This window comes from Melanotaenia boesemani, chromosome 20 (assembly GCF_017639745.1).
Source record: "Melanotaenia boesemani isolate fMelBoe1 chromosome 20, fMelBoe1.pri, whole genome shotgun sequence".
Lineage (NCBI taxonomy): Eukaryota > Metazoa > Chordata > Actinopteri > Atheriniformes > Melanotaeniidae > Melanotaenia > Melanotaenia boesemani.
The window spans coordinates 6,829,171-6,956,700 of record NC_055701.1 but is presented as its reverse complement, the minus strand read 5'-3'; the positions used below and the strand labels follow the sequence as shown (position 1 = coordinate 6,956,700).

General features: G+C 39.5%; 9 protein-coding genes and 2 pseudogenes across 13 annotated transcripts; 10 read left to right on the top strand and 1 right to left on the bottom strand.

The window, feature by feature from the left end:
* Nucleotides 1-2,965: 2,965 nt before the first annotated feature.
* Nucleotides 2,966-10,932, top strand: LOC121631075 (alcohol dehydrogenase 1-like). Of its 2 annotated transcripts, XM_041971727.1 has the most exons (10): nucleotides 2,966-3,077; nucleotides 3,861-3,962; nucleotides 9,030-9,171; nucleotides 9,282-9,369; nucleotides 9,486-9,705; nucleotides 9,796-10,056; nucleotides 10,131-10,263; nucleotides 10,480-10,618; nucleotides 10,726-10,764; nucleotides 10,882-10,932. In XM_041971727.1, the coding sequence occupies exons 1-9, from the start codon at nucleotides 3,060-3,062 to the stop codon at nucleotides 10,757-10,759; spliced, it is 1,137 nt and encodes a 378-aa protein (XP_041827661.1). In that variant the 5' UTR covers nucleotides 2,966-3,059; the 3' UTR covers nucleotides 10,760-10,764; nucleotides 10,882-10,932. The 2 variants fall into 2 exon arrangements, with proteins under 2 accessions (XP_041827661.1, XP_041827660.1); XM_041971726.1 differs by lacking the exon at nucleotides 10,882-10,932 and having other exon boundaries at nucleotides 10,726-10,874.
* A 975-nt stretch (nucleotides 10,933-11,907) lies between these two features.
* On the top strand, nucleotides 11,908-15,766 carry LOC121631575 (alcohol dehydrogenase 1-like). The gene is made up of 9 exons (XM_041972583.1): nucleotides 11,908-12,009; nucleotides 12,794-12,895; nucleotides 13,912-14,053; nucleotides 14,186-14,270; nucleotides 14,420-14,639; nucleotides 14,803-15,063; nucleotides 15,138-15,270; nucleotides 15,487-15,625; nucleotides 15,733-15,766. Exons 1-9 carry the CDS (start codon nucleotides 11,992-11,994, stop codon nucleotides 15,764-15,766), a joined length of 1,134 nt encoding a protein of 377 aa, XP_041828517.1. The 5' UTR covers nucleotides 11,908-11,991.
* Nucleotides 15,767-16,654: 888 nt separating this feature from the next.
* Nucleotides 16,655-21,856, top strand: LOC121631078 (alcohol dehydrogenase 1-like). Its single transcript, XM_041971730.1, has 8 exons — nucleotides 16,655-16,748; nucleotides 18,551-18,652; nucleotides 19,827-19,968; nucleotides 20,101-20,185; nucleotides 20,336-20,555; nucleotides 20,717-20,977; nucleotides 21,052-21,184; nucleotides 21,401-21,856. The coding sequence occupies exons 1-8, from the start codon at nucleotides 16,731-16,733 to the stop codon at nucleotides 21,559-21,561; spliced, it is 1,122 nt and encodes a 373-aa protein (XP_041827664.1). The 5' UTR covers nucleotides 16,655-16,730; the 3' UTR covers nucleotides 21,562-21,856.
* Nucleotides 21,857-23,029: 1,173 nt separating this feature from the next.
* LOC121631077 (alcohol dehydrogenase 1-like) lies at nucleotides 23,030-27,754 on the top strand. Its single transcript, XM_041971729.1, has 10 exons — nucleotides 23,030-23,062; nucleotides 24,057-24,158; nucleotides 25,100-25,241; nucleotides 25,409-25,493; nucleotides 25,643-25,862; nucleotides 26,023-26,283; nucleotides 26,358-26,490; nucleotides 26,708-26,846; nucleotides 26,954-26,992; nucleotides 27,110-27,754. The coding sequence occupies exons 1-9, from the start codon at nucleotides 23,045-23,047 to the stop codon at nucleotides 26,985-26,987; spliced, it is 1,134 nt and encodes a 377-aa protein (XP_041827663.1). The 5' UTR covers nucleotides 23,030-23,044; the 3' UTR covers nucleotides 26,988-26,992; nucleotides 27,110-27,754.
* Nucleotides 27,755-27,813: 59 nt separating this feature from the next.
* On the top strand, nucleotides 27,814-31,892 carry LOC121631574 (annotated as a pseudogene).
* An 8,886-nt stretch (nucleotides 31,893-40,778) lies between these two features.
* Nucleotides 40,779-44,611, top strand: LOC121631076 (alcohol dehydrogenase 1-like). The gene is made up of 9 exons (XM_041971728.1): nucleotides 40,779-40,887; nucleotides 41,683-41,784; nucleotides 42,448-42,589; nucleotides 42,699-42,783; nucleotides 42,934-43,153; nucleotides 43,325-43,585; nucleotides 43,656-43,788; nucleotides 44,205-44,343; nucleotides 44,434-44,611. Exons 1-9 carry the CDS (start codon nucleotides 40,870-40,872, stop codon nucleotides 44,465-44,467), a joined length of 1,134 nt encoding a protein of 377 aa, XP_041827662.1. The 5' UTR covers nucleotides 40,779-40,869; the 3' UTR covers nucleotides 44,468-44,611.
* An 8,829-nt stretch (nucleotides 44,612-53,440) lies between these two features.
* Nucleotides 53,441-57,462, top strand: LOC121631079 (alcohol dehydrogenase 1-like). The gene is made up of 9 exons (XM_041971732.1): nucleotides 53,441-53,545; nucleotides 54,341-54,442; nucleotides 55,089-55,230; nucleotides 55,400-55,484; nucleotides 55,635-55,854; nucleotides 56,017-56,277; nucleotides 56,348-56,480; nucleotides 56,899-57,037; nucleotides 57,128-57,462. The coding sequence occupies exons 1-9, from the start codon at nucleotides 53,528-53,530 to the stop codon at nucleotides 57,159-57,161; spliced, it is 1,134 nt and encodes a 377-aa protein (XP_041827666.1). The 5' UTR covers nucleotides 53,441-53,527; the 3' UTR covers nucleotides 57,162-57,462.
* A 2,664-nt stretch (nucleotides 57,463-60,126) lies between these two features.
* LOC121631367 (alcohol dehydrogenase 1-like) lies at nucleotides 60,127-76,490 on the top strand. Its single transcript, XM_041972230.1, has 10 exons — nucleotides 60,127-60,262; nucleotides 61,537-61,638; nucleotides 61,763-61,904; nucleotides 62,709-62,796; nucleotides 62,922-63,141; nucleotides 64,233-64,493; nucleotides 64,764-64,896; nucleotides 64,991-65,129; nucleotides 65,222-65,310; nucleotides 76,471-76,490. Exons 1-9 carry the CDS (start codon nucleotides 60,131-60,133, stop codon nucleotides 65,253-65,255), a joined length of 1,251 nt encoding a protein of 416 aa, XP_041828164.1. The 5' UTR covers nucleotides 60,127-60,130; the 3' UTR covers nucleotides 65,256-65,310; nucleotides 76,471-76,490.
* On the top strand, nucleotides 71,534-75,616 carry LOC121631573 (annotated as a pseudogene).
* A 1,407-nt stretch (nucleotides 76,491-77,897) lies between the features above and the next one.
* metap1 (methionyl aminopeptidase 1) lies at nucleotides 77,898-89,132 on the bottom strand. Its single transcript, XM_041971535.1, has 12 exons — nucleotides 88,980-89,132; nucleotides 87,762-87,813; nucleotides 87,447-87,556; nucleotides 87,181-87,241; nucleotides 82,961-83,052; nucleotides 82,789-82,872; nucleotides 81,695-81,833; nucleotides 80,995-81,126; nucleotides 79,815-79,958; nucleotides 79,642-79,707; nucleotides 79,282-79,444; nucleotides 77,898-78,398 (listed from the first exon to the last, which is right to left on the bottom strand). The coding sequence occupies exons 1-12, from the start codon at nucleotides 89,094-89,096 to the stop codon at nucleotides 78,344-78,346; spliced, it is 1,215 nt and encodes a 404-aa protein (XP_041827469.1). The 5' UTR covers nucleotides 89,097-89,132; the 3' UTR covers nucleotides 77,898-78,343.
* Nucleotides 89,133-89,176: 44 nt separating this feature from the next.
* eif4eb (eukaryotic translation initiation factor 4eb) lies at nucleotides 89,177-100,824 on the top strand. Of its 4 annotated transcripts, none has more exons than XM_041971537.1 (8): nucleotides 89,177-89,251; nucleotides 90,374-90,477; nucleotides 93,413-93,451; nucleotides 94,785-94,880; nucleotides 95,020-95,083; nucleotides 96,057-96,170; nucleotides 100,312-100,451; nucleotides 100,533-100,824. In XM_041971537.1, exons 1-8 carry the CDS (start codon nucleotides 89,234-89,236, stop codon nucleotides 100,645-100,647), a joined length of 690 nt encoding a protein of 229 aa, XP_041827471.1. In that variant the 5' UTR covers nucleotides 89,177-89,233; the 3' UTR covers nucleotides 100,648-100,824. The 4 variants fall into 4 exon arrangements, with proteins under 4 accessions (XP_041827471.1, XP_041827474.1, XP_041827470.1 ...); XM_041971536.1 differs by lacking the exon at nucleotides 89,177-89,251 and adding an exon at nucleotides 89,505-89,568; XM_041971540.1 differs by lacking the exon at nucleotides 93,413-93,451.
* The last annotated feature ends 26,706 nt before the right edge of the window (nucleotides 100,825-127,530 follow it).

Here is a 127,530-nt window from a genome sequence, read left to right as displayed (position 1 = left end):
CAACCACTGTAGCCGATACTGATGCATGCACACAGAGAGAATTTGTTCCTAAAGCTGCTCTGCACAGATACCTTTTGTTGTGCTGGCTTTTTGAATTTTAATGTAAATAAGAGATTATAATATTGAAATCAGATGATTGTCCATGTCTAAGCTCAAAGCATAGTTATGTTTGCGCACAACAAAAAGGTCAAATTGTTGTGAAAGCAGCATTTACAACATATTTTATAGGATAGATGTAACTGTTAAGTTATTAAATCTCATGGCCTAATGTCTGAATGGTGCAGTTTAACCGAAAGAAAAACCCTTAAGATTTACTGATACTTGATAAACACATGCACAGTTTTGTCTGTTGAAAAGTATCTGCCATTAAATCTTCTCTGTTCCTGAGAAAATAAAGTAACATAAAGCAGAATAAGCCTTTTGCCTTTGTTGGAGTAACACAATATGAAATTCTGCCATTGAAGGTAGTTTAAATTATTATTATTATTTTTTTTTATTATTATTTTATTCTTGGGATATGTGAGTGATTGTAAATGACAACTATTTTCTGACATACAGTAGTGCCTTTTAAAGCAAATGGATGATGATGATAGTGTCGAACTTGGTTTGTTTATTTTTATTTGACCTCTTTAACAGTACTAGTTAGCACTTGGTGGGTTGTCTGACTAATCATCATGCATTCGATCATGGGAAGATGCACTATTTGCAGCACATCAGCAAAATATCAGTGTGTAAAGTGTCACCATGTTGGTTTAAAATCAATAAATCATCAAAATATATATATATTTGGACTTGTGTATTGCTTCATTTTCCTTCCAGTAACATGTTAATGAGGCCTTGTTTAGCTCCACTGTGTGTTTGAAAGTCCAAACCAAATGGGAATTATTTTAAGGTTACATTTTTTGCTTATGAGTTACATATCAGCAACATCTCATTGATTGAATTGTTTTTTACAAAAAGATTTTTCTTCTGGTTTATTTGGCTGAAAAATGCCACTTCAGTTTCTTTTGAAGATATGTTGCTCGGGTGTAACAGGTGCAGTCATTTTTTTGGATACTAGGGGGCAAAATAATGGCTCTGAATCTGTGGTCACCTTCTCTTCTGCCATTACAATCGATAGATTCAGAACCTGTAGTCTTATATTTAAAAAAAGAAAAAAAAAAAAAAAACTCCCAGAGCAGGCTGGACCTCTCAAGAGGAGGGACCTAAATAGATAATTACAACAGAACATTTTTGGTTTTTGTACCCATCATTTTCTTCATTTAAATGTATCTCCTCATTCAGCTGCACTTTGTTCAGGCGAGAGCTGGTAAATGATGCCATGCACACTTTTTCATGCACTTTTTCATCCAGATTCCACTTCATGCACAAGTTAGCAAGCAGCATCATGGAAACAGTGATTAGCTTCATTCACCATAGTAATGTGAGGTCTGGCTTTTTTCAAAGATGTGGCTGCATTGGGAGGGACAGCTCTTATGGCTCCCAAATGGCTCTTCATTTAGCATCATTTTGAGCTTTGTTGTTACAAAGAAATGACAGTTGCTCTTGTTCATCATTTTAATCAAACCTTTAAATGAGCAACTCAACACAGAGCCACAGCTAATAAATAAAAAAGGCCAAAGTCTGAACATTTTCACACTTTAAATAAAGTCATGGATGATTTTATTTTGCTTTACAGTCTGCAATATCATTCAAATTAAGCTTGATGCCTTTTTTCTTTATTTATTCCCCCTGACCTGTTTGCTTGTTAAATCAGCTCAACCTCCTGTCTGTTCCTGGTCTTTACCACTAACACAAGCCATCTTCAGAGCATCTGTTAATGCTAAATCAGTATTCATACAACAGATATTTTCTGACATAAATGTTTTGGTATCTAACTGCTTCAATATAATTTGAACCATTAAAACCATTAAGAAGGCACCAGTAGTGTGGAGTTGATTTGGCCTCTCCAAACAGCCGTGTGAAAAGAGCTTTAGATTTATAACTAAAAGAGAGCTGTCATTTTATTATTTTGAAACAAGCAAGTCACAGATATTTTGTTGAGAAATTGTGTCAACTTATGCAAAATGAAAACTATGGGAAGTAGTTTTGGATTAGTACCGCTAGCATGTCGAGTAGATTAGCTAGATGCTCAGCTGGTCAATTCAGCTCCACCCTAAAGTTAGCTTCACCCACTCAATCAACAAAAAGATTGAAAAGAAAATAAAAACTGGTGTAACTTAGTTAAATTCAATAATAATTTAAACTGGTAATGTAAGACTGTCCTTGAGAGCTGCAGTCCTGCAAGTTTTAGATGTCTCCCTGCTCCATTACACCTGATTCAAGTTAATGAGTCACTGTGCAGGACTTGATGGGCTGTTGGATCCATTTGATTTGAATCAGGTGGGTTGGAGCAGGGAAACATCTAAAACGTCTCGGAGGGTCATAATCCTGCAGGTTTTAGACTTTCCAAGTCTTGTTTAAGTTTTAACTTCAAAATGAAAAAAGAAAAAAAAAAAACAAGATTTATAGTTTTCATCTTTGCTGGTTTTTATTATTTCCATCTGTCTCTCAGTAATGGACATGAAGATCAAATTGCATCACTAAACACAAATATACTAACAGCAAAGGGCCTCATATTGAGGAAAGGACAGTTACAAGGTGACAGAAAGCAGCCTGAGGCCAAATACAAAAACAACTTCACTGAAACTGAGAGCCAAAACCCCAGAGGGCCAGGCACAGAGATAAGAAGTGGAAAGCTGGAGGTGGCAGTACTGTGAGGTTAATTAACTGAGTGGAAACAGGTGATAAGTGAAGTGTTAAACAAGTAACTGTAACATTTTCTGTCTTTTTTTTTTTTTTTTTTTTGGAAATTTGCCCTGGCTGATAACCAGTATCAAACTATAATAAAAACCTTTCAAAGACCCTGCCCTTATGTGTCGTTGCGCAACTGCTTTTCCAGCAGCAGTATTTAAACTTCAAGTCCAGATTTCCTCCTCCTCCTCCTCGTTCAGCCATCCTGCAGCTTTCCCACCAGTCAGCTCCTCGCTTGTTTAATTTGGCCCTTTTTAACACCAGATATGTCCACAGCTGGTAAGGTAAGTACACAATTCAAAACGAAAAGCCCTTCAATGTACAGCTGTCATCATTTAAATGTTAAAAAAGTCATTTTTCATGTGTAAATTGTTTTAAAACTTCAGTGATTACTTCTTGGCACAGTATTAGCCTTTTCTTTTTTATTACAGTATGTTAAAATGAAGTGGTTTAGGTTTGCAGAAGCAAGTTTATTCTACTTAGCTTGGAGTTATTTCTGCTGGCATAAAAATGAAAACTTGCCTATTTGTGTGTGTTGTGCTTTGACTTGGCAGACTATTTGAAACTTGATAAGTTTTGCGCAACTGTGTATGTTGGCAAGCACAAAGCGGTGTAAGGCCAAAAAAGAAAAATATTCTGGAAGCTCAATACGTCTGTAGGAAACAAAAAAAGACTGAAATCCTTTATTCACTAGACAACTAATTTGCTCTACCCCCCCTCCCCACCCTTTTGTTTTAAATATATAAATATATAATGCTAAATTTATTGTCTCTACATTAAATAATTCTGTCTGAATAAAATATTTACTGAACACATGGACTTCAGACCTTTGTTTTTCATATAATGTTTGCTTTCTTTTCCAGAAGCAGCTCTGAAACAGACAATGTTTTATACCATCAGCTTGCAGGATGTTTAATTTTGACTTGATTATAGCTTCAGGATAGTAACAGCTCAACAGAACTGTTTGGCATGTCTTGTAAATGCACTTGAATCTGCTCAGTTCACTTGAGTGGGCATTTGGAGTGTGTCATTAAATTGTTCTAATGCTAGTTTCACTGCTGCTTTAGGTCATCAAATGCAAAGCAGCAGTTGCCTGGGAGCCCAACAAGCCTCTGGTGATTGAGGAGATTGAGGTGGCCCCACCTCAGGCCAATGAGATACGCATCAAGGTGAGACTATCAAGATATAAAAAGAGTGCATTTGTGAGTAAGGGGTTATAGAATCAATGCAATCTGTTGAAATAACAATATACTGTTGTAGAGATACTGTACTTTCTGGTGTATTTTCTGGGACAGATTTTTTTTTTTTTTTTTTTTTTTAGAATTTACCTTAACAAGTGTATGCTGTTAGTCTTTAGTTTTCTCTTATTTAATAAAATGTACAAACTAATAAAATCTGGATTACACCACCACACCACTAAGTCACAACTTCTGGTTTCAGAAAACAAGATGGGGGGGGGAAAGGTGGGAGTGTTATCAGGAGTGTTGGTAGCATCCAACGTATCAATAACATATCCCCCATCTAACCTGGGGAAAAAAAATTCTTTAGCTTAGAAAGTAGCATTGGCACATTTTAACTGGATGTTAAAATGGCGCTGACGGAAGTCGGCGGCCTCGCCAGTAGCTCCGTCTTCTTTCTCCTTATTTAAGTGTTTTTTGCACTTTTCTACCCTTTCCTTTTCTTTCTACACGCGTCTGCTGTGTATTTATATTATATCCTAAGGATATGGAGTATTTGGAGAGGCAAAGTTGTAGTAGAATCCTTGTTTATTCTAAGGAGAAGCTACTCGAACTATGGACAATAGGGCGAGCCGGCATTGTTCACCCCATACCTGCAGAGCTGCGCCGCCCGTATCGCGGCTGCCGAGCTGGAGCGAAGCTAAAGGCCAAGCTACAGGCAAAGCGGTGGAAATACAAGCCCGCAGTTCCTTCGATAGTTATGGGGAACGTAAACTCTGTGTCAAACAAGATCGACGAGCTGGCCGCCCTCGTTAAGACCCAGAGGACCTACAGAGAGTGCAGTGTAGTGTGTTTCTCTGAAACATGGCTGAGCAGCAGCACGCCCGATACCACCGTGGAACTACCTGGATTTTACCTGGTGAGAGCGGACCGGGACTGTAAGCTCAGTGGCAAGAGGAAAGGAGGGGGACTCGCACTGTATGTGAACAACAGATGGTGCCACCCTGGGCATGTTACGGTGAAGGAGACTGTCTGCAACCAGGACACGGAGCTTTTAGCGGTGAGTCTCCGACCATACTACATGCCACGGGAGTTCTCCCACACCATCGCCATTGTTGTTTACGTTCCTCCACGGGCACACGCTGACACCGCGTGTGACGTCATTCAATCCGTCGTTGCCAGGGTGCAAACACAACATCCAGACGCGTTCGTCCTAATATCTGGGGACTTTAACCATGTCACACTGGACAATACATTGCAGGACTTTTATCAGTTTGTAAACTGCCCCACCAGGCAGAACCGGACAATAGACCTCCTGTATGCAAACACTAAGGATGCATACACCGCCATACCCCTCCCCCCACTGGGAAAGTCCGACCACAACTTGGTCTATCTCCAGTCTCAGTACAAGCCAAAAGTACAGAGGCAGCCTACAACCACCCGCTCCTTCAGGAAGTGGACCCCTGAGGCAGAGGAGGCTCTGAGGGACTGTTTCAACTCCACAGATTGGAATGTACTCATTGAGCCACACAGTGAGGACATTGAGGGGGTTACTCACTGTTTCACAGACTATGTGAACTTCTGCAGGGATACTGTTCTCCCTATTAAGACTGTGCGCTGTTTCCCCAACAACAAGCCCTGGATTACCAGCGACATCAAGGAGGTCCTCAACAGAAAGAAGAGGGCGTTCAAAGATGGAAACAGGGAGGAGATGAAGCAGGTACAGAGGGAGCTCAAGATTCGCCTGCGGGAGGCCAAGGAGTCCTACAGCAGGAAGGTGGAGCAGAAGCTGCAGCAGAACAACATGAGGGAGGTCTGGGAAGGGATGAAGACTATCACAGGCTGCAAGAAGAACCGCAGCACAGCAGAAGGGGACACAGAGAGAGCAAATCAGTTCAACCAGTTCTTCAACAACGCCCCCTCTCTCCCAACCCGCCCACCACCTATCATCATCAGCCAGCAGGAGGACACAGGCAGCGCCACAGCACCCATCACCATCACGGGTCAGCAAGTCAGCAGAGAGATGAAGCGGCTTCGCCCTGGTAAGGCAGCAGGTCCGGACAAGGTGTGCCCGAGATTACTCAAGGCCTGTGCTGCTGAGCTGGGGGATCCCCTCCAGCGGGTCTTCAACATGAGCATCAGTCTGGGGAAAGTTCCAACCCTGTGGAAGACATCCTGTCTCGTCCTAGTCCCCAAGAAGCCACACGCGAGTCAACCAGAAGACTTCAGGCCGGTGGCTCTAACATCACATGTGATGAAGACCCTGGAACGGCTGATGCTCCACCACCTCAGACCCCAGGTTCAACACGCCCAGGACCCCCTGCAGTTTGCCTACCAGGCAAAGGTGGGGGTGGATGACGCCATCCTGTACCTCCTTCACCGGGCACTAGGCCTGTCACGATAACAAATTTAGCTGTACGATAAATTTTCTCAGAAATTATCGCGATAAACGATAATATTGCGCAAAGCGCTAATGTGTCATTTTGAGACCATTCTCAACTAATATAATAATAATAATGCAAGTACACATTTTCAAAGATCAATAAACTAAATAAATAAAAGCGCCTTTTTCACATAAGCCGGGACGCCGGCCCAAAAGTAATGCAGCCCACTGGGAATCCTCCCAAACCTCTCGATTAGCCGGCATTGCTCTTAATGTGTATTTTGTCAAATACGCTAGTGTTAACCATTCCCGCTTCTTATCCGCCGATAGTAGTCGGAGGACACGGGGGAGATCCGTCCTCTCCAGGGCCGAAGTGGAGTTGGCTTCGGGGTTAACTCCCAATTACTCTCTTCTCTCGCCGCTCACGGCGTGGAGCACCATAAAAAAAAGGAAACAGCGGTTGTGCTGAGAAACGGCTTTATTATAACGCACCGTTATTGTTTTTCCTGACTGTTCTGCCTAACCGCTCCGTCTCTTCTCTTCACACCTTTTCTTCTTCTGCTACTCTCGTTCCTCATAAGCTCTTCTTCTCCTCCCTCTGCGCTCACGCTCACTCTCACGCGCACTGAGCTGCTGGATCGCACACACAAAGTTAGACACATCGCACAACACTAGTATATAGGCTGACTCTATTTGCGTAATGTGCCTGCGGATTACAGGGGTTATTACGGTAGACCAGGAAGTGGGGGCTTTGTACTGACGTCGTAAGCTAGATGTGTGTGTTCTGCTTACATGTGGGGAGCAGCGAAATGATAAAAGAGGAGGTGCTTGCATCTATTATTTCTCCATTCGACTTATTTACATATTTCAGCATGAGAATCGGAGGTTTAGCGCGAGAGCGTGAGAAGCCACTTAAATGCGCAAGTCTCACGGCCATTGCGTGTTGGCAGCCCTGCAAAACAAATGCGGCTTACCGGCTCGTGCTGCAACATGCTGCAGTCAAGTATGACACCAGAGAGATCACTCCGCAAGAAACCAGAGCGTTGAGTCGAAATACGCCATAGTGAAACCTATTGTCATACACAGTTTATGGTAAAGGGGGGACTAATAAAAATTATCGCGGCCGGCAAACTTATCGTGCTCTTATTTTCTTATCGTTCAATTAATTGACTTATTGCTTATCGCGACAGGCCTACCGGGCACACACTCACTTGGACAGTGGCAGCGGCGCTGTGAGGGTCATGTTCTTCGACTTCTCCAGCGCCTTCAACACCATCCAGCCCACTCTTCTGAGAGACAAGCTGCATAACATGGGAGCGGACTCACATCTGGTCTCCTGGATTGTGGACTACCTCTCAGAGAGACCACAGTACGTTAGGCTGGGTGGCTGCACATCTGACACTGTGGTCAGCAGCACCGGAGCACCACAGGGCACTGTGCTCTCCCCTGTCCTGTTCACAATCTACACATCAGACTTCCAGTATGAGTCTGAGCTCTGCCACATGCAGAAGTACTCAGACGACACTGCCATAGTTGGATGTATTAAGGATGGACAGGAGGAGGAGTACAGGAGTTTGGTGGAAGACTTTGTTGGCTGGTGCAGGGCGAACCACCTGAAGCTGAACACTTCCAAAACCAAGGAGCTGGTGGTGGACTTCAGGAGGAACAGATCAGACCTGAGGCCCGTCTCCATAGAGGGTGTGGAGGTGGAGTCGGTCAGTTCATATAAGTACCTGGGACTGCAGCTTGATGACAGACTGGACTGGTCAGAGACCATCAACGCCATCCACAAGAAAGGACAGAGCCGTCTGTACTTTCTAAGGAGGCTGAGGTCCTTCAACATCTGCAAGAAACTGCTGCTGATGTTCTACCAGACTGTGGTGGCCAGTGTCCTTTTCTATGCTGTGGTGTGTTGGGGAGGCAGCATAAAGAAAAGGGACGCAGCACGGCTGGATAGAGTGATCCGAAGGGCAGGATCTGTGGTGGGCACAGAGCTGGACTCTTTGGTCTCAGTGGCAGAAAAAAGGACCTTGGACAAGATCCTGACCATCCTGGACTCCTCCTCTCACCCTCTGCATAGAACTCTGAGCAGGCAGAGGAGTGTGTTCAGCCCCAGACTACTGTCCCTGACCTGCTCCACCAACAGACTCAAAAACTCTTTCGTACCCCGGGCCATCCGGCTGTACAACATCTCGCTGAGGGCGCAGGGGTCACAACCACAACCATAGTCTGAATAGTTTTTATGGACATGTGCCTTTTTCTCATTTGGAAGCACATTTGCTCTTATCCCATTCTGTTAACACTGTCTCAGCAGTTTTTGCACATCCTGCACTTTTTCACTCATGCACCTTGTTTGGCTACCACCGTCAACATATGTACATACTTGATCACCTGTACAGTATATATGTACATAGACCATAATAATGGTCTTCTTTATCTACCGTTGCCTCTATTTAATTTTAAATTAGTCTAGTTATGCTTAAGTACTAACCCCTAATGTCAAGTACTAACCTTTAATGTATGTATATGCTACTGGATGCTTGAATTTCCCTCGGGATCAATAAAGTATATCTATCTATCTATCTACTGTTAGCATTAGTTAAGCATCAAATGGTAATCCAGCTATCGAGAAACCACTTAAGTATTTGAAAGAAAAGCATGCGTGTTCTGTGCAGATTGAGGCCACAGGGGTGTGCCACACAGACCTGTACCACCTGTTTGAGGGTATGAACAAAGATGGCTTCCCAGCGGTTCTCGGCCATGAGGGAGCTGGCATAGTGGAAAGTGTCGGCCCTGGTGTCACTGAATTTCAGCCAGGTCAGCATTTGTCTTTGTGTGGACAGAAATGTTCCCATTTGACCAAATTAAGATATTTATTTACATTCAGCTTGCCTTTTTTTTTTCTTTCTTTCTTATTTGTAATTCAGGAGACAAAGTTATCCCCTTGTTCATCTCCCAGTGTGGAGAATGTCGCTTCTGTAAGAGTACTAAGACCAACCAGTGTGAGAAGGGATGGTGAGCTCCTCAATTTTATGCATCCCCTTCAATATTTTTGACATTTGTATACCCATTTCATAGCACATTAATCACATATTAACTTAAAAACTCAGTGCAGTGTATTCTCTTCCTAGGGCTGCTGAACGTCATGAGGTGATGTCATTAGCGGACTCCAGGATTACTTGTAAGGGAAAGAAGGTGCTGCAGTTTATGGGAACCAGTACCTTTTCTCAGTACACAGTGATAAACCAAATTGCTGTGGCTAAAATCGACCCTGCTGCTCCGCTGGACAAAGTCTGTCTCCTTGGTTGTGGGATCTGCACAGGGTTTGGAGCAGCGGTTAATACCGCCAAGGTGTGTATATGAAAAGTATAATGTTAAAATTAAAGACCTGACATCTACACTGAGACAGTGTCAGGACTGCTGTACCATTCTTCCACTTAGGTTGAACCAGGTTCCACATGCGCCGTGTTTGGTCTGGGAGCTGTGGGTTTGGCTGCAGTCATGGGCTGCAAGTTTGCAGGAGCAAAGAGGATTATAGCTGTGGACATCAATCCAGAGAAGTCTGAAAAGGCCAAAGTGTTTGGTGCAACTGACTTTGTGAACCCCAAGGATCACAAAAAACCCATCAGCCAAGTCCTGGCAGAGATGACTAACGGAGGAGTGGACTACTCCCTGGAATGTGTTGGGAATGTGGCCGTCATGGTGAGATTTGATGGCTTGTGGTTAATATTTAAGAACTGAATAAGTCCCTCACGTTTTGCTTCTTCTCCATCCAGCGCAGTGCCTTGGAGTCTTGTGTGAAAGGTTGGGGTGTCAGTGTGATTGTTGGCTGGACAGATTTGCATGACTTTGCTGCCAGACCCATTCAGCTCATCGCTGGACGCACATGGAAGGGCTCTCTGTTTGGAGGTTAGACTAATATGAGCACAACCTCAGACTGATACGATTCTCACAAGTTTCTTTTTTTTCTGTATTCAGTTTATTGACTGAAATAAATGAAGAGATTAATCAGTTTCCACATTCAGCCCTGACTCCTCTCATCTAGTGCAGTCCGAGTCATGCAAATCATCAAGAAGATTCAGTCTCATGTTTTTCTTAATGTTTTTCTCTTTTTTTTGGACTTAGGGTTTAAAAGTAAGGATGGTGTTCCTGAGATGGTTAGATTCTATCTCAACAAGAAGGTGAAGCTGGATGAGTTCATCACTCACCACATGACTTTGGACCAAGTCAATGATGCCATTGAGCTGATGAAGCATGGCCAATGGTACATTCCTCATCTCGCTTAACTTCTCATAAGTTAGCTAAAAGTAAACATGACCATTTTTAAAAAGTGCAAATCTTCTAATTTCTGTTTATGTTTCTGTTCCACAGCATCCGCACAGTTCTGTCTGTTTCTCCACAATAAGTCCTCAGCTTGAAGTGACTTTTAAAATCTTCCAGGGGTTGAAATTGTCCCCAAAATGTTTTGTACAACCATCACTTTTCTGGCAATCATGTACACAAAGTCATGGAGGATAAGATATTGTGCAAGATAAAGCTGAGGTGTTTATGAAACTAAATAAATGATTATAAAAAGATTACATCACTTTTGGTTTTTTTTGTTTTTTATAAATGATAATGCCATAACTCAACTTTTAATGCATTGCATTTTTGGAAAACTGTTAAACACTTGGAGGTCATATACTGCGTGTTCTTGCAGTAATTCTGCAGGTTTATTTTGCACAACTGTTTGTATATACAACTACTTTTTAAAAAGACTTCATGAAGACAAGATTCTACAAACATCACATCAGACACTTAAGCCATACAACATTTTGATGAAAAATCAGGCTTTCTCACTCAGCTGTGTGAGTCATAGTATCCCTCACATTCTTTTTTTCTTTATCTAAAAATAAAGTTTACCTTCAGTGGCAGTTGAGGCATATAAGGTACATATACTGGACAACTGCTGCCAGAAAAGTGTGTTCCAGGGCTAAGTCGATGTAGTGTGTTGGATTTAAATTAAGTGTCTCAATAAATATGAAGATGTCTTAACATTTTTAAAGGTTCTCTGTCTTTGTAGCTTGAGATCCTTTTTTACATTTTATGGGTTTTTTTCAATACAGTGAATAATAGAATATAAACATAAATAACTTTGAGATGTAAATTTTTTTTTAAATTGACAAAAATTTTGACTGTTATGACTGGACATTTATACAAATAATGAATATTTAATTATATTTATTTGCACATGCAAACATTATGTGCTGCAGTACAAAAAAAAAAGTTGAATTTACTGTCCATAATCCTCATTAGATTCATATTTGTTGGAAATATCAAACCATCTGGTCAACCTTTCCAGTTTATGAAGTGACTTTATTTATATCTCAAATAATGCCCTTCAGTCTTCATCACAGGACAAAATGGAGAGTGACATAATAAAAATGTATAAAATGGCTATGTTATCTGTTTTTAAAGTGGTGTACTGCTGGCTTCACTGTGTCGTTCGTTCCCTAACCTAACATCTTCACAAGGTTAAAGTCCTATTTGTTTTATCATAAAGTGCTTGGGTCCTGTGTTTCCTTCTCCATTCTCCTGTCTTGCAGCTGCAGTCATCCTTTAACTTCTCTCTGGATTGTCAATCTATTTGCATGAAAAATGTCAACAGCTGGAAAGGTAAGAAAAATGACACAGGTGCAAATTTATTCGGGACAAAAGTAGAACAAATATTAGTTTCACACATGCAGGTGCAAGATGTGTTTGATTAAGTTTAATTTCTTCATTTTATAAAAAAAAAAAGCTAAATTATTATAAGATAGCAAAAATTCAAGACACTAGGGTGCTATCTTTTTCTAAAATTGAACACATATCTTGGTAGACATATCTTTGTATCTTTCCAGCCTAAATTTTTGTCTAAATTGTTGCTACTGGCAGAGATGGCGGAGAAGGACAACTTAAAACTCAATTAGACCTCAAACAGTTAAATTTTAATAAATAATACAGCAGCATAACTCAATGTTGTCTCATAATCTGTGTGGACTTTAAACTGTTATCAGGTCAGGAAAGATTACACCAGAGGCTAATAGCCACTTGTTGTTATGCAATTTGTACAAATATAAAGAGGTTATGAAACCCAGTGCTTAATACATGCATTTAAATTCAAATTTGTCCCACGTGTGGTACTATAAGTGCCTTGAATTAGAACAAAAACAACTGTAATATTTCTTGCAAACGCAGCCTTTTATTTTGTTTTATCTTACTTATTTGAGATTATGGAATTTATGTAATCTTGCTGGACCTGACTGGAATTTTATGGCATAGCTCATTAAACATAGAAATAAAAAAATGATGGCTTGATAAAAAAAAATTAATCACATGCAGCACTACTGAAAAGCCACTGGGGATACAGAATAACAACAGAGTCCACATGATAGTTTTACTCCATGTCGCTGCCTTTTAGGTCATCAAGTGCAAGGCAGCAGTAGCCTGGGAATACAACCAGCCTCTGGTCATCGAAGAGGTTGAGGTGGCCCCTCCTCAGGCCAATGAGATCCGCATGAAGGTAAGAGATGTTCACTGTTAAGACAGTTTTAATATAATTTCTTGTAATGAGACATCCATCCATCCATCCATCCATCCATCCATCCATCCATTGTCTGCTGCTTATCAGGAGTCGGGTTGAGGGAGCAGCTGCCTAAGCAGGGAAACCCAGACTTCCCCCTCCCCAGCCACATTTAACCACTCATCCAGGGGGGATCCCGAGGCGTTCCTAGGCCAACCGAAAGCTGTAGTCCGTCCAGTGTGTACTGGGTATTTCCTGGGGTCTCATTCAGGTAGGACGTGCCCAGAACACCTCACCAGGGAGGCATCCTGACCAGATGCCCAAGCCACCTCATCTGGTTCCTCTTGATGTGGAGGAACAGCGACTCTACTGTGAGCCCCTCCCGGATCACCAAGCTTCTCACCCTATCTCTAAGGGAGAGCCCAGGCACCCTGCGGAGAAAACTCATTTCGGCCGCTTGTATTCACGATCTTGTTCTTTTGGTCACTACCCACAGCTCGTCACCATAGGTGAGTGTAGGAACGTAGATTGACCGGAAAACGAGAGCTTTGCCTTTTGACTCAGCTCCTTCTTCAACACGACAGACCAATGCCGGAGATGTGAGTTGAAACTCTTTCATGAAAGGGGACTCCGCCACATGTTCCCAGCAGACCCTCACAACATGCGTGGGTCTACCAAGCCTGACTCGCATCCTCCCCCACCATCTGAGCCAACTCACCAACAGGTGGTGATCAGTTAACAGCAAAAAACAATGTAAACATCTGGCAATTTCCAGCGATCAAGAACATGTTCAACATGCACACTCTGCTCCACAATAAGCCAAGATGACCACTACTTTATGTTACGGATAGCTTACCAGCTGGATGTGATGTGATATAAAGACCAGTAATCTGATACAGCCCAAAACTATAAACTTGTATTTTTTCCCCCCCAAACATTTAATTTGTATCTTCCAGTTAAGTATAGAATTTAGCTAACCCCAAACCAAAGTGCTAGAACAAGTGTGTCCTTTGCAGATTGTGTCTACAGGGATATGCCAAACAGACGTGTACCACCTGTGTAAGGGTATGAACAAAGATGCCTTCCCAGTGGTCCTCGGCCATGAGGGAGCTGGCATAGTGGAAAGTGTCGGCCCTGGTGTCACTGAATTTCAGCCAGGTCAGTCAAACTTAATGAACCAACAGTGTAGTTCTACACCAAGACTAACACCTGTTTCATGTTCTTTGTTTTGTAAGTAAATAAATCAGTGCAGAGGTGAAATACAGTTGACATATTGTGTTTGAAACTTAGGGGACAAGGTTATGCCTTTGTACCTTCCCCAGTGTCGGGAATGTCGCTTCTGCAAGAGTCCTAAAACCAACCTGTGTGAAAAAGGGTATTTATTTAAATCTTCTTTCTCTCATCTTCTGATTTCCTTCATTCTAGAGAAACTCATAAGTTTATAAACACTTTTGATGATACATTAACAATATAAACACTTGTTCATGATAAGATTTAAAGCCAGGATTATAATGTTCTGTTCAGGACTCCTGGTGAACAAGGCAAGATGGCATTTGAAACCTTCAGGATTACCTGTAAGGGAAAGAAGGTCCTGCAGTTTATGGGAACCAGTACCTTCTGTGAGTACACAGTGGTGAACGAATATGCTGTTGCTAAGATTGACCCTGCTGCGCCGCTGGACAAAATCTGTCTCTTTGGTTGTGGGATCTGCACAGGGTTTGGAGCAGCAGTTAATACCGCCAAGGTGTGTGTGTGTGTGTAATAACAAAAAAAAAGTTGTTTCTATATTTGACGTTAATCAAAGTAACTGTCTGCGTCTGGCTGCACAAGTTAGGGAAGATTGATGTTAATTACAACAGGAAAAATCAAAGTTCAACCTAAAATGCCATAAATCCTCTTCTGCTTAGGTTGAACCAGGTTCCACATGCGCCGTGTTTGGTCTGGGAGCAGTGGGTTTGGCTGCAGTCATGGGCTGCAAGTTTGCAGGAGCAAAGAGGATTATAGCTGTGGACATCAATCCAGAGAAGTCTGAAAAAGCCAAAGTGTTTGGTGCAACTGACTTTGTGAACCCCAAGGATCACAAAAAACCCATCAGCCAAGTTCTGGCAGAGATGACTAACGGAGGAGTGGACTACTCCCTGGAATGTGTTGGGAGTGTGGCAGTCATGGTGAGATTTGATGGCTTGTGGTTAATATTTAAGAACTGAATAAGTCCCTCACGTTTTGCTTCTTCTCCATCCAGCGCAGTGCCTTGGAGTCTTGTGTGAAAGGTTGGGGTGTCAGTGTGATTGTTGGCTGGACGGATTTGCACGACTTTGCTGCCAGACCCATTCAGCTCATCGCTGGACGCACATGGAAGGGCTCTCTGTTTGGAGGTTAGACTAATATGAGCACAACCTCAGACTGATACGATTCTCACAAGTTTCTTTGTTTTCTGAAGTCAGTTTATTGACTGAAATAAATGAAGAGATTAATCAGTTTCCACATTCAGCCCTGACTCCTCTCATCTAGTGCAGTCCGAGTCATGCAAATCATCAAGAAGATTCAGTCTCATGTTTTTCTTAATGTTTTTCTCTTTTTTTTGGACTTAGGGTTTAAAAGTAAGGATGGTGTTCCTGAGATGGTTAGATTCTATCTCAACAAGAAGGTGAAGCTGGATGAGTTCATCACTCACCACATGACTTTGGACCAAGTCAATGATGCCATTGAGCTGATGAAGCATGGCCGATGGTACATTCCTCATCTCGCTTAACTTCTCATAAATTAGCTAAAAGTAAACATGACCATTTTTAAAAAGTGCAAATCTTCTAATTTCTGTTTTTGTTTCTGTTCCACAGCATCCGCACAGTTCTGTCTGTTTCTCCACAATAAGTCCTCAGCTTGAAGTGACTTTTAAAATCTTGCAGGGGTTGAAATTGTCCACAAAATGTTTTGTACAACCATCACTTTTCTGGCAATCATGTACACAAAGTCATGGAGGATAAGATATTGTGCAAGATAAAGCTGAGGTGTTTATGAAACTAAATAAATGATTATAAAAAGATTACATCACTTTTGTTTTTTTTATAAATGATAATGCCAAAACTCAACTTTTAATGCATTGCATTTCTGTAAAACTGTTAAACACTTGGAGGTCATTTACTGCTTGTTCTTGCAGTAATTCTGCAGGTTTATTTTGCACAACTGCTTGTATATACAACTACTTTTTAAAAAGACTTCATGAAGACAAGATTCTACAAACATCACATCAGACACTTAAGCCATACAACATTTTGATGAAAAATCAAGCTTTCTCACTCAGCTGTGTGAGTCATAGTATCCCTCACATTCTTTTTTCCTTTATCTAAAAATAAAGTTGACCTTCAGTGGCAGATGAGGCAAATAAGGTACATATTTATATATATTTATTTCCACATGCAAACATTATGTGCCGCTGTACAAAAGAAAAAAAAGAAAAGTTGAATTTACTGTCCATAATCCTAATCCTTATTACCAGTATTCCATACTGGTTGGAAATATCAAACCATCTGGTCAACCTTTCCAGTTTATGAAGTGGCTTTGTTTATAACTCAAATAATGCCCTTCAGTCTTCATCAGAGGACAAAATGGAGAATGACGTAATAAAAATGTAAAAAATGGCTATGTTATCTGTTTTTAAAGTGGTGTACTGCTGGCTTCACTGTGTCGTTCGTTCCCTAACATCCTCACGAGTTTAAAGTCCTATTTGTTTTATCATAAAGTGCTTGGGTCCTGTGTTTCCCTCTCCATTCTCCTGTCTTGCAGCTGCAGTCATCCTTTAACTTCTCTTTGGATTGTCAATCTATTTGCATGAAAAATGTCAACAGCTGGAAAGGTAAGAAAAATGACACAGGTGCAAATTTATTCGGAACAAAAGTAGAACAAATATTAGTTTCACACGTGCAGGTGCAAGATGTGTTTGATTAAGTTTAATTTCTTCATTTTATAAAAAATGGTAAATTATTATAAGATAGCAAAAATTCAAAATACTAAGGTGCTGTCTTTTTCTAAAATTGAACACATATCTTGGTAGACATATCTTTGTATCTTTCCAGCCTAAATTTTTGTCTAAATTGTTGCTACTGGCAGAGATGGCGGAGAACGACAACTTAAAACTCAATTAGACCTCAAACAGTTAAATTTTAATAAATAATACAGCAGCATAACTCAATGTTGTCTCATAATCTGTGTGGACTTTAAACTGTTATCAGTACAGGAAAGATTACACCAGAGGCTAATAGCCACTTGTTGTTATGCAATTTGTACAAATATAAAGAGGTTATGAAACCCAATGCTTAATAAATGCATTTAAATTCAAATTTGTCCCACGTGTGGTACTATAAGTGCCTTGAATTAGAACAAAAATAACTATAATATTTCTTGCAAACGCAGCCTTTTATTTTGTGTCTGCAATTGTTGATAAGAGACATAGCCTCAGCATGCAGAGTACGAGGAATGAGGAGTGAGCACAGATGAGTGTGATTGTGCAAATATGACTACGCCTCTACGGAGACTAGAGGCAGACTTGGGCAGCCCAGAGACCCGGGCAAGATCCCGGAGCACAAACCCAAGCCACCTCAGCACAAAGACTATCCCGGACCCACCCTGAGGGCGGCAGAGGAAGGTCGCAGCCAGAGCCCCCCTGTGGCCACAGGTGCAGCCAAGGAGGCCACTTGGATGGCTCCCATCCGCTCCACCCAGCACGACATGCATGCCTTTCAAGACCCTACGTGTGTGAGAAAGAACAGGGAAGACATACACACCTATGTCCCACTCATCCTGACACATATACACACACAGACATACATGCATGCACTCACCAACCTCTCAGTCACACTCTTAACCTTATCCCAGTGTGTCCCGCTATGATCCCCCAAGCCCCACTCAGCCTCCCTTCATACCCTTACACCCCTCCTGCTCCTGTGCCATACCCTACGGCAACCAGACACCAGGGCAGGCCCAGAACCCCCGGCACAAACTGACTCCTCCCCTCAAAGAGAACGGGCCATCCCCGGGCACCAGAACCCCCACCTACCCCACCCCAGAATAGTCTGGCACCTGGCCAAGGGCCAAAGTCCACCAACGCAGGCCTCACCAGTGGCCAGGCCCCACCGCCACGAGGCGACCCCATCTGTAAACACAGCTTGTAATTTTATTGTTGACATTTATGTCTGACATTGTCCCATTTCATTCTTTTTATTAATAAAATACCACCTGTGTTTTTCCACAAGTAGCAGCAGCTGTTATACTTAATACATTTTGTCACCTGTTTCTTTGGGAAATGCAAAGAGGCACCCAGCTGAGACCCTGTCAGTCAATCATTGGAAACAAGTTAACTGTCACTATCCTAAAAGGACAAAAAAGAATAAAGTCTTTATGTTAAAAAAAACAAAACAAAGAACAAAAGAAAACAAACAAAAAAAATAAAAATAAAGATAAAATAAAACATGTAAAAAGGATGCCAGAAAAGTCCTTGTTTATTTTATGGCATAGCTCATTAAACATAAAAGTAGAAAAATGATGGTTTGATAAAAAATAAATCACAAAATGACATGCAGCACTACTGAAAAGCCACTGGGGATACAGAATAACAGCAAAGTTTACATGATAGTTTTACTCCATGTCGCTGCCTTTTAGGTCATAAAGTGCAAGGCAGCAGTAGCCTGGGAATACAACCAGCCTCTGGTCATCGAAGAGGTTGAGGTGGCCCCTCCTCAGGCCAATGAGCTCCGCATGAAGGTAAGAGATGTTCACTGTTAAGACAGTTTTAATATAATTTGTTGTAATGAGACATCCATCCATCCATCCATCCATCCATCCATCCATCCATTGTCTGCTGCTTATCGGGAGTCGGGTTGAGGGAGCAGCTGCCAAAGCAGGGAAACCCAGACTTCTCTCTCCCCGGCCACATTTATCCACTCATCCAGGTGGGATCCCGAGGCATTCCCAGGCCAGCCGAAAGCTGTAGTCCGTCCAGTGTGTACTGGGTATTTCCTGGGGCCTCATTCCGGTAGGACGTGCCCAGAACACCTCACCAGGGAGGCATCCTGACCAGATGCCCAAGCCACCTCATCTGGTTCCTCTTGATGTGGAGGAACAGCGACTCTACTGTGAGCCCCTTCCTGATCACCAAGCTTCTCACCCTATCTCTAAGGGAGAGCCCAGGCACCCTGTGGAGAAAACTCATTTCGGCCGCCTGTATTCACGATCTTGTTCTTTTGGTCACTACCCACAGCTCGTCACCATAGGTGAGTGTAGGAACGTAGATTGACCGGAAAACGAGAGCTTTGCCTTTTGACTCAGCTCCTTCTTCAACACGACAGACCAATGCCGGAGATGTGAGTTGAAGGCTGCAGCTCGTGTGGAAGCTCAGACTGAAAAGGCTGCAGCCGAGGCCGGTCTGGAGGGGAGAAGCCAGAAAGGCTCAGGCCGCTTTTCCCCTCACATTGTGCACCGGGTGTGTGCGGGTGTCTCGACAACCTCGTTTGTCACTGTGGGTGCTTCAGGGGTTTAGTTCTGTGTGGTTAGTTTACTTCTGTGTGATTGTTTTCAGTGCTGGGCAAGGTTAGTGTTTTATTGTGTTGTGACGACGGTCACTTTAGTTTATGGGCCTGCTGCTTTGTGTTTGGTTATAGTTTCCTCACCCAGTTGCAGTTATGTCTTTGTTTGCACTCGGTGAGTGTTAGGTATATGTATTGGTTTGTTTCTTTCTGCAGGTCCGCTAACCCCAGCACACTTTTCCTTTTTGTTACAGGTTTGCACTCGCTGTTCACGGGTTTTAATAAAATGTGCTTATTTTTAATTAACCATCTGTCCTCAACGTCCTTTTTTGTTCCCCCCCAAACATACCCCTTATATTGGGTCGTAACACTAATCCAAAACCAAAGTGCTAGAACAAGTGTGTCCTTTGCAGATTGTGTCTACAGGGATATGCCAATCAGACGTGTACCACCTGTGTAAGGGTATGAACAAAGATGCCTTCCCAGTGGTCCTCGGCCATGAGGGAGCTGGCATAGTGGAAAGTGTCGGCCCTGGTGTCACTGAATTTCAGCCAGGTCAGTCAAACTTAATGAACCAACAGTGTAGTTCTACACCAAGACTAACACCTGTTTCACTTTCTTTGTTTTGTAAGTAAATAAATCAGTGCAGAGGTGAAATACATTTGACATATTGTGTTTGAAACTTAGGGGACAAGGTTATCCCTTTGTACCTTGCCCAGTGTCGGGAATGTCGCTTCTGCAAGAGTCCTAAAACCAACCTGTGTGAAAAAGGGTATTTATTTAAATCTTCTTTCTCTCATCTTCTGATTTCCTTCATTCTAGAGAAACTCATAAGCTTATAAACACTTTTGATGGTACATTAACATTGTAAACACTTGTTCATTATAAGATTTAAAGCCAGGATTATACATGTTCTGTTCAGGACTCCTGGTGAACAAGACAAGATGGCATTTGAAACCTCCAGGATTACCTGTAAGGGAAAGAAGGTCCTGCAGTTTATGGGAACCAGTACCTTTTGTGAGTACACAGTGATGAAGGAGATTGCTGTTGCTAAGATTGACCCTGCTGCGCCGCTGGACAAAATCTGTCTCTTTGGTTGTGGGATCTGCGCAGGGTTTGGAGCAGCAGTTAATACCGCCAAGGTGTGTGTATGTAATAACAAAAAAAATGTTGTTTCTATATTTGACGTTGATCAAAGTAACTGTCTGCGTCTGGCTGCACAAAAGTCAGGGAAGATTGATGTTAATTATACCAGGAAAAATCAAAGTTCAACCTAAAATGCCATAAATCCTCTTCTGCTTAGGTTGAACCAGGTTCCACATGCGCCGTGTTTGGTCTGGGAGCTGTGGGTTTGGCTGCAGTCATGGGCTGCAAGTTTGCAGGAGCAAAGAGGATTATAGCTGTGGACATCAATCCAGAGAAGTCTAAAAAGGCCAAAGTGTTTGGTGCAACTGACTTTGTGAACCCCAAGGATCACAAAAAACCCATCAGCCAAGTTCTGGCAGAGATGACTAACGGAGGAGTGGACTACTCCCTGGAATGTGTTGGGAGTGTGGCAGTCATGGTGAGATTTGATGGCTTGTGGTTAATATTTAAGAACTGAATAAGTCCCTCACCTTTTGCTTCTTCTCCATCCAGCGCAGTGCCTTGGAGTCTTGTGTGAAAGGTTGGGGTGTCAGTGTGATTGTTGGCTGGACGGATTTGCACGACTTTGCTGCCAGACCCATTCAGCTCATCGCTGGACGCACATGGAAGGGCTCCATGTTTGGAGGTTAGACTAATATAAGCACAACCCCAGACTGATACGATTCTCACAAGTTTCTTTTTTTTCTGAAGTCAGTTTATTGACTGAAATAAATGAAGAGATTAATCAGTTTCCACATTCAGCCCTGACTCCTCTCATCTAGTGGAGTCCGAGTCATGCAAATCATCAAGAAGATTCAGTCTCATGTTTTTCTTAATGTTTTTCTCTTTTTTTTGGACTTAGGGTTTAAAAGTAAGGATGGTGTTCCTGAGATGGTTAGATTCTATCTCAACAAGAAGGTGAAGCTGGATGAGTTCATCACTCACCACATGACTTTGGACCAAGTCAATGATGCCATTGAGCTGATGAAGCATGGCCGATGGTACATTCCTCATCTCGCTTAACTTCTCATAAGTTAGCTAAAAGTAAACATGACCATTTTTAAAAAAGTGCAAATCTTCTAATTTCTGTTTTTGTTTCTGTTCCACAGCATCCGCACAGTTCTGTCTGTTTCTCCACAATAAGTCCTCAGCTTGAAGTGACTTTTAAAATCTTGCAGGGGTTGAAATTGTCCCTAAAATGTTTTGTACAACCATCACTTTTCTGGCAATCATGTACACAAAGTCATGGAGTATAGGATATTGTGCAAGATAAAGCTGAGGTGTTTATGAAACTAAATAAATGATTATAAAAAGATTACATCACTTTTTTTTTTTTTTTCTTTTCATGAAGACAAGATTCTACAAACATCACATCAGACACTTAAGCCATACAATGTTTTGATGAACAATCACGCTTTCTCACTCAGCTGTGTGAGTCATAGTATCCCTCACATTCTTTTTTCCTTTATCTAAAAATAAAGTTTACCTTCAGTGGCAGTTGAGGCATATAAGGTACATATACTGGACAACTGCTGCCAGAAAAGTGTGTTTCAGGGCTAAGTCAATGTAGTGTGGTGGATTTAAATTAAGTGTCTTACCAAATATGAAGATGTCTTAACATTTTTATAGGTTCTCTGTCTTTGTAGCTTGAGACACTTTTTTAAAGTACAGTGAATAATTGAATATAAACATTTTATAAGAAATAATTTTGAGATGTTAATTTTCAGGCTATTGGAAAGAAAACTGACAAATATTTTGACTGTTTTTGTCATGAATGGACATTTATGCAAATAATAAACATTTATATTTATTTGCACATGCAAACATTATCTACTGCTGTACAAAAAAAATAAAAAGTTGAATTTACTGTCCATAATCCTTATTAAACCCATCAAACCATCCGGTCAACCTTACCAGTTCATGTAGTGGTTTTGTTTATATCTCAAATAATGCCCTTCAGACTTCATCAGAGGACAAAATGGACAAAATGTTCATGTAGATGTTGTTGATCAACTTTCTTATAACTTCGTCATCAGCTAAGAAATGTTCATGTTCCTGTTTGCTTAAAAGTTTAACCCAGTTCAGATAAGATGTCTCAAGTTAGCAAAGTTAATAATAAATTTGAGGCAGTGATTAAAGCTTTTAAAAGCAAATTTAAATAGTTAAAAGATAAAATAATACTTCACTGTCCGTTTGCACAGTAAATTGCACGGCAGGACGGAATCAACAATCATTACAGACAAAACAGAACAGTCTATAAATATCCATAAAAGGGTGTGCAAAAATATAAAATCCATTTAAAAAAGAGTGTTATCAACACTGTTTTTATAGGGGTGTACCACTGGCTTCACTGTGTCGTTCGTTCCCTAACATCCTCACGAGGTTGAAGTCCTATTTGTTTTATGACGAAGTGCTTGGGTCCTGTGTTTCCTTCTCCATTCTCCTGTCTTGCAGCTGCAGTCATCCTTGAGCTTCTCTCTGGATTGTCAATCTATTTGCATGAAAAATGTCAACGGCTGGAAAGGTAAGAAAAATGACACCTGCAAATTTAATCATGACAAAAGAAGAACAAATATTACAGTTTCACACATGCAGGTGCAAGATGTGTTTAAGTTTAATTTCTTCATTTTATAATAACAAAATGCAAAATTATTATATGATAGCAAAAATTTAAGACACTAGGGTGCTGTCTTTTTCTAAAATTGAACACGTATCATGGTACATATATCTTTGTGTCTTTCCAGTTTTGTCTAAATTGTTGCCACTGGCAGAGATGACAGAGGAGGAAAACCTAAAACTCAATTAGACCTCAAACAGTTAAATTTCAATAAATAATACAGAAGCATAACTCAATGTTTTCTCATAATCTGTTTGGACTGTATACTGTTATCAGTACAGGAAAGATTACACCAGAGGTTGCCATGCGGTTTGTACAAATGTAAGAAGGTAATCCCAATCATACTACATGCTTAATTTAAATTTGTCCCATACGAGTGGTACTGTAAGTGCCTAGATAAATACTCACCTTGAATCAGAACAAAAATAACTGTAATATATGGGGTTCTTGCAAAGCAGCTTTTTATTTTTTGTCTGCAATTGTTGATAAGAGACATTTCCCCTCTTTATTCTTTTTATTAGTTTTATCCACAAGTAGCAGCAGCTGTTATACTGATTACATTTTGTGACCTGTTTCATTGGACAATGCAAAGAGGCACCCAGCTGAGACCCTATGAGTCAATCATTGGAAACTAGTTAACCTTCACTATCCTAAAAGGAAAAAAAGGAATAAAGTCTTCATGTTAAAAAATAACAAGAAAAAAATAAAACATGTAAAAAGGATGCCAATAACGTCTTCGTTTATTTTATGGCATAGCTCATTAAACATAAAAGTAGAATAATGATGGTCTGAACAAAATAAACCACGAAAAGACTTGCAGCACTACAAAAAAAAAAAACTGGAGATGCAGAATAACAACAGGGTCTACATGATAGTTTTACTCCATGTTGCTGCCTTTTAGGTCATCAAGTGCAAGGCAGCAGTAGCCTGGGAACACAACCAGCCTCTGGTCATCGAAGAGGTTGAGGTGGCCCCTCCTCAGGCCAATGAGGTTCGCATGAAGGTAAGAGATGTTCACTGTTAAGACAGTTTTAATCTAATTTGTTGTAATGAGACATCCATCCATCCATCCATCCATCCTCCCGAGACTAGAGTAGCCATTGGCTGCTAACACTGCTTTGACTCGGCTCCTATCTACCTATCTCTCTCTCTCTCTCTCTCTATCTATCTATCTATCTATCTATCTATCTATCTATCTATCTCGCTCTCTCTCTCTCTCTCTATCTATCTATCTATCTATCTATCTATCTATCTATCTATCTATCTATCTCGCTCTCTCTCTCTCTCTCTATCTATCTATCTATCTATCTATCTATCTATCTATCTATCTATCTATCTATCTATCTATCTATCTATCTATCTATCTATCTATCTATCTATCTATCTATCTATCTCGCTCTCTCTCTCTCTATCTATCTATCTATCTATCTATCTATCTATCTATCTATCTATCTATCTATCTATCTATCTATCTATCTCTCTCTCTCTCTCTCTCTCTCTCTATCTATCTATCTATCTATCTATCTATCTCGCTCTCTCTCTCTCTCTCTCTCTCTCTATCTATCTATCTATCTATCTATCTATCTATCTATCTATCTATCTATCTATCTCTCTCTCTCTCTCTCTCTCTCTCTCTATCTATCTATCTATCTATCTATCTATCTATCTCGCTCTCTCTCTCTCTCTCTCTCTCTCTATCTATCTATCTATCTATCTATCTATCTATCTATCTATCTATCTATCTATCTATCTATCTATCTCTCTCTCTCTCTCTCTATCTATCTATCTATCTATCTATCTATCTATCTATCTATCTATCTATCTATCTATCTATCTATCTATCTATCTATCTCGCTCTCTCTCTCTCCCTCTCTCTCCCAGTTATGAACAGAAACTAGAATAAAGTGCCAAAATAAAGTGCTGAATAAAGTGTGTGCTTTGCAGATTGTGGCTACAGGACTGTGCCACTCTGACTTGTACTACCTGTGTGAGAGTATGAACAAAGATGGCTTCCCAGTGATCTTCGGCCATGAGGGAGCTGGCATAGTGGAAAGTGTCGGCTCTGGTGTTACTGAATTTCAGCCAGGTCAGTCAAACTTAATGAAGCAATAGTTTCAAATGTGTAAATGCTGTGTTTGTCTCTGGGCGTTACATCTCTACACCAAGACTAAAACCTATTTCATGTTCTTTTTTTTAAGTAATTTAATCAGTGCAGAGGTGAAATACAGTTGACATATTGTGTTTGAAACTTAGGGGACAAGGTTATCCCTTTGTGCCTTGCCCAGTGTCAGGAATGTCGCTTCTGCAAGAGTCCTAAAACCAACCTGTGTGAAAAATGGTATTTATTTAAATCTTCTTTCTCTCATCTTCTGATTTCCTTCATTCTAGAGAAACTCATAAGCTTATGAACACTTTTGATGGTACATTAACATTGTAAACATTTGAGCATTATAAGATATAAAGCCAGGATTATAATGTTCTGTTCAGGGCTGCTGGTGAACAAGACAAGATGGCATTCAAAACCTTCAGCATTACCTGTAAGGGAAAGACGGTCCTGCAGTTTATGGGAACCAGTACCTTTTGTGAGTACACAGTGATGAAGGAGATTGCTGTTGCTAAGATCGACTCTGCTGCGCCGCTGGACAAAGTCTGTCTCTTTGGTTGTGGGATCAGCACAGGGTTTGGTGCAGCAGTTAATACTGCCAAGGTGTGTGTGTGTGTGTGTAATAAAAAAAAAAAATTATATTTGTCGTTAATCAAAGCAAATGTTCACGTCTGGCTGCACAAAAGTCAGGGAAGATTGATGTTAATTACAACAGGAAAAATCAAAGTTCAACCTAAAATGCCATAAATCCTTTTCTGCTTAGGTTGAACCAGGTTCCACATGCGCCGTGTTTGGTCTGGGAGCTGTGGGTTTGGCTGCAGTCATGGGCTGCAAGTTTGCAGGAGCAAAGAGGATTATAGCTGTGGACATCAATCCAGAGAAGTCTAAAAAGGCCAAAGTGTTTGGTGCAACTGACTTTGTGAACCCCAAGGATCACAAAAAACCCATCAGCCAAGTTCTGGCAGAGATGACTAACGGAGGAGTGGACTACTCCCTGGAATGTGTTGGGAATGTGGCAGTCATGGTGAGATTTGATGGCTTGTGGTTAATATTTAAGAACTGAATAAGTCCCTCACGTTTTGCTTCTTCTCCATCCAGCGCAGTGCCTTGGAGTCTTGTGTGAAAGGTTGGGGTGTCAGTGTGATTGTTGGCTGGACGGATTTGCATGACTTTGCTGCCAGACCCATTCAGCTCATCGCTGGACGCACATGGAAGGGCTCTCTGTTTGGAGGTTAGACTAATATGAGCACAACCTCAGACTGATACGATTCTCACAAGTTTCTTTTTTTTTCTGAAGTCAGTTTATTGACTGAAATAAATGAAGACATTAATCAGTTTCCACATTCAGCCCTGACTCCTCTCATCTAGTGCAGTCCGAGTCATTGAAATCATCAAGAAGATTCAGTCTCATGTTTTTCTTAATGTTTTTCTCTCTTTTTTGGACTTAGGGTTTAAAAGTAAGGATGGCGTTCCTGAGATGGTTAGATTCTATCTCAACAAGAAGGTGAAGCTGGATGAGTTCATCACTCACCACATGACTTTGGACCAAGTCAATGATGCCATTGAGCTGATGAAGCATGGCCAATGGTACATTCCTCATCTCGCTTAACTTCTCATAAGTTAGCTAAAAGTAAACATGACCATTTTAAAAAATTGCAAATCTTCTAATTTCTGTTTTTGTTTCTGTTCCACAGCATCCGCACAGTTCTGTCTGTTTCTCCACAATAAGTCCTCAGCTTGAAGTGACTTTTAAAATCTTGCAGGGGTTGAAATTGTCCCCAAAATGTTTTGTACAACCATCACTTTTCTGGCAATCATGTACACAAAGTCATGGAGGATAAGATATTGTGCAAGATAAAGCTGAGGTGTTTATGAAACTAAATAAATGATTATAAAAAGATTACATCACTTTTGTTTTTTTTATAAATGATAATGCCAAAACTCAACTTTTAATGCATTGCATTTCTGTAAAACTGTTAAACACTTGGAGGTCATATACTGCTTGTTCTTGCAGTAATTCTGCAGGTTTATTTTGCACAACTGCTTGTATATACAACTACTTTTTAAAAAGACTTCATGAAGACAAGATTCTACAAACATCACATCAGACACTTAAGCCATACAACATTTTGATGAAAAATCAAGCTTTCTCACTCAGCTGTGTGAGTCACAGTATCCCTCACATTCTTTTTTCCTTTATCTAAAAATAAAGTTGACATTCAGTGGCAGACGAGGCAAATAAGGTACATATTTATATATATTTATTTCCACATGCAAACATTATGTGCCGCTGTACAAAAGAAAAAAAAGAAAAGTTGAATTTACTGTCCATAATCCTAATCCTTATTACCAGTATTCCATACTGGTTGGAAATATCAAACCATCTGGTCAACCTTTCCAGTTTATGAAGTGGCTTTGTTTATAACTCAAATAATGCCCTTCAGTCTTCATCAGAGGACAAAATGGAGAATGACGTAATAAAAATGTAAAAAATGGCTATGTTATCTGTTTTTAAAGTGGTGTACTGCTGGCTTCACTGTGTTGTTCGTTCCCTAACATCCTCACGAGTTTAAAGTCCTATTTGTTTTATGACAAAGTGCTTGGGTCCTGTGTTTCCTTCTCCATCCTCCTGTCTTGCAGCTGCAGTCATCCTTTAACTTTTCTTTGGATTGTCAATCTATTTGCATGAAAAATGTCAACAGCTGGAAAGGTAAGAAAAATGACACAGGTGCAAATTTATTCGGAACAAAAGTAGAACAAATATTAGTTTCACACGTGCAGGTGCAAGATGTGTTTGATTAAGTTTAATTTCTTCATTTTATAAAAAATGGTAAATTATTATAAGATAGCAAAAATTCAAAATACTAAGGTGCTGTCTTTTTCTAAAATTGAACACATATCTTGGTTGACATATCTTTGTATCTTTCCAGCCTAAATTTTTGTCTAAATTGTTGCTACTGGCAGAGATGGCGGAGAAGGACAACTTAAAACTCAATTAGACCTCAAACAGTTAAATTTTAATAAATAATACAGCAGCATAACTCAATGTTGTCTCATAATCTGTGTGGACTTTAAACTGTTATCAGTACAGGAAAGATTACACCAGAGGCTAATAGCCACTTGTTGTTATGCAATTTGTACAAATATAAAGAGGTTATGAAACCCAATGCTTAATAAATGCATTTAAATTCAAATTTGTCCCACGTGTGGTACTATAAGTGCCTTGAATTAGAACAAAAATAACTATAATATTTCTTGCAAACGCAGCCTTTTATTTTGTGTCTGCAATTGTTGATAAGAGACATAGCCTCAGCATGCAGAGTATGAGGAATGAGGAGTGAGCACAGATGAGTGTGATTGTGCAAATATGACTACGCCTCTACGGAGACTAGAGGCAGACTTGGGCAGCCCAGAGACCCGGGCAAGATCCCGGAGCACAAACCCAAGCCACCTCAGCACAAAGACTATCCCGGACCCACCCTGAGGGCGGCAGAGGAAGGTTGCAGCCAGAGCCCCCCTGTGGCCACAGGTGCAGCCAAGGAGGCCACTTGGATGGCTCCCATCCGCTCCACCCAGCACGACATGCATGCCTTTCAAGACCCTACGTGTGTGAGAAAGAACAGGGAAGACATACACACCTATGTCCCACTCATCCTGACACATATACACACACAGACATACATGCATGCACTCACCAACCTCTCAGTCACACTCTTAACCTTATCCCAGTGTGTCCCGCTATGATCCCCCAAGCCCCACTCAGCCTCCCTTCATACCCTTACACCCCTCCTGCTCCTGTGCCATACCCTACGGCAACCAGACACCAGGGCAGGCCCAGAACCCCCGGCACAAACTGACTCCTCCCCTCAAAGAGAACGGGCCATCCCCGGGCACCAGAACCCCCAACTACCCCTCCCCAGAACAGTCTGGCACCTGGCCAAGGGCCAAAGTCCACCAACGCAGGCCTCACCAGTGGCCAGGCCCCACCGCCACGAGGCGACCCCATCTGTAAACACAGCTTGTAATTTTATTGTTGACATTTATGTCTGACATTGTCCCATTTCATTCTTTTTATTAATAAAATACCACCTGTGTTTTTCCACAAGTAGCAGCAGCTGTTATACTTAATACATTTTGTCACCTGTTTCTTTGGGAAATGGAAAGAGGCACCCAGCTGAGACCCTGTCAGTCAGTCATTGGAAACAAGTTAACTGTCACTATCCTAAAAGGACAAAAAAGAATAAAGTCTTTATGTTAAAAAAACAAAACAAAGAACAAAAGAAAACAAACAAAAAAAAAAAAAAAATAAAGAAAAAATAAAACATGTAAAAAGGATGCCAGAAAAGTCCTTGTTTATTTTATGGCATAGCTCATTAAACATAAAAGTAGAAAAATGATGGTTTGATAAAAAATAAATCACAAAATGACATGCAGCACTACTGAAAAGCCACTGGGGATACAGAATAACAGCAAAGTTTACATGATAGTTTTACTCCATGTCGCTGCCTTTTAGGTCATAAAGTGCAAGGCAGCAGTAGCCTGGGAATACAACCAGCCTCTGGTCATCGAAGAGGTTGAGGTGGCCCCTCCTCAGGCCAATGAGCTCCGCATGAAGGTAAGAGATGTTCACTGTTAAGACAGTTTTAATATAATTTGTTGTAATGAGAAATCCATCCATCCATCCATCCATCCATCCATCCATCATCCATCCATCATCCATCCATCCATCCATCCATTGTCTGCTGCTTATCGGGAGTCGGGTTGAGGGAGCAGCTACCTAAGCAGGGAAACCCAGACTTCTCTCTCCCCGGCCACATTTATCCACTCATCCAGGTGGGATCCCGAGGCGTTCCCAGGCCAGCCGAAAGCTGTAGTCCGTCCAGTGTGTACTGGGTATTTTCTGGGGCCTCATTCAGGTAGGACGTGCCCAGAACACCTCACCAGGGAGGCATCCTGATCAGATGCCCAAGCCACCTCATCTGGTTCCTCTTGATGTGGAGGAACAGCGACTCTACTGTGAGCCCCTTCCTGATCACCAAGCTTCTCACCCTATCTCTAAAGGAGAGCCCAGGCACCTTGTGGAGAAAACTCATTTCGGCCGCCTGTATTCACGATCTTGTTCTTTTGGTCACTACCCACAGCTCGTCACCATAGGTGAGTGTAGGAACGTAGATTGACCGGAAAACGAGAGCTTTGCCTTTTGACTCAGCTCCTTCTTCAACACGACAGACCAATGCCGGAGATGTGAGTTGAAGGCTGCAGCTCGTGTGGAAGCTCAGACTGAAAGGCTGCAGCCGAGGCCGGTCTGGAGGGGAGAAGCCAGAAAGGCTCAGGCCGCTTTTCCCCTCACATTGTGCACCGAGTGTGTGCGGGTGTCGCGACAACCTCGTTTGTCACTGTGGGTGCTTCAGGGGTTTAGTTCTGTGTGGTTAGTTTACTTCTGTGTGATTGTTTTCAGTGCTGGGCTAGGTTAGTGTTTTATTGTGTTGTGACGACGGTCACTTTAGTTTATGGGCCTGCTGCTTTGTGTTTGGTTATAGTTTCCTCACCCAGTTGCAGTTATGTCTTTGTTTGCACTCGGTGAGTGTTAGGTATATGTATTGGTTTGTTTCTTTCTGCAGGTCCGCTAACCCCAGCACACTTTTCCTTTTTGTTACAGGTTTGCACTCGCTGTTCACGGGTTTTAATAAAATGTGCTTATTTTTAATTAACCATCTGTCCTCAACGTCCTTTTTTGTTCCCCCCCAAACATACTCCTTATATTGGGTCGTAACACTAATCCAAAACCAAAGTGCTAGAACAAGTGTGTCCTTTGCAGATTGTGTCTACAGGGATATGCCAATCAGACGTGTACCACCTGTGTAAGGGTATGAACAAAGATGCCTTCCCAGTGGTCCTCGGCCATGAGGGAGCTGGCATAGTGGAAAGTGTCGGCCCTGGTGTCATTGAATTTCAGCCAGGTCAGTCAAACTTAATGAAGCAATAGTTTCAAATGTGTAAATGCTGTGTTTGTCTCTGGGCGTTACATCTCTACACCAAGACTAAAACCTATTTCATGTTCTTTTTTTAAAGTAATTTAATCAGTGCAGAGGTGAAATACATTTGACATATTGTGTTTGAAACTTAGGGGACAAGGTTATCCCTTTGTACCTTGCCCAGTGTCGGGAATGTCGCTTCTGCAAGAGTCCTAAAACCAACCTGTGTGAAAAAGGGTATTTATTTAAATCTTCTTTCTCTCATCTTCTGATTTCCTTCATTCTAGAGAAACTCATAAGCTTATAAACACTTTTGATGGTACATTAACATTGTAAACACTTGTTCATTATAAGATTTAAAGCCAGGATTATACATGTTCTGTTCAGGACTCCTGGTGAACAAGACAAGATGGCATTTGAAACCTCCAGGATAACCTGTAAGGGAAAGAAGGTCCTGCATGGGAACCAGTACCTTTTGTGAGTACACAGTGATGAAGGAGATTGCTGTTGCTAAGATCGACCCTGCTGCGCCGCTGGACAAAATCTGTCTCTTTGGTTGTGGGATCTGCTCAACATTTTATGGTTTCCTAACTAACAGCAGATTTATTAATTAGTGTCTGATTTGTGTTTTTGTTCCACAGCATTCATGTGGTTCTGAGTGTTGCTCCACAGTAAAATCAGTGTTGCATTCAGTGATGTCTAAACCCTCCATCGACAAGACCCTTCAGATTCTGAACAAAATGGTTTGTAACTTTTCTAGAAGAATCATCTGAACGTGTGGTTATGAAATCAGTGTGTAAGAGCATGTGCAGAAAAGTTCTGAAGATTTTAGACCAAACCAAATAAAATTGTCAGAATATTTTTGTTTTATAAGAAATTTTTTTGCAAGACTGCGTTTAAATTCTCTGCAGCAGTGTTTTGTGTGACACACGTAATACATTCTGTAAGATTGAGATTAAAATTAATCACATTACTCAAGTTTCATCTTTGATGTGTCAAATTTCCGTCTAAATCTTACTATTTTTTATTTTAGCAAAGTGGCTGCTGTTTGATCCTGTATGATCTTTTATTAAATGCGACTCCAGCCTGAGTTCTAGTAAAGCAGAAATAAATGTTGGGTTAACAAAGTGAAAATAGCCAAAATAGTTGCAATGCCTCATAAAGTATACAATTCACTGGAAAATCACTAATAATAAATATTTCATTGTTCCATATCTGACTTACTGTGTTGAAATATGGGGAATTACATGTAAACCATCAACACTTTAATCCAGTTTTCATTTAACAAAGAGCTAAAAGAATCTTCAGTAGAAACAGATATGCAGACCCATCAAGTTCACTATTTGCGAAGTTAGTTATTAAAATCTGGCCATCTAGTCGATTACAGCGTTTTCCATGTAATGTATAAAGCTTCAATTAATATCCAAAAAATCTAAAAGGATGTGAAATATTTTAAAAACTGAGACTGAGAACAAAAGTGAACTTGTTTCTGTGTATAAACTCTGTCTATGGAAAAATCAGAATAAATAAACCAAAAAAGCTGAATCAAAATTGTGTTAAAAAAATTATTAAAGCCACTGTGTTGTTTTTAACAGGACTTTAAGCAAAGTTTATACCATAAATTGAAGCAAAATGTCTCAGAAACTGTATGTGACAAATATGTCATGTCGGGATCTTATGGGTTAAGTTAAATTTGATTATTTGTTTGGTTAACTAATGATTTGTGTATGGGGGGATTTATTTTTCTTCTTTGTGCTCCTTTTTATTAAAGTGTTTGATATTTATGTTTCTTGTTTGTTTTTGTCTTTTTCTTTTACAAAAAGAATAAAACATGTATAAATAAGTGAGATTTATTTCCTCTTTTTAATCACTAGTGAGATTTTAATGGCACAGAGTACAAGTATAAGAACTGCTAATGTGATGTAACAGGTAATGTAGTGCAGTGCTGGGCTCATAGGACAGGTCACCCGCTGAGCCCCGAACACTGGATGTGATCACATTTTATCTTCTTAGGCAGGGAGACTGCCTTGCACAATGGGATCGCTGGAAACGCAACAGATTGTAATTGGCCAGTTATCATAGACGTGAGCAGGCCACCCACTGCTCACACAATAGATTGGGATGTGCTGTTCAATGTGTGTGAATGTTGAATTGAGGCATGTATGTAATGCAACAGGTCTGACTGATAACTGATGATTTTTAATTACATCTGGTTCTTACTTGCTGAAGGACACACTGAGCCAGATGATTCTATTAAAACACAAGTTTTAAACATTCATAGCAGAGCTGAAACAGTTCAGAATGTAACCAAGTATTATAACCTCGTTAGAAGAGCATATCAACCAACTTTTGCAAACACACATGCTTGGAGAGAGCAGTAGTCCATACGCTTTACCACTGCTGGTGAAGAAATCATTGGTAATTAACACACATGCACTTTGCATATGTGTGTTGAAAGATACCTTATTGAGGAGTCTCTGGATGCACCCACAGGGGCACGTTGGTTTTCAACTATGGATTTGGCCAGTGGGTATGATCAGCTCCCCGTTATAGAGGGAGATTGGCCTAAGACCGCCTTTTGCACTCTCTTCGGCCTGTTTGAATGGAATAGAATGCCTTTTGGGCTCTGCAATGCCCGAGCACTTTCCAGAGGTTGCTGCAACGCATTTTTGGTGATCAGCAAGGTCAAACTCTTCCCCTTTAACTAGATGACATTGTGGTCTTTTCTTCCATCATAGAGCAACACCTGAGGAGGTTGGATGTTATGCTATGTGGCTCCAACAAGAAGGCCTCAAAGCCAAACTCTATAAATGCTCTTGGTTGTTTCTACTGACCCAAGTAAGATCAAGCTTTCACTGCCTCACCTCTTCAACAGGTTGCAGGGACACAACCAGTTTTTTCCTCTCACCAACAAACCGTCTCTTCTCCTGGTGTTCTGGTTTCCACTGTGCCAAATCTGTCTCCAGCCTCTACATTTGTGAGCTCTCCTAATTCCACAAATGGTCCCATAATTGATCATATGGGTACCACTATGAGGGCCATGCGTACAACTACTATGCACACTGCTGGTCAGCATCGTAATATCCACCATCTTCCAAGGTCACTGGAAAGGTCAACACAGCAGGGTACTACTCCCTCTGATCCAATATCCAGCTCAGTAGTAATTTTCTTTAGGCCCTGGTATTAATTTTCTTGCTTGGAAACTAAAGGTGATCCTTTAAAAAGATCTCCTCCTGCCCTGGTATCTAGGAAAGTTGGCTCAACCGGTAACTACAGTCAGTGGGTTGTGGCCAAGAGTCTTCCTCCTAGGTGGACCAGTCAGAGAGGATCGACACAACGGACCTAAGCAGACACCTGCTCCAACCCGCTCCAATAGTGGCAACAATTCACCTGGGCCCCATTTCAGAAAGCGGGATTAGTGAAAACTGAGTTAGTTGACTCCGAGTTAAGGGAAACTCTGGGCTTTTGGTTTCACAAACCGAGTTCAGTGTAACTTTGAGTCAGTTACTGCGGCAACAGACTCTGTGAAGCTAACCTGCTCGCTGGCAGGTTTTCTTCAACTAACCCTGAGTTTCTTCTCCTCTTTAGCTGCAGCCTGCAGACTGAAGGAAGTGTCAGACATGCCGTGTCCTTTTCTTGAGGAGCCAGACATCGAAGCACAATTACGCCACAGATATCTACGTCGGGAAGGATCAGATCCTGCTTGGGTGTTTTATCATTCCCTCAAGATCATTTGTTTGAGCACTACCTTTTTTTGCACAATTGATCATGTATCTGAACAATATTCTCAGCCCTCATATTGTTCATATGATACATCGTGGACATGCTCTCAGTTCTGAGCAAGTTCTTTGTGTTGCACTTTGTTTTCTTTATAACATCGGTGACACAGCATTTTTCAAAAGCAACAGTCTGTTGGGCTGTGAGAACTGTCACTCTGCACTTGCACTGAAACGTTTGCTCTACACTTCCCAAGTCACAGACCCACAAGATATATCAAAGAAGAATTCCACAGAATTGAAGGTATTTGTCCAAGCAATAATGAACTTATTTTTAAGTGTGGAACACATCAGTTGATTTGATATATTTTAGGGTTTCCAGGTGTGGTTAGCTGTATAGATGGGACTCAGATTCCTATCATAGCTCCCTCAGCAGATGAAGGAAATTATGTGACTAGGAAGTCTTTCGACAGCATTAATGTGCAGGTAAATAAAGTAGCCTTTAGAATCCCAGATACTTCACATTACAGCTACTGCATCTAATTACTGTTCTGTACTTTAAAGATCATATGTGATGCAGCCCACATCATCAATAATGTGGAAGCAAAGTGGCCTGGGTCTGTGCACGACTCTCGAGTCTTTCGTGAGTGTACACCGAGCGCTAGATTTTCCCGTGGTGAGTTATGTACATTACAATTAATGAACCCTAACCCTAACCCCTAACCCCTAACCCTAACCCTTTTATTTGACCTATCACAACTAACAAAATGCAATATTGTATCCGGTATTATAGGAGAGTTTGATGGTTACCTGCTGGGTGACAGTAGGTACCCCTGCCAGCCTTATTTGCTGACCCCTTACCCTGATCCTGACCCAGCCTGCAGAATCATTATAACTTGGCCCATTGCAGGACTCCAACCAGGGTAAAGATGACTATTGGGATGCTTAAGGCCCACATCCAGTGCCTTCATAGGCTCAGAGTCGCCCCAGAAAGGGCATGCAACATTATTGGGTATGTATCATCCTGACCACCCCGCTGATGCACAAGATGGAAGAACAGTCAGAGACACAATACACCACCATCATTTTGAGTGACCCATCATCTCCCTAGTGTCAAATAAAGTTAAAAATAAATGTGCTTTTTTGTTTTATGAAGTCTTCTTTATTTCCTGCAGGTGCAAATGCAGTACAGTAGTTAAAAGGTGATTCTTGTATTGGTAAAACACGTTAAATGATCCAGCTGTGGGTACTTCACCCACCTTTAACTGATGTTCCAGCAGTTCTAGATTTGTTTCTTCATCCGCAACCTCCTGTGGTCCATTTCTAAATTTGTTTTTTCTATTTGTTTTTTGAGGTACACCTTCTATTGCTGTTTCAAGGAAGCTATAAGAACAAAAAATGACATTGAATTTTCCAGTGTCAGGTCTTGTTTCATTGCAAGCCACAGGCCGAACAACAGCTTACTGAAGTAAGCTGTGGAGGTGGATGGATCCTCTTCCTCGGTGTCACTTCCAACACTGATCTGTTAAAGAAAAAAAAAAGGTGCGAGTTGTATTATGGTATCACACAATGATTAACTGATAGATGTTTTCAAGTTGTAAAACCTCTATAGTCTATAATCTTTTAAGCTGGAATCTTTAAACCTGATCATGTTTTAATACTGTCTTTCCCCACACTGGAACTTTAGTTCTTGCATTTTATCTATTTTATTTTAGCTTTTTCTTTCAGTTTTTAATTAATTAATTTAATTTAATTTAGTCTTTTTTGTTTGTTTGTTTAAATGCACTATTGTTGTCTACACTGTACTGTAATGTTTTATGTAAAGCACTTCGAATTGTCTTGTACATGAAATGTGCTATACAAATAAATTTGCCTTGCCTGTAGGCCTCTCCGAACCCTCCCTCTCTGTGGCAGCTGACAAGGTGTCTTCATCCTCCTGTAATGCAAATTAAATGAGCGCATTTCTACTCTGACCCATTATTGAAAATCTGTGGAGTATGAAAAGTACTTACAACTGCTTGGAGGTCTGTTATGGCAGAGGGCTCCACCAGACAGATTACAACATCTGCAACTGGTAGAGAATGAAAATTAAACCAGTTACAATTATAGTTTCATCTAGGAAAGTCCCCAGCCTAGTTAGATTCTATAATTTTAACAACACATCAGAATTCATCAAATATACAACTCTGAGTAAAATAGATTACATCTGAAGGACAACTTAGAATAAAAAAGAAACTACCATCAGTCACAAAGAACTTCACTGCTACAAGAAGATCAGCCACATTGTGTCTAAGACAGATGGGTGTGCATCACTGAGTTAACACTGAAAAAAAGGATGAATGTACATATATCACTAATCTGAAGAACTAACCTCTCATATAAGCCCTTGTGTCCTGGGGGCTGGTTGGGTAGGATGAGCTTTCTCTACATATTCCCTCTGCAGTAGGACGCCCACTGTGCTGACTGGGGGCCATCTCCTCAGCCTCTGTGAATGATAGTGGCAGCAGACCCCTGTTTCTCATCCCTCAGCCTTTTTTTCTATTGGCTATAATGAAGCTAACCTTTTAAACAGACCCAGTAAGCTATGTATGAAGACTTGTGGGTTTATTTTAAAGTGGACAACATTAAATACTGGTTAACAGCACTGAGATAGCTGAACAAAACCCCTAAAAAAACTTTTTCTAATTAGGAAATTTAATTAACTAGATCACATGTTGATTGTAGCAACCGAATGCTGTTAATTGGGTAGAAGCTCTGGTCCGCCTAGGGTGTCCCCCACGGGGCATGGTGGGTGGGTTATGTGTGACTGTGTGATAGTGAGTGCTTGTGGGTACGGCACAGGGGAGGGTATGAGTGTGGGGTTATATGGGATGCAGATTGGAGTAGGTGGAGGGGGGGGGGGGGTGGGGTCGATGGCGCCATGGTTCCCGGGGTGTGCGGCTGGAACATTGGGGTGTGTGCTGGCCTATGCCGGGTGGTTGTCTGGGGGGGCCTGGTTCTCCTAGGCATGGTGTGGGCCCTCTGCCTTTGGGGTGTGAGGCGGCCGCCTCTGGGCTCCTGGGGCCCTGGGCCCTTCGCTTGGGCTGCCCTGGGTGGCCGGTCCCTGGCGGGGCCGGCGGCTGCCGATCTTGGCCCACTGGGACCTGTGCCCCAAGACCGTGGGGGGCTCTTGCTGGGGCTTTACTCTGCCACCCTTCGAGTGGGGCTGGAATCGTCTTCGTGGTGGGGTGGCTTGGGCTGATGCTGAGGGCCCGGATCTCTGGCCCTGGTCTGCCTCTAGCCTCTGTGGAGGTGTGGTCGCATTTGCACGATCTCACTCACCACTCATCACTGATCACTCCTTATTCCTTATGCTCTGCATGCTGACACAGTCACTGATTTGTCCAGTGGGTTTTTATACTAAGAGATATTTCTTTTTTTAAATTTTTTCTGTGAGTTAGTATCTGGTCGCTGTTATGTCTTTTTGATTTGGTTCTTATTTAAAAACTCTTAATGACTAGCAGCTCTGTTTTTTGCTTTTTGTTTGTTTTTGTTTTTGTTTTTTGTAAAAGTTGTAGGAGATTTTCTGGTGTGTTCATGTACAGGTGTAAAAGATTGTTGTCTGGTGATGGTGTGGATTGAAGGGTCGTTTCCTTCTGTCTGTAATGTTTTTGTCTCCTTTCTTCTTTCCCTTTTGCTCTTTTTCCATCCATCTTTTTCTGTCCTCTCCGGACAGGTCCAGCAAGATTACGTAGATTCCGTGATTCAAAGTAAATAAATAAATAAATGAATCAGATTATCAAGAGGAGCCTTACCCATAGGCCTCCCCTTGGCAGAGCAAATTTGTTCAGCACGATACAGCAACCAGATTATCATTTTGGTTGCTATGATGCTGGACAGGACAAGTTAAAAAAAAAAAAAAAGAATAGGCAAAACGAAAATGACATCATACCTCACCTGTTCGACCAACATTTTTATATTTCATCTTCATTTGCTGCCAAGTACATTTGGTGCCTGTTGTGTTGAACCTGCATATTAAAAATGTACACACATGGGTGACGCATCACATAAACGTGAATAAATGAGTGACATGCAAATATTTAATAAGTGGAACACTCGAGAAAATAAATTATACTTTTTCGCATTGACTCGGTCAGCTATTTTCTGCCGGCTCACGTTCTTTTGCTGACACTACTGTATTGCTTTTTTTTTCTAAACTTATATTCTGCATATGCATTCATTAATATTTCTAACTCCACTGGTGCAAAATGGGAGGAGCAACTCTCTTTTTTTTCACTTTCCTGTTATCATGGTGAATCATGTTATCTGTGTTCCATTGATGAGGTCTTTTTATCTGCCCATGCACGTGCTGTTCTCAGGGGTAAGTTAACTCAGAGTGGATTGAACTAATAGTTATCACCTGTTCTGAAACTGAAAACTTTGAGTTTGGCAGCTCAGACTTTGTAAACCCAGAGTTGCGCATTAAACTCAGAGTTTGTTGAACCTGAAACGGGGCCCTTGCCTCAGGCTCCCGCAAGGCGACTGCTACCTTATGTTTGCATCCCTCTGCCTACATGTTTGATGATCTTGCAGGCTGACCGTTCGTCTGCTTTGCCCTGGAGTTCATCTGGCAGGGGACTCCACTGAAAATATAACAGGAGTTTTGGACTTGTCAGACTTGGCTTCTAAAACCTGTTGCATTTGGGTTGTTTTTTGTTGTTTTCTTTCTTTTTTTTATCTTTTGTTATTTTTACTGGAAACTGTTCATGTTATTATTTTTTTTTTTTTTTTGCTGCAGAAAATTATTTTTCAAAACTTTTTCCATTGTTTCAGCCAAACACCCGCTCGCAACATAAACATAAAATAGACCGATAGTGGCAGATGGGGTAAATAAAGTACATATTGTACAACTGGTGCCAGGAAAGTGTTTCAGGACTAAGTCTAATAATGTGAGTATTGAAAAAATTATGCACCGCTGTACAAAAAAAAAAAAAAAAAAAGTTTAATTAAAAAATCTGTATTGTATCCATGTTTGTTGGAAATATCAAACCATCCAGTACACCTTTCCACTTCATGCAGTGGCTTTGTTTATATCTCAAGTAATGCTCCAGTCTTCCTCAGAAGACAAAATGGACAAAATGTTCATGTAGGTGTTGTTGACCAACTTTCTTATAACTTAGCCATCAGCTAAGATATTTTAATGTTCCTGAAATCTTAAAAGTTTAACATAGTTCACATATGACGTCTCAAGTTAGGAAAGGAAATAAATACAAAGCAGTTATTAAAGCTTTTAAAAGCTACTTTAAATAGTTAAGGGATAAAATAAGATATTACACTGTTACGAAGGACCTCCAGAGATGGATCAGGGTTAACAGGATTTATTCACAGCAGACGAACAGGAACACTTTTCTTACTAGAAAGACATTTTAAGGAGTCGTCGAATCAGCCAGGGGAGTCGGAGCCGGGAAGGTAAAAAGGGTTAACCCAACAATGTTGAAACGTGGTCCGACAAATCGAGGATGTGGGGCTGAAGTATATAAAGCCGGTTGATGGGATTGATTATGTGAGTGATTAGTACTCCTGAGATTGACTGCGGCGATGTGTGGCAAAAGTGAAACTGCAGTACCAAATAAGCAATTGTTACAGACAAGACTGCTGTCATACAAAACAAAACAGTCTATAAATATCCATAAAAGTATCTGCAAAGACATAAACACCTTAAAAAAATTAAAAAAGACTGCATTATATCATCTCTGTTTTTCAAGTGGTGTACCGCTGGTTTCACCACTAGGTTAATTTCCCAACAGCCTCACGAGGTTAAAGTCCTATTTGTTTAATGACAAACTGCTTGGGTCCTGTGTTTCCTTCTCCATTCTCCTGTCTTGCAGCTGCAGTCATCCTTAAATTTCTCTCTGGACTGTCAATCCATTTGCATGAAAAATGTCAACAGCTGGAAAGGTAAGAAAAATGACACAGGTGCAAATTTAATCATGACAAAAGAAGAACAAATATTACAGTTTCACACGTGCAGGTGTGTTTGATTAAATTTCTTCATTTTATGGTAACAAAATGCATAATTATCACAGCAAAATTTCAAGACACTAGGGTGCTGTCTTTTTCTAAAATTGAACAAGTATCATGGTACATATATTTTTGTGTCTTTCCAGTTTTGTCTAAATTGTTGCTATTGGCAGAAACGGCAGAAAAGGAAAACCTAAAACTCAATTAGACCTCAAACAGTTTAATTTCAATAAATAATACAGAAGCATAACTCAATGTTGTCTCGTAATCCGGTTGGACTTTAAACTTATCAGTACAGGAAAGATTACACCGGAGGCTAATAACTACTGGTTGTCATGCAGTTTGTATAAATGTAAGGCGGTAAACTACAATCATACTGCATGCCTAATTTAAATTTGTTCGCATAAGAGTGGTACTGACACCCAGCTGAGACCCTCTGAGTCAATCATCAGAAACTAGTTAACCTTCACTACCTAAAAGGGGGGGAAAAAAGAATCAAACATTCATGTTAAAAAAAAAAAAATAACTAAAATAAATAAATAAATTTAAAAAAAAAAACATGTTTAAAGGTTGCCAGAAAAGTCCCCGTTCTTTTTATGACATAGCTCATTAAACATAAAAGTAGATTAAAATAAACCACAAAAGACTTGCAGCACTACTGAAAAGCTACTGGAAATGCAGAATAACAACAGGGTCTACATGACAGTTTTACTCCATGTTGCTGCCTTTTAGGTCATCAAGTGCAAGGCAGCAGTAGCCTGGGAACACAACCAGCCTCTGGTCATCGAAGAGGTTGAGGTGGACCCTCCTCAGGCCAATGAGGTTCGCATAAAGGTAAGAGATGTTCACTGTTAAGACAGTTTTAATATAATTTGTTGTAATGAGAAATTCCAAAAGATTTTTAACACTTTACAAACAGATACGAAACTAAACCAGGAGAGCTAAAAATCCTCACCTGTAGATACGCAATTGTTATTTCTAAAAATTTGACAGGAAAGGACATTTAGTTGAGCTGTAAATTCCAATTAATATGAGGAAATATTCAAATTGCTAGCATAAAAGTGAAGATTAAACATTAGCTCAATCCTAGTGTTGCTGTCAGTGTTTTGCTTAGCAACTGCATGAGTAAAACAAGAAAGCATCTACTTCATGAGCTTTAATTTACCCACAACATAGCACAAGTTAACAAAGTAAAAAAATCTGACCAACTGAAATAAAATCACTGCTAACACTGCTTTGACTCGGCTTCTTTTCATCTTTGAAGGTTTGTCAAGCCACTTTTCTCAACATCTTTTCATTAAATCCTTTGCCCGCTTTCCTTATAAAAACCAGTAAACTGATACAACCCGAAACTACAAAGTTTTTTCCTTGTTTTTTTTTTTGTTTGTTTTGTTTGTTTTTTTTTGTTTGTTTTTTTTTTTTTTTCTCAAACATGTCACTTGTATCTCCCAGTTAGCTAACCCAAATCCAAAGTGCTGAAAAGTGTGTGCCTTGCAGATTGTGGCTACAGGACTGTGCCACTCTGACTTGTACTACCTGTGTGAGAGTATGAACAAAGATGGCTTCCCAGTGATCTTTGGCCATGAGGGAGCTGGCATAGTGGAAAGTGTCGGCTCTGGTGTTACTGAATTTCAGCCAGGTCAGTCAAACTTAATGAAGCAATAGTTTCAAATGTGTAAATGTTTTTTTTAAGTAATTTAATCAGTGCAGAGGTGAAATACATTTGACATATTGTGTTTGAAACTTAGGGGACAAGGTTATCCCTTTGTGCATTGCCCAGTGTCGGGAATGTCGCTTCTGCAAGAGTCCTAAAAGCAACCTGTGTGAAAAATGGTATTTATTTTAAATCTTCTTTCTCTCATCTTCTGATTTCCTTCATTCTGGAGAAACTCATAAGCTTATAAACACTTTTGATGGTACATTAACATTGTAAACACTTGTTCATGATAAGATTTAAAGCCAGGATTATAATGTTCTGTTCAGGACTCCTGGTGAACAAATGGAGATGTCATTTGAAAACTCCAGGATTACCTGTAAGGGAAAGAAGGTGCTGCAGTTTGTAAGAACCAGTACCTTTTGTGAGTACACAGTGATGAACGAAAATGCTGTTGCTAAGATCGACCCTGCTGCGCCGCTGGACAAAGTCTGTCTCTTTGGTTGTGGGATCAGCACAGGGTTTGGTGCAGCAGTTAATACCGCCAAGGTGTGTGTGTGTGTGTGTGTGTGAGTAATAAAAAAAAAAAAAAATTATATTTGTCATTAATCAAAGTAACTGTCTGCGTCTGGCTGCACAAAAGTCAGGGAAGATTGATGTTAATTATACCAGGAAAAATCAAAGTTCAACCTAAAATGCCATAAATCCTCTTCTGCTTAGGTTGAACCAGGTTCCACATGCGCCGTGTTTGGTCTGGGAGCAGTGGGTTTGGCTGCAGTCATGGGCTGCAAGTTTGCAGGAGCAAAGAGGATTATAGCTGTGGACATCAATCCAGAGAAGTCTGAAAAAGCCAAAGTGTTTGGTGCAACTGACTTTGTGAACCCCAAGGATCACAAAAAACCCATCAGCCAAGTCCTGGCAGAGATGACTAACGGAGGAGTGGACTACTCCCTGGAATGTGTTGGGAATGTGGCAGTCATGGTGAGATTTGATGGCTTGTTGTTAATATTTAAGAATAAGTCCCCTCACTTTTTCCTTTTTCTCCATCCAGCGCAGTGCCTTGGAGTCTTGTGTGAAAGGTTGGGGTGTCAGTGTGATTGTTGGCTGGACAGATTTGCATGACTTTGCTGCCAGACCCATTCAGCTCATCGCTGGACGTACATGGAAGGGCTCCATGTTTGGTGGTGAGACAAACTATAAACTACCCAATGTGACTATCATATACCAATGTTTATCAGAGGCTAAATATTCCATCAAACACTCTCTGGGGAAAGCCTCCAGAAGACGAGCAGGTCTTTGTTTTACTGGCACGTGCAGTTAGCTTGTGTTATCTTTAGATTAATGTGTTTGTTGAGTTATTTAACTCTGGTAAAGGTGCTAAATTTGACTGGCTCTAATAAATAAGGTTTATCATCAGGTTTACCTTTGAACCGATCAATAGTTCAATCAACAGTAGTCGGGCTAGCTCAGTTGCTGATCAATTTGTCTCAGCCATGCTGTGGAGTGAACGATAGTGAGCTAAGGTAGTCCACTCCAGGTTATCCAGTTCACATTACAGAGCTTTGTCTTGTTTCCTCTAACACTGTTTTCTGAAACTCAGGGTTTAAGGGTAAGGATGGTGTTCCTGAGTTGGTTAAAGCTTATCTGGACAAGAAGGTGAAGCTGGATGAGTTCATCACTCACAACATGACCCTGGACCAAATCAATGATGCCATTGAGCTGATGAAGCATGGCCAATGGTACATTAATAAATCTGCTCAACATTTTATGGTTTCCTAACTAACAGCAGATTTATTAATTAGTGTCTGATTTGTGTTTTTATTCCACAGCATCCGTGTGGTTCTGAGCGTTGCTCCACAGTAGAATCAGTGTTGCATTCAGTGATGTCTAAACCCTCCATCGACAAGACCCTTCAGATTCTGAACAAAATGGTTTGTAACTTTTCTAGAAGAATCATCTGAACGTGTGGTTATGAAATCAGTGTGTAAGAGCATGTGCAGAAAAGTTCTGAAGATTTTAGACCAAACCAAATAAAATTGTCAGAATATTTTTGTTTTATAAGAAATTTTTTTGCAAGACTGCGTTTAAATTCTCTGCAGCAGTGTTTTGTGTGACACGCGTAATACATTCTGTAAGATTGAGATTAAAATTAATCACATTACTCAAGTTTCATCTTTGATGTGTGACATTTCCTTCTAAATCTTACTATTTTTATTTTAGCAAAGTGGCTGCTGTTTGATCCTGTATGATCTTTTATTAAATGCGACTCCAGCCTGAGTTCTAGTAAAGCAGAAATAAATGTTGGGTTAACAAAGTGAAAATAGCCAAAATAGTTGCAATGCCTCATAAAGTATACAATTCACTGGAAAATCACTAATAATAAATATTTCATTGTTCCCTATCTGACTTACTGTGTTGAAATATGGGGAGTTACATAACTTTAATCCAGTTTTCATTTAACAAAGAGCTAAAAGAATCTTCAGTAGAAACAGATATGCAGACCCATCAAGTTCACTATTTGCGAAGTTAGTTATTAAAATCTGGCCATCTAGTCGATTACAGCGTTTTCCATGTAATGTATAAAGCTTCAATTAATATCCCAAAAAATCTAAAAAGATGTGAAAGATTTTAAAAACTGAGATTGAGAACAAAAGTGAACTTGTTTCTGTGTATAAACTCAGTCTATGGAAAAATCAGAATAAAGAAACCGAAAAATTATTAAAGCCACTGTTGTGTGTTGTTTTTAACCCATAAATAAATGGTAAGAAAAGTCGAATTTATAAATAGGAGATCTTTATTTGGCCCTTTAACAAAATGTAACAAAAAAAATAACTTTTTTTGGGGGGGGGGTGATAGTTTAAAAGTTTTATAATGTGGTTTTCTGCTTCTGTTTATCTATCAGGGGACAGAAGACAAGTATCAGATTGTGTTCAACAGGACTTTAAGCAAAGTTTATACCATAAATTGAAGCAAAATGTCTCAGAAACTGTATGTGACAAATATGTCATATCGGGATCTTATGGGTTAAGTTAAATTTGATTTGATCCCGGGGTGTGACTACGTCAGGTGGCTGTTTGGGGGGGGCTGGTCCTCCTGGGCATGTTGCGGGCCCTCTGCCTTTGTTTTTTTTTTTTTTTTAACTTGTCCTGTCCAGCATCATAGCAACCAAAATGATAATCTGGTTGCTGTATCGTGCTGAACAAATTTGCTCTGCCAAGGGGAGGCCTATGGGTAAGGCTCCTCTTGATAATGTGATTAATTTATTTATTTATTTACTTTGAATCATGGAATCTATGTAATCTTGCTGGACCTGACCGGAGGGGACAGAAAAAGATGGAAAATAGCAAAAAAAGAGCAAAAGGGAAAGAAGAAAGGAGACAAAAAGATCACAGACAGAAGGAAAACGACCCTACAATCCACACCATCACCAGACAACAAACTGTTACACCTGTACATGAACACACCAGAAAATTTTGTGGCAGGTAAGTGACGCTAATGCTGTAGGTGACGTAGTTCCGGGGAGACGGCAGATTCAAACTAGGCGCGCCCAAACATTTATACTTTCATTCAATTGTATTTTGTGCCAGCCTAATCAAAATATTCTTTAAAGTAGGAAAATAGTGTCTTTAAAAGGTTAACTCTGGAGCACAGCGAGGAGGATTTGGCCAGCCTGACAGATTTTATAGATCGTTGTTACGACAGAATCGTCATGGGGAAACCAAACAACACGTCTACCCCCTCCACCTCATCCAAGTCCAAGAGAAAGCGAAATGAGGATTCACCTGGAGCTGTTTCACCACCGGGGAACGACTCAACAGATGTTCTGATCTCTATAGATAAAAAACTCAGTAGTTTTGATGCACGTTTGAGCCTGGTAGAAATTCTCCACAAAGAGTTCCAGGCGCTACGTGAATCATTAGAATTCAGCCAGAAGCAGGTGGAAAATCTGGCTGTAGAAAATGCCGTTCTCAGAGAGTCGGTAAAATCCCTCACCGAGGGCTTGACCCGTCTCTCAGAAGAAAATAAGAAGACGAAGGAAACGGTGATCGATCTGCAGGCGAGAAGCATGAGAGAGAACCTGGTGTTTGCAGGGATTCCAGAGCAGACGGAGGAGGACCCCGAGACCATGGTGAAAAACTTCATCAAAACCCACCTGAAGCTCCCGGAGGAAACGGTGAAAAACATCTCCTTTCACAGAGTCCATCGGCTCGGCGGGAGGAAACCCGGGTCCAGCAGACCAAGACCTATTGTAGCGAAGTTCGTCAGCTTCAAACAGAAGGAGCAGGTGAAGAACCAGGGCCGCGAACTGAAGGGAAGGAACTTCGGAGTAAACGACCAATATCCGAGAGAGATTCTGCACCGACGGAGAGTCCTGTTTCCCATCAGGAAAAAATCCATCATGGAAGGCGCTCGTTCTGTCATCGCGGTGGATAAATTATTTATTAATGGACAGCTGTACCGCGACCCGGACACCACTCCGTGGCTCTACTGACTTGGTATGTGCTTTAATTTTCCTGTTTTCTCACTAGATCATGTTATATCCATAAAACTGCCATAAAAGATAATTTAGTTAACGGTAAATCCACTGCCCGTCTCCACTACACTGTTCTCAGCACAGATGCGTTTTTTAAATTACTTTTTTTCTTTGGCATTGTCGCTCTTTTCACTCTTTACACTTCTTCTCTCCGACCCTTTAACGGTTAACGGTAACACTTGTCATTATATTATATACACATCAGCACTTTTCATGATTCACAGGAACACACACAGAACAGCACAAGTGCACATACATCCCTGTCACAACCAACAGGCACATACACGTGCACGCAGAGAAGCAGTGGGATGCACGCACACACGCTTCAGTAATATGCATATAGCCCTCATTTCTGTGGTTGCTTCATGAACGAACTCACATTTGTCACTTGGAATGTGCGTGGAGCTGGCACAAGGGAAAAGAGGTTAAAAATTTTTAATCGTTTGCAAGAAATGAAAGCAGATATAATATTACTCCAAGAGACTCATTTATCAAACTCAACAATAGATCTTCTCTCAACAACCCAGTTTCCACACGTGTATTCAGCTTGTTATAATTCTAGGCAGAGAGGAGTAGCAACTCTTATTAATAGAAGGTTAAATTTTGATATAGATAATACAATCATAGATCCAGAAGGCAGATTTATAATAATTACATTATCTATTACAAATGTTAAGTTATGTATCGCAAATATATATGGTCCAAATGTTGATGATCCGTCCTTCTTTCACTCCCTCTTCGCCTCACTCTATGGTCACTCAGATAACACACTAATTGTAGGAGGTGATTTTAACATTATATTGGAGAAAAAAAGTACCACAGGAGCTCATCGAGTCTGGAAATCCTCAGAAACTGTAAAACAGTACATGAAGGATTTTGGTCTCTGTGATGCTTGGCGCTCTCACCATCCCACACTAAGAGAATACACCTTCTTCTCTTCAGTTCACCATTCCTATTCTAGATTAGATTATTTCTTAACTAGCAGCTCGCTGATGAATGACATGTCAGAAATCAAAATCCATCCTATTAGCATTAGTGATCACACACCAGTATCATTCACTCTGAGAAGTAAGAGCAATAAACCAGCAACTAGAAACTGGAGATTTAATACGTCACTACTTAAAGATCCTGAGTTTATCAGCTACTTCAAAAGAGAATGGTCCTTATATCTAGAAAATAACAACTTGCCAGAAACTTCAGCGTGTGTTCTTTGGGAAGCAGGAAAAGCAGTAATGAGAGGGAAAATAATTTCCTTCTCTTCTCATAAGAAAAAGAAGGAAACTTTGAGAATTTCAGAGTTAGAACTCAGAATTAAATCCTTAGAGGACGCTTACCATGTCTCCCCAGAAGAACACACACTAAATGCTATAAGGAAAGCTAAACTTGAACTTAATGAAATAATAGATAAAAAGACACAATTCTTGGTGCAAAGACTTCGCTTGGAGAATTTTGAGCATGGCAACAAATCCGGAAGGTTCCTGGCTAATCAGTTAAAAACAAATAAGGAGAAAACAACCATCTCCTCTGTCAGAGATCCAGAAGGAAACATCAGCCACGACCCTGACAAGATAAATAACACTTTCAAAGAATTCTATAAAACATTATATACATCACAACTAACTACAACAGATGACAATATTGATAAATTTCTTAGTAACATTAATCTTCCACAATTAAAACATGAAGATAAAATGGTCTTGGATTCCCCCCTTTCAGTCGGCGAACTCCATGAAGCTCTCCAGCATATGCCCAACAATAAAGCCCCAGGTCCAGATGGTTACCCAGCAGAATTCTACAAAGAATTCTGGACAACGTTGGCACCCACTTTCTACAATATGATATTAGAAATACAGGAAAAACAAAAAATACCTTCAAATATGAACCTAGCCAATATTACTCTACTAATAAAACCAGGTAAAGACCCGACACTTCCATCCAGTTACCGTCCAATTTCATTAATAAATGTAGATCTCAAAATAATTAGCAAAGCTTTGGCCAGAAGAATAGAAAAAATAACCCCTCTAATAATACATCCTGACCAAACAGGCTTTATTAAAGGTAGACATTCCTCTACTAACATGCGTAGATTAATTAACATCATAGATTATTCTACTCTACATAATCTGTAATCCACAGTAATTTCTTTAGACGCAGAAAAAGCGTTTGACCGAGTAAACTGGAAATTTTTATTTGCAACGTTAAACAAATTTGGGTTTGGGTCATCTTACATAGATTGGATAAAGATATTATATAACAACCCAAATGCATGTGTGAAGACCAATGATCAAACCTCTCCAAGCTTCTGTTTGCAGAGAGGCACCAGACAGGGCTGCCCACTTTCTCCATCACTCTTTGCTATTTTTATTGAACCCCTAGCTGCTGCCATAAGACAAAATAAAGAGATTAAAGGAATCCATGCCAAAAATATAGAACACAAGATAAGTCTTTATGCTGATGACGTATTACTCTTTCTCCAGAACTCACCGACGTCTCTCCCCCAGACAATCACACTTATTAACACATTCTCATCAATATCTGAATACTCTATTAACTGGTCTAAGACTATTATTATGCCCATCAACTGTGACCTACAAAACATACCCAATACTACAATACAGTCTGGAAACATTAGATATCTAGGCATAAACATTTCCCCCAGGTTATCAGAACTAACAAAGCTAAATTATGTCCAGCTACTTAAAGCAATAGAGGATGATCTCTCACGGTGGAGGCGCTTACCCATATCACTCATGGGGAGGGTTGCCACAGTTAAAATGATGGTTCTATCTAAAGTAAACTACCTGTTTTCAATGATACCCACTAAACCATCCTCCAGTTGGTTTAAGTCACTGGACTCACATATATCTAAATTTTTATGGAAAAATAAGCCATCACGTATCAGTCTAAAAACTTTACAACAGACTAAAGATAGAGGCGGATTGGAGCTACCCGATTTTAATCATGTTTTCTTAGCTAACAAGCTGCAGTATATCTCCAAATGGCTTAAACCTAGCAGTCTGGATGAAACATGGTTAGATGTAGAGCAAGCATTGTGTGAGGATGTGTTTATCTCTGATCTGCCATTCATCAGCTCAACCATCAAAACACATAAGTGTTTTAAAAGCATCAATATCAGTTCCTCCTTAGTGGCTTGGTGGGATTTTCTAAAAATAACCAAATCCTCACTTTTTCCATGTAAGTTTACACCCCTCTGGAACAACCCTGACATCCTGCAAAACAAAAAGCTTATCAATTTTACTCAATGGAAAAATAAAGGAATAAAACAGTTAGAACATATAATAGAAAATGGAAACTTCTTATCATTTAATATTCTCACTTCACAATATGGAATCAGTAGCAAAACATTTTTAGAATATCACCAGCTTAAATCTATTATATGTAAAAAAATATACCATTAATCAATTAAACTTACAGCTACCTATTAGGGTGGCAGAATTCATGAATCCCAATGCCCCAAAGCTATTATCAAAAACATATAGACTATTATCTAAACTAGAAGACTCAATCTGTCTTCCAACTTCAAAATGGGAGGGTGACTTATCCAGTAACTTTAATAAAGATAAATGGTCACAAATATGTTTAAACACCTTTAAAATGACTAAAAATTCAAATATGCAACTAATACAATTCAAAATTCTGCATAGAACTCATTATACAGGACAAAGGATGTTCAGGATGGGTCTGTTACAATCAAACATCTGCACACACTGCAATGAAAACACACCAGATAACTACCTCCATGCCTTGTGGTCCTGCACACCTGTCCACAGGTTCTGGCTTCAGGTATGTGTGGACATGTCAACATGGTTTAAATGTAATATTCCTACAATCCCCGCACTATGTCTACTAGTTGACTTGGGTGACATTAATATGGCAATTAACTCTGCACACATGATACGCACAGCATTATGCATCGCAAAGAAAACTATCCTTGTGAACTGGAAAAACAAAAATAATCTGTGTATTCAGCAGTTTAGGAATCTCTTAGTTGACCACATCAGTAATGAGACAATGTCTGCCTCCTTAAAGAACTATTCGGCTGAATCTCATTCCTTCTGGTCCCCTGTGCTTAGTTCCATCACTTAGTGTAGGTGGAGGACTGTGACCTCGTTGCTATGGGGGTTTGAGAAAGGGCCAAGAGTGACTGGCGGTTGCGGGTTCTTTGTGGTTGCCCGTGATGCGGGACCGGGCTGCTCTGCGGTGGGGGTGGCTCTGAGTCTGGCCCCGTTGGGGGCTGTGGGGGCCAGCGGTTGGAGTCGCCTCGTGGCGGGGGGGTGAGGCCACTGGTGGTGCCTGGGTTGGTGGGCGTCGGTCCTGAGCCGGGTGGCCGGGCTATTCTGGAGCGGGCGGGGGATCCCGCTGTCCGCTGGTCCGCCTGGGGTGTCCCCCACGGGGCATGGTGGGAGGGTTGTGTGTGGCGTGATTGTGTGGTGGTGAGCGATTGTGGGTGCGGCACGGGGGAGGGTGTGAGTGTGGGGTTATATGGGGTGCAGGTTGAAGTAGATGGGGAGTGGGGGGAGGGGGCCGATAGCACCCTGGTTCCCGGGGTGTGCGGCTGGAACATCGGGGTGTGTGCTGGCCTACGCCGGGTGGCTGTCTGGGGGGGCCTGGTCCTCCTAGGCATGTTGCGGGCCCTCTGCCTTTGGGGGGTGGGGCGGCCGCCTCTGGGCTCCCGGGGTCCTGGGCCCTTCGCTTGGGCTGCCCTGGGTGGGCCGGTCCCTGGCGGGGCCGGCGGCTGCTGATCTTGGCCCACTGGGGCCTGTGCCCCAAGACCGTGGGGGGCTCTTGCTGGGGCTCTCCTCTGCTGCCCTTCGGGTGGGGCTGGAGTTGTCTTTGTGGTGGGGTGGCATGGGTTGGTGCTCCGGGTCTGCTGCTGAGGGCCCGGCCCAGGCCCTGGTCTGCCTCTGGCCTCCGTGGAGGCGAGGTCGCATTTGCATGATCTCACTCACCACTCTTCATCACTGATCACTCCTTGTTTCTCATGCTCTGCATGCTGACACAGTCACTGAGTTGTCTAGTGGGTTTTTAATATTAAGCGATAATTATTAAAAAAGGAAAAAGAGGAGAAAAAAAAAAAAAATTTGTATTTTTCCTGTGAGTTAGTATCTGGTTGCTGTTATGTCTTTTTGATTTGATTTGGTTATTATTTAAAAACTCTTAATGACTGGCAGCCCTGTTTTTCTTTTTTTTTTTTTTTTTTGTTGTTTTTTTTTTTTTTTTTTTTTTTTTTTTCTGTGTGTGTGTTTCTACTTTTGTAAGGGCCCTCTGCCTTTGGGGGGTGGGGTGGCCACCTCTGGGCTCCTGGGGCCCTGGGCCGTTCACTCGGGCTGCCCTGCGTGGCCAGTCCCTGGCGGGGCAGGCGGCTGCCTAACTTGTCCCACTGGGACCTGTGCCCCAAGACCGTGGGGGGCTCTTGCTGGGGCTCTCCTCTGCCGCACTTCAGGTGGGGCTGGAGTCGTCTTCGTGGTGGGATAGCTTGGGTTAGTGCTCCGGGTCTGCTGCTGAGGGCCCAGGTCTCTAAGCTGCCCTGTTCTGCCTCTGACCTCCATAGAGGCGTGGTCGCATTTGCACGATCTCACTCACCACTCATCACTGATCACGCCAAATGGACAAAGTGTCTTATAACTTAGCCATCAGCTAAGACATTTTCATGTTCTTGATATCTTAAAAGTTTAATATAGTTCACATATGATATCTCAAGATGTCTCAAGATGTCTCAAGTTAGGAAAGGAAATAATAAATATAAAGCAGTTATTAAAGCTTTTAAAAGCTACTTTAAATAGTTAAGGGATAAAATAAGATATTGCACTGTTATGAAGGACTTCCAGAGACGGATCAGGGTTTACAGGATTTATTCACAGCAGAGGAACAGGAGCATTTTTCTTACTAGAAAGACATTTTGAGGAGTCGCCGAATCAGCCAGGGGAGTCGGAGCCGGGAGGTAAAGAGGGTTAGCCCAACAATGTTAAAACGAGGTCCGACAAAGCGAGGATGTGGGGCTGAAGTGGGTGTGTCTGTGGCAGAGTCTGATACAGGCGCAACACACTGCAGTACCAAATAAGCAATTGTTACAGACAAGACTGCTGTCATACAAAACAAAACAGTCTATAAATATCCATAAAAGTATCTGCAAAGACATAAAAACCTTAAAAAAATGAAAAAAGACTGCATTATATCATCTCTGTTTTTCAAGTGGTGTACCGCTGGTTTCACCACTAGGTTAATTTCCCAACAGCCTCACGAGGTTAAAGTCCTATTTGTTTAATGACAAACTGCTTGGGTCCTGTGTTTCCTTCTCCATTCTCCTGTCTTGCAGCTGCAGTCATCCTTAAATTTCTCTCTGGACTGTCAATCCATTTGCATGAAAAATGTCAACAGCTGGAAAGGTAAGAAAAATGACACAGGTGCAAATTTAATCATGACAAAAGAAGAACAAATATTACAGTTTCACACATGCAGGTGTGTTTGATTAAATTTCTTCATTTTATGGTAACAAGGTGCATAATTATCATAGCAAAATTTCAAGACACTAGGGTGCTGTCTTTTTCTAAAATTGAACAAGTATCATGGTACATATATTTTTGTGTCTTTCCAGTTTTGTCTAAATTGTTGCTATTGGCAGAAACGGCAGAAAAGGAAAACCTAAAACTCAATTAGACCTCAAACAGTTTAATTTCAATAAATAATACAGAAGCATAACTCAATGTTGTCTCGTAATCCGGTTGGACTTTAAACTTATCAGTACAGGAAAGATTACACCGGAGGCTAATAACTACTGGTTGTCATGCAGTTTGTATAAATGTAAGGCGGTAAACTACAATCATACTGCATGCCTAATTTAAATTTGTTCGCATAAGAGTGGTACTGACACCCAGCTGAGACCCTCTGAGTCAATCATCAGAAACTAGTTAACCTTCACTACCTAAAAGGGGGGGAAAAAAGAATCAAACATTCATGTTAAAAAAAAAATAATAACTAAAATAAATAAATAAATTTAAAAAAAAAAACATGTTTAAAGGTTGCCAGAAAAGTCCCCATTCTTTTTATGACATAGCTCATTAAACATAAAAGTAGATTAAAATAAACCACAAAAGACTTGCAGCACTACTGAAAAGCTACTGGAAATGCAGAATAACAACAGGGTCTACATGATAGTTTTACTCCATGTCGCTGCCTTTTAGGTCATCAAGTGCAAGGCAGCAGTAGCCTGGGAATACAACCAGCCTCTGGTCATCGAAGAGGTTGAGGTGGACCCTCCTCAGGCCAATGAGGTTCGCATAAAGGTAAGAGATGTTCACTGTTAAGACAGTTTTAATATAATTTGTTGTAATGAGAAATTCCAAAAGATTTTTTAGCACTTTACAAACAGATACGAAACTAAACTCACCTGTAGATACGCAATTGTTATTTCTAAAAATTTGACAGGAAAGGACATTTAGTTGAGCTGTAAATTCCAATTAATATGAGGAAATATTCAAATTGCTAGCATAAAAGTGAAGATTAAACATTAGCTCAACCCTAGTGTTGCTGTCAGTGTTTTGCTTAGCAACTGCATGAGTAAAACAAGAAAGCATCTACTTCATGAGCTTTAATTTACCCACAACATAGCACAAGTTAACAAAGGAAAAAAATCTGACCAACTGAAATAAAATCACTGCTAACACTGCTTTGACTCGGCTTCTTTTCATCTTTGAAGGTTTGTCAAGCCACTTTTCTCAACATCTTTTCATTAAATCCTTTGCCCGCTTTCCTTATAAAAACCAGTAAACTGATACAACCCGAAACTACAAAGTTTCTTCCTTGTTTTTTTTTGTTTGTTTGTTTTGTTTGTTTTTTGTTTTTTTTTCTTTTTTCTTTTTCAAACATGTCACTTGTATCTCCCAGTTAGCTAACCCAAAACCAAAGTGCTGAAAAGTGTGTGCCTTGCAGATTGTGGCTACAGGACTGTGCCACTCCGACTTGTACTACCTGTGTGAGAGTATGAACAAAGATGGCTTCCCAGTGATCTTCGGCCATGAGGGAGCTGGCATAGTGGAAAGTGTCGGCTCTGGTGTTACTGAATTTCAGCCAGGTCAGTCAAACTTAATGAACCAATAGTTTCAAATGTGTAAATGCTGTGTTTGTCTCTGGGCGTTACATCTCTACACCAAGACTAAAACCTGTTTCATGTTCTTTTTTTTTGAAGTAATTTAATCAGTGCAGAGGTGAAATACAGTTGACATATTGTGTTTCAAACTTAGGGGACAAGGTTATCCCTTTGTGCCTTCCCCAGTGTCGGGAATGTCGCTTCTGCAAGAGTCCTAAAAGCAACCTGTGTGAACAATGGTATTTATTTTAAATCTTCTTTCTCTCATCTTCTGATTTCCTTCATTCTAGAGAAACTCATAAGCTTATAAACACTTTTGATGATACATTAACAATATAAACACTTGTTCATGATAAGATTTAAAGCCAGGATTATAATGTTCTGTTCAGGACTCCTGGTGAACAAATGGAGATGTCGTTTGAAAACTCCAGGATTACCTGTAAGGGAAAGAAGGTGCTGCAGTTTGTAAGAACCAGTACCTTCTGTCAGTACACAGTGGTGAACGAAAATGCTGTTGCTAAGATCGACCCTGCTGCGCCGCTGGACAAAGTCTGTCTCTTTGGTTGTGGGATCAGCACAGGGTTTGGTGCAGCAGTTAATACCGCCAAGGTGTGTGTGTGTGTGTGTGTGTGTATGTGTGTAATAAAAAAAAATTATATTTGTCTGTTTATGTTTATGTCTGGCTGCACAAAAGTCAGGGAAGATTGATGTTAATTACAACAGGAAAAATCAAAGTTCAACCTAAAATGCCATAAATCCTCTTCTGCTTAGGTTGAACCAGGTTCCACATGCGCCGTGTTTGGTCTGGGAGGGGTGGGTTTGGCTGCAGTCATGGGCTGCAAGTTTGCAGGAGCAAAGAGGATTATAGCTGTGGACATCAATCCAGAGAAGTCTGAAAAAGCCAAAGTGTTTGGTGCAACTGACTTTGTGAACCCCAAGGATCACAAAAAACCCATCAGCCAAGTTCTGGCAGAGATGACCAATGGAGGAGTGGACTACTCCCTGGAATGTGTTGGGAATGTGGCAGTCATGGTGAGATTTGATGGCTTGTTGTTAATATTTAAGAATAAGTCCCCTCACTTTTTCCTTTTTCTCCATCCAGCGCAGTGCCTTGGAGTCTTGTGTGAAAGGTTGGGGTGTCAGTGTGATTGTTGGCTGGACAGATTTGCATGACTTTGCTGCCAGACCCATTCAGCTCATTGCTGGACGTACATGGAAGGGTTCCATGCTTGGGGGTGAGACAAACTATAAACTACCCAATGTGACTATCATATACCAATGTTTATCAGAGGCTAATTATTCCATCAAACACTCTCTGGGGAAAGCCTCCAGAAGACGAGCAGGTTTTTGTTTTACTGGCACGTGCAGTTAGCTTGTGTTATCTTTAGATTAATGTGTTTGTTGAGTTATTTAACTCTGGTAAAGGTGCTAAATTTGACTCTGGCTCAAATAAATAAGGTTTATCATCAGGTTTACCTTTGAACCGATCAATAGTTCAATCAACAGTAGCCGGGCTAGTTCAGTTGCTGATCAATTTGTCTCAGCCATGCTGTGGAGTGAACGATAGTGAGCTAAGGTAGTCCACTCTAGGTTATCCAGTTCACATTACAGAGCTTTGTCTTGTTTCCTCTAACACTGTTTTCTGAAACTCAGGGTTTAAGAGTAAGGATGGTGTTCCTGAGTTGGTTAAAGCTTATCTGGACAAGAAGGTGAAGCTGGATGAGTTCATCACTCACAACATGACCCTGGACCAAATCAATGATGCCATTGAGCTGATGAAGCATGGCCAATGGTACATTAATAAATCTGCTCAACATTTTATGGTTTCCTAACTAACAGCAGATTTATTAATTAGTGTCTGATTTGTGTTTTTGTTCCACAGCATTCGTGTGGTTATGAGCGTTGCTCCACAGTAAAATCAGTGTTGCATTCAGTGATGTCTAAACTCTCCATCGATGATGCAACAAGACCCTTCAGATTCTGAACAAAATGGTTTTTAACTTTTCTGGAAGAATCACCTAAACAATGTGGTTATGAAATCAGTGTGTAAGTGCATGTGCAGAAAAAGTGAGAGGGTGAAGTATAAAATAGCACTTCCTGAGTGATTTGACTCTGCTTAGATCTCGTAGCAATTGTTTCTGTTTCTGCTTCTCTAAATATATTTGTGGGGAATTGCTGATGTAATCTTTTTGCTTTTAAATAAAATTATTGAAATTGGAACTGATCTCAAGTGGTTTCTCTCCATCAACGGACCCGAAGGAATCATGGGATTCCAACAGCAGTGACACGCATTAGAAAAATAAAACTGATCACCCAAATGTGAGAAACATGGTTCTACATACAGGGTCAAATGATGTGTCCAAGTAACAATCTGGGGTTCTGAAACAGGACTTTACTGGACTGTTAACCCCAGCGAGCTCTCTGAAAGTAGCTGTTTTCATCAGTGGACATGTGCCCCCCATCAGAAGAGGAGAGGAAAGATTCAGTAGCTAACTGGTACTGAATAATTGGCTTATATCGGCATGTGCTGACAACAAACGGCATTTTATTAACAATTTTTACATTTGTGGGGAGCGCAGGCATCTTTTTAAGGCAAGTGGATTAAATTTTAACAAGTCAGGGTGAAACTGTTCACCGCCAACCTGTTTTACTTCCTGTGCCATCCCTCTGCATTGGGTGCCAAGATGAAAATACAGGAGGAGTTATCTCACAGGATAGACCAAACAAACCCAGTGGAAACCCAGAGGAGAAGCTGCACCTGCCCCCACTCAGCCTTGAAAAACAGACATTTTGGCGGAGGCAAGAGAAAGGATCTTTATTTACCCCCAATCACACCAAAAACCAGGACGGTGGACCTTCACCCTACCAAACACACCCCACCCCACCCCCACCCTCATTTTAATTAATGATTTTATAACTGAGCACAACCTTGATTTTATGTTTTTAACTGAAACTTGGCTAGACAAACCTAACAGTGCAGCTGTTCTTATTTAATCAACCCCTCCCAACTTTAGTTTTATCAGTGAGGTCAGACTGAACAGGAGAGGGGGGGTTTCATTTCAGTGTAAGAAATTATCTTTTGGAAATTTTACTTCTTTTGAATATGTGGCTCCTCAGCTGAAAGCCAATTTCAGATTGATAATATTTTTAAATATCTATAGGCCACCCAGACACTGCACAACATTTTAAGATTAGTTTAGTGACCAGCTGCTACAATCTGTGTAGATTCTGACTGTGTAATTATTGTTGGTGATTTCAACATCCATGTAGACAACCCTCAGGACAAAGGGACTAAAGACCTGGGTAACAGTCTGGACAACTTTGGGCTGACTCAGCAAATAACAGAGCCCACACACATTAAAGGACACACACTAGACTTACTGATGTCGAAGGGTTTGGACTTTCCGAGGTTACTGTGTGTGATGTGGGCATGTCTGGTCATTACTGTGTTTTTTTGTTTGTTTGTTTGTTTGTTTGTTTGTTTTTTGAGAGTATGATTCCTGTTCACACAAATGTCTCAGTGAAGGTGATCACAAAATGGTGTATAACTGAAAACACTTATTTCTTTTAATGTTTTGGTTTTTTTGTTTGTTTTGTTTTGTTTTGTTTTGTTTTGTTTTTGCTGTTGTTTTTGTTTTTATTGCACTTGTTATTGTTCCCTGCTGTAATGCTTTTAATGTTTTATGTAAAGCACTTTGAATAGCCTTACACATGAAATGGGCTATACGAATAAATTCGACTTGCCTAAAAAACAGCATTATTTTTCTTCTTTTGCTCCTTTTTATTAAAATTACTGATATTTAGGTTTCTTGTTTGTTTCTGTTTTTTTTCTTTAACAAAAAGAATACAATACATTTATAAATAAGTAAATAAATGTTTTAGGTTTGTCAAATGTGTTATTAAACACTCAGCCAAACACAGTGACGTTATAAAAGTTTGTTCTTTAAAATCAGCAAGCCCGTGAACTAGCTAGTGGCTAGTCCTCTGTGAAAATGTGATTAAAAAAAGTAAAATTTTAAAATAATGTGATAAAGAATCATGACATGTAATTAAGGCTCAAATTTTAAGCTTTCTGAACTGAGGTTTAGTTCCTCTTTTAAATTACTAGTGAGGTTTTATTGCTGAAATCTTGAGGTAAAGATGAGTGGGTGATGACTTCAAATGCCAAGCACAGTTGTGAATAGACGTTGGCCGTCAGTGGCCAAAATTCTTCCCGACATAAACAAACTTTCATGTGTGAGTGGATGCTGTTATCTCACGCACAACTACTTCAAAATTTTGTACATGTGTACTGTCTTCTTCTATGTGCCTTTTAAGCCCTTACTTACTTGCCCTTACTTGACTAGCGCCTGTCAAACAAAGTCGCTTCACACACAGAGTTGTTTGTCCATTTAGGGACACCACAGTAAAAATGTTGATAAAAATATGGCATCTGCCATGTGTGTTGACCCACAGCAAGTAGGTATAAATGCCACATTCTAGGAGAATATAAACACATTTATTTTACCAATATTTTACCAATATTTTTGCAGTTCTTTAGATCCATTAAGTGATTCTAAAACAGTGGTCATGATCAATGATCTATACTCTCTATTCAAATCTGAAATCTGAGAAGTGCTTCTTCGGCTCAGCTACATTTTTTGTGGTTTTGTCAAACCCCATCATTCCCAAGTCAACCCAGAGGGAACCCTGTAGCATCAGTTTTCAACACATCAAGTAAGCATGGTGAAATACTGCCTTTTCATGGATAAACATTGAAGATATTTAAGTTTATCTGTGGTTACTCCACATTTATTCCACGCGGGGTCCTCACATGCTGTCAGTGTGGGTAAGTGGGAACTGGAGGAACTGATAACAGGAAAGGTTAAAGTCCTTGCCCAGATAAATGTGTCATAAAGGGCCTGGGTCTTGTTTTCTCCTCACCACTCTCCTGTCTTGCAGCTGTGGTTGTCTCCTAGAGTCCTTTTCTGATTGCAAACATTCTTTTGTTTCAGCAAAAATGGCTACAGCTGGGAAGGTAAGCAAAAATATACATCTATGTGTGTTATGTCACATGATATAACTCACATGAGTTGTGCAGCTGTTGATATTTGTACAGAGTTAACATAAGATCCAGATGAGCATAAAGACCATTTCCTGTGCTTAGGCTGTTTTTATTTCTCTATCTTCCTCCCCCTCTTCCCCTGTGCCTCTGTCAGATTTATCTTGTGTTTTAACTTGGCAAATATTTTCAAAGTATCCTGTCTGCTTTGTCTAAACTGCTGGTCGCACTGGCTGGAAAGTCTCAGTGGAAAATGTTCAAATTCAAGCCAAACCAGTTGATTTATCATGTTAGGGACGGCTGACTTCTTCGGTGTTTTACTTCCAAAAAATGGTTTACTTTAGCATGTGTGGAGTTTAAAATATTTCTTTGTGCTTCATGACATTCTGGCTTTTATCAGGAGCATTTTTATGATTTGTATCAGGACTAAAACAGTTAAGGATGGCATTAAACCAATTCATTCTTGTGGCATCTGAGTTGGTCTGACAATAAGAGGAGCCCTTTTAACTGCTGACTTGAATTATATTATTACAGCATTATGTTGTGGTTGGTGCTAGTGCAGTGTGTTGCTTTTTTATGTAGAAGTTCAAAAGTAGTTGATATTCATTCTTTTTCTTGTTTTTATATGCCTTAATAAAAGGCTTTTTGCAGTCCTTATTCCAGAGACATCTTTAGGATTTAAAGACAGGGGGGCTTAGCCCTCAAGAGATGGGTGGGAGATGAGGGAAGTTACCATGACCTCATGCTCCTGCTGAGTTCTTCTGGATACAATATAAATGCTAAATATTTGAATAGAACAGCCGCAAACCTAATTCCACTTCCTATTAGATTCCCTCTCAATCTGAGGGAATGAAAATGTGGAGCGGTGATAAACAGACTGGATTTGGCTGCCCGGCACATCAACTTTACTGTTTTTTTATTTGTTTGTTTTTTTTTTTTTGTTTGTTTTTTTTTTAGTAATTATTATTCCAGACATTACTGAACACAGTTCAAACAATCACAAAGAGCACAATCAATAAAGTCATAAATGAAATAAATAAAATTAGGATTTTATAGGGGCACTTAAGAACATTTTAGGGTGGCTCCAGATCCCCTAAAATCGGCCTAACGACACCCATGTGCTCTTTCACTGGCTAAGTAAAGCATTTTAAAAATGGGGTTGCATCACTTTTCATAGATACCCATTCCAGTGTAGTAGGAACACTCTGTAATACTTGTCATATTAAAAATGTTGTCACGTTGCCTTTTAGGTCATTAAATGTAAGGCAGCAGTGGCCTGGGAGCCCAACAAGCCTGTGGTGATTGAGGAAATTGAAGTAGCCCCGCCACAGGAAAACGAGGTCCGCATCAAGGTAAAAGACATCGACTTTGAACATTCAATAGTGGAACATGACTGTGTCATACAATACAGCTGCTCATCTACTTTTCTTCTCGATCATCAGTGTTTTCATTATTCGGTTTCTGTCTTTGGTGCAGATAGTGGCAACATCGGTGTGCCACTCAGACCTGTACCATCTGTTGGAGAGTATGCACAAAGATGGCTTCCCAACGGTCCTCGGCCATGAGGCTGCTGGCATCATAGAGAGTGTTGGGCCTGGAGTCAAAGAATTTCAGCCAGGTCAGTTTAAAATAGTTTAACATACAAAACACACTTATGTTTACAGAAGCTGAGAGAGGCCATGCATTTTTTTTAATTATCATCTCAAGATTTTTCCAGCAGTTATGCTGGAAAACCTGCACTGCTCCCAGTATACCACAACCAATAAAAGCCAATAACATTTTTTATTGTACATAAATGTGTATAAATTTTTTTTTTTAAATATTCGTATACACAGCAAGAAGGTTTCTGTGGGGGCCGGGGGGTTCTTCATGAATGTGTTGGTGTTCTTTCCCATTTTCCTCCCACAGTCCAGGGACGTACATGTTAGGATGATTTGGGTTTCTAAATTGTGTGAGTGTGAGTCTGACAGATGTTGGCCTGTGATGGACTATTAGCTGCTGGAAAATCCTCTGCTCCCTGCATTGGAATAATTGTAATTATTTGCACCATTTTAAATTTAAGACTGCAGGGAATATTGGTTTCTGCCTGAGGGTATTTGGTTGGGTTCATGTAATGTAAATTTTAAGACTTCACTAGTTCACAGTTTGAAATCTGACACACATATAGCGGTAGAAAACTGCTTTGATGATTTGGTAAAACTGTAGATCAATGTAGCTATTTCACAAGTTTTATTCTTGTCTGGTATTCTAAAAAGGAGACTTAAAACTATTTAAACTGAATGGGCTGTGCTCAAAACTATTTTGTAGTGAGTTTGAATGTAATGGGATCAAATCAGCAAAACAAAACAATCAGCTGGAGATTGGCAAAAGTCTTTGGGTACCACTCTGAAGTTATGTAAAATGCATTTTTGCTGTCTTACAGGAGACAAGGTGATTCCTCTTTTCCTGTGCCAGTGCAGAGAATGTTGCTTCTGTAAGAGTCCCAAGACCAACCAATGTGAATTAGCATGGTAAGAACTATTATTTCTCCTAAACATATAATTTTTTCCTTCTGTTTTAGGTATTTAATTAAATAAACCTTCAAATAAACCATAAACAATTGTTCACATCTTAAAAAAACAAATGTGTTGTTCAGGACTAGGATACGTCAGGAAATAATGGCAGCAGTGGAATCCAGGTTTACTTGCAAAGGAAAAAGGGTCCTACAGTTTATGGGAACCAGTACATTCTCTGAGTACACTGTGATTAACCAGATTGCTGTGGCTAAGATCGACCCTGCTGCTCCTCTGGACAAAGTCTGCCTCCTCGGATGTGGGATCTGCACTGGCTATGGGGCAGCAGTAAACACTGCGAAGGTTTGTAAGTAGAGACTCTAAGGGATAAAATAGAATCAAGGACGTTTTGTGTCAACCAACATAAAGATTTTAGATGTATGTATGGTTATTTATGCATTTCATGGTAAAAACCCAACCAGAAGGTTGAGAAAAGTGTTCACATAAATAGTACGAAACAAGAATATTTAACAGCATCTGCCATGATTATGAAAAGGAGGAAATTTGCACATACCAGCAAACTTTATGGACCTAACGATGGAGATAAGAGATCCTAATCAATGAACAACTAGAGGTGCAGCACTTCACTAATCAAGCCTTTTATATTACAGTTGCAAGACAGAAGTCTATCTTTACTGAAGGACACAACACAAAAGATTATCACTGGGGTGGTACCCTCAAAGGTACTGCTTTTGTACCTTTAACAGTCCAGTTTGCACCTTATAAAGACCAGTATTATATCTCCACGGATGTCTGGTCTAAAATATGGCACAAACTGCACTGTTGAGGATACAACAGCAGTCATCCTTACCCCATCACTGCATCAATTAGCACAATGTTCGATGCATTTTCTCCACCCCTTGACCTTACTGTCCTAACTGAACAGGGTCCATGCTCACATGGGCACCTGAGGTACTGTGAGCTCAAAACAGGAGTCAGTAGTAGAATAAACTGTTTGGCTTTGGCAGAGATGATTTGGCAAGTTTTTTTATGGGTAAAAAACATCATATTCAACTTTGCTGCACATCCCACAAATGTGACCATTTAAAAGTTAAATAAACAGGCTTTCAAAAGATTTATTGCCAAGAAGCATTGTTACAACAAAGAAACAATCAACCAAACAAAAATGTCCTGTTTGTGCTAAATTTATATGATAACTACAGCATATATAAAGTCAAAAGGGTAGCCAGCTGTTGATGCATTGTTTTATATTCAGTAGTGTTTTATATTAATGCACCAGACATTCACAGTTATGCATTAAAATCTGGCAAAATTCATACACATCAGGTCTGAGGTTATGGACTGACATGTTTTCTGGTTTTAGTTGACACCATGTTTTAATTAACATCTCATTCCTTTTGTCTGGAGTAACACAGAGATTTTTCTATCTCTAGGTTGAGCCAGGCTCCACATGTGCTGTGTTTGGTCTTGGAGCTGTGGGGTTGGCTGCTGTCATGGGCTGCAAAAATGCAGGAGCCAAAAGGATTATAGCTGTTGATATTAATCCAGAAAAAGCTGAGAAAGCCAAGGTGTTTGGCGCGACTGACTTTGTGAACCCCAAGGATCACAGTAAACTCATCCACCAGGTGCTGGCAGAAATGACTAACGGAGGAGTGGACTACGCCATAGAATGTGTCGGGAATGTGGAAGTCATGGTGAGGAGATTTATTCTAATATGGCTTAAAAGAGTAAAAAGAAGGTAACTTGACCAGGACATATGCTTACTTGTGTTTTTGTTGTTGTTGTTGTTGTTTTGTTATGTTTTGTTTTTTGTTTTTTTTTTTGTTTTTTTTTCTTTTGTTTGTTTGTTTGTTTTTTTTGTTTGTTTGTTTGTTTGTTTTTTTTTTGTTTGTTTGTTTTTTGGGGTTAGCCGTTGAAGAAGCCGTCTGTATACAATTCTGACTTTGTAATTTCTTTCAATTCAGCAAAGTGCCTTGAACTCCTGCATGGAGGCATGGGGTGTCAGTGTGATTGTCGGCTGGACAGACTTGGATAACATTTCTATCAAACCAGTTCAACTCATTTGTGGACGCACATGGAAAGGTTCCCTGTTTGGAGGTAAAACAAACAAAACCTTCATCACTGACTAGTTGTCAACTTATGGAGTTATGCTTTTTAAATAAGACTCTTCTGTTTGCATTTTGTTGCTCAGGGTTTAAGAGTAAGGACGGTGTTTCAGAGATGGTCAAAGCCTACCTGGATAAGAAGGTGAAGCTGGATGAGTTCATCACTCATACCATGACTTTGGACCAAGTCAATGATGCCATTGACCTCATGAAGCAATGCAAATGGTATCTTTCCATTTATTTGCCATTTTTGTTTCAGATACATTATTAATTATGTGCACTTATGCTCATTTCCTTTCACTCTTTTTGTTCCGCAGTGTCCGGGCAGTCATGACTGTTTCTCCACCATAACACAGTAGTGCTGCTTTCAGCAATATAATAAATCAATGTACAGCAGCAAAGCAGCCATATGACACGATAAGCATACTTTCTTTTTAAAGATTTTCTTCCGGAATTAAAAAAATAAATAAATAAATATTTATGTCAGATCCATGAATGTGTTCATAGACTGCTAAACTGTAAGTTTTGCCAAATTTGCATGTGGTAAACACCCAGAAATCACCATTAAAAGGTATGAAATTGAAGGGCCATGCACAGACAGAAACAGATAATAGGTCAGTCGTTTCAATAACCAGGGGGTCAGGCTATGTCCTCGATCTAGTAAAAACTAGGGCTGCCGAGTGATTACAATTTTTAATCAGATTAATCACAGCTTACAGAATAATTAATCATGATTAATCACCATTCACAACTATGACTGAAATCTGCCTGTTTTGTATTGTATCAGCAGAAAGAGCAAACTAATGCTTACTTGGGTTTTTCTTCGCTTTTTTACATTAGATGATCACTTTAGTTGTGAAAATTAGTTCAATATTACATAAAATCAAGACCTTAAAGTATATCTCATTTGTACCAATCTTTTCCTGGTCAGAGCTCCAGCCTGGCCCCCATTCAAACTTTTCTAGATCCGCCCCTGCATATCTAAAGTATAAATCCTTTCTACAACCTGTCAACTATTTTGTTAAAGAGGAGAGCTTCCTTGATTTGTATCTCAAAATCTGTTTATAATTTCTCTCAATGGCCCCTAAATGATCACACCTGTGTCTCCAACATCTGCACAGCATCAGTGATTTAGAAAAGACGTCCTCTTGTGTCTGTGAAAGTGACATGGATCTGATTGACATAAGACTGATAAATGTTACCTACTTTAGTGAGTCCAAGAACAATACTTCTGGGTATATATTTGCCAGTGTGAACTGTTGTAGAAAAATTACCAAGAGTCTGGAACAAGTAAAAGTATATAAGGTTTATTTACAGGAGAAGTATTGAATACAGAATTACTTGCAAGTAATGAGAGTGGTCATCTCGACTCGCGTGAAGTCAAGAGAGACTCTGGGGAGGCAAGAGGAAAAACAATAGTTATACATTTCTGTAGAAAGAATCCTCCACATAGTGTTCAAAACAACCTCACATAGTTGTGTCTCCACCAGAACCAGTCTGACTAAGGGTCTGAGGAAGAACCAGATAAAGGACACCTTACCCTCGTAGCGAACTTTTTAACAGAGCATGTACATGAAGAGAATAAACCTTAAAAGTGAATTAAAGCATGATGAATAAAAATGTACAATGTAAAAAGTGTAATATAGTAACAATCAGTGTAAATACAATTTATAAATTAATATAGTAAAGGAAGTAATTATAGTTGCGATTATAATATTATATATTGAACATAATAAGTAAAATTTCTTCCACAGAACCACGAACTGCTAGTTTCCCCCTTCTAAGCTGAATGATAAACAAACTCAACCAGAGAGATGGTACTAACAATAGAAAATCCGATCAGCTGATCCCCGACAGCCGTCATGATCAAGCGGCAACTTCCCCCGGTAAATTGTGAAGCCTATGCGGAAGTGCAAAGAAATTGCAGTTCACCCCTCATCCACTAGGGGCTGGCTCCAAAACAGAGTCAATCCCCATAGACTCCCATGTTAAAAAGACCAACTTCACAGCAGAAATAAACATGTTTAAAGCCTGGTACAAAAAACCATTTTAGGATTAAAAGGTCAAGTTTACCTTCATGACAACTGTAAGGGGGTGACTTTTTCTAACTCATCTGTCTGGATGTTATTTAATCTTGAAATTCATCAAAATTAGGGGCGTGTCCTTTTGATTGACAGGTATCCAATATCTGCGGCAAGAAGGGAGAGTGCAGCACAACTGTAGTTTTAAGCCGGCTAACAGCACGCCTTAGCTTTAGCCCGCCTACCTTCATTAGCTGGTTAGCTACTGTTAGCTCAGTTAGCTCTTAGCTACCAGCTCGGAGTTTGATGGGTGTCAGTCATCCACCCCCACCTTCACAGTCCCCCTCTTAGTTCCACCTCTTTCCCCATTTTTGGATTTTCCAGAAATGATGACACACTTGATGTTGCCAAGATGGTGACGGTGGGAACCACCCAATGAGCTTCAATTCAGTTCTTCCGAAACCTACCGGGGGCGTGACGGAGGCTCCGTCCATCTTTACAGTCTAATGTCATGATTCACAACAGGAGACGGAGGAGAGTAGGAGGCTGCCACGTTGTGCAGAGTGCAGATGACCAGAGCAGTGATGTTTGTACAAACTAGGTGAAAAGTGTATTTTAAAAAGTGCACGTGTTGAATGCTCTCACCAGAAAAGTGTGAGCGTTAAAGCATCCTCATCTCCCACGGATTTGATGCCCTCATATCCATGCATGCCAGTCAACTCACTTTTTCCATCTTGTCTGTAGACACCTCAATGTCGCGCTGTCATCAATGACGGATGCTGTGCATGCGCTAAAAATGTGAGTCATCTAACTTGATGACTCACGCATGAACCCTGTGTTTCACATGTGATAAGAACATGTGGTTCCCATGTAAATAACACAAATCACGTGTTTTACAAATGTGGTTCACATGTGAATTACATGTAGTTTACTAGTGTAATTCATATGTGAACATGTGGTTTACACGTGTGAACCAAATGTGAATAATATGTGGTTCACATGTGGAAAGTGTGGTCACATGTGGCCACATGTGAAATTCATGTGTTTTTTTCTGTAATGGTCCACCCTGCCAGCTCCCCTGAAATGTTCAAATAGCCAAAAAGTCCAAGGTGGAAAATACCAAAGGTAAGACAGGAAGCCTGATTGAAATATTTTGTGTACCCATTTACAGGTTTGATTGAAATATTATATAGTAACTGTAGTTTTTTTTTTTAAGGAAAATGCACAAAAGTTAAGTTTTTAATAAAACAATAAATGTAAGATTTCTTACCAACATACAAACCATTCATAGTTGCTAATTCTGCAGATATCAAAGCTCTGACTCACTAACTGAAGAGCTATTTCGGAACCAAAAGTGTCGGCTCTTCTAAAGGAGCTGAGCCAAAAGAGTGGAATTACCTGGATTTCTCATCACTACAGCTGTAAAAATTCAAATTTCTGAGCAGAACTGGGAAGAAAAGCCCTGTTTACTTAATAAAGAACATTTTATAAAGTCACAAAAAGGAATTTTAAAAATCTGACAAAAAATTGGTGTAATTTTAAAACTGTATTTGAATGAACTGCACAGCAGAAGACAGTCACAGATATTGTTCAAACACATCAGTAATGGCACAATCTTCATAAAAAGTGTGTAAGCTGAATTTAAGAACAAATTTGCTCTTAAGAGCTGTTGTAAAATGAGTCCATTCACCTCTGCTCAGTGAAATATGTACCAATGGTGATTCTAAGAGCTTGAAAAGTTTCTTGAGCAAAAAGTAAAGTCTTTACTAAACAAATTAACAGCCTAAACCAGTGTTTCTCAATCCTGGTCCTCAGGGACCACTGCCCTGCATGTTTTAGTTCTTTCCAACTCCAATACACCTGATTCTGATTAATTGAACCACTTGTCAAGTTCTTTGCAAGCCTGCTAATGAGCCACTCATTTGAGTCAGGCGTGTTAAAGATGGACACCTCTAAAACATGCAGGGCAGTGGTCCCCTAGGACCAGGATTGAGAAACACTGGTCTAAACAGGTGATTTAGCAGCTTCCTTGTTTATTTTATGGTTTTTGTGTGTCCTCTGTGCTGTCATTGATTATGTTATTAAATTAGATTTACACAGACTTGACTAATTATATCTGTGTTGCTTAACTTGGCAGATAGTGTTTTTAGTTTGTCTGCTAGGTCAGACTCCTACATCTCTTTGTCAGCAGACCTGCTGCTTTTATCCCACAAGGTCCAGTAATAAAAGAAAAGATATTACAGTGAACTCTAGACACTCAATGAAATGATATGAGACCATATAACTACATATTATATCTGCTTTATCCCAGGAGTGGTATTTTCTTTTCATTTAGCTTTTAACACACTAGATTGTGCAAGACCCAATCAGTGCTGGTCTGGAGGAAAAAAGCTTCTATTAGGGTTAGAGTTCAGGAGAGGACCCAAAGGCAGCCAGGGCTCTATTTTAAAGCTGATAAAAGTTGCAACAAAAGCAATAACTAAAGAATACACTAAAGTAAGAAATGGCAAAACATAAAGGCAAAAAACAAGAGGAAATTAAAGGAAGGCCAAGGTACAAACACAAGACCAAGATGCTCATACAGATACTTTTGAACCTGCTGCACATGCTGTTTAAACAGTCAAACAACACAAATAAAAGGTTGAAAAAACAGATATGGAAGGAGAAGGCTAATTACACTTTGCAACCTGGAGCAGGTGGAAATCACTGAGAGATCAAAGGCAGAAAAATGTGTATTCTGAAGACTTTAAATATGGCTGTGACCTAAAGTTTAATGATCCATCTTGGCCCAAATCCAGTTTCACTCTACCCACCTCCGATTCAACTGGTTTGTGTTAAAAGCAGAGTCCATGGAGGTGATGCCATAGGTTGATTGAGTCAGGGTTGGCTGAAAGGTACTCGAGCAGGCAAGGCTCAACTCCAGCTAACTTCAACTGATTTCATCAATATCATGTTTGTTAGAAAATGCTATAAATTTTGAAGACAAAAGCATCCCCTAAAACAAAGTTTTCTGCCATCATTCCATATTTTCCATATAACATTAAAGACAGTGGACGGTGGTGGAGCTGGATGGTGAAACTCCAGTTTTCTGCAAGTCGCAGTGAGAGGCTACTCGCTTCTTTGGCCCCACAATCGGTAACATTTTGGGGGATATAATTGTAAAAAGGCTCTTGTGTAAGAAGTGAAAAAACACAGTTTTCATGATCTTACAGCAAATGTGCAACTTGTTGCAATCAACACCCCCACTGCAGCTGCACTCACCTGTGATCCTTCACACCTGCTGCTCGTTCCCTTATTCATCTACATATACCAGCCTAAACCAGAGCCTCATGTTTTCAGACATTTTGCAAGTCAGATACAATTTCAACTAATAAATAACCTGATTTTAATCAAATTGGGTACAAATGGTAGGATGAGGACTTCTTGCTTTACAACAAAGTCTTGTGTTCTCCAGCATAAATGATAAATATAAGTTTTAAGATTCTCTAAATTAATTATCACTTGGCTTAACACAGAACTATCATAAGCTTAATGAGGCCAATATCTGGGGTGGTGTCATCATATTATAAATTAAACATTTTCTAAATATGTTATAATTGTACCTTATCTTCAACATTCTGGGGAATAATCACAAACTACAAGAAATACATAAAGACATGTAATGATTGTGTATAAACCCATCCAAATGCAGATCCACTCAGCAAAGGACGGTTTTGTGATATATATGCCTAAAGTATGATATTTTTTTTATCACTTAATTCTGCAAACTTATATGTTTTCTATGAAGAAATACTTGCTAATTTAATTTTTACATTTTATAAACAACACACTAAAAAATTGCTAAAAAAAAGTCATAGCAAAAGTCTTAATTAAACCAGAGAATTTGATGTAGTTTGCATAGAGTAACCACAAACTCTGGGACACCATGCTGAAAACTGTCATGGAAACAAGACAGAAATAAAGAAGAATCGAGGATCAGCACACAATTGTCAAACCGCAAAATTAAAAAAATAAATAAATAAATAAAAAAAAAAACGTAAAAATACAATAAATTAAAAAATAGTAATAATATTAACTAATGCATATGAGCAATAGCAGAAATGTCCATGAGACCAGACAGCAGTGCAAATTACATTTTAGACAATCAGAAAATATGCAGCTAGGGTGAGTCTGTATTTGTAGCATCACTTCCTTGAAGGAAGAGGCACAAACAGTTCCAGGTGGGTGGGATCAGCTACAGCTGGCCTTCGTCTGGACTCGGTTAACATAAACTGAGTCCAGATGTCGAAGAGGTCTTTGTACAATGCCCTGTGGTGTTCCCACCAGCCAAGCCAAGTGTCCCCTGTCCTCTGCTGTGCAGTTCCCCTACCACACAGTCATTCCTAGGCAGAGGAGAAGATGCTCTCTGTGGCTCGATAGAGGTTAGCAAGCACATGAGAGTCCAGCCGGCTTCAGCTTCCAGAGAAAGAAAGGCCTCTGTTGTGCTTTCTTTACCAGTTGTGATGTGTACAGAGACCAGAGGCCTGTACGACTGAAGCTGGATTTTTTTCTTATCCAGGTGATCAGTTCGCTTGGAAAATGGCCGCCCATTCTTAGAAGATCGCCTTGATGTTGGTACACAGATTGTGAGAGGAAGAGTTTTTAGGGGTAGATGCATCCTTTTGATGAAGAAAAAAAGTCTTGTCGTTGACTGCTTTGAAGTATGTTTTGTACTTGTTCTTGACTTGTTCCCCCGTCCGTTTATCACTGCTTAACAACACCCTTAAAGAAAACTATTAAAAAAGCTTAGTTTTATACTTAACCACATGATAACAGCAATTAAGTCCTACGTGACTTCTGTATTCTCCTGTGGAGAAAATGAGTGCTGCAGAAAGGGAAAAGTTCAGCCATGGAAGCTGCACTCCTCATTACAATTAGTGTAAACCTTGATCAGCCCTTCCTTCATACCTTCATAACATAACAATGAGTCGAAGTACAGTTTTTAAAAAGTATGCTGACTGCAGGGAAAGTAAGTATGCTATATTCTGTAAAGTTTTGTTAATGTTTAACAGATTTGTGCAGCCCAACATAGAAAAACACTGCCAGAATATTTTATCTGCTCAGTCAATTGTTTATGGAATAGAAAAACATGTTTACATGGAGAGAAAGGTAATAAACAGCGGGTTCAAAGTCCTTATGAGCTCTGAAACTTTCATTCAACAGATAAACAGGCTTTCTTTTATATGCTTCTTAATTTATCAGAAACAAATGTAAATTGACTTCTTTGAGTCTCAAAAGACTGGGAGGAATTGAAATCCTCTGGTGATGGAGGAAATGGAAGTGATACCTCCTAAAGCTGGGGAGGTTAGTCTCATGCCATTGAATCATGGTTAATCTATCAAAGTATTGCTTTTCAACTAATCACCCTAAACAAGAGAAGTCTTTAGACATTTTAATGGATTCAGCATCAGATCACAAACTTCATTTTGTTTCTGTCACACTGACTTCTACACACTGACTGGATCTGATCCTGAGGGAGCCTTCCCGGTGGTGCTGGGCCATGCAGGAGCTGGCATCTTAGAAAGTGTTGGTGAGGGAGTCACCAAGTTGCAGCCAGGTTCTCTTCCTTCATACTGGGCAGTGTCTCTCGTGGCTCTCAAATGTCATAATATCATGAATTCAGAAAGATTCTGGATACATTTCTTTGCATGACTGCTTCACATGATTTATGCAGCACTGCACTCAAACTGTCTCCTGTTCCAAAACATCCCAATATGATTTTGTAGTCAACGTAGAGTTTCAGAAACGCATGGACCACAATGGTCTTAAAACACTGAAGCAGAAGCTACTGACCTGCATCTGCAGGATTTTATAAGTTGTGGTCCTGCCATAAAGACTTGTTTATTGGTTAAGAGCTTGAAATAGAAGTATGGATGCTTGTATTTTACTGGATACAGTCATCCTCTTGTATATTCCATAATGTGGAGAGTTCAAGTTCTGCAAGAACCCCAAAACTAACTTGTGTCACATGATCAGGTTGATGTCCAGTGGTTAAGCTCTGTCATGTAGCTGCTAACATTTAAATGCATTTTACCCAGTACACGACATCTGAACAAGGTGTGTCTGCTGGGCTGTGGCATTACCACTGATTATAAAGCTGCTCTAAACACTGCAAAGGTTAGTTTTTCTTTTACATTCTGTTTTCACAGGGAAAAAACAAATTACCTTTGCTATTATTATAATTACCAAATCAGGTGATAGTTTGATGAAAAAATTCAAGGGGAAACTACACAGAAGCATATTTCTAAGTAATAAAATGGTGAATTAATTTGACCGATGCCAGTTAGTTGCTCAAAAGTGTTTGACTGGCAATTGAATGGGCTGCCTTGAAATTGATGGTGCCCATTACTGTCTTAATATTTTTCACTGATACTGGGTTCCTGCCTTATCCAAGCCTGCAGGTAGAAGCAGGGTCAACTGGGACTTGCAGCAATCATGGGCTGTAAAGCAGGGGTTGTGGCAAGCAGGATCATTGGAATTGATCTCAACCCTAACAAGTTTATAACTGCCCGAGAATTTGGAGCCACAGACTCGCTGAACCCAAAGGACCACAGCAAGTTAATTCAAGAGGTCCTGATTAAAATGACAAAAGGAGGCATGAACCACTTCTACTAATGTGTGGGCAATGTGGCAACATGGTGAGTCATATTTTAAGTAAATTACCTAAACATGCAGATTAACCAAACAAACATTGGCTCATAAATGTGGTTTAACATCAACTGACTTCTGTATTCTTTGGAAATAAAGAGCATTTTGATGCAGATACTTTACACAGTTTATCACAACTGAGCAATGCTGTAGTCAGATTCTGTTAAGATCAGACTGCTAAGTCATGGTGTTCTCATTTCCTCTCATGGTGGCAGCGGCCAGCCCTGGAGGCCTGCTATAAAGGAGGCGTCATTATCAGGGTGGCATCAGCTGGACAAGAGATGTCCACCTGGCCCTTCCAGCTGGTGACAGGATGCATGTGGAAAGGCATGCCCTTCAGAGGTAACCTGAGCCAACTGTCCAGGATTATTTGTGTTGATTCAAGAAGGTTCCTGATTTGGTTGGATTTGATAGGGCAAAAGCTTTGTATACCAGCTTTGTCCAAAGCAGATGCATTCACTGCTCCCTTCAAGTTTTCCTCTACAACAGTACATTAACGCTTTAGTTTTCACCCTGTGCCAGCAGCAGGTCAAATTTCTAATCTGTTTAATAATAATGCTTTGTTTATGTTCAAAAACTGATAAATGACTGGAGAAAAAAACTCTGAAATGTCCACCCTTCCTCAGTCCAATATTTATTGATATTTAATTATTTATTCACACTTTACTAGCTAGAATACTAGCAGGCTACACAAAGGTGGAAAACATGCTAAAACTAGCAGATTTAAGGCTAACATGATTTTTGACAGGTATAGCCTGTCCCCGATGTCCACGCGATGCTGCAGAGACGTGTCAAACACAGAATTAAAAGCTTGAAAACGTATGCTTTATTAGCTGAAGAGGAATTTCCATAAAATTAAAAAAAAAAACTTTTGCTAATTTTAGCCAAAATCTTCCATCTTAACATCATCAGTCCACCAGAAGTTTCTAAAAGCACCACCTTTATTTAGATGTTCATTCTAAAAAATGCTGACACATTATAAACTGTGCACCATAGTCTGAACAATCTCACTGAAAACTGTCTAAGGGTAAAACACAAATTTGAATTTACTTTTCTAAGGATTGTAATAGTGCTTCAGACCTCAGTTTGACCTGTTAAATACATTTGTATTTATGAATTACACTACACGCAAAGGTAAACAGCTACCTGAAAATGAAACTTTCAGTATCAGAGTGCAGCTGAACGTTTGAGCATTTTTTAATGAGTCAGTATTAAAAAGCCTTGAAGTGGAATAATCAAGTCTTTTGAACAAAAATTGAATAAGCTGTATCCCTAACAAGCCAATTAAGACCGGAAATCTTGGTAACTTGTTTAACTGCCGAGTTTCTTGGGGGGAGTATGCCCTCCTGTAACTGTGCTAAACAAAAACAAAGCAATGCCATGGAGGAGTTTGACTCTAACAAATATAATTCAGCTCACATTCAAATATGCACATTTCTTATGAAATTTAAAAAAAAACAATGTTTGAAAAAACTCACAACTTTGCTTTTATGACATTGATACTCATACTACTACTCTTAACTCAGGATACAAGAGTCTTGACAGCATTCCCAAACTGGTGGAGGACTACATGAAGAAGCTGCTGGGTGGATGAATTTGTGACTCACACTCCACACCCTTCGAGAAGCTTGCTGATGGTTTGATCTCATGCATGCTGGGAAGCGGTAAGCTTTGCAGATCGATTCTGGGGTTGTTTGTAATGTTAAACTCTGTAAGGCTCGAGTTCTCCTTTGAGTTTTAACTGCTAAAGAAACGCATGCGTAGCTGCTGCCCTCTATTGAGGACAAAGCTGAAATGAGATGAATGGTGGAGACAGAACGGAGGCTCCTTCTCAAGATTTTGGCATTTATGGCACCAATAATGCCTTTCAGCTTCTTGTCATGTCCTTTCTCACCCCATTTTTTTTTTCTTTCTTCCAGCATTCAAGTTGTCCTTCAGGTCTAGACTTCAGAGCACAGACCACCCTGTTTACCCGTCTCTCTTTTTAATAAATCTTTAATTTCATGTTCATGTGTGTGTTTGTTTGAACAATGCAGTGAGTTTGCTGTTTGATAAACACCTCCTCTCCACCGTTACACAAAAAGAGAATGTGGAAGGGAGAGACAAAAGAATGAAAGCTGCATTATTCTGAAATACTCTTTGATCTAGTTTGAATGAATAATGAGGTAATACAACCGCAAATGCTGAGTGATTCTTTTTTGGGAGAAGCACGAGTATGTAAGCCTGGAGTTCAATAAAAGTGTGAAGACAATGCAGTAGTTTTTTATTTTTTTAATGTGTGTATATATATATATACTTGCATAACATCTTCTACCTCCTCCCCCTGCAGGCTTTGAACACACATATTGTTAGAATATTTTGTGTAGGAAAACAGCCACACTGTTTTGAAGTTAGATTTCATGCAACACTTCCACTGCAGTGGAAACACGAGAGTAAAAATGAATCTTTTTTTCGTATATTTGTTGTGATGAAAGTGGATCCAACATGTGTTTGTGTGGCAAACAAAAGTTTCTGGTGCAAGAAGGAGGACACTGAAAAAAGATGATAGTTTAAATTTGGAGTTAACTGTTAATATTTACAGTACAGTATTTATATACTGGAACATGCAGACATAAGTGGAAACAGAGTATGAGTATGAGCTTGAAAGTCAATATTCTTCAACACAGCCTCTTAGACAAGCCTTCTTGTAATTTCTTTAGGACTAGTTCTCTGTCTCTATCAGGGGTGCCCAAGTTCGGTCCTCGAGATCTACCATCCTGCAACTTTTAGATGCAACCCTTCTCCAACACGCTTGAATCAGAAGTCATCTGCATGTCATTCAGCTCTGCAGAGGCCTGGTAACGAGCCAGACATTTGATTCAGGTGTGTTGGAGAAGGGTTGCATCTAAAAGTTTCAGGATGGTAGATCTCGAGGACCGGACTTGGGCAGCCCTGGTCTAGATGATCCTATACTGTGTCAATAATATTGAGGTCCAGGTTCTAAAGAGGATTTATCACATAAGACCTTTTGCCCCTGATTCTTTAGTCCAGTCTTGTCATTTAGACGGGCGGCTGTAGCTCAGGAGGAAGAGCGGTTGTCTTTCGACCGGAAGGTAGGTAGGCGGATCGACTCCAGGCTTCCACTGACTACATGCCGAAGCGTCCGTGGGCAAGACACTTAACCCCATGTTGCCTCCTGATGTGCCTATCGGGGTGTGAACGGGTGTGTAAATGGGTGAATGTTTAAGTAGTGTAAAGCGCTTTGAGTGGTCAAACTGGCTGGAAAAGCGCTATATAAGTACAAGTCCATTTAGCATACATCAGCCTTTTATCCCCTTCCTTAAAAAGCCACCCTTCCATGGATGAACCTTCAGCCAATAGAAGATGATCAACTAAAGGGTCCGATGCTTCTCCTAGAATTTTATTGTCATCTTAAGGATGTCTTTGTAGTTGTTTTCAGGCCCACCATTTCTTCTGTTATCCTCCTCTTGTGTAGTTTCCTCAAACTTTTCAAAGGACATTGCATACGGTGCTGAGTTATGTTTTTGGAAAAAAGACCAGCTTTTGTTGATGCAAAAGATTTGTCAGTTTTATGTCTGGAAAACTGTAATATTTGCTCCTTTTTGTAAGCAGGTGACGTACCTTTTGTGATGACAGGGCGCTAGTAACAAAGATATTAAAAATTGGTATTTTCCATGAACCATTCATGGGTCAGTGATAAATAGCCTGACAAATACATATTTCTTTGATATGGTATAAGGTATATGGTATAAATGGTACAAGGATTGCACTGAAAATTAAGAAAGCAGGATAAAAAAAAAATAAAATAAAATAAAAATAAATAAAAAAAAAGAACTATTGCCTCAAACCATTTTTAAATATTACAATAAAGTCTGGCTGCTTGGAAGCAAAACATAAAGAATTGAGGGATTGCTCAAGGCTTAATTTGCAAATCTTTTGACCACAACATGTTTCACTTTTGGTCTTAAACATGACAGCATAATAAAACATGTCAGACTAGGTAATTCATCACACAGTGTATTTATTCTCAGCATCACAGCAATGCATTTTCCATCACTAAAATAAAAACAAACTGCCTGTGAAGCTACACTCGTGGATTTAAAGTTGAAACCTTGATTTAAAATTTTTGAGCTGAAGGTAATCTCACAGGGGAAAGCTGGTAAAATTGAGGTTTAAATAAAATCTCTATTGATGTCTTGACCAGCACGGTCCTCCACGGAGTTTAAAAGACTGGTAAATGAAGCAACTTTCTGTCTATTTAAGGACAAAGTCAGCCACACAGAGGTACAGAAGAGTCATTTATTACTCCATCAGAAGTACAAAGATGGCAGAGAAACTGATCACATTACTCCTCTGAAAGTGAGGAAATATCTAATGCTGTGTGCATCAGAATCCCCACATCAAGGTCAATGGTGATCACAGAGTAAGGTGAAGGAAAGGGAGGAAGGGGAGGGTGGGGTGTAGATACCCAGAAAGTTTTAGTTCCTAGATTTACATGTTAAGGCTCAATTTGCTACACCAGGGCTTCTGAACACATGAGCCACCTTAAAGCAGCAGCAGCACTTTATGGTTATTCATGCAGACGCTGCAACGCTATCCATTCTCTTAGCAACCGTTGCCGCTCTCTGCCACCAGCTGTGCACTAATAATAACCAGAGTCGAGATGTGACAAGTGTTACAGTGTCTGTACTGAACACCTCAACAGGTGAATTAGACGGAGACATGTTATGATCAACTCAGCTGGGGGAACAACCTTATCACTGATGGTTTTCCTTTTCTCCAACATCTGTATAATAAACACGAAAATACAGCCTGAAAATGTAGAAAAACAGCTGGCCAACCTCTAATACTTGGTAATAAACATTTCAGATAAAGTTTGTGTTTGATCACATTTGTTTTTGTCCAAATTAAACAAATGAGTAATGTGTTAATTAGCTTTAACATGTAAACCTACTGTAAATTCATTAATCTCTGCTTCTGTTTCATCAGCCCTGAAGATACCCAATATGGCTGCCTGAGATGCAAACCTGAATCAAGTTGTTTTAAAGCCTAAATTTAGAACAAATAGTTAATAAATCTTGGAGGCCCCATTTCCTGGAACCCTCCTGTGTCTTTAGTATTGCTGATTCTTAATCCCTCCGTCTCTGGTAAATTTATATGGCATATGACTATATTTACTGTCATAATTATTATTATAGTTTCCCTTTGGGGATTAATACAGTATTTGACAATTTCATTATGTTAGCAGAGGCTGGCAGAAAAAAAGTGAAGCGTGCTGTGCTAGTTGAATTTGTCCACACGGCACAAACAACAACTAGCCAGCCAACAAATGCTCTGGATGAGGAGATCCAGAGATCAAAACAGGCCTGATGTCAAGCCTGACCACTTAGCAAAAACCAAATCTCATAAATACTCTTCTATTTCCTCCAGAGGATACAGATCTCACTAATAAAGCAACCGACATTTGATATAAGACACATTCAAGTACTTCCATTAAGTTTGAGGAACCAGTAACGAATTTAAAGAACCATGAGAGCTGCAGTCACGCTGAGCTCCAGGAGTGGTGCCTCATGTTTGAAAGGTGTGTGTGTTTTGTTTGTTTGTGTGGGACCCAGAGGTGCTGGGTGTCTGGAAAAGTCCAGTCCTTGATACGTTCCGGTTCAGCCTACATTTGGCTCAGGAAGTGAGCACGTCCGTTGTCCTCCGGACGGCAGGTGAGGATCTCGCAGCCGGTCTCCGTCACCAGCAGGGTGTGTTCGAACTGAGCTGAACGCTTCCCGTCTCTGGTCACCGCCGTCCAGCCGTCAGGCCACGTCTCATCTTGCCAGCCACCTGAGGCGTCACACACAAACACACACAATCTCTGACTTGGGTGAGCCTGCAATCAATTAAACAGAGCTGTGAAAACAACACCTCCAAGTCTGGCATTGACTCGCAGGTTACCTGTAAGGTATTAAGTGCTTCTGTTAGACTTTATTGACATCCAAAGCTGAAGATCTCCATAATTATTATTCAGAGCATGCGCTCACCTTCACATATCATGGGTTCGATGGTGAACACATGGCCAGGCTTCATGACTCCAACTGCTTTGTTTTCTGCAAAATGAACAGGTCAGAAATCACGCAGTTGTGAGGAAACATGAACTGATTCAACAGTAGTTTTCAGATCAGAGGCTGCGATTAAGGCAGGTCGTGCTACTCACTGGCATAGTGTGGCACATTAGGAGCAGTGTGGAAAAGTCTGTGGATGCCGTGGCCACAATAGCTTCGCACCACAGAGAAGCCGTTGGCCTGAGCATGCTTCTGGATGATGTTACCCAACTCTCTGTAGCGAACGCCAGGCTTCACTGAGGAGAAGCAGACAGAGGGGATGATTTAGTTCCTCATGTTATTTTTACATACATGTTTCCCCACATCATTTTAATGCAAAGCGCCAAACATTTACTGATTCAGTCCTCACATATCTGCAGTTGTAATGCATTCCTTCATCTGAACTGTTTGAGACAGGGCTGTGGGAGGGAGTAACCTACTGTTTATATAATACAAATAAGTTATATAAACAAAAAAAACAATATGTTTTGTTGACCAATCATCTGATGCAGCCCTGCTTTCAAACACATCCTGCAAAGCTGCATGCAGCTTCTCAGGTTGTCAATGTGTCATTTGCTGGGCAGTTTATTTGTGTTATGACATTACATATCCTTAAAGTTAGACCAGAAATATTGAGGTACTTTAAAATGTAGGGGTTATGTAATAAAAACAGGTGTTGATTGCAGACTTTGCTTTAACCCTTTAAAGCCAAGAACAACGTATGAGTTATTTAGGTCACTGTCCATCTGTACTAAGCAGTGTGTTGTATCTGAGGAGAGAGGAAGTCTCTGTATGTGTTACAAGCTCAGCGTGTTGAAAGTTATGTTACAGATCAATGCAGAGAAGACTTTTTTCTTTTGTCCATGGATATTTAATTTGAAATCAAGTGATTCTTTAAATATTTTAGCATCCATTAAGGCTGTGAAAAATACTAGTTGTATTATTTTCTTCTATTGTGTATATGTCGACAAAGATGCAAACCTCTGGAGTTATAAGGATGCAGCAGTCCAAAATTTGAGATGTTGATCTGTAACTCAAAGCCAAAATGTTCTAAATAAGTCAGAGTCCGAGCACAAACTTTATCCCTGCTCACTTCAAAATTCATGTGGCTGCTTCAGTCTTCAGTAGCTTTAATCAATCACCTGTCTAAAGACTGACCACATCTTTTTCACCTTTGTTGCTTTTGTTAGTGTAACATTGACAACAGCTCAATAGGAAACCCACATCACACACTGTGACCAGACAAAAGTGTGTAAAGTCAGAGAAATCAAGGAAAATGTGTTGAGTGCTTACCAGAGTCGATGGCTTGCATAAGGCATTCATACGTAGTCTGAACCAGCTTCTTTGCTCCATCATCCACCTCGCCGACAAAGAAGGTTTCGTTGAGGTCACCATGGAAACCATTGTGGTAGACGGTGATATCCACTGTGTATGCAAAGGAAAAAAAAAATCAATGTCAGGCTCTTTGTGTTGAATTAAAAACTAGATTCTATTACATCTAGTACAGCATTAACAATAGCGGGTGGCAGGGTGTCCAGCTGCAAACAAAATGTCCTTCCTGAAATTGAAAGTGCATGTGTGCAAACTGGGACTTGTACCACTTAAGAAGAAATATAGAGCAGAGATCTGACTGGCAAAGCCCCACCGGAGAAGGTTAATGAAACAATTTGTCTTGTCGGACCACTCAGCGAGAGATGAGTTTCTGGAAAGTGCTCTATCAGACGCTCTGAGGGGAGTGGCGGATGGAAGACGTGGGCTTACCAGACGCATTCATAAAGAGGCTAAAATTGGCCAAACTCCTGCTGACACCACATCAAGATGCTGCTATAACCATTCGTCACAAGGCAGAAATCTTTTTCTCCCGCTCTCATCCATAAAATATCTCTCCACATCCAAACTTAGCTCAACTGTTCCCTGGACTTGATGTGACATTGAGAATAAAACGTTTACTGTTGTCACAGATGGGAGAAGTGGCGTAGTGATATGAGCGCACCGTTGAGGATGTCTCCTTCTTGCAGCGGTCTTCTGTCCGGGATGCCGTGGCAGATGACTTCGTTGACAGACGTGCAGCAGGATTTGGGGAAATTGTAGTAGTTGAGAGGGGAGGGGTAGCAGTTCCTCGCTGTGCAGGCCTTAAAAGACAGACAGAACCAAGGTAACAAAGTGAAACAAAGGTGGGTGACAGCTCTATAATAAAGATGTGTGATCCCTTCTGTCCTCGTGCAGCTGCCTGATGGACACCTGAGCCACCGTGTAGGGTTCGATCACACTTCTGTCTGCAGCCCTACAGCTGGACATGTGCGTTTAATAAACTTCAGAGACTGACTGACTACCTGCACTGAAGTTAGGACATCACAAAGCTCTCAATTTTACATTATTTATCAGAAAAACTCAGTTCTATGCCTTGAAAAAAAAGCTGATGTGGGCATAAAAAATATGCTGACACTAACAGGTGTTCTACACAAATAAGTCATTGTCATTTGTGTGCTCAAATATAGAAATTAGACCCATATGCAAAGTATAACTGAGCCTGATGGAAGTTTTCATCACAAGTTATTGTAGTTTAACCTGGTGGGGGTGTAAATATTTGCATCTAATTTCAGGCATTCCATCAAATAGTTGAGATATTTTACCAAAACATTTTATATTTTATTGTCAGTTTGTCAAAATTAAGAGGATAAATGAAACAATATGGGGTTATTTAAGGTGTAATGGGGATTTTTAACAGTCATTCCTCTATTGCATTAGAATGGAAATTAAAATGGCTGATTCTTTCTTTTTTTTTTTTAATACTTTGAGACTCTAAACCTAAACCTAAAGTGTGTGCTTGGTTTGGAGCAATATTTATACACAAAGTGATCAATACTATTCGCCTCACCTGGCACTTTGTTGAGGTTGTGGCTGCTTGGTGTTTGTACTTTAAATTATTACCAGTTCAAGATTCCCATTGCTCCCATAAAACATTTGTGATGTTTTTTCATCCAACTTGGGAACAATTCTACAAACTGCCTGCATCCATTAGCTTCTAGAAAGGACACAAGTTGTCAGGCTTTTATCCTGTTTGTGTGTCTGTGTGTGAATGTATACCAGATGCACAGCATGGTCGATTTCTTCTGTTGTAACACCCGGTTTAACCATAACAGCTGCAATGTCCAGAACTTCTCGTGCCAGCTGCAAATAGCATACGTGTCAAAACCAAACTCCAATAAGAACTTAAAAACACACATACCGCAGAGACTGAGAAAGTCAATTTTGTCACCTTGCACACCACTCTCATGCCTTCAATGTCTTCAGGAGAGAGGATCTTGATCTGTGATGTCCCCTTCAAGAACTGCTCGGACTCAGACATCCCTATGGGAGGGAAAAAAGGACAAACAACTGGCATCACTCACACGTCAATACTCTGAAGATGGCGAGCTATTTCAAACAAGAGCTAGCAAAGTCAGCTGCTATCAGTCTGTCACTTGTCAGACGGTCTCACGCAGCTGGATTTATATTCTCCTGACTGTGTTTTCAATCACATGTGATGCCTGAATCAATGTGTTATTTAGAAGACACAAAGCGCTGCTATTCTTACTATCGTTTAGCAGTTAAGCATGATAGATTTATGCATCTATAGCAAGACCAGCATGAGTGATCATGTCTTTCCTGACTGCTCCACAACTTTTACCTTCTGTGAGGTCTGACTCCTGGAAGCTTTAACAGACCAAATAGTACATGATTAATTCAACTCCCCCAAAAAAAGAAAGATTTTGCAAAAGAAAAAAAAAAACTTTTTGAAAAAACAATGCACATAAGAATAAAAATAAAAAAAATATATATTTTCTACAGCAGAAGCCAAATCTACTCCCAGAAAGCTGCTTCTAAAATCTAAACTTGATGTGAACTCACAATAAATTTTTAACCTTTCCATACATATTCTCTTTATTTGGGTGACAAAAACATCATTTTTGATGTTTCACAGGGACAGTGAGAGGCTGGTCATGTTGAGGGGCTGCATCAGAAATGCTACCCCGCTTGGTTCGGATAGCATCATCCAGCTTCGCTTTTAATTGATGACAATGGCTCTCCGTCCCCACCCGAGTAGTCGGGTCACAGATGAGAATCCTCTTTAGAGCTGCAAGGTTTTTTGCATTTCAAAAACAAGTTTGAAACATAAAACACTCAGTTTATTTTTATGCTTAAAATGACAGCAGAGTTGGACGTCGTTTTAGCTGCGAGGACTCAATGCCCCTCAAAATCTCTTAAAGATAGTCTTTGGGCATAGACTTGACCAGTAAACTCTAATCTTGGTTTATTTATAATTATTATTACCCTTTATTTTAACTGATTCTCATTTACACTGACAACCTGGACCAGAGGTAACAATAAAACATATACTGGGTTTTACAAAATGCAGCCATTAATATAGCAAAATATGACAAAAGTGAGGAATTTTTTACTTAAATGTTTATTAGTTAACCTTTATATTTACAAAAGAGACCTGTTTACCTAACCTAACAGACGTCTTTGGATGTCTTATAACAAATCTGCTTCATTAGATAACCTACATCTACCACATAAACTGGTCAAGACCCTGCGATGAACCTTTTATGTGTGTCTGTCACAGAAATTCACGCAGACACTTTAAGCGTTTATAATCTTTTTCACTCTGAACCTTGCACATGCATATAGAAACATTTTCCCTTATTTATCCCTTTTGTCTTTTTTTCTGATATTTTTTATACTTTTTGCTTATTTTTGCATTTTAAATTATTTTCTTTTTTAACATTAATGGAAATTAAACTGACTGGTTCTTCTCCACATTTTGTTGCATTAACTGCACGTTAACTACCATATGAATTTAGAAATATCTAAATTAGAACTGTTAGCAGGGATACTTATGTGACTGATATCATTCAGTTGGCAAGAACGGAAAGCAAGTTGGTTAAAATGAGAATAGTCTGTGCTTCTTATGTCTGTGTGTGTGTGCTTTTAGTCTACAGTGTTGGGAGTTATATCGTTTTGGTTTAGCACCACAGACAGACCGGTAAAAGGCCTCTTTTACGGAGTTACTTTGAAATTTAATACCCCAACACTCCCACTACGACCTCAATAACTAAAAGCAGATTTGTCCCATTTCTAACAATGTCAAATGCCTAAAAACAGAAAATAAATAAAGAGTAAAACTCACACCACAGCTGCTGCATTACATGACACAGGTGCTCCAGGTAAAGGACTCATGGAGTCTGTACTTTTTCTGTATTGACACTTTCCAGCTCAAATAAAAAAACATAGCATGAAAGCATCTTGTAGTACTATACATGGTGCTATGAATAACTAGCCACTCCTGCAGACTACACTACGGCTTCAGCGGCTGAGCAGACAGACTCTAATGACACTCACACTGTTGACTGGTCAGAACAGAGCATGTCGGTTACTGTTATATAGAGAACAAGAGAAGCACAGGTCACAGAGCAGTCAGACACATTTCAAAATGAAGCAGGCAGCTTGTTATTCCACTAGATACTGCGAAAAGTTATTTATAAATTTCAGTTTAGTAATAAGTACTGGTCAAAGGTCTGGCATCATCACAGTTCACTGATTTATAATTTATTAACTCAACATGAAGATTGCTAGATGAACGTAACAGTTGCCTAGCAACACGGACGTGACACAAATTTGTGTACAAGTCAAATATAGCTTCTTTCTGACCCAAAGAGCCCACAGTATGAGAGCAACAATCAATTCAATTTACTTACGCCTTGATACACCTGCTCAGAAAAGGGAGATTGTCATCATCATGTTGTCTTAATGATCAGGTCTGATTCCTTCATTTGTAGTAATAATTAATATTTTATATGATACGTGTATATGTAAACAAAAAAAATAAAATGTTTGAGCTTAAAAGCACTGATATGTTAGGAAACATTAGCCCTCAACATCTGTGCTTCACTCCCTGCATAGGAATCACAAGAGAATGAGGAGACTGTAACCATGACTACCTGAATATGGATCTTTGTGGTCAGATGACAAGGATGCAGGCGTTGCCATGGTTGCACAATGAATTAGTTGCCCAGAGAAATAGGTGACAGCTTAGAATTATCACAATGTGTGATAATTTATATAAAAGAAGTATAAAAAACCCCATGTGACAGCAGACCTGTCAGCAGGTTTTCTTTTCCCTATAATAAATCTGAAACAGTCGGTGGGGAGTGATCACAGTGGGATGTAACTGGGCTGTTGAACAGAGCAAAATCAATTCCAGGTTAAGGTATGAAATATCAGCTTTGAAAGAAATGACATCTGAAGAAATACACTTAGCTCCATTTAAAAGTTGGCCAATTTATGTTGGGGTCTGCAAGAGCTGTGCAACTTTGCAGAATTTGCACATGCAAACAGAACTATATCAATATACTTATATAAAGGTTAAAAACAAAAAGCAAATTGTGATTTTAAATAATACGTCTGTAGTAATTCTAAATCAAACCACTCAAACTAGTAACTTTTACACATCTTTCCAACGCTTGCTCAGTGCATACAATAATGGCTCAAATACACAAATACCAAATGCAATTGGTTGAGTGTGTATGCTGCAGCTCCACCCCATCACTGATTTGTTCACTAAGGTGAACTTAAATATGAAGTTACAGAGTACAGCTACAGCACAGCATTCTGGTTGTGATCTTAGATCAGCTTTGCAGCAGCGTTGCCTACACGGCTGTACAGACCGTCCCGGTTTGTGAATAGTTCTTAAGTCAACAGGAGAACACATCAGCTCATCAGTGTATTCACGCAAAACTGATAGAAAACACATGCATGATTGAATGCATTGTCCTCGGTAACGCACCAAGACAGGCGATGAACAGGTTAAAGCTCTCCATGCCATTGCTTACTGGTATGTTAAAGTGGTTTGGGATCTGTTTTCTGCTTGTCAACAAACTTTGGCAAATTCACTTGTTCAACAACTCTGTTGTTAACACAGTTTATATCACTTCAAATGTGCAGTTCAGCAGTGACTTTCTAGCTTTCCATCACTGTCACACATCAGACCTCTTATATATATAAATAAAAAGCCCAACCACAGCCTTACTTTATTATATCCCATAATACTGATGTACATGGACTACAATGGATTCCAACTCTTACAGGAAGTAAACAGAAATTTTGCTGTAAAAATAAAAAAGGATTTCATTAAGACTCCTCTTTTAGTTGTGGTCATTGAGATTTTAGGGATCCGTCGTACAAAGCAGCACCAGATGAATAAATCAACTGATGTCTTGCTAATATAATCAGTGAGTTCAGAGGGACTAAGTACCTCTTATAATGATTTTATAGCTTTTAAACAACTGTGCAAACTAATAACACGTTAGCACTGACATTTCCGCATGGAGAAAAAAAAGGAAAATTTGAGTACATTTGGCTCCACCACAAAATTATGCTAAAAGGAAGCAATGCCTTTTAAATGTATGATGAAAAATGAGAAGTAGATTTGGTTACCTCTGGGATGATCTGCATAGTCAGGTCTTTGGATGTCTCCTGGTACAGGCCTCAGTGGGGTCTAAATAGTGGATCAAGCAGGGAAGTTACAACACAGAGTTAAACAAGTCAAAATCTTCAATATTTCCCATTAAAATTAGTTTTGTTAGGTATCTGACAAGTTTACACAAATAACAGGTGTGGATACATGACTTGGTTTTGCTGTAAACTATACTGTGATATGTAGCTATAATTTCCATGTTTAATTTAAAAAAAAAAAAACTTACCAGTGGATAGTGGGGGCGGAGCTTTCCTGTATAGCGATAGCCTGGCCATGGGTCTGTGTTGATGTTCTTCTCCACACAGTTCTTAGCTTCGTTCTGGTGCTGGTCTTCCTCTTAAAATATATTTTAAATAAAATATTAAAAAAAAAATAAAAACACATGAACTTTGAAGGATCTAACACAGCTGTGTCACTTCACAGAGGATACACTTTCATTGTGACTTCTAAATCTGTGCTTTTAACTTACAACTATATTTTGACTGTATAAAATGAAAGCGCATGACACAGAACATACCTCTCAGTGATCGGTTATACTTACTTGCTTTTTTGTGCAGCAATTTGTGAGACACCCAGCTCCCTTTGAAACATTCCTGGAGGAAAAAAATTATTTGTACTGTTATCAGAGTGCAAACTGATCCCTCTCTAAAGTGTAACATTAATATGCACGGTCACCGAATCTGTCTTCATCCTCATCTTTAACAGTTTTGATTTATCTAATGCAAGTGATTATTTTATCAAAATTAAATAATGAGTCCGTTCTGGTAGACACTTTCAAGTTTTTGTTTATCGTTTTATTTTCTGTATTTATTTTATTTGAGCTGAAGACGGAGAAGACCATGAACAGCAGAAAGGGTCTGGAAGTACAAAAAGTAAAAAGGTGATTAGGTTGCACAGGTAATGTTGCAATCACAGTAAAGATAACTAGTGTCTGATACCTACTCAACCTAACTATTTCTAGAGTTTTGACTTAAAATGACATTGTAATTTTGATTAGATTAGGCTTAATCAGAATTTCCCCTTCATCAGTGACCTTTCCAAATTTAGTGTCTGCTGCAGCTAAAAAGAAAAAAAAGGAAAAACTTAAAAGCACATGAATGTGACAAGCATGATCTTATTAACAGCTGAGTAAGACAAGTCCCTTCCATTTATCCGTGCACTATGTGGATGATAGGTTTTGTAATATTCAGCCAAACACAAAATATGCGGCTAAAGATATTTAAAGCTAGCGATGTTTATGGGTCTCAGAGTGTGCAGAGTACCAGGTCAAACATCGTGGCATTAAGTGATCTGACATGCAACTCTTAGCAGCTTTAACCTCAAGAATTACCAACACTAGTCTAACTATGAAAACAAAAAGTTTATAAACATTATGCACTTAACTAAATACGTAGTCTTTCTTCTGTCGGGCAAAGACCATTGGACTACAGATTTTTAATTTGATCAGATAAGTTATATCAGATAGTTATACTGTAGCTAACCAGCCAACAGTTAGCTAGCTAGATATTATCCTTTGGCCTTCAGTAGTAACAGTGTTATCTGTTATTATCTCTTAATGCTATATTTTATCCAAATAAGTATGTATAACATGATATAGTCCAAATGTATTCGTTAACGTTTATCAAAATGTTATCGGTTTACAAGCACCTGGAGCACACATTTCTAGCTTGACAGTTAGCAGCCTCGTGATGTGACAGAGGGCCCCGGTGTGCAGCTAAAGCTGACATTTTAACCGCTTAAACCGAAAAAGCAGCAGTACCTGTGAACAGAAATAGGAGCCTTGAATACCAAGCTTGATACATGTGGGACATTGAAGTTTGGCGTCCTTGTTGCAGCCCTCTGTCTCACACTCCCTTCTGGCCTCGGTGCTCGCCATGCCTTCGTCTGTCGGAGGGGTGGAGTCGCAGACGAGCAGCCAGCCAGCAGCGGCACAACGCGCATGTGCACAGTAGCGACGTCACGTTGCACAGCTCGGTCCAATCAACAGAAACTTTCCTAACAGAGATTTGTAAGATGGCGACTGCCGAACCGGTGAGTACTCACAGTACAGAACATTTCAAAACATATGGGTGGGCTTCACGGTTTAATTACAGGGTAAAATCTAATTAAAAGTCTATGTAGAAGTATAAAAATTTATCCTCAAAAGGCTGTTGACTTTCTTGATAACTGCACGTGCTGATTTTAGTAGTTTAAAATGTGTGTTCTGTGCCACGACCCCTGGCGTGAAAGAAGGAATGCTAGTGTATGGAGATCTCCCAACTTTCAGGCTGACGTTGTAACTAAACGACGAGCTGTTAGAAAAATGACATTATTTAAAAATGGACAACTTCGATGTTGCTCATATTATGGTAAGGGGATATACCTGAGAGATTGATTATCAATAGACCTTTGTTGATTGCCTAAACATTTTCAGAATAATCAATCATATTTCAATGGTTGTGGTTTTGTAGATAAATTTCGATAGTTAAAACTGGTCGGCACTGGCCCGTGTTGACCTCTATGATGCAGCGGTAGCTAGTTTCGCTGCTGACAACGGTTAAAGTTAGACTATTTAATTTATTTAATACGTCCCCCCAAAACAATTTGCTGTATATTGAAAACACATGACTTTAAAAAAATGTAAAATTTCTCCAAATGCTTTTTTAAATTTATTTATTTTTAAAGTCATGTCATGGTGAATGTGTAACTGTGCAACATACGGGAGAGCTCAACGTTATTTATGCTTTTTTTTTAGTAGCTCCGATGACATGATGTTGCAAAATGAATCTGTAGTTAAATGTCACAACAAGGCTAAGGGCTAACGTTAGCTTGAGTCAGCTAGCCAAACTGTGGCTTCACATCCCACCGAAATGTGTTCCAGATGTTCATGTTAGGTTTCATTTCTGAGCACTTACAGCCTGGAATTTATTTTTGCAGTAATTATTGCAGTTTGTTCAGCTAGATTCTACATTGTTTAAGATTTGAACAGTTGTTTTGTAAGCTTTGGTATTTACTTGTCCCAGCATCATATTTAGCATCCTTGGCTAAATAGTTCAACAAGTGTCAGTAAAGCCATGAATGGACCCTGGAAAGAATTACATTTTCCCTGATGACAGAAAAATCCCCTGCATTACTTCCTCATCCAGCATATATTCTTCCACTGAACTTGTTTAGGAAACCAACCCGAGTCCACCCCACCCTGAAGAAGATGGAGCTGAGGAGACTGGACAGGAGATTGTGAGTCCAGAGGCTTACATCAAGCATCCGCTTCAGAACAGGTCAGTGCCTGTAAATAAAAATTAATTTTCAAACAAGTTTGATTAAGGCAAGCATAAAACACACACAAATTCAATTAACTTCAAAGATAACACAATGGACTAACGCTAGTGCTGCTTTTTTGATGCTGATAAACATATTTTATATTTGGGATAAAAAGCTTGTTGGTTATCATGTTTTTATTTTTTTAAGTAAGTTACAGTCTTGTGTAGGGAAGCTTTCATATCATTAATCGCAGCCAGTGAACATGTGTTGCTTTTTTTTTTCTTCTTCTTCTTTTTAGTGCATCATAGTGTAATTTAGATAAGAATTTGATGTCTAAGAATCTGTTGAAAGTTGTTATTAGGAAGTAAAAGGATAAAGCTACTCTCAACTGGAAATTGTTTTATACTGCTATAAAAAAAATAAAAGTGTGCCTGCATAATTTCCATGTAGACACACTGCAATTAGTAAAGCCTGTGCACAATTTAATTAACATATAAGCCAGTCAGTTTAATTGTGTTGTTGGTACAAACACAACAGGAATGTTAAAATGCAAGCTACAAATTGGGCTTAACTTTCTTTATAGTCATTGATGCTGTTGAATATGTTTCATTCCAGGCTGGACGTTAAACAGCAAGAGTTTGCTTGTATTGTTTTGTTTTTGGCAAATTTGCCTTTTCAGCAGTTTTTGGAGAAATTAAATCCACACTCACTGTCCTATTAATTAGGTCCACCTGTTCAACTGCTTGTTAACACAAATATCTAATCAGACGGCAGCAGCGCAGCGCAGCGCAGTGCATTTAGTCACAGACATGGTCAAAACGTGTTGCTGAATTACAAACTGTACATTAGACTGCAGGAGAAAGAAGGTTTAATTGAGTTTGAGCGTGGCATGGTTGCCGATACCAGACAGCCTGGTCTTAGTATTTCACAAACAGTTAATCTACAGGGATTTTTGCACATAAACACCTCTAGGATTTCCTGAGAATGGTCCGAAAAAGAGAAAATATCCACTGAATCTGAAGCAAAATACTTTGTTGATGTCAGAGGGTGGAGATGATAGAAGGCAACAGTAACTAAAAAAAACGTTAATTACAACCAAGTAGGGATGTAATGATTCACCAAAATCACGTCTTGGTACATACCCTGGTTTTAAGATCACGGTTCAGATCTTTTCGGAACAATACGGGAACAAGTGCAAAGCATAAAAAGGTTTAACTGTGGTGTAAACAGGAACGTGTTTAATGAAATTTAAAATAAAACAAAAAAGAAACCTGCTTGCAGTAAATTCTCCAATAAAAGATTCTTAAATAAATAAAAATATGGCATAAATAAAGATGTCTCCCCCCTACAGATGAGTTTGAATGAGCACACATTTTCATATAAATCTGTATTCAAAATAAAAACCTTCAACCATTTTACATCTTTTATTAAGTTCACAGTGTTTGTTATTGTTTAGCACAAACGTTGTCGGGAAATTTAAATATAAGAAAGTCCTTTATTAAATTAAACTCCATAAGACAAAAGGCCTTCATGATTTCCATAATGATTTTGTGGTTTGAGCAGAGTTCATCCAGAACGAGTTTTCAGTGAGAGCGCACTTCCATCCACAGGTGGAGGGGGCAGAGCTACAGGGAGAACGGATCTCCATCACAGCTCGACACAAGACCAGGAGACTGGTTTTGTTTGTCCATTTATATACTTTACTGGGAAGCCAAAGTGCTCCCCAACACAAGATTTTAATGACAGAAGAGGGTCTTTAAGCTCTGGTTTCTCTTTTAAACTGTTGCTAGCCATAACACCCGCTGGCATAGTACAAGGTAGTTATTTTCCGTAATGAAAAATCCAAATACGGATACATGTACCGCTACATCCCTACAACCAAGGAATGCAAAATACCATCTTTGAATGCTCAACATGTACAACCTTGAAACAGATGTGCTAAAGCAGCAGACACCAGGTACCAGTCTTGTCAGCTATGAACAAGAAACCGAGGCTACAGTTCACACTGGCTCACCCAAAATTAGACAACAGAAGATTGGAGAAATGTCGCCTGGTCTGATAAGCCTTGATTTTAGCTGCCACAATCATATGGTAGGGTCATTATTTGGAGTAAACAACTCAAAAGCATGAATCCATCCTGCCTCGTATTAATGATTTATACTGGTGGTGTAATGATATGGGGGATATTTTTAAACACCACAGCCTACTCGAGCATTGTTGCTGACCATGTCCATCCCTTTGTGACCACAGTGTGCCATCTTCTCGTGGCTACTTCCAGCAGGATAATGCGCCATGTCACAAAGCTCAGATCATGTACAACTGGTTTCTTGAACATGACAATGAGTTCACTGGACTCCAGTGGCCTCCACAGGTACCAGTTCTCAGTCCAAAAGAGCAGCTTTGGGATGTGGTGGAATGGGAGATTCTCATCATGGATGTGCAGCGAATGCAGCAACTGTGTGATGCTGTCATGTCAATATGGACCAAAATCTCAGAGGCATGTTCCCAACACCTTGTTGAATCTATGCCATGAAGAATTAAGGCAGTTCTGAAATCAAAAAGGGGTCCAGCATGATACAAGCAAGTTAGACCTAATAAAGTGGCCAGTGAGTGTCCGTGATCATAGCTTTTTTTTATGGTTTTTGCCTTCTCTCAGTCCTTTGCCATCTTCTTCCTATTTAAGAGATCTACTCCTCCCTTGCCACTCATCATCACTTCTAGCTGTGTTATGTGTTTACAATAAAAGAAGCCACCTCAGTAAGAGAGACCGCTCCCAGATGTGTGTGTAGAAGTGTATAGATGTCAAGATCAACCCATGCATCAGATTGAAGACCTATGTGTCACAGTCTTTGACCCTTGGTTAAGCAGCTGAATGGAAGTGCTCACGCAGAAGTGAAACAGAGAAATGAATCGACTGTTGACTGAAAATAATGGCTGCTGTGTTCACAAGAGGAAGCTGATCCACTGTCAGAACTGCCTTCAAGATTACGGGTAAAAAATGTTAGAAAAGTAAATAAAAATGCAGAATTTATTTCTTTTCTCACCAAATATAAAACATGTAAACTTTAAAACAGATTATGAATAGCTGCTTTAGTTTATCGTGTTTTCAGCTTTTGCTATAAAAATATATTGAAGGTAAATGAAATGAGTATGCACGATTACCTGATTACATTTGAATGATTTGTTTTGATCTGCACAACAAATTTAATATGTTGAAATATATACACAGTATTAGAGTGATATTAAATTGTACCAGTTGAAATGCATGCCTTCTGCAGGACTGGAGAGTTTATATTTCCCCCATAGTGGGTCTGTGATTGTCTGTGAGGGTCTCCTGGATCTCCTGTCCAGAACTGTTGAGTGTTTTTTCTCTCAATCCACACTCACATAGCTTCCATCTCCCCTTTGCTGAATACAGATAAGCAATGGCTGAATATTTTATGTATATTTAAATTCCACAAGGATATTAATGTCCAACAAGGTCAAATAAAGAAGCTAAACTCAACAGAAAGACAGTCAGCATAAAAAACTAAAAACGTAAGTAAAAGTTTCTCAGCTCTGTTGTAAGAGGCTACTGAAACGTTTTGATGCTCAAAAATTATGTAATAATCTTTTTGGTGGCATTTTTTTTATCAGAAATTCTATTTTATTATAAGCCAACTTCTTACTCAGTTTAACTAATTTAATAAGTTTTTTTAAGCGACATGGCGTACTGATGCATATCTTAGGATGTAACCAGGAGGCAAAGGAACTGTTGCTGTCCATCAGAGGTACTTTATAATGCTCTATTTAAGATTATGGCTTTAATCAGATATTCTCCTATGACTGACAAGTTAAAAACGAAAACACTCACACACATACACACTGCCACAAACTGAAAAGCTGACAGGCTGTATCACACATATGCTTGTGTGACAGTCTGCTATGCATATTCAGTTCAACTGAAGGAATTTAATTTGCATTAAATGACTTATTCTGTCCTTCTTTGGCATTTATGTGGACTGTGCTCTCGTTTGAAGGCACCCACTGTGACACAGTGGCTGCTTTAATTACTTTATAACAGTCACACTTTGCTTTATTATTCTTCAGCTGAAAGAGTTTCAGGCTACTGGATAGCAATAGAAGGATTTAGAGTTGGATTTGTATGACACAGCATCAGAGTTAATTGGACCAAAACAGTGATTGTATGGTTTACTGCACATCAAAAGCATCTGGTGGGATTCATATGTGGCCCTTCTGCCTCAAACTGAGCTACTTTGATTGCTTTTATTTGTCAAATGTTTGTATTTCATGCAAGATTTTTTTTTTTGTTTGTTTCCAACAGATGGTCGTTGTGGTTCTTTAAGAATGACAAGAGCAAAACATGGCAGGCCAACCTGAGACTCATCTCCAAGTTTGACACTGTTGAAGATTTCTGGGCGTAAGGAGTAATAAAAGTCTGATTTCCAGCACTTTCATTAACAGACAAAAAGAATAGCTGTCATGACTCTAGTATTTTTTTTAATACTGTCAAGTCTGCTGGCAGGCATGTTTTGTTAACATCACACTCTCTGTTTCAGCCTCTACAACCATATTCAGTTGTCAAGCAACCTCATGTCAGGTTGTGACTACTCCCTTTTTAAGGTATGCTCGATTCGCTTACCTGTTTTGGAAATTTGCAGAGAGAGGGAGAAGGTCGAGTGCACACACTGAAGTTTAGTAAAATCAAACCAAATGTTAAATTTAATATTTTTTTCTCTCAGTTCTCCTTGTCATTACCTTCAGGGTGCTAACAATTGCTCTATGGCAGGGGTCTCCAACTCCGGTCCTCGTGAGCTACTGTCCTGCAGGTTTTAGATGTCTACTACTACAACACACGTCTGCACAAGCCTGTTAATGACCCAGTGACTTGAGTCAGTTTTGTGGCATCAGGTTAGAATCTAAAACCTGCAGGACAGTAGCTCACAAGGTCCGGAGTTGGAGATCCCTGCTCTATGGTGTACTGAACTACATATACATAGATAATGTCCTGTCCAGAACAGGCAAAGCAAACACCTCCCCAGATTTAGGTTCTACTTATGCATGCAAGGATGGAGAAATGAGGGACATGCATGTTGCAACCAATAATGTAATAAAAACAATAACATGATAACTTGCCAATAATATAATTATACTTACTTCATAAGAGCAAATTGCACAAAAACTGAAAATGTCTTATATTTCTGGGAAATGTAGTCTTTTTTTAATGAAATATTACATTATCAGCTGCAGTTATTACATTTTCAAAAGTTATTTTAATACATTTATTACATTATTGGCTCAAAAACGTATTACAATATTAGCAACGTATTATGTTATTGGATGTTATTACATCATTGGTTGCTACATTTACATAATAGGTGCTGCTAAATCATGTGTGCAGGATGTGCTAGAAATTTAATAACTACTAATTGTGCTGTTTTGACATGTATCAACAGTAATCAATTGTTTATATTTAAGTCACTGCTAGGTAAAAAGCTTAAGTTGTAAATATAGCTTTATTGCTGGTACATTGGAATTCGTGCTGAAACTAGTGCACTTGTTCTGACTGTGTTGGCAATTTGAACCAATGCTGCAGGATGGCATTGAGCCGATGTGGGAGGATGAGAGGAACAAGCGAGGTGGACGCTGGCTGATCACACTCACCAAGCAGCAGAGGAGAATAGACCTGGACCGTTTCTGGCTGGAAACTGTAGGTTTCTCTGTAGCTGCTGTTCTTTCTCTTTTATAACTCAAACCAAAGACACTATTCATCATTTCTGTAGCCTCTCCCCAAAGAAGTATTTATTACCTGCTGGCTGTAATGATTAGAATTACTACTCTATCATCACACTTGTTACCTGCAGAACTGGGTGATTATTACACCCCTGAGCCACAGAGAAGGTGGTTTTATTGTTGCTGCCATCTGTTTTATCTATGAAATCTCAGACATGCCATTACTTTGACTGTGTTCTGAGCTGATGGTAAGGGATCACAACCCTGTCATATTAAAGTAGGTGAAAATCAGCTCACTTGCTGCTCTCTCACAGTGTTATGGTGAGCTCCCTTGATGTTCTTAAGGTCACTGACAGTGATGCACAGGCACTGAGCAAGCTTCTGTGTGTCCTGCATCTAAGCACAAGGGTCTTACTGTAAAGTCAGAACTATAGCTGTTGTGGAAAGAAGTTATTTTCTCTTACAGTGACATGATTTATTTAGTGTGACAAATAATATTGATGTGCTGAGATTTTAATCCAACACATCTCATCATAATCATCATCATAAAAACATCTCCCATCAATAAATGGCAGGAAGCCCTCTTAAGACATTCAGAGAGTGTAACAATAATGTACAGAGATAAAAAAGGAGGCAGTGCAGTTAAGGTGGTGGTCTGTAACATGCGTATGAATGATTCTAGAAAAAAATGAAATTGCGACTTTTTTGACAAATTGTAATTTGGTTAGCGATTTATTTTTAAATTCCAGCTTCCATTTGGCATTAAGAGAAAAGTATTTTGTTACATGAGATGAACAATTAACACGTGAGATGACATAAAAATCTGAACTGCTCTACGTTCTAACGCAAGGACACAGTCGAGATATGAACGGCTTCACTTACCAGCTGCAAGATGCAACCTGTGGCCAAAACACGGAAGCCAGGTTTATACTTTGTCCTTGACCAAACAGTCTGATGTTATTTATCTTTTTACACCACAGCACCTCATTTCTCCCTCTACGTTTTCTTTATTGCACGTGGCAGAGTTTCCACCCCGATGCGTGAGCACACTCCAACCTGCAGACAGAAAACACAAAAATATAAGCTTTTTAAGTTCTCCATGAGAAGTAAAGATGGCAACACTTGTGCTGAGAACTTTGTGTCCATCACGGAGACGCAGCTGAACAAGCCCAGTCTACCATCATTGTAGTAGTTTCTGAGTTGTATTACGGCTTAAAATGGATCCAGTATTTTTTGTTTTATTAACGTCAACATGTTATCTGAGATCTGAACTTTAAGAATATTAAAGACTAATAAATTAGTCTTTGTTCACCTCATCAGGACATTTCACAAGTTGGACATTTTTTCTCTTTGTTTTTTGTCACATCATTTCAGTCATTAATGGAAAATGAATCAGCAGCCATTAAATACATATCGACATCGTTTCTTCTGCAGGTTGCACGTCAGCTGTGCTGTGCAACACTGCCCCCTTGGTTCTCAGTGGTACTACTCTGTTGGCTACATTAGGCACATCTGTAAAGTCTCTGAAAATGGACCAAATTATTCATTTAAAGGATACAGAACACAGTCGAAAGCCTGTATCCATCTATAGCGAGGAGCATAAATGGGCCTTTAGATTGTTTTATCACCAGGAAAGTCTGGGGGATGTTGTCCAACTGGGCTGAGAATTTAAAAAAAAATGTGCACATTCATTTGACTTGGGTTGCTTTCACACTGCATTTTACCCAAGTGGACCAAATCATCTGGACAACATCACGCCACTGCTCACTAGGGGCAAAATTTCCAGTAAAGGCCACTCACCAAGAAGAAAGAAAAAGCGGGAAGAAGAAAACCCTGCTCAATGATTGGGCAGGACCACAAACAGAAATCATTCCCATTAAGCTGGCGCATTCACCACATGTAAACAATGGAGCAGCATTTTTACTTTGGTGTTCTGATCTAACTCAGTTTTCACAAAGATTTGTCCAATATGAGCAGCAGGAGAGGCAGCAAGTGGTCCAGCATGTTCAGGGCTCCAGACTAACTTTTTTATGAGGAGCACAGTGGCCCCTAACTTAAATTTTTAGGAGCGCAAGCAGAAAATTTAGGGGTGTACACTGAAGTCGCCTTGCAAAATAAATTCAGAAATTACAGTGTTTACAATTCACTTTTTTTTTTTTTGCAGTTGACAAACAAAAAATCTTACTGGTCGCACTAAACAAAAAACAAGTAGACATAGAACTTGTCAAATCAGATTTGATGATTTGATTTGATTTTCACTTTGTAGTCGAAGCAGAACGGCAACTTTTCACCATCATCCCCCACAGGGCATGGTGTGACTGGTCCATGTAGTTCCTGGTAAGACTGATACTCCTCTCCAGCCACTGTTCCCACTCCTCAGTAAGAAAAGTAGCTATTGGCTGTCCTACAAGTCGCTAGAAGTTGCTAATTAGCATAATCAGCCTGGTACATATAGTTGTAATGGATGCTGCCATAAAGAGGGAGGTAGTGGGAAAGGCAAAAATTTATAAGACAACCAAAAAATGTTTAGAACAGCTAAATAAATAAAAAATAAAATAATTGTCAATATTTTATTTTTTAGTTCAGTTTTTTTGGGGTGTATTTAGTTTTTAATTAGGATTCTGGAACATGTCACAACACTTTTAACTTTTTAAATACTTTTGTCCACACTCTTCATTAATAGACATTACTATAAGACGGTAAGCTAGCGCAGGATCCTCCAGCAGCAGCTTTGTACGTTTCATTTTCAGCCTGATCATGAAACAGAGGTGAACGTCATCTGCTCTGAATGCAGCTGCTGCTGCTGCAAGAAGACAAAAGCCTCGTATGAGTGCTTTTGGACGGGGGAGGGGTCTGCGCAGTACCCGCTCCTCATTGGGAAGCGTAAACTACATTCATTCATGCAGTCTCCAAAAGTCTCCAGTGATACCAGAAAAGTAACTAGATTTGTTGTTAGTCGCTTTAAAAAAAAAAAAAAAGTTGCTAGAGGGGTCTGAAAACGCGTTAAATATAGCGACAAAGTCGCTAAGTAGGAAATAAATTCCAAATCCCAAGACCCGCCTCTTTCCACACGTAAGCCAATCACAGTGGTCGTTCGTCCCCGCTTACACGCAGATTGGCTGTCGTCTTCTTCGTTGGTGTTCGTCTCCTTTTCTCGTATTGAAGTTAGTTTGAGTCGGCAAACCAGCAGCTAATTTGCGCCTTACTGTGAACTACTGGGCAGAAAGGGGGAAGCAGAAGTTAGTGACAAATTCAATGCTATTATAACTACTACAAGAAAAAGACCTGCAAATGTACTGGTCGCCATTACTCACACACTCTCCCATTTTAGTTGCTAAATGCGGCCATTTGGTCACAGTCTGGAGCCCTGGTGTTGTTTTACAATGCGCTGTACGTCAACGTCCTCTCTTTGGTTCACTGGATGGTCCATTTGCTTTCACACTGCAAGGTGTGAATGTGCACCTGAACTCTGATGTGCATCAAAGAAGTGGACTCTGGTCCACCTACAAACGTAGGTCTCATTTCACTCCAAGTGAACCAAATGCAGGAAGCGTACTACAACATACAGTATATGGCAGAATCAGAAATTGTACTGCATTAACCAAGATTAAAAATGAGTTGGTTAGCTTGGCTAAGAGGGACAGTGTGAAAGGAAACTCAGACCAGCTAAATGTTAAAACAATCAGCTGACCCGAGCCCCCTAGTACCAAATCTAGCATATTATTCGATGTGATCATGACCTTAAAGAACACATTTATCCAAAAGGTGTCGAGGTGCACAAACACACGGTAGAACCCAAAAATAAATTTATGAACAATTACATTAATATGGACTCCATTACTTTTTTTTTCCTCATCTCCTCTTTCCACCTGGTAATGCACACTAACATGCACAATATCCAAGGTTGAACATCTGCTATTGAAATGTAATTGCTGGAAGTCTAATGTGAAGTAACACTTCAGTCTCACTCCTTAAAACTTAATTTGTGAGAACAGAACTTTGTCAGTTACCTCTTCCTTTTATGAGAATAAGAAGGCCTTCCTTTCGCTGTTAACTGAGCATGACTCATGATGTCATAACAACAGTTTTTTCTTTTTCCTGTTCTCTCCTTTCACCAGCTCCTGTGCTTAGTCGGAGAAGCTTTTGATGACTACAGCGATGATGTCTGCGGAGCTGTTGTCAACATCCGCAACAAAGGAGATAAAATAGCCGTTTGGACATCAGACTTCGAGAACCGGGAGGCTGTAACACACATAGGGTGAGAATCATCCTTCAAGTCTTCAGACTGAACAGGCGACAAGAGTCTTTGCCCCCTTTTATGTTATTCTTCTGTCAACAGGAGGGTTTACAAGGAGCGTTTGGGACTTCCCATGAAGATGACTATCGGCTACCAGTCTCACACGGACACAGCTACCAAAAGCGGCTCAACCACCAAGAACAAATTTGTTGTTTGAGAAATGCCCTTTGTGCCTCTTTTTCTTGTCTTATTTGTTGTTGGTGCATAAGTTTATTTTGCTGCAAAGACTCTGCTGAATGCCATCTGGAGGAGGAAAGAAATTCAAGACCACAAGCCAAATTTTCCATAAGCAGCCCAGGACTTACACAACAGCGGTATAAAAACATAAACAAATCTCCCACAACACTAACAATAAGAGGTATAGATAGTGAATTATATTCAGAGTGTTTAATACTCTACCAAGTAAATTCCGTTGATTTTATTGTGGTTTTTTTTTTTTTTTATGGCAGGGAATCCTGAAATGCAAAAACTGTATATTTTCTCCCTTTTTTACAGCATTGTTGGTTTGCTGTAGACCTTTATGACATTAAGAACTTTAATTTATTATATTAATTTGCTTGCATATTCTACAGTTAAGCCTTTGTTTTATGCTTTTTGCCTTGAATTGTTGCAAGTAATCAACCTTTTTAAAGTATTCATTTGAGTGTTGATATAATAAAAACACTGGTTTTGCAATTATGAACTGGAATTATGGGATACTTTTCTTTGCAACCTGTTAGACTGACTTGCAGTATCCAGGAAGCCTGACATCAGCAGGCATGAGAGCTGCTCTAAATTCCTACTTCATGAAGAATACTAAACCAGACATTCTGAAGGAAATACAAATCCCAAATCTAAACCCATGTTCATCATCCCGTCAGCCTGAGATCCCTTAAAATGTCAGTATAGAGTTTTTTTTTTCTTTTCTTTTCTAACGAAAAGGTCACTTTGGGCAACGTAACATCCCACCTCAGTTCATTGGCAACAGAACAGCTTTTAAAAATGTCTACAGCATGACAAATATCATATTCTCAAGGGTTGACCTTCTTCAGGCCAGCAGGTAAAACACAACCAAATATTTGTTGATGTGATGAAGCATTAGGTGACTGTAGGTGGTTTATCATTTTCCTTCTAAAGTTCAGTTTTTCTAATAGCGCCAATAAAGAAAATGCATATAGTTGCTCTACAGATGAAGTGAAATTTAATGTAACGGCATTCATAAAATTCCAGTTTTTAAAAATAAATTTAGCTAAGGATACCAATAGATTGCACTGAATTTTCATTTAGGTTCTGTTCCCTGTCTTGAGCATGCACAGCTGGTGACAGTGGGAGGAAGAACTTTTACCAGAAGTCTTCTCCACCAGAGCCAGACTCGGGGAGAGAGCAGCCATCTGCTTTAACCAGCTGGGGGGGTGTGAGTACAGGCTAGGCATACCTGCTATGGGAAAGAAAAAAGTTGCATTCATAACCTTTAAAGGGCAGCAGACCTGTCATACATGTTCCTCTGGAAGCTTGCTGTACATGATAAACAGTAATAAGTGAAATATGTTCTAATCATATTCTAGATATCACAGAATGCCTCACAAGAAAGGCATCCAAAAAATGTGTTGTCTAATTTACAAATCACTTTAAAATAAAAATATACACCAAGAAGGAGCTGTGACAAGGGACTAAGATGTTTAAAAATAGCTACACATAATTATTTAAGGTTTATACTGATATCTGCAGTTAAAGCTAAAATATTTCCAAGGTTTGATTTTTTTTTTTTTTTAAATCACTGCACCAAAACAGTTTCAGCCAAAAACAAAGAAATGATCAAATCAGCTTGAAATCAAATTTTAAGTGCAAAGCAGGAGCATTTCAGACTTCACTGGTCTCGCCTCTAATTCACTTAGGAAAGAAGAGGAAATATCTTGGTTCACCTAGCTTGAAAATATAAGATTACTTCAACATTTCAGGCACAATCAAATCAAATCATCAGGCTTGCCCACTGTCAAGTGTTAAAGCATCACATCTGTGGGAATTCTATCTTAGTGGCTTTGCTGTAGCTGAGCGATTGGTAGGGGTGGGTGTGCTGTCAAGATGGGTATCTTTCCTGCAGCTTTCCCTGTCTCTGATGAGAACTTTTGAAGCATGTAGAGCTATAAGGATTAGAAATTCCACATTTCTTCCATTTTACAATAATTTAGGAGCAAAAGCCAAAAATGTTGTTTAAATTTATCTCACCAAAGGCCAAATGTCCATGGACATCCATTAGTGTTTTTAAAGCCAGACGCCAACAAAGGGATATACTCATTCATAGCCTTAGGTCTGCATCCTTCTGGCTTTAATCTTAAAAGGCGATGATTTAGGAGCTCAGTGTCATGTGGATCACACGTATCACACTGCTGTCTGTGTGGGTCATTTCCAATCTAGGACTTTAATGGCTGCAGCTCAAAATTCAGAGGAAAGAAGAAATTAGGTTGGGCAGCTACACAAGCTGATATTTTGTTCGTGCAGAGGTGAAGAAAGAATTTCTAACAACACAAGCATAAAACATCAAAAAGCTACTTTTTTCATGTGTTGCTATGACTGTGGAGGCTCTTGCAGCCTGATTCTCTGGAGTGGGTGTAGAGAAAAAAGCGTGGCAGGTGTAAGGCACAGCTTCAGAGGACTGCTACATATGGCTTACATTTCCACAAGCTATAATTAGGTTATCAAATTGTTATATCCCTGCAACTAGGATCTAAGCTGTGGCTATTTGTTAAACTTAATGCATTACCATTCTGTAGATGGCGTATCTGTTTCCTCAGGGTCCATTCAGATGCTCATTTTTCTCCTTGTAGTGTAAAGATCGGTGGCAGGATTTGTTAACCTGGATTAAATGAAAGACGGCGTATCAGAGAAGCAGCCCTTTGTGTTGCACTCAGATTACACCAAAAATCAAAATCCCACGTTTAAATTATTATTTGAAAAATATATATAAAAACTCCTGCGACGGACTGATGATCTGTCAAGGGTGTACCCTGCCTCTCACTCTCAATGCTGGGAAAGGCTCCAGTGGATGGTGTATATATATATATATATATATATCTATAAGCACCAATGAGACACCATCCCAGAAAGACAAAGAGCACAGTGGAGCAGTCTTTTGCCCATTTTCTGTATTGATCCAAACTCCCTGAACACTTGTTTGAGCCGGTCTCTTGACAGTCAGCTCAGAAGAAGCAGCATATTATCCCCATGTTAGCTTCCAATGCAGCTCAGCGTTGATTTTTAACATATGTTGGTCATTTTTTTATTGATCCTTTTGAAGACACATATCAGATAAGCACCTAGTTATTTCTCTTGACTGTATGCAGAGGTGCTCTAGTCCCGCCAACTTAAGCTCTTCTTGTAAATTGTTCTACTTACTCTGCATGTAGGATTTCTGTAAATGAAACATCTGGGTTTTTGTTTTTCCAAGGAAGATTTAGTTTGTTTGGTTTCTCCTCCTGCCTGGCAATCTGAGATGGGTTTGATAATGAGTTTCCCAGGTGAGCTTAATTAAAGGCAAACTACTTAAGGAGGTTATTCCACATTCTTAACCAAGCCACACTTTTCATGCAGCATGGGAAAAAACAGAAGGAGCTTTATGCAAATGTATAGCCTCAAACAACACAATCAGTGGCAGGGCTAAGCTTTATCAGAGGGTCGACATACTAAGAAAGGAAATTATTGTGTTTTTCTCAGTACACTCATAGACATTTAGGTGATAACAGTGGTCACATTAGAGAGACATGACAAACAAAGAAGTCTAAGCTAAGCTAAAAAGGGGAGGTCTGAAATCTGACTGGACTCCCCAAGTGCCGGTTCAAAATTAGATTCAGAAACTGAAACCTTGTTGGTGCCCGTCCAGTGTGGGAGGCACTTCTGGTATCCTCAAAAAAGATCTAGGCAAAAACTTTGCTTGGACTTAACATGGAACCTGATCTGAGGAAGTGTTTATTATTATTATTATTATTATTATTTTATGTTTTTTTTCACTGGTTTTACAAAACACTATGTAATGCAAAAAAATACAAATGGGGCATGTTATCAGCCCTTTGCAACCTATTCAGTGCTTTGAAATGGTTATGCCGAATAATTTGGAACAGCATATTGTAAATGTGCAGTGTGTAACTAAATTAAAGGTCAGTAGAGCTCGGGAATGTAATGCCACAACGCAAAGCATTGTGGGATTTGCAGGCATGCCGGTAAACGAAGCATAGTGCTGTTTTCATCAATGGCAGCTTTTTTGTTTGTCAATAAAATCCAGATTATTATGGAACCTAATGTCATTTTTGGGAATTAAAAGATCACATTCACTCACTCACAGTGATTATTTAGGAGATATAAACAAAAACAGCAAATGGAGACTAATTTAGAGCACATTGGAATAAGATAAAAAGGAATAATATTATGATCATTTACTGCCCTGAGGTGGAATACTTGAAAGTTTAATGAAATACAGGCCCGAAGCTACAGTACATTAGCATATTAGCACATAATGAAAGGTAGCAGGCTAAGTGTTTGGCCAAAGTAAAAAATAAGTAAATAAATACTTCTATAATTTTCAAGAAATAGCACAATAAATTTGATTTTGTCTAATTTATACAAAAAATTAGAAAAGCAATACTTTATTTTTAGTGAACGATCATTTTAATCATTGCCACAAACCACTTAAAGCTTTTCCTCTTTCCATAGCTAATTGAAAAATGGACATTTAGTTTAAAACGTGTTAATTAGCACATTGATGGTTTCTTTCCAACAGCGGTTCTCAGTCCCGTCCTCGGGACCTACATGATGCTGGTCATCTATCTTCCCAGGTGCTTAATTCCAGTTAATTTAATTCACCTGGCATAGCAGGTGTCAATTAGTGCCGTATGAGACGGATGGAATAAAAAACCGGGCAGGGCCATGAAAGCACATAATCCAAAGCCACTGCTAGGAAAAGACTAACAAACTGAAAAGGTTGTTTCCCTGGAACAAGTGACTCAAGTCAATAAGTTTTAAGACTTTCTAAAGAGTTTTAACATAACTAATCAATAGAATTTCTCATTAATTTATACCTTATGTTCATCTGACTTTCAAAGGCGAGGTCACAAATGGCAGGGTTCACACAAACTGGAGATAATTAGCCTTTTGTGAAGTTTCATGGTGTTTGCACCAGCAGTTATGGATTAAATTGGCTGGAAACCTAACCCATTGTGCACTCTCTGCATCATTCATCTGACACAAATGAGCTTGAGAGATTCAGCAGTCATATTTCAGTCGTCATCTCAGTTCACTGATGTGACGATTTTCCCTTTAAAGCTTTAATTTTATAACAGCTGCTTTGTTATGCTCCACCCACAGTCTGCTGGCATAACTGCAGCATGTGCTTCCCACTGTCGAGGACATATAAGTTATGGGTTTGTATGTTGCTAGAACTGTGCCAGAGGCAAGTCTGCCTCTGCTTTGTGTTTCTTCTTTCCTTTTTCTTCCAACCCATGAAGTAAAGCTGTATTCACTGATAAACACAAAGCTGCCATTAAAATATCTTTTAAACCTGGAAACAATGAAGGTGACGGTAAACACTATGCTATTTACTCATCATTAAGATGGCATTCTCCTAGATTTGTTGACATGTTCACACCTGTGACATTTTTTATTTACTTTTGTTTAAGACCCTCATTTTGTAGTTGTATTTATTTGTTTTTGGCTAAAACTAGTCAAATCTTGTAAAGAAGGAAAGCACTGGAGAAGGAAAAAGGGAGAAATGAGATGGACCTAAGGGGAGTTATGGGGGGATGAGAATACAATATGGCATCTGAACAATCCCACACATTTGTAACCCTAATCTAACTTCACAATTTCTATAAGTAACACAAGATGGGTTTAAAAAAGAAAAAAGTTCTGGATTGAACCAAAACAACGAGCTTAAATTTGCTAAATAATTCTCTGTGGGCTGAAAAACCCATGCAACCTTGATAATCAGGCATAGTTCACGTTCCTTTGTTTGGTTTGAAAACAAAGATTTGCATCAGTCAATCAATGAATCACCATATGGGTAAAGAAATAAAATTATTGTGTGGCTGTAGATTCAAATACACCAAAGAGTAAAATCTTGTAGATATCAGCGATTGTGCTAGAGCTTTATCCTATTTACTCTGTCCTACCATACAGGCTGAGTAATCCATGTATGTAGATTCAGGCCTGTGTAAACACAGTGCCGTTTTTAGTGTGTTGCTCATGTACGCTATTGTGTCACAGTATAATGCACCTTGAAAATTAGGGGCCAGTCACAGAAAATGGCTTGTGCTTTTATGGCTACAGATAGAAAACAAGATGTAAAGTCACAAACTCAAAGAAGCAATAACCTCTTTGTTATTCTTAAAACATTTATAAAAAGGATTGGCTTTTGTATAGTTACTAAAAAAGAAAAAAATGTTGGCAATTAGCATTTCATATATATTTCTCACAGCATATGTAATATGGAATTGGGGCGCAGCAGATGTCTTTGCAGGTTTAAAATTAAAGGCAACCTTCTGATATGCATTTTAAATAATTCTTTCCTTGCACAGCTGGTACACAAGATATTTGCAGTAAATAAACAGAGTTGTATGAATTCTTTAAGGCACTGAGACTGCATGCAATAAAACAGAGGCAAGTATATTATGTTGTCTGCAGTGGCTTTGGAAATTGTTTAACCTACAGGCGACAACTCCCCTTACAAAGACTTAAACAATGTTATTGCTGCACTCATAGAGAAGCAAGGAAACCACTCAAAGTACACACCAGTCAGCCCCAGCTTTTAAACCACTGACAAGTGAAATTAACAATACGTTATAGCAGAGGCACCTGTCAACTGGTGGGAAATATTAGGTAGCAAGGAAACAGTCTGTCATAGAAGCTGATGTGTTGGAAGCAGGAAAAATGTACAAGAGGGTGACAACCTAAAATAATTCAAGAACCAACAGCAAGATCCCACAGAGGAGAAACCTTTATGCAGGTTATGATAGAAGAAGGCTGGGTAATGGACCATTCAGAGCACCCACACTGACCCTTATCCAATGCTGAGAGAGTTCACAATGTGTACCTCAACATCAGATAGTGGAGGAAGGTGACCCACTCTGATGAATCACGCTGTCTTTTATCGAATGCAGCAGTTGAAAAGACAGCTGCTGGATTCACCATGGAAAGACAAGCCAGCAGAGGAGGTGTAATTCTCTGGACCGTCTTATTCTGTACAGCCCGATCTTTTGACAGAATGTGAAATAGTTTGATGTATAGTGCAAAACATTGTAGTTTTATAACAAAGGTTCAAACTGCACCGTGTTTGCCTTACTCTGGTCACTGCAGTCATGCAGCTTTGGTTTTGATTCAACTGCACGTCAATGATCAAAATCCCTTTAAAATGTCCAATTTCTTTGACCAGTAGCATTGATTTTACCTCAGATAAAATGGTTGGTGGTGCCAATTTGGACTTTCATACAAAATATAAAAGTCCAAGATTTGTCCTGTACAAGACACCTTCCTCTTTCCTAATGGGTTAGGAGTTAAAAGGGTTAGAAATACTTGTTAGGGCTCTATTTTACTAAATAAATGGTTAAAATGACAAAAAATCTACATGATTAGGGGTGTACATATACAGCAGCTTAGTGGATTCACTGCCATCTCAGAATTTGTGATTGTGACACAACCAGATTTAAGACATATTGACAAAAACACTTTTCAAGTCAAACTAAACTTTGGTGAATTTTGAATTTGAAATTTAAGTGGAAGTCACACTGACAAGAGCCTCCTGTCTGCCTACTTATTAACTGTAGATCAGTGCAGAATATCTTTTTTAAGACCAAAGTTTAAAAAAAAAGTTGGGATGCTGTGTAAAATGTAAATAAAAACGGAATGCACTGACTTGCAAATCTTTCTCAAACACCCATATTTTGGAAAATATACACCTAGTTTCATTTGCTAATTTGCTTCACCTGCTTCACCTCAGTGTATATATATAAATCCCTTTGTTTCATTTGTCCTCTGCTAGAGCGTCATCATTGTTTCCAGTGTCATCTTTATGGTTTTTGTTTGTCTGCTGCTTAGTTTTAGTTTTCCAGCCCTGTTACTTTTACACATCTTGCCTGTGCAGTGCCTTCAGTTTCCATTAAAGCATTTTTTCCTACATTTGTCTGCCTCCTGCCTATTTACCCTGCATTTGGGTCCTCATTTTCTGCATACCTTGACACTATCAAGCAAAGACGAGTCCATCCAAACATAATCCAGAAACACTGCCATCTTCCTGGGGACCAAAGATTATTTAAAATGGTTTGAGGCTAAGTGGGAAACATTTCTGTGGTCAGATTCATTAAAATTTTAAATTCCTTTTGGACAACATGGACGCCATGTCCTGCCGACTAACGAAGAGAGGGATCATCCACCTTGTTATCAGTGGACAGTTAAAGAACATGCACATAGAGATTTTGTAGGCAAGGTAATTTATTTGTATAACTCATTTCATGTACAGGACAATTCAAAGTGCTTTACATAAAACAAAAGCATTACAGATATTAAGAAATTGTAAAAGGCAGCAACAAATAGCAAGGATCACAATAAAATCATAAATGACATACTGCATCCATCATGGCTGTGTGGGAGAGTCCAGGTGCTGCTGAACTGGCCTGACTGCAGTCCAGACCTTTCACCAATAGAAAACACCATGAAACCAAAAATCCCCCAAAAAAGATCCAGGATTTTCGAGAAGCTAGAATCCTGCATCTGACCAGAATGGACCAACATTCCTCACTTCCTAGACATTTGCAGACAGTTGGTAAAAGAAGAGATGAGATCATTACATAGTTTTTTATTTATACTGTGTCACAGCTTATATATATATATATATATATATATATATATATATATATATATATATATATATATATATATATATATATATCAGAGCTGTATCTGTGTCCTCAAAAACTGCAACAAATGGCATCTGTAATCTGTATGGTGTGCAGGAGTATCAAGTGCAAACCACAGAGACCTAAATTTGCAACTTAAGGGACTTAGGGGATCTGCTGACTGAGTCTTGACACCACATAACACTTTCTGAGGTTTTGTGAGTTCATGTCGCAAACAATCTGAGCTGCTTTATCAGCACACAGAGGTTATAAAGAATATCAGGCAGGTTGTTTCAGTGTTGTTGCTGATCCATGTACATGCAGAGCTCTTTATTTTTAGATATGAGTTATTCTTTAAGCGCCTCTGCCAGTGCATGAGCACACATACAACATATTTATGATGCATCTCTGTAAGAAAGACCTAACTGTATTTTTTTTCACCTTTATTGGAAACAAATTCAATAAATTATTCATTTAAACAGACATTTTATTTGTAATATTGATTACCCTCAGTCTGGGGAGAAAGATATAATATTGGTTTACCCTTTTAAAACCTGAGGGTGCCCAGTTTGGGAACTGTGAGAACAGATGGTACCAAACTGTGCTGAAATGGCCATTTTGAAGCCCTCACCTGAACTGTCTGCACTGAACATCTCTCATTTTCTCCTGATTCACTTTATCAGACTTGGTCTTTGCAGAGTAATGTTTACATATTGTGCTATGATATAACAGAGGTTTCGCGAACAAGCATGACGCCACAACGATATGAGCTTTAAGTGATGTATTGAGGTTGAGGAAAGGAGGATGTGGAGTAGACATCTAGTGAGGGAGACCAGTCCTATGGAACCCCACCCCAGATGGTATCTGAAAAAGAAATGTATAAACCAGGAGGAAAAAAAGGAATGAGTGAGGTAAAGACGGACAAGAGAGGTAGAGAGGCAGCCAAGGAAAGGAAGAAAAATAACAAGAAAGAAGGACAAAGGTATTTGGAAGGAGAAAAAAGAGAAAAGGGGGTAACGGATAGGGATAGATAAAAAGAGAGACAAGTGGGAGAAAAGAAGGCTGGAGGCAAAAATGGAAAACATCTAGAATGGGGACGGGAAAGGGTGGGGTCGATAAAACAAGACAAACAGAGTTGAGGAAGTGAAGCGAGTATAAAAAGGTTCCTCAGGTGATTAGAGGTGTGGATGAGGTCCTGCTCCCAAACCTGAGATAACTTATAAAATTCATATACAGTTACAGCTGCATCATTCCAATATTTTCATCCTGAAAGTGGTTTTTCTGTTTCCTTTTTAGGTGACCCTAAATTATTTTTTATTTGTGCTATGTGCCATAATTTATTCTTCACCAGAAACACATATGTATACTGATAATTAAACATCTTAAATCTCACAGCGTTCCCTTTATTTTGACTCCAGAAGTATAGAAATAGACCTTGTGGTTGCAAAGACATTCTCTTTTCGTTATGGGTAATGGTTAACAAAATGGCAAATAAAGAAGCAAAAATAAATAAAGCAAGAGCATGATGTGTTTGGTTTTATTCCGTGCATCTAATGCTTCAGGTCCTTGCAGTCACTCGCCGTCTTGGTGTACTTGTTTTGCGCTCACCCACTGATGCCGCCTCAAACTATTCGACGCCCACCTCTGAGCCACTTGTCACTTTTTCATGGTTGTTATCTCTCTGTAATTCCCAAAGCTGAGCATTTCTGCAAGACTGGATAATAGATCGGGCTGTGTGAATTGAACATGAACAATAAAGAATGCTTTTGTTTTGTGTTTAATTGCTCCTTTTGGGCGTAATAGTACGGGATTATTTCTGAGAAGCACAACTACAGCTAAAATTACAGAGTAATTTGAGCATAACTCGTGATAATGAACAGTATCAGTAATTACAAACATTTACACAGTGTTGCAATAAGGATGGAGGGCATAATAAAGTTTGTATTTCAGTATCCGCCTGTACTGATCAGACAAAACATTTGCCATTTAACAGAATTATCTTATTAAAGCTGAATATGTTTCCACCATTAACATTACATTAATGACTAGTTTATTGCTACATGGTTTGAATCCTCATCCTGAACTAACTGGCTCTGTGTTCTTATACACTGTGCATTGACAGGAAAATGATTTCGTTACACATGTTGAACACATCGTTGTCTTGTTATTGCAGGAGGCTGCTGGGTTTTCACTACTCCCTCCTGACCAATTTGCCTCCCACAACCCAGAAAAAAAGGAAAGGAGGCTACAGTTTTTTCCTTTCAGGTGCAGCTGTTGAGTCACAATCATTTGACCAGTGATAAAGTGTTTAATATCCTCTGCCTGCTATGTTAACACTAACTGCAGACTACATTTCACATCTAATTTAGCAAATCCCCCTTTCTCAAAAACAGTTTTAAAATTAAACTACAGCTTGTAGTTTTTGTGCATTCTTTTTGGAAGGTTGCAATGATTTAAAATGGGATAAAACAATAATTATACCCAATATATTTAAATGCTACTGGATATTTTCCTGTAAGAAAGAGATTTTGTTTAAGACGCTGTCTGTGTTCTGTTTGTTGGATACTTGTGATCCAAGTTTTTAATAAGCTGGCTTTGGTTCCACAAACAGAATAGACTGGATAAATTATAATCATGTTGGCTGTGATCTTGTGACAGTTTAGATATTTTTCAGTGGCTTAAAATCAAATCCACATTCAAAGAGTGATTCTTGTTCCAACCAGGAAGTCTTGGCTGAGATATTTTTGTAATTGTATAACCACTGGCTGTAGCAGCAGAACAGAGATGTTGGGAAAGTAATGCATTGAAGCCAGACCAAAAGCATTTTCTTTTAGTTCCTATAACTTTTAAAAGGAGTTCTCGCTCTCTGAGAACCATCAACGTTTTTTGGAACTTTTTTGTAGAACGTAGCTGATAAACTGACACAAAACAAGATTAATTTCATTCATGCAGATGGACATTTGCAGATGATGGATTTAAAATGAGCTAATTTTTAACTCACCAGTTGCTTAAAAAAAAAAAAAAAAAAAGAAATAAAGAAAGAAAAGACTTGATATTCCAGATAATGACAACGGAAGAAAATATATGTTATTATGTGGCAATGGATTACTTATGCATGGAAAAGTGATTATTAAGTCATGGTAACACATTACTGAAGCATGAACAACTCGGCCAATGTCCGCATATTCAGCTCATTTCAAACGTGCGTCTCAGGCACCCAAATTAAGTTTCTCTTGTTAATGATTATTATTATGAAAAAAATCATTGTAACAGGCCATATTTGTTCTTTAAAATTATCAGGTTTTTGGACGCATGTTCCTCCCAGGGTTACCACAAAGTTGGCAGACAGTTGCCCTCTTTAGTGGGATTTGTAGTTTTGGGGGAATAATAAAATGATGAGCATCTAAACCTGCTTATTTCCTTGATGTTATCTTTTTTTTTTAGCTGCAAAACATCAATGTCTCCACTGGGGGGCGGGGGGAATGGAAGACATGTAAAACAGGTAAAAAAAATTTTTTCCCTTATCTTGGAGATAAATAGGGGCTAAATCAAGAAGATAGTTTAGTATCAACGTGCTAGCAATGCTAAAACTCACTGAGTTATGCTTTTATAGCATTTGTGTGTAAGTCTGAAAAAAATATAAAAAAAAAGAGAACTCATCCTAATGGTACTATTTCTTTCCTGGGCATAAAAATGATATCAGTGCTCTCATCCTTAAAAAGACACATAATAGGAAGAAAAAATGTTCCTCATAAAATGTCAAACACAAAGACCATGACCTTTGGTCTCTTCCAGACCCATTAAAGCCATTTCATTTAAGTCGATTATTCAGCTGTAACTTAAATGTCAATAACTTTCGGAACATTTGGCTTTTTAAGAGTTATAAGAAGACTCAAATTGTCTCTATGTTGCGTGTTTACTTTGGATCACGACCTTTAAGATGTGGCAATACACAAGCTGACTCAACCCGTGGAAAGCAGCAGTAGTGGTGACAGAGCACATCAGCTGGAGGGGATGCTTTCTGTTTAAAGCTGACCTGTGTCACACAATATGGCATCCTAGGCCTTATGCAACCTCACTGTATTTTCTGAGATCACCAGGAAACTGAGCAAGCATCAGCTATCTCAGCAAAGGTAAAATGGATCTCTGGAAAGTGTAAAGTTTTATATAACTGCTCAAATTTATGCCTAGATGCATATAGTTGGTAATGCATGTTGACAGATTCACAAGGTCCACAAGAGAGGGATTTAATTTCTCAACATTTTTTCTCACCATATGTGTGTATCGTCATCCAAAGCAGCAGTGTTCTTAAGCTGTTTTTTCATGTTCTGTTACCAGCTTTTGTTCCCAGAGCTAGTTCAGTCACTATAAGGCCCCTTTGGTTTGAAGTTAAAACAGCACAATTGCTTCTTTTTTTTTTTTTTTTTTTTTTTTTTCTTAAAGCCTCAGAGCTGAGACCAAATGTTGTGCCTTCTGTCCCTGTTGTTTATGCCTTTCTGCACAACCCTCTCAGTGAGTACAGGTGACATTTATGATATAAGCCAGATGCTGGTGGCCCTAAAGGCTCCAACGCCATCGGGTAGTGAAACAGTGTTGTAGAGGATGGGCCAACCCAACCTGCAACAAGCCTGCAGTTTCCCCCAAATAATTTACAGATTTATAACATTCTTTGCATTTTACACATGAGGGCGCATCCCAATCTGCTGGCTGCCATCTGATGACATCACTACTAGTGGACTTAAGCATCCACTAGTAGAATGGCCCTTTAAGAACTCTTATTACGACTATGACAGCACGGTGCCATAAAGCCAAACGGAGCTGCTACATGATGCTCTGGGCTGAAGTTCAGTTATGAAGCCTGAGGATGCTACAGGGGTATGACGGCTCCTGGAGTGTGCACAATGAATGTCGGTGTGCCATCACAGCAAGTCAGAAGCATGGAGTTTTAGGTCAGAAAGTTATGTAGTGTTGCTTTAAGGCCCTACATGTCATCTGCAATACTACCACTCAACTCAGCTCAACTTCAAAGACTAATGCAACCCCAAAGCTCTACAGAAAAGAATAATGAAAGGATACAAAAGCTACTAAATAATGACATCTATAAATATTATAAACCGAGAAGGTTACTGGTTCAAGCCTCGGCCAGGGAGAGGTTCGAACAGTAGCCTCTCTGTGTGGAGTTTGCATGTTCTCCCCGTGTATGCATGCGTTCTCTCTGGGTACTCCGGCTTCCTCCCAACGTCCAAAGACGTGTATATTAGGTTAAGAGGTTACTCTGAATTAACCCTAGCAGTGAGTGTAAGTGGTTGTTGTCCCTGTGTTAGACCTGTCCAGGGTGTACCTGCCTCTCGCCTGCTAACTGCTGGGATGGGCTCCAGCTTTCCCGGAACCCTGAACTGGATTAAGCGGTTTAGAAAATATATGAACATGGATGGAAGTTGAAGCCTGTGGGACTTTGATACAAATCTCTTCCCAGTTTTACTGTCTGTCTGCTGCATTAAAAGTTATTGGTGCCAAAGGTGAAAAAGCATTTTTCCATTGAAATACGCCTAAGTGGTATTTTGACTACAGGAACATTTTCTCTCCTCGACCTTCTTCCTCTCCTGCACAGAAACCAAGGTGCTAAGTGAGGTGCCTGTGGAGATATTTGATTCTGCAGGTCATATTAAATTGGTGACTTATTCTTACTTCTCTTTTTGTCCCAGTCATCTCTTAACTCAGACCACAGGAATATTTATTACTGTTTGTGAACCAAATATTTAAACTCAGATATTTATGCTGACTTTAATCAACTGAGACACACATTACACACTTCAAGCAGCAGAATTAAAGAGGACTTGTTAATTATTTAACTATTGAAGCTACATCAGTTGTGGTAATGTAATAAAGTTATATAATATTAGGTTGAATAACACAATTGCCTGTTATATTTTGTATATTTTCAATGCATCAGAATTGGTAAAGACGAAAAATGGAAACGTTTTAAGTACAAGTAACATTGTCATGTCAGTAAAGTTAATCTTTATTTTGTTTTTGTTTGTTTTTTTCTGTTTCATTGGGTCAAACTTCTCAGTAATAAGGGCTCTGTGGGGGAGTGAGAGAACCAAGCAATGTTATTGTTGTCAATAAAAACTCCCTATCTTTATTGAAACATGTAGGAAAATTTAAAAAAAAAAAGAAATTAAGACTCTTCAGATGGAAAACATGATCTTAAAAGTTTTAGTGGCTCATTTGGTATCAACAGATCAAATATATATTTTGTTCCAGAGCCATTTAGACCTTTGTACAACTGCATCAGCATTTAAAAATAAATTCTTTGGCAGCTTTCACAGATAAAAAACACAAATTGCTTTAAAATATAATAACACACACAGTCAAGCATAATTCTGGATTAGTTCAAGATCAAGATTAACTTTAACTAGAAGAAATTCACCCCAGCTGCAGCCATGAAATGCAGCAACAATCACGTCCACGTATTTACCATCGACACAACATCATACCAACACATAAAATAGTGCCGTAAATTCACAGATCATATAAAAACTATTTAAAAATATGGTGATAAGAAGGAGCATAAAAAAATTACATATAAAGGAGCATGCATAAGTATTTAAAATAAAAAAATTATATAAAATAGAATAAAATAAATAAACATCATTTGCAGTTTTAGCTGCAGTTGTCTAAAAACTCCATTACAATCATCAAGCCTACTGAAAACAAATGCATACAGTTTTCTGTTTCATACTGAACCATCAGTCCCCCTATTTTTATTAAATAAAATTAACTTAATGTTGTTTTTTTTTTGCAGGCTTCAGACTGCGACCACTTAGCTGCATTTTGCAGGTATTTTTGGCAACAGTATTCTACAACAGCTGCAACACTGCAACTTGGAAAGAAATACAAAGTTGTTTTTCAGCTCATCATTTATTTTTAAAGCTGTCACCATATTTGTTATAAATCTTGTTAAATAGCAGGAGGGATTGAGAATATGTGCAGCAAGCTATTGTGTGTGTTGTCTTATGTAACTGAGAGGTTGGAGAGTACAAGTTATAGCCATTAAAACAGGTGGGGATACTTAAAGCTGCATGGGTCATCATTTACCCTCTGTCACTGTTGCCTTGTTTGGTCTTTGAAACTGTGATGCAAGTACGTTTTTTTTGTTAAAAGAAGCAAGCATTCAGACCTTTAACTAGACAGCCCTGAATAGATAATGAGAATAAGATGTGGAATCTGTGGGTGGAATCAGGCAGCTTCTTCTGTCATGAAACATCCAACAATTTATGAATAAAAATGTTGAAAAGAAAGGAAGGCTCTGCATTTCATAAACCACCATCGCTGTGGTCCAATATTTGTAAGGAAAACTAGTTTGCTGACTTGACCACAAACTTTAAACATGAAACACTTCTGACGCGCAACAGCAGCATGACTCATAAAGTATGCAGAGACGAACACACTGAACAAGTGCAGCATTTTAAAGAGAAGAATCGGCTAATCAGTCTGCTGAAGAGACAGAATGAAAAAAAAATCAGTACATATACGTTTTTTTAAAAGGAATAGCTGCTGCCAGATTCTTATATTATACCTCTTAGCTTCATGTGGTGATATTAAAAACAGCATTGAGTATCATATTGTTTCTGGGCATCAGCTTTGAAATTCTAGTATTTCTATTCTTTTTACAGCAAACCGATTAAGGAAGACAAGGCCACAAACATATCTTAGCTAACAAGAGATGGATGTTATGTTTGTTACAGACATGCATCTGAATGGCAGCCATATTGGTAAGGGCAAGATCTGTTTGCCAACTAAGACAAATCAGAATGAGATATAAAGGCTTCTTTTTACAATCAATTTCAACAGGTTTCCATTAAATGCTGTTTTTTTTTTTTTTTTTGTAAAATCTGCACATTATTCTGCTGCACATTATTTCTTTGAAGCATTGTTTCCCAAAGTGATGCTGAAAGACTGATCAAGCATTCATGACATCCATGATGGATGCCCAAACAACACATTTTAAATCATCCATTAATCTAAACACTGCTGCCTTAGTACTGACAGGTGCTACTTACAGACACCACATTTCTCCTTTCAGCCTCCCTTCACTGGCTTCCTGATAAGCTTAGAGTATAATTCAATTCTTTTAATGACTTATAAAACCCTTTTGGCCCAGCACCATCTTACCTGAAAGAGCTTATTGTTCCATGTCACCCCATTAGAGCCCTTTGCTCCCTGAATTCTGGCCTATTAGTGGTCCGAAGGATCTTTAGGTCCAGAACAGAAGGCAGATGTTTTAGTTTTTAGGCTGCTCTCCTGAAATGATGATTCCCTCTTTGTTTATAAGACAAATCTAAAAATGTTATCTAAATTTAATTGATTATCTTGTTTTAAGTTTATTCTAAAATGTTTTTATTATTTATACTTTATTTCCACTGTATTAGTAAATTATTTAACTTTTTTTTTTTTTTACTATAAATGATTTTGTAATACACTTTTGTTTGAAAGTTGCAATCTAAATAACAAGAGTGGGGCCATCCCTAAAAAGTTCACCAAAAATAGACAAATCTTTATCTAAACTGACCTTTACCTGGGTAAAACTCATATATCCAAGTGAAAGTGAACGCAGCATCTAATATACTAAACATTGTTCTACATCAGCACCACGTTTTTGATCATAGTGCAGCATTTTTACGTCATCGTCTCACCAGCTGAGTGATAATATTTGTCTTTCTAACTGTTTACATTTTATGAAAAGGATGAAAAGTCATAAAACCTCCAGATGTGATGACTGTGACAAGGAAAAAGATGGCATACGCAAGCCATCGGTTTTTTTCATGGGAAAGAAATTATAATTTTGAGGATTACGAGTTTTTTAGAGTAATAACTGCTGGAGTGTTGATTAAAATGAATTAACAAACAGCCGGACTAATCAGTCTCTAACAGTCAGAATTTCATCTGGGACATGCAGCTTCAAATCAATATCATCAATAAAATATGATCAATAATAAAATCAAGTGCATTGGGAATTTTAGTCACTGGAAAGCTCTAATTATGTCTTTGTCTGAAAACAAACTTAGCTCAGTGTGTTATCCTAGTTTTTAAATTTCTGGAAATTCTCTCTGGTTATTTGTGGGTTTTATTTCTCTTGTTTTCCTTTGTTTTGTCAATAAGTGCAAAGATTCATGATGATAAAGTGAAAGTGGGATTTCACTAGTTCCACAAGGTAAATGGGAAGTAAATAACATCCAAAGGCTTCATCAACAATGAGTTTTCTCCTCAAAATATGGAATTAAAGAGATAAGAGGAAGAAATGAGAGACTTTATAGCCTAACAAATTAATCATTTGAATTAATAATAACTGTAAATGTATTAATTATTATTCAGGCCAAGTTAAAGTCAACAGAGTATTTCTGTAAAACAGTAAAATAAGTAAAATAAACATTTATACTTCTGCATAAATGGCTTTGACTCAGAATCTGTGTCAGAGGCTTTAAGAATCAGAGCATGAACCTGTGAAGGGAAACATGTCCAGTCTTCATTATAAGTAATTGAGGTTTATGAATTATGGAGGAGTAAGAAGCCGCAATGGCTGTAGACATTTCAGGTTACACTTTATGTCTTCCTCAGCATGGTTGTCATAGATGCCAGGACACTGTCTGATCCTTTTTGGTCTCTGGTGCTATCTTCACTGATTCTATTTTGGTCTCCCTCTCAGTCCAACATGTCAGGCTGCACAGGAGGGGACTGGCAGTCCAGTCTTTCACCACAGGCAGGGAAACGGAGGGTTGGCTTGTCTAGCTGGAATCCCACAGAGACGTTAGCCCCACAGGTACATGCTAATGAAGACAGGGGAATCAATATTCCTACCATCCTCCCCACAGTGACTCACACACACAAACACACACACACGCACATCTGTATCATTGTTTCCTCATAGATTTCACTTTAGTTTCCATGAGATACAACCTCAATTATCATGTTTATTACAATACAGTGATCAAGTTCAAACTAAGTTACTGAGTTTTGTTTGATGTCGTGTTATTAACACTTTGTAATTACGATAATACCATTTGTCAACCGCCACAGCTGCACAGATTTTCATTTATTTATGTATCAGCACTGAACTCAAGACACCAACAACTTTCAAAGGATTGGTTGACATGTTAGTCTTGAATTGTGTGTAACCCTACAACATTGGATAACACCCTCCTTAGACCCAGTAATTTATTTTTGTACCATGTAGTGTCATGGCTCATGGTGTGGTTTCTGATTCTTATGTTTGGTTTTTGTCTGTTTTGGTTTGTTATGCCTTGGTCTTAGTTTAAAGTTCTGGGTTTTTGTCATGTTTAGTTTCTGTTTAGAACATGGTTTGGTTTCTGGTTTTGTCATATTTAGTTCAGTCTTCCTGTTTTCCCTCATGTGCTCAGTTTTTTGTTCCTCGTTATTTCACCTGGTTTGATTTCTCATTCTCTTCACCTGATCCTAATTACTCCCCCTGTCTACAAATACCCCATGGTTATCAGTTTGCTTTGTCAGATCCTTATATGTGGTTTACTCCCTGTTGTGTGTGGTTCCCTGTCCTGAGTTTTGGTGAATAAACCCTTTACCTGCACCGATTCTGCCTCCTGCCTGATTCTGCCTGCTATTGGGTCCTCACCTCCACCGCCATTCGTAACAATGTAGTGCACATTTAGTCCTTTAAAGATGCATTTCGTAACTTTTAGTCCATAAAACTCTGAGTTCCTGACTCATTTGATGGGACAGTTACATTTACATTTACATTTACATTTCCTGAGGCTGAGAAACTACTCAATACAACTTCTTCTTCCAGGACGCTGCATCACGTTGCAGCTTAGTTTTACTTTACGCACTGCACCGCAAGCTAGCAAGCGGATATAAGCACACCAGCAGTTTTGAACGTGCATGGTGGCAGATTTAGTAAAGTAACTCAGGAAGACATTATCAAAGGAAGAGAGGAAAAGAAAGAGAGCGAGGGACAGAGCAAGAGATGAGACAAGAGCCACTGTCTTTTACAGTCTGGATAGAGCTCACAGTACATGTAGGATTCAAGATGGATGCAAAAATAGCCATTGATAGGGGCACGTCTCACTGAGAAATTATGCAACTTTCCTGTGCGTCTTTAAAGCCTGACCCAAGACATCCAGAAAAGAGTTCAGGTAAAATTATTTAATTTCTGCTTCTTAGTATAGTGCAAAAGTGTTGTAAGAGAAATATCCCAGATCTCTGAGAAAAGATCTAATGTGTTAATTCCACCGAGGACTGTTCACACCATATTTCACTTCATTGATTTTGGCCATCACCAACTTATGGCATCAGTACTGATAAGGTCTTGTAACAAGCTGCAAAGAACACCTCCCAATACCTGGACGTCATACTCCTCTTGGCTGAGGAACTGATAACCCAGGGACAAACATGAGTCAAACTGTGAAAATCTGGAAAAATCTGGAAAAGGTAGCTCGCACCAAGATGAGAGAATAAGAAAATATGGTGGAGTCCACGGACTTTCAGGTGCAGAGTAGCTGGGTGCAACAGTTAAGAGCATTGAAGTGCACATGTAATATTACAGAAAACATGTCATTGTAAGAACATAAACTGCTTCTCAATGAAATTCTGAGATTAATATCATTGACGACTGTTTAACCACTTGTTGCACACCTGCTGCGTCAATCAGCCCTTTCAAAAGTAAGCGGTTAATGGCCACACTATGCTCTAATTCCAAACTCATCTCATTGCAGTTTGTCAAGCAGACATGAAATTAAATTTATTGATTTGTATATGGATGGATGATGATTTTTTTTCATTACTGATTGTAGTGCTGCAGCAGTAACAAATGGAGCTCAGCTCTGTAGATAATGGTGCAGCAGCATTCATTTCAAAAAGGCTCCCAAATGCAACCACACAAATTAGTTTTTAAAAAGTTTTTGCATTGAACTAGTTAGCAAATCAAGGATTACATCAGTGTTTCGTAACTCTGATCCAAGAGGCCAACTATTTTAATTTAGATATTGTATTTTATCTTTAAGGATTCCCCTCTCCTGGAACAGAGAGTCATTGTAAAAGGTCATAGCGATGTGCAGAGATGACCTTCTGTATCAGTCTTTATTGCAGCCTAGCTGAAGAAGCCTACAGCTGAAGATACTCTGTTATTTAATGACTGTATTGTGCAGAGGGTGTGCAGCTTTATCCATTGTTCTATTTCAGATGTTTTCTGCTTCAACACACCTGATTCATGAATATCTAATCATGTTTCTGCAGCGCAACACCATTACACTGCTTTAGAGCCACATGTGACAAAAATCCATCAGCTGCAGCTGATGATTTATTTTTAATGGTCAAAATTAACTTTATGTTAATCAACTTTACTCAGTCCCAGAAGAAATATGGACATAAGTCTACATGTCGGTCCACGATAACTGTGTGTAAATGTCAGAGGCGGCGCCTGCTCTCCCCTGGTGTTTTCCCTGTTACCTTTGTGTCTCTGTCAGAACATTTTGTCCACCATAAGATAGAATTGTAAGAAAACACTGTTACACATCTCAGATCTTCATTATGCCACAGGCGAGTCGGGAAGTCCCCTGTGACTTAGTTACAGGCGAGAATATTTTACAGAGGATTAGAATAGGAGAAAGTGGGATGTCTATAAGTAACAAGGTCAAAGGCTACAAATGGATAAAAGATGAATACAGATTTGAAGTCAAACAGAGCAGCAAGAAAGAAGAGGGTGAAGGGGAAGAGATGGCAGATCAATGTCTTGCTCCTCTCTATTTGCCTCATACTGTGCACTGCTGTTGTCTGGCCAAAGTGATTAACTTGAAAGACTGGATTCCCATCATCCCAGCTTCAAGACAGCAGACATACAAAAATTTAATCTTATTAAACATACATCAAGATGTGTATTTGTTATTATCCACCCTGGGAGTGAGCATCGTCTAAGTGACAGGGTTATTGTTTTATTATTAGAGGCGTGAAATCAAACCCTCCTCTTCGTGGGATAGGATCGGGGTGACATACAAGCCACATATCAATCTCATTTTAAGACCTTCATAAGCTTATGTGAGAGTTTCAGCTTTATCTACCTCTCATATAATGATTTAGTTTGTTTTAAGAGAAACTGATTACAGAATTGATTATTTGCAGTTGTCTATGAAGCCTTTGAGTTGATGCTAATGTGACATTTTGATGTGATTCCAAACACTGAAGGATGAATCGCCATTGTGTCTGAATGTCTCGTTTCCCTCCTCGTTGTGGTTTAGCATGTATAAATGGACATATCTGTCCACAAAACATTTGATTATGTAATGTCATAATCAACTTTCTGAGTCTAAGCAGAGTCTTGGACTCAAAGAGACAGATAGAGATTATTGGGTAATTTATTTAATTAACAGGTGAGCAGGTTTAACTGATGCATGCAGATCCTGAACTGGAAGGCTGAGCTTTACAGAAGAGGAGCTGAGAGTCGGTCCAGAGGGGCTTCAGCAGGCTCGACATGGAGGCTGACTGAATACAGAGGGAGCAGGAGATGAAGGTGAGAGGCGGAGATAACAAGACTGATGAGGAGATGGATAAGGATGCTGAAAAGCAGAGCTTGTAAATAAAGAAGTTAGAAGTGTCAGAGCAAAACGAGCCTGTAGTCTGTGAAGTCTGTCAATTCACCATAATCTCCAATAGGTACTGTTTGTGGTACTGAGTATACATGAACACAGGTATATTCCCCCTCCTCTGTTCACAAAAGAAATCATGTGACAGCATCATCCTTTACATTAAAAAATCTTTGACCACATGACAACAAAGTATTAATTTTTTTAACGAGACAGATGGATGATCTCAACAGCTTTCTGCCCTTCAACACGCAGACAAAGCAGCCCAGTCAAACTCAGCAGTAGCTATGTTTACTTGGACAAATATTTCGTCTATCCCACTGAAATCAGGCTAATCGGAGATTCCAGCTGACATGTTTACATGGTTGCTGGGTAAAGTGATATGATCGGTTGTGTAATGAACATTTAATATTATCATAATTTTGCATGCATTGTGTAATAATGTCGAATAATATTTGATCAAGTTTGATCAAAAACCTGCAGACTGCCCCTCCCCCTCCCCCATGGCAGAGGTCCAGCACCACACCCAGGAGGACCAGGCCCCCCTAGACAACCACCTAGTGCAGGCCAGCACCCACCCCAATGTTCCAACCACACAGCCTGAGAACCAGAGCACCATCTATTACTCCCCGTTTTCAGTCTTTCTTCAGGTTTTCCCACTCTATTTTCTGTATTTGTTCAATTGATCCATTGGATAGGCTGCATATGTTTTCATTTAGACATTGGACTACATTAAAGGGAGGGGTTCCAAAGGGAGAATGGTCTTTGCATGTGTTATCATTTGGTTGTTTGTTTTTAATTCCATACATGGTAGTGTGGTTTGTAACAACTGAGGCTCCCCAAATATAGTATTGTCCTATTTTTTCTCTTGTTTGGTCCATTTCTTCGGTCTGAAGTCTATCAGTGCAGAAATACTGCCCACCCTCTTTATATGTCCAACATCCAGACCATTAAAGTTTTTAAAGGATTTTATTGCTTTTATAAATAAATTGTTCTTTTAAATGTAGTGGTCTCTTGTTGCAGTTCATTCTGGTGTTTTCCTGGATAAATAGCACTTGGTCACGTTCATAATAAGTGTTGTGTAAGTGATCGTTAGTAAAAATGTTTTATTCTCCATCTGTTTTTAAGTTGAATTTTTAAAAAAAGTCGTTTTGAGGAGTGCTTGGGATGTTCGTTCCGCAGTGTGAATCCTTCTCCACCAAAATGCCAACCAGAAAATGAAAGATGTTCCTGGAGAATGGAGGGCTTCTTGTCCTTAAATGACACCTTAAATCCTTGAGTTACAATCCTGTCCAGTAACATTCCTATTGTTGTGTCTCACTGGGTTTTGGACACACTATAATTTTTGTTTGTCCTGTTCGCCTTTACTTTTCTGCTAGGGCTATAAATCTCTAACTATTTCTAGTTTTATCATTCACTGAAATGCTGATATTCCTCACAAGTTGGACCTCGTTTCCTCTCCTGAGAAGAGATTAAGAGACACATTTCATTTTTCAGGACAACTTCTAGACTTCATTTGGCTCGACTAACAGAAATTTTGCTTTATTTACAAAATCTTGTATCTGCCCAACTTTTACACACCACTGCCTATGCAGTTGCTATTTCACATTTCAGGGAATCACTGATACAGAGTGCTCTGCAGCTCAACTTCAACAGTGTCTGAGTGTTTATACTATAGAGATTGAACAAAATAAAAATGTTCAGCATGGATGTGAATCACTATTAAGCAACTTAAAGTGGAAAAGATTATAGTTTAGTGTACAACAGAGCCTCTTAAAACCCTGCATTGTCCTCACAAAGCATCACCTGATGAGGCAGAAGTGATACTTGGCTCTTGATTACAGAGCAACTTTAAGATCATACATATCTGTGGGTAAAAACATGGTTGTCATGATTTTTGGTTTCTACAAATCTAACATGGCATTGTTTTACTCCTGTGTGTGGACTATTGCCAATTTCGTTAAATGGGTAATGAGCTAAATTGTCTTACTGCAAGGTTTGCTGTTGTGTGCTGCCTGTAAACCAAAACAAAGTGTAACCCCTCCCACCACTCACCTTCATATCATCATTTTGTGGAACATGTCGAAGTAACTTATAACATTTATGTTGTTAATCACTGCCCAGGAGAAGAGCTAGCTTTAAGTCAAATTGTAGCTTCTTTAGCTCTCGCAGTGCTTTCCTCTTTGAAAATACAAGGCCAGTGTTAATCCAGGTTATCTTCTTTTTGCGATCCAGAGCACCACAAATGGCCAAGCTCTCATTATCTGCTTTTACTCAGTTAAAAAAGAAGTTGAAAAAGTTTGAAATCCAGCTGTTGAATGATGAACATTGTACCAAACTTCCAGGGAATTCTAAAAAGTGAATTTTTAAATGGTCATTTTTGCCTCAAGACACCTACATCTTTATAAACTGATATGAACATGAAAACTTTAAGGGAACTTTGTACATAAAATTTGTATATAATTTAAATTTTCATAATGTTTGTGCTGCACAGAATAACTTCCATAGTAATATATGTATTTTTAAAAAGTAAGGAAATTTGTGTTTGTTTAATTATTTCTCCAATTTAACAACACAAAATGTTGTATTATATATGGTTGGAAAGTGTAATCAATCACCTTTACAACATGGTATAACTGGTTAAGGTGGATTTATACTTGCACGGCATCTGCGTCACCGCCGTAGGCGCCGCATAGCTCCATGGAAGCCCGACGCTGACCTCTTCCAGACCTGACGTGCACCCTGCTATGCGGATGGTTAGAGCCAGGATCATCACAGAGTACTTCCAGACTTTGGAAATGAATAAGATGGAATGACCTGCCATGAGTCCAGACCTCCACCCAGCTGAACACTTAACTTGGGTGAGCTGTAGATGCTTGTCCAACACAACCACGTTGGTTGAACTTTAACAACTCCTGGGTGAGGAATATGATGCCATCCTACACCATTATGTGACCAGGCCGGTGACCAGCATGAGGAGGGCATACAAAAATGTTGTGGACACATATGGATCTTCCATACATTACTGAGGTCAATGACAGTGTTGAATTAATAAATTATAAAAATGGCCAATATGTTTTGTTTTTTCCGTGTGGCTGAGAATATAGTTGTTTTTCAGCCTCATGTTTACTCTGTCACAAGCGCACTTGTTAACATCCTTACTTGTTATGCCTGTTTCCACAGGATTCAATTAGGGGGCACGTTGGAGAACTCAGACTTGGTAGAGCTGCTGAATTTGTAGAATGTAAACAAAACTTTAAACAAGGTGACAATAGAGGAGCATTTGGTTACTCTTGAGATCACAGAAGGGCAAACCACAGCAGTGGTACAGTAAGGCTCCTAATCCAAACATGCTCAGTCTTGTCTTTAAATCTTTCCATCATTTTTACAGCTGTGAACCGTGTGACCTTGCTTCAAGTCAGCTGGTGCCTACATTGCTCTTACTTCTGAGGACATGCGTAAACCATGCTTCAAACAAATACAAAATATGCAAGACAGTTATGAAAAAATAGAACTAAAAGAATCACTGCTTGACAACACAGGTGATCCAGACACAGTCTTTTCTGAAAGAAAACAAGAGACTCAGGGATCTCCTTAAATAACATGATCTATATTTCTGAGGAACATTACTATTGATGTATAACAACAAAGTGCCATTTAAATGTGGAAAAATATGAAACCAAAGAAGCCACATATAAGCCACAGGTGAAGGTTATATGCAATCAGGTCACCACCAGCTGCCACATCTACCAGGCTTGAAAACAGCCAATCCATAGACCTGGTGATCTGAGGTCTATTGGATAGGTCATATCTGAACCTTGCATGGTTTTAAGTAAACTACTTTCACAGGCTGCTTAATTAGAAAGAACTTCCTACTAGCGGGGTGGCCCCAATTTTACCATCAGAACTGCTTCAATTCTTCATGGCATAGATTCAGCAAGGTCTTAGAAACATTCCTCAGATATTTTGCTGCATATTAACATGATAGCACCACACAGTTGCTGCACATTTCCTGCACATCCATGATAAGAATCTCCCATTCCACCACATCCCAAAGGTGCTCTGTTGGACTGAGATCTGATGGCCACTGGAGTACAATAAACTTGTCACGTTCAAGAAACCAGTTGAAGATGATCTGAAATTTGTGACATGGCGCATTATCCTGCTTGATGTAGCCACCAGAAGATGCTACACTGTGGTCACAAAGGGATGGATGTGCTCAGCAACAGTATTCAGGTAGGCTGTGGTGTTTAAATGATGCTTGGTTAGTACTTAGGGGCCTCCAAAATATCCCCTACACCATTACACCACCAGCACCAGCAGCCTGAACCACTGGTAGAAGGCAGAATGGATCCATGCTTTTATTATTTGTTGTTGTTGTTATTTACCCCAAATTCTGATCCTACCATCTAGCTGTAATGAAAACTCAAACATTTATTTATTTAATTTTGTCCAATTTTGATGAGCCTGCGTGTATCATTGCCTCAGTTTTCTGTTTTTAGCTGACAGGAGTGGCACCATGTCTGGTTTTCTGCTGTTGTTCAGAGATGCTATTCTGCATACTTTGGTTGG

Bases quoted from the DNA above. Each gene is read 5' to 3' on its own strand.
- LOC121631075 (XM_041971727.1), top strand. The intron at 10,057-10,130 runs GTGAGATTTGAT...TTCTCCATCCAG, and splicing joins TTGGGAATGTGGCCGTCATG to CGCAGTGCCTTGGAGTCTTG. The intron at 10,264-10,479 runs GTTAGACTAATA...TTTTGGACTTAG, and splicing joins GAAGGGCTCTCTGTTTGGAG to GGTTTAAAAGTAAGGATGGT.
- LOC121631575 (XM_041972583.1), top strand. The intron at 14,640-14,802 runs GTGTGTGTGTGT...TCTTCTGCTTAG, and splicing joins CAGCAGTTAATACCGCCAAG to GTTGAACCAGGTTCCACATG. The intron at 15,626-15,732 runs GTACATTCCTCA...TCTGTTCCACAG, and splicing joins CTGATGAAGCATGGCCGATG to CATCCGCACAGTTCTGTCTG.
- LOC121631078 (XM_041971730.1), top strand. The intron at 19,969-20,100 runs GTCAGTCAAACT...TTTGAAACTTAG, and splicing joins TGTCACTGAATTTCAGCCAG to GGGACAAGGTTATCCCTTTG. The intron at 20,978-21,051 runs GTGAGATTTGAT...TTCTCCATCCAG, and splicing joins TTGGGAGTGTGGCAGTCATG to CGCAGTGCCTTGGAGTCTTG.
- LOC121631077 (XM_041971729.1), top strand. The intron at 25,494-25,642 runs GTATTTATTTAA...TGTTCTGTTCAG, and splicing joins ACCAACCTGTGTGAAAAATG to GGCTGCTGGTGAACAAGACA. The intron at 26,284-26,357 runs GTGAGATTTGAT...TTCTCCATCCAG, and splicing joins TTGGGAATGTGGCAGTCATG to CGCAGTGCCTTGGAGTCTTG.
- LOC121631076 (XM_041971728.1), top strand. The intron at 42,590-42,698 runs GTCAGTCAAACT...TTTGAAACTTAG, and splicing joins TGTTACTGAATTTCAGCCAG to GGGACAAGGTTATCCCTTTG. The intron at 43,586-43,655 runs GTGAGATTTGAT...TTCTCCATCCAG, and splicing joins TTGGGAATGTGGCAGTCATG to CGCAGTGCCTTGGAGTCTTG.
- LOC121631079 (XM_041971732.1), top strand. The intron at 55,231-55,399 runs GTCAGTCAAACT...TTTCAAACTTAG, and splicing joins TGTTACTGAATTTCAGCCAG to GGGACAAGGTTATCCCTTTG. The intron at 55,485-55,634 runs GTATTTATTTTA...TGTTCTGTTCAG, and splicing joins AGCAACCTGTGTGAACAATG to GACTCCTGGTGAACAAATGG.
- LOC121631367 (XM_041972230.1), top strand. From the start codon at position 60,131: ATGTGTCATAAAGGGCCTGGGTCTTGTTTTCTCCTCACCACTCTCCTG. The intron at 60,263-61,536 runs GTAAGCAAAAAT...GTTGCCTTTTAG, and splicing joins AAATGGCTACAGCTGGGAAG to GTCATTAAATGTAAGGCAGC. The intron at 61,905-62,708 runs GTCAGTTTAAAA...GCTGTCTTACAG, and splicing joins AGTCAAAGAATTTCAGCCAG to GAGACAAGGTGATTCCTCTT.
- metap1 (XM_041971535.1), bottom strand. From the start codon at position 89,096: ATGGCGAGCACCGAGGCCAGAAGGGAGTGTGAGACAGAGGGCTGCAAC. The intron at 81,127-81,694 runs GTGCGCTCATAT...TTGCATACACAG, and splicing joins AGAAGGAGACATCCTCAACG to TGGATATCACCGTCTACCAC. The intron at 79,445-79,641 runs GTGAGCGCATGC...GTGACGCCTCAG, and splicing joins CGAACCCATGATATGTGAAG to GTGGCTGGCAAGATGAGACG.
- eif4eb (XM_041971536.1), top strand. From the start codon at position 89,539: ATGGACAACTTCGATGTTGCTCATATTATG. The intron at 90,478-93,412 runs GTCAGTGCCTGT...TGTTCACAAGAG, and splicing joins AAGCATCCGCTTCAGAACAG to GAAGCTGATCCACTGTCAGA. The intron at 94,881-95,019 runs GTAAGGAGTAAT...TCTCTGTTTCAG, and splicing joins ACTGTTGAAGATTTCTGGGC to CCTCTACAACCATATTCAGT.